The sequence below is a fragment of the Tachysurus vachellii genome, chromosome 26 (assembly GCF_030014155.1).
Source record: "Tachysurus vachellii isolate PV-2020 chromosome 26, HZAU_Pvac_v1, whole genome shotgun sequence".
NCBI lineage: Eukaryota > Metazoa > Chordata > Actinopteri > Siluriformes > Bagridae > Tachysurus > Tachysurus vachellii.
Window position 1 is genome coordinate 9,545,061 of NC_083485.1, and position 128,099 is coordinate 9,673,159.

At 37.5% G+C, this 128,099-nt stretch overlaps 8 protein-coding genes across 12 annotated transcripts in view; 5 read left to right on the forward strand and 3 right to left on the reverse strand.

The window, feature by feature from the left end:
• Positions 1-4,390: 4,390 nt before the first annotated feature.
• abcg4a (ATP-binding cassette, sub-family G (WHITE), member 4a) lies at positions 4,391-29,713 on the forward strand. Of its 2 annotated transcripts, XM_060863564.1 has the most exons (15): positions 4,391-4,689; positions 10,604-10,844; positions 19,322-19,439; positions 19,870-20,002; positions 20,119-20,169; positions 20,364-20,509; positions 20,779-20,902; positions 21,252-21,366; positions 22,630-22,775; positions 22,859-22,957; positions 23,050-23,218; positions 23,440-23,540; positions 25,093-25,251; positions 25,338-25,456; positions 26,556-29,713. In XM_060863564.1, the coding sequence occupies exons 2-15, from the start codon at positions 10,613-10,615 to the stop codon at positions 26,779-26,781; spliced, it is 1,938 nt and encodes a 645-aa protein (XP_060719547.1). In that variant the 5' UTR covers positions 4,391-4,689; positions 10,604-10,612; the 3' UTR covers positions 26,782-29,713. The 2 variants fall into 2 exon arrangements, with proteins under 2 accessions (XP_060719547.1, XP_060719546.1); XM_060863563.1 differs by lacking the exon at positions 4,391-4,689 and having other exon boundaries at positions 10,579-10,844.
• Positions 29,714-32,530: 2,817 nt separating this feature from the next.
• nherf4b (NHERF family PDZ scaffold protein 4b) lies at positions 32,531-42,437 on the forward strand. 2 transcript variants are annotated; one of them, XM_060862955.1, is made up of 12 exons: positions 32,531-32,654; positions 33,121-33,166; positions 34,132-34,163; positions 34,504-34,565; positions 34,802-35,013; positions 36,347-36,551; positions 38,255-38,391; positions 38,745-38,949; positions 39,311-39,507; positions 40,142-40,381; positions 41,240-41,461; positions 41,541-42,437. In XM_060862955.1, the coding sequence occupies exons 3-12, from the start codon at positions 34,150-34,152 to the stop codon at positions 41,589-41,591; spliced, it is 1,545 nt and encodes a 514-aa protein (XP_060718938.1). In that variant the 5' UTR covers positions 32,531-32,654; positions 33,121-33,166; positions 34,132-34,149; the 3' UTR covers positions 41,592-42,437. The 2 variants fall into 2 exon arrangements, with proteins under 2 accessions (XP_060718938.1, XP_060718939.1); XM_060862956.1 differs by lacking the exons at positions 32,531-32,654; positions 33,121-33,166 and having other exon boundaries at positions 33,205-34,163.
• A 1,049-nt stretch (positions 42,438-43,486) lies between these two features.
• atp5l (ATP synthase, H+ transporting, mitochondrial F0 complex, subunit g) lies at positions 43,487-46,203 on the forward strand. The gene is made up of 3 exons (XM_060863339.1): positions 43,487-43,624; positions 43,994-44,154; positions 46,019-46,203. The coding sequence occupies exons 1-3, from the start codon at positions 43,573-43,575 to the stop codon at positions 46,115-46,117; spliced, it is 312 nt and encodes a 103-aa protein (XP_060719322.1). The 5' UTR covers positions 43,487-43,572; the 3' UTR covers positions 46,118-46,203.
• Positions 45,292-48,677, reverse strand: ift22 (intraflagellar transport 22 homolog (Chlamydomonas)). The gene is made up of 5 exons (XM_060863338.1): positions 48,385-48,677; positions 48,211-48,293; positions 48,035-48,124; positions 47,276-47,478; positions 45,292-47,143 (listed from the first exon to the last, which is right to left on the reverse strand). Exons 1-5 carry the CDS (start codon positions 48,430-48,432, stop codon positions 46,995-46,997), a joined length of 573 nt encoding a protein of 190 aa, XP_060719321.1. The 5' UTR covers positions 48,433-48,677; the 3' UTR covers positions 45,292-46,994.
• Positions 48,678-49,752: 1,075 nt separating this feature from the next.
• Positions 49,753-55,534, reverse strand: ftr82 (finTRIM family, member 82). Its single transcript, XM_060862516.1, has 7 exons — positions 54,665-55,534; positions 52,851-52,946; positions 52,236-52,469; positions 51,620-51,779; positions 51,108-51,167; positions 50,927-50,995; positions 49,753-50,747 (listed from the first exon to the last, which is right to left on the reverse strand). The coding sequence occupies exons 1-7, from the start codon at positions 55,253-55,255 to the stop codon at positions 50,227-50,229; spliced, it is 1,731 nt and encodes a 576-aa protein (XP_060718499.1). The 5' UTR covers positions 55,256-55,534; the 3' UTR covers positions 49,753-50,226.
• A 7,653-nt stretch (positions 55,535-63,187) lies between these two features.
• Positions 63,188-69,136, forward strand: ftr83 (finTRIM family, member 83). Of its 2 annotated transcripts, XM_060862515.1 has the most exons (8): positions 63,188-63,869; positions 64,518-64,613; positions 65,054-65,287; positions 65,512-65,671; positions 66,221-66,277; positions 66,694-66,783; positions 67,797-67,869; positions 68,258-68,395. In XM_060862515.1, exons 1-7 carry the CDS (start codon positions 63,294-63,296, stop codon positions 67,856-67,858), a joined length of 1,275 nt encoding a protein of 424 aa, XP_060718498.1. In that variant the 5' UTR covers positions 63,188-63,293; the 3' UTR covers positions 67,859-67,869; positions 68,258-68,395. The 2 variants fall into 2 exon arrangements, with proteins under 2 accessions (XP_060718498.1, XP_060718497.1); XM_060862514.1 differs by lacking the exon at positions 67,797-67,869 and having other exon boundaries at positions 63,190-63,869; positions 68,258-69,136.
• A 1,582-nt stretch (positions 69,137-70,718) lies between these two features.
• On the forward strand, positions 70,719-79,273 carry ruvbl2 (RuvB-like AAA ATPase 2). Its single transcript, XM_060862739.1, has 15 exons — positions 70,719-70,810; positions 71,487-71,541; positions 71,627-71,682; positions 72,692-72,833; positions 73,377-73,506; positions 73,609-73,675; positions 73,903-74,009; positions 74,168-74,261; positions 75,868-75,991; positions 77,128-77,222; positions 77,350-77,468; positions 77,538-77,657; positions 78,049-78,178; positions 78,409-78,523; positions 78,963-79,273. Exons 1-15 carry the CDS (start codon positions 70,799-70,801, stop codon positions 78,986-78,988), a joined length of 1,392 nt encoding a protein of 463 aa, XP_060718722.1. The 5' UTR covers positions 70,719-70,798; the 3' UTR covers positions 78,989-79,273.
• A 13,918-nt stretch (positions 79,274-93,191) lies between these two features.
• spns2 (SPNS lysolipid transporter 2, sphingosine-1-phosphate) overlaps positions 93,192-128,099 on the reverse strand; it is a 66,566-nt gene continuing 31,658 nt past the window's right edge. For both annotated transcript variants that reach the window (XM_060863677.1, XM_060863678.1), the window contains 11 exons: positions 121,109-121,245; positions 116,545-116,696; positions 112,055-112,121; positions 109,566-109,708; positions 109,304-109,432; positions 108,892-109,081; positions 105,487-105,552; positions 104,833-104,931; positions 101,871-102,034; positions 99,120-99,156; positions 93,192-96,183 (listed from right to left, as the gene is read on the reverse strand). In XM_060863677.1, coding sequence (XP_060719660.1) covers positions 96,172-96,183; positions 99,120-99,156; positions 101,871-102,034; positions 104,833-104,931; positions 105,487-105,552; positions 108,892-109,081; positions 109,304-109,432; positions 109,566-109,708; positions 112,055-112,121; positions 116,545-116,696; positions 121,109-121,245 — 1,196 coding nt within the window. In that variant the 3' untranslated portion in view covers positions 93,192-96,171. The remainder of the gene's footprint in view (positions 96,184-99,119; positions 99,157-101,870; positions 102,035-104,832; positions 104,932-105,486; positions 105,553-108,891; positions 109,082-109,303; positions 109,433-109,565; positions 109,709-112,054; positions 112,122-116,544; positions 116,697-121,108; positions 121,246-128,099) is intronic.

A 128,099-nucleotide genomic window follows, 5' to 3' on the forward strand; every position in this document is an offset into this window, starting at 1 on the left:
ACTCTACCCTTGTGGATTTTGGTTCTGTGATGTAAGAAATTACAGAAATTGCACCCAAATTCCACTCCAAGGTACGCATCTAAAAGAGCTCATTCCTAAAAAGGTTTAAGTATCATAAGGTAATACGTTTAGGACTCTAAACATATAAACTTGATTCAATTAATAACATGGGAACGGCAGCAGGACATTAAGCATCACCACGAACAAAGGGTCTTTCATTTGGGAGACATTCATTTCTTACACTCAATACACATTCAAAGCAGAACTTCATTTAAATTACCAAAAAGGAAAACTATATAATGCTTGAGCAGGATTTGCTCTGGGTTCTTATTGACTCTGATGAACCCAAAGTACGTCATGTATTTTGTCACTGCTATGCTGGAATAAACTTCTTGTTCTTCATTAAGAGCTTCACCATCATCATCTTATTTTTACACTACGCATTTTTTATTTCTTTCAGTGACAAAGTGTGCTTGCCTTGCACAGATACAGTATACACCAAGGCTCTTAGAATCAGTGATTTTAACAGCATTACAATGGTGACACTATAACCAGTATAACCTTAAAGGATTGGTGAATGACTTTAACCTACAGATTTGGTAGATTTCTTATGGTCTTAATGAGACTCAATGGTTAAAGGCTGTGAGTTACTGATCAGAAGGTTGGGGGTTCAAGCCGCTACTGCTGAGCCCTTTAAGAAGTCTGTTCCAGGGGTGCTGTATTGTTTCTGGCCCTGTGCTCTGACTTCCTAGCAGGTTGAAATATGCAAAGGAACGCATTTGACGGTTCCAAATAAAGGCTCCTAGAGGTCCTTGGCTATAAAAGTTCTGAGAATCGATTGCTCATGAACATTTCATGGCTCTTAATCTATGTCTTTTATATTCACATGTTTGATGCATGCTAGTGAGCTGTGGGCCTCCAGATGTGGATTTTAGTGGGGTGGTGTATGGGAATAACTGGTGGGTGGGCTCAATGGTGCGGCACGAGTGCAGGCTGGGATTCATCCTTGTTGGAGAACCAACACGCATCTGTCAGTCTGTCATACTCAGTGAGTATATCTCTCAGTAGACATTCACGATTAATTTACAGAATTCTTGACAGTCCATGTTTAGACTTAATTCTTATGACAATTCCTCTCAAAATAAATCTCCTGCTGTGTGTGTGTGACAGGATTGTGTTGTCAGGGCCAGATAAAAATCAGTGAGAGAGACCTTGATAAAGCGTGTACCTAGACCTGCCCTTCAAAAAACACAGTGTCCATTAAGCATGGCTGTAGTGTCCTCAACCCCTACAGGATCAAATAGTCAGGCTGGAGACACTGGTTTACATGCTGCACCCACTGTGAGAGTGATTGCTTCATTCCCTGTGGTGAGACTCACACAGCCCATCAATTGTATTAGGTCTTATCAACACTTACCTTGTAGGCCACCAAAAATAATTTTCTTATCAAATTAAGCTGCGTTTTATTCAAAAGATTTTCTTTTTCAGCATCAGCATCTTCACTTTAATTTTCAACTCATCCTGTGGGTGATAAGAACATCCACAAACTCTCCTACAAAGGAAACAATAAGAACTTAATTTATTCACCAAATCTGGGTGCAGACTATATATAAATATTCAATACATGTAATCTCAGAACAATTCTGAGTCTCTGAGACCTTAAACAATTTTATAAATCAACTGAATAATAAGTTAACAAACAGAATTCCTCTAATGAATCTTCTAATGAATAGATCTGACTTCAGTCTTTGGGCCGTACTGTCTATCCGAATAACACTAAAATAAATGTTGAGACGGAAAATGATTTTGCCTAAAGACAGCTGTTACTACTTTTTTTTAAAGGTACGTAACAATGCTATGTACTATGTATCAAAGACTACTCAACAATTCAATGCAGTTTTGTGGTAAATAGGTAATGCAGTTTATATACAATTTTAATAGCAAACTAATTCTTTAAATCCTGGTTCCTAGTTCTGGCAAGGATTAATCTTACTGACCAGGCCTTAACATGCTATAGATATAGACATGCTCTTAGTACTTACATAACAGAACTGCTCTATTTTCCCTATGCAATACTGTACGTTTATTGTTTCTTTTTATTTTTGATGTCACCCATGTTCAAGTTATCTCTTACAGACACATTATAGTGTAGTATATTTTGCAAATATGTCTAAAGGAATAGTTCTTCCCCAGTCACAGCTGCTAATAAACAATTCCCAGTTCAACAGTAAAACAAAAGAAGAGCCTAAATAAAGTCTTGCAAGCATTACACTGTGTTTTATTCTCCAGGGTTCCATTTCACATATTAGTCCTAACACTCTGGTCTTTTATGGTGCAGTGGTAGTTGAGGAGCCCTCATTACCCACCTACAGTTTCTAAGCACTTATAAACCTTTGGTTAACAGTTTCTTTTTACCATACATGCCTTCACTTCCTGTTTCTCATTAATAAATTTGTTAGGCTTGTGTTGTTTTTAAATACAAACAAATTTTCCCTATGTATAAATGGAGCCCAGACCGCTGACTGGAGACACTGGGTGGAGTGAGGACAACGACTGAGGAGTACTTGTGACATTAGGATGGCATCTGTGAGTTATAAGACATAAACGGTGAAGTAAATGTTTGACATGGGCTGGCGTGGGTGTTTTTTCTTTAATGTCTATCTTTCCATAAAGAATTCTTTTAATCTTACACTACCTGAAAGGGTCGGATCACTATTACCTTTTAAGTTAACCTGTTTTATCCAAGGATTTTAAGGAAAGCTCTAAAGAATTTAGACCCTATAAGCTAAATGTAGTCTTTATATATGAATATTTTTGTGTTGGTCACATGCTCAAAGCCAGAAAGAAGATATACATTATAGAATATAATTTTTGTTCTATTATTGTACAATTGATATGCCTCAATTATAGGAATTGCCAAAACTGTGACCAGAAGATTAACATGCATTATCTGCTGTTGATGATCCTTGTTGCATGAATTTGAATTACTTTTATTCCCAAAAGTAAAATTATACATTGTGAACATTCTGTTTCACCTTTATATGTATATATATATAAAAGGTACATATACAACCAAGAGGTTCCACCCCAGCAACAGGGAATAGTACAGCATTGCTCTGTAGTCAAAATATTACATCCAAGTAATGATGAGCGCTACATAGTTACTCAAAACCTTTACAATATAACCTAAATGTAAGCATGGGGAAAGTGTGCACCTTAATATACAATACAGATCAATTGCCTCAACATGATTTCAGGACAATGAGTCATTTTCTGACTTAATTTTTTGATTTTGCAGATCTGGAGAAAAAAATAAAGCACTGTTCCGTTCTGGTGTATTTCGGTTTCTGTGCACGGGTGATGTAGGGCGTCGTTTGAACGCGAGTAACCTCGGTCATTTCACCGAAAATAACCCGAGCACTGCAGCATCAGCACCAGCGCATGCGCAGATGCGCTCTTTAAAGACAGCGTCTGTTTGTTTACGGCGAGATGCACAACTTTAGATGAAGATACATTTCTATTGAAATAGCTATATAATACAATTCTAAAGACTCCAACCAGGTTTATAAAACTGGACATATTTTGATCAATTGTGTTACGAGACATAATAATAATAATAATAATAATAATAATAATAATAATAATAATAATATTTATTATTTATTATCGTTATATGTTCTTAAAATGAATCTTTTCCCGTATTTATTAGGGTTCTGCGATCCGAATGCTCTTATTAACCCCTGTCTGTAAACGTGGAGCTTTTACAGTTTTTCAAATCAGCCTTTATTTGTGCGCTGGGACGCGTATTTATCACTGATCACATGTCAGATGTCATTTCAAACATCCAGTTACCTGCCTAAATAGTACAATGAAGCGTGATGGCATGTCAGACGAGCAGAGCACATGATGGACCATCCTGGACAAGCGTGGGGAAACTCGAGATCCCCAGCTGTCCCGTGAGCGCATGTGGCACAGCGCCAACCCGCCCTCTGAGCTTTCTGCAGAGATGACTACTCCTCCAAACTCCCACCCCACCCACACGCGTGCTTTATCCCCTTCTACATCACCTCGCCGTCAGGCCTGAGCAGAAACTGTTTTCACCCGGCCTGCACATCTGGATTTTTTTTTTTTTTTTTTTTACATCTGCACTCATTCAACCCAGGGATCGTTTTGCATCCCACGACCTGCTTAGATCTGTAGAGCGTCAGGATTGAGGCTAGAGAAGCTGATCAGTCACTGATTTCCCGCCCTGCGGTACCGATCCGGTGTGGATGCTGATGCTGATGCGGGAAACGGAAGTGAACGCGCCTGTCCTCCGGCAGACTTATTTACAGAAGTAAAGACTGAAATGACGGATTGCTTAATCGTCAGCTGACCGGAATGTAACTTCTGCGCTGATGCTTAACTCTTAAGTCGATGCATCCTTTCCATTCTTCATGATTGTCATGCATGGTTTGTTTTTCTGGCGTTTTGTCGTATTCTTGTGATTTCATGGATGCCAGATGTAGCTGAATCCTACAGGAGGAACTGTGTTCCGGACGTGTTGCGGACTCTTTGTGCTTTGTGCGGAATCCGGTGTGATCTATTCGGGCATGTCAGGATCACACGGATATTTACGTAGATAAATAAGAGCACTAGCCAGCTGGAGACGTGTCAATTCATCTCAATTTGATTAAAAAAAAAAAAAAAGTAAGTTTAACCATCAGCACCACTCTGTACTAGTGCTGGCGTCCGTCCTTGTGCATGTTTCTGTGTCTGTATCCAGATGATGCGTATTCATGTGTCATATAATATTAAATCACAGCTGAAGCAGAGACAGTGATAGTGATTTACTCAGGTTACTGTCACCTGCTTGTCTGTCTGTTTCTAATTTCTAAACGGTTTAAGAGACACTAAACATACTCAGAATCACACGTTTTGAAATATGTCAGTTTACACACTGCAGAAGACTAAATTTCTGTGTATTTCTAGAGTAGTAATTTAATGATATCTCTTTATTCTGGTGTTTTAGTGGTTATATGATAAGCTGTTCTGGTGGCCATTCTGTGATCACAGCTTGTATGCTCCTCCCTATGTACCTGCAGTGAGCGAAACCAAGGCAGGGTGGTAATGGAAGGCCAGTAATGGCATGTCAATCAATAAAGACCTCTTCTCAGACACCCCACCCTGACCCCTTACCTCCTCTACAGAGAATATGAGATTTTCAGAAACACACACCTTGCCATTATTCTTTAAGTGGAATAATGCACAATTGCAGCACTTTTTGTTTGTGTATTCAGTCATTCGGTCTGGGTGGTTTTACTGTTTTGCAGTTTGTTCATCATGCATAGATTTTTCTGGACAATTGGTAGCCTGTCACTGGCTTATTATGGCTAGACTGTCTCACACTCTACAGCCACAGGTTTTATCTTTCTCTCCTCCACTTTGAATGAAGTGCCGTTTAACCTGTAAGGCATACGAAAAAATCTGTTCCAGCCACCCTTCCTACCCACTGCTCTATAATTAACATTGATGTCAGAGCTTTTTTTTTCCAGCAAGGCTGTTATGAGGAATTTAATGAGGAGAAAGGATTTAAATGCTACTTAAGAGGCTGTCTGAAGTTGATTGTTGATGTAGATCAAATACATTAAGCTTAAATTTTTTATTCTATGGAAGAAATTATGTTTTCTTGATAGAGTGAATGGGGTAGACTTGATAATCGCTGCTTTGTTGTTATGATGTGCTAACTGCCAATGTCTTGCAGAAAAGAGAGAGACTTGGAGAGAGAGAGAGAGAGAGAGAGAGAGAGAGATCAAGTGCTCTTTAGGGCAGCATCGGGATCTAGTAGCCAAGCTTAAGTGCATTGCTATTGATGCGTAACACTATAACACATTTTATGCTATGGCCTCTTTGGTACGGTCAATAGTGTTTTCCCTTCTACTGCCTATTGCTATTCCTTTCCTTTTACCATGAGATGGAATGTGTGGTCAGACCGTATAAGCTGGCATCATCATTATTATTATTAGTCTGGACATGAGGATAAAAGAGATAAGTGGAAGATTTTCAGCACATTTTCTGATCCTTTTGAATTGTTTTATTTTCACATCATGCTTGTGATGCTTTGTACTCTTTGTTCCTGTAGCACCCTGCTGCCTGTTCAGTGTTTTGGGTATGTGTTCAGTGTTACTCATAAGGTTCTTATGAATCACCACAATGTTGTTTGAGTGTAATCGGAGCCGTACTTTTGCAAAACACTTCCGGAGCTTTGACCACCTCATTCATACATGTAAACACAGGCCTGTCATCACAGGCTTGGTTGTTCACTTGTCCTATGAAATTGAAACAGATTCATTCTAAGCAGTGGTAGAAAGAGCAAGATAAGAAATATACAGGTAAATATGACTTAAAGTAAAAGCAATCATGTTGTGAAAATCTTGTGAAAGTCTTGACACAGCTAATCTAAAAGATTTCTACATCTAAGGAAGCATTTTGGACATTTATGTTGCACTAATCAAGTAAACACCACCTCAAATATAAACAGTATATCAAGATGGGTAAAGTTAGCTGACTAGCCCACTTAGCCAAAGGCTGCTGAGGTTTCAGTGGCTTGCCAGGTTTGTTTGCTAGCTTGTAGTTCAGACCATGAAAATATCTCTGAATAATACAGTACAGTGGTGTGAAAAAGTGTTTGCCCCTTCTTGATATATATTTTTTTTTTTTGTGTTACACCTTAATGTTTCAGATCATCAAGCAAATTTAAATATTAGTCAAAAGATAACACAAGTAAACACAACATGCAGTTTTTAAATGAAGGTTTTGATTATTAAGGGAAAACAAAATCCAAACCAACATGGCTCTGTGTGGTTTATCATACCTGAGTTCAATTTCTCTAGCCACACCCAAGCTACACATCATACCAAGAAATTCAGGAACAATTGAAGTCTATCAGTCTGGAAAATGTTATAAAGCCATTTCTAAAGCTTTGGGACTCCAGCAAACCACAGTGAGAGCCATTATCCACAAAAGTACAAAGACAAGGAACAGTGGTGAACCTTCCCAGGAGTGGAAGTCCAAGAGCACAGCGACTCATCCAAGATGCCACAACAGACCCCACAACAACATCCAAAGAACTGCAGGCCTCACTTGCCTCAGTCAAGGTCAGTGTTTATGACTCCACCATAAGAAAGAGACCGGGCAAAAATGGCCTGCATGGCAGAGTTCTAAGATGAAAAACGCTGCTGAGCAAAAAGAACATGAAAGCTCATCTCAGATTTGGCAGAAAATATCTTGATGATCCCCAAGACTTTTGGGAAAATACTTTTTGGAAGGTGTGTGTCCCATTACATCTGGTGTAAAAGTAACACTGCATTTCAGAAAAAGAACATTTTACCAACAGTAAAATATGGTGGTGGTAGTGTGATGGTCTGGGGCTGTTTTCCTGCTTCAAAACCTGGAAGACTTGCTGTGATAAATGGAACCATGAATCTGCTGTCTACCAAAAAGTCCTACAGGACAATGTGTGCCCAATGTGCGGTTCGTGACCTCAAGCTGAAGCGAACTTGGGTTCTGCAGCAGGACAATGATCCAAAACACACTAGAAAGTCCACCTCTGAATGGCTGAAGAAAAACAAAAGAACACTTTGGAGAGGCCTTAAAGTCCTGACCTGAATCCTATTGACATGCTGTGGCACGACCTTAAAAAGGCGGTTTATACTTGAAAACCCACCAATGTGGCTGAATTACAACAATTCTGCAAAGATGAGTGGACCAAAATTCCTCCACAGCGCTGTAACAGACTCATTGCAAGTTATCACAAACGCTTGTGTGCAGTTCTTGCTGCTAAGGGCAGCCCAATCAGTTATTAGGTTTAGGCGGCAAGCACTTTTTCACACAGGGCCAGGTGGGTTTGGATTTTGTTTTCCCTTAATATTAAAAACCTTAATTTAAAATCTGCATGTTGTGTTTACTTGTGTTATCTTTGACTAATATTTAAATTTGTCATTTATTGTATTATTTGTTATCATAGTGTCCTATAAAGAAGTCACAATTAGCAATTACTTACTGTGCATAAATATTATAATGGCGTATTTCTACTTTAGTTGAGAATAATTGTAGTTGAACCCCAACCATTATTTAATTACATTACATTTTCAAGGCAATGAAAATCTTATGTTTTGCTCCTTTTCTTAAAGACCTTAAAAGTACACATCCAGTTATTTCAAGTTGATATAAGTCATATTCTAGATAATGGTAAATATTAGTTATTTACATAATATGTTACTTATTAGTAATTAATTAGCAAAATAAGTATAAGCATATACTATATAATGTTTTAAAAATTAATCTTAGTATTGTAACATTTTTATACTAGTAAAGAAATTACACTCAATTAAATTAATGTAATCAGATAAAACATTCACTTTTAATACTTGATCACATTTTTTGACTACAATTGTGAGTGGATACTTTCACTTTTAATCGAAAAACAAATCCTGGTAAAACGTATCTTATTCATGCTCCTGAGTTTGTGTAAATTACACATAAACTGTCTATCTAATGTCAATATCAAATGATTGAATTAAATTCATGTATGAATTTATGGATTACTGTATTTATACTGTAAATGGTTTATACTGTCAAGTTTAAATTGCTTAGTTTTGGTATATTTAGAGAATTCAGCAGATATGTTAATCTAGAGCATCTTAAGCAGATGTGTTCATCTAAAGCATCTTAGTGAAGTGCTTTGTAGTCTCTTCAAAAATACATCCTCATACGTCGTTCATTAGGTCATGGACTAAGAATGCCTTTGAGTTTTGTTTTGTTTTGTTGAAAAAGTTTTGCTATTGTCGTTAATTAAAGTGGAAAATGAAAAATGATTGAAAATTTATGGAACATAATGAAGAAAAGCAAGCCAACACAATTCTTTAAATTAAGATAAACAAAACTAGTCATTTTCTCATGAAAAACTGAAACGGTGCTGTGTATGTGGAGAAAGAACCTTTATGGTTGAACAGTTATTTAGTTTTTTTGGGTGTCAGAAAATACAAATGATCTGTGTCAAGGAAAATATGTTCAGTTTGGCCTAGTCAAACATTTACACTTTACTAAAACTTTATAAATGAGGCCAATTAGTTGTACTTTCTACTCTACATAGATTATACTTAAGTTAAATAATTAATGTCATATTGTCATGGTTATGATGAATTGGTGCTTGATTACAATTCCCCTCTGCCCCTCATTCTCATATAGTACAATATATGACATGTTTGTAGCCCTGCTTGCCATATGTTTATTCATTGCTTGTATGATTTTGCTGTTTTGTTTCTACTCACTGTTTCAGTTCACTCACTTTTTTTTTGCATAAATAAACAAATATGTCATATATGCCATGATTTGTTTATTTATTACATATATGTTCACACTTACTTTATCAAAACTGAAATCATACCAAATCTAGACTACATAGACAACACCAAATGTCAAGGTTCAACAGAATCAGAACAGAGATAGTGATCTTTTGAGCTTGTTCAATTATGAGTAAAGCTCGGCCAGCTCTCTGCCTCTTGTACCACCCTCTACAATCAGATTTCTTGTGTCTCACCTCATACTGGTTTTTGTCCCAGACCTCACCAATCTGAATGGCAACAGCCATTATAATTACTGTTTTTTGCAAGTTTATTGAACCACTTAAATTCCGAGACGAATAATGACAGACTTTGTTCAGAAGAATTGCGCTGGTAATTGAGTTGTGTTTAGGTGTTGCATTCAAACACATCAGAGTCGTGGTTCATCGCAGATAATGAAAGATTTCAGCTCTCATTAGACTCTCACAGCTGTAGTGTACAAAAGAACTCATTATTCATCAAAGCACCTCTCTTTATCTTTTCGTTTTTAATTCTGTGTGATATATTCTTGTTCAGATTTAATCCTTTATACAGTCTATAATCTCTATATATAATCAAAACATTTGACCCAGAGGGGGTTGGGTAAAATCATATGATCTCTTTTCCATTAATCATAGTTGAAACTAGGAACTAGATCAACAAAGAGATAGGAATTAGAAAACAATAAACTTGGAAAAAAGGAACTATGAATATATAAAATAGGGGAATCTGCGACCAGAGGTAACCTTAATTAATTGCTGATTATAATAGGAGAAACAAATATTTAAAGTGGCTCGCATAAATATTCACTACTCTTATTTGGTACATGTTTCCAAATTGTAAAAAAAAGTTAAAGTTCTATTTGACCCTTGAAAACCCAGTTAAATTAGTTCAGTTTTAGTCTGGTACAACCATCTTTGATTGGAAGACAATAATAAGCTGTTCTTGTTTTGCTAACTATAACTATAGTAACTATTGATTTTCCTTTATTTTGTTTTAGTAGTTTGGGCTATTTTGTGTCAATCAGTGAGATTTAATCCCAGTTAAATTCAGTTCAAGTTCTGGTTGTATAATAGATATTTATACACAGGTACTTGGGCACTAATGAGACCAGACCATACAAACGAAAACATTTCAGGGGAAAAAAATCAGGAAGTTGGATTCTGTATAAATATAGGAGTCCCATCATTGTTGACAATGTGATCTTGTCAACACCTTCTGACAGTGTCCCTATTTTACAGATTGCTGGTATGGCTGAAAAGCCTTTAGAGCCAGGGTCGGTCTCCATCCCTATGGACCAAGTGACCAATCGGACAGGAGGAGCCCCTCCAGATGCACCCATTTTGACCCACCTGAAGAAAGTGGAGAACCATATCACAGAGGCACAGAGGTTCTCACACCTGCCCCGGCGCTCGGCCGTAAACCTGGAGTTTACTGAGCTTTCCTACACTATTCATGAGGGCCCCTGCTGGAGGAGAAGAGGTAACGAGCTTATAGTTCAAGAAACAGTTAGGAATTTCATCATTTTTAAAATTGCTAACACAGCCGCTTCAAGGTTTTTTCTTCTTCTAATGAACGGAGTTGTCTTGTTATGTTTTTTGTTATTAGATATATTCTTTGGATTCACTTAAATTCTCTTAAATTATACTTGAGATCTAGTGAAATTGTGTGAGAAATTGATGCAACTTTTTAGCCAGAATTCATTAGGATTAGCAACAATCCAAGCTAATGTTTTAAAGAACCATCATACTTGTTAGAAATCTAAAATCTGCCAGTCTACATTTATGGTATTTGTCCATTTAAAACAGGTAAATACTTAAAATAATTCCTTTTGTAAAATACTGTAGTAGTTTCCTGGGATATTGGGTAGTTTGGTTAGCATGCGGCAAACATCCAGTGGTTAAACTGTGAAAAATATCATCAGGGAAGTGGATTCAGATGATAGTTAGCTAGCTTCCTAAAGGAATATGCAGTGTAGTATAAATTAAATAATGTCACAACCCTGTTAAATTTATGATTTGACAGGCTTTATTTCTCCTGATCACTGTGATTTTACATTCAACCAAATAATCTGTTGAAGCTCAATCTGAAGGGATTTCCGATCAGATTGAAAGGTGTGGTGTAGATCAGGCATAACCTGAGAAATAGAGAAAGCCTTTTAAACGCCTGAATATGAGTATTTTTTCAATCTGAGTCAAAAATGCCTTTAGTACATTGGTTGAAATATATAATGCAACTGTAGATGTGATGAAATTTTAATTAAACAGTTCTGTCAGAATCTGCAATCAGACAGATGTATTTGGACTGATGAAAATGGGTGCATGTAAACACCAAATGTAATATCTCAGTGCACAATAGTTTTTTTCTTTCTGTCTTTTTTTTTAATGTTATTCCTCCGTTTCATCTGCCTGTAAGTGACTTGTAAGCTTATGCTGCCAAGCTTACATGCAGTGTGTGATTCTGTGCCAGAAAAGAAGTAGGTTACCAAACTGTATTTTCCTCCAAGTGACACATAGCAGAGGTAACGTTTTCATTTTCTCCCTTACTACTGTGATCGATACCGATTTATCATGCATCTTCCTGCTCATTATTCTTTCACTTCCAGATTTTCGACTATGACTCTTAACTCATACACTATAAAAGACTTACACTCACACTACAGTATTTTATGTTTTTTAACACACTCTCCACCCTGTGCTCTTGCTTCCTAATGGTTTGTGAAGTGCTATACTCAGCAAAGTTTAGACAATAATTCACTTTTGTACACCAACACACTGCTGAGCTATCTGCTGTGCTTAACAAACCCTCTGGATTAAAACCGGTTCATTAGCCATTTAACTATTTACACACATACAGTGTGTTGTAACATTAAAGTGCTGTGTGCTTCTGCAGTGACATGAATGTGCTCTCACTCATGACCTTGTAATTCCTCTAATTCCATCATAAAGTAAAGAGAGAAACTAATACCAGTAACACACTCATGTAACATGTTTGTCTTTGTCCTGTCAGCAGACGCTGGCGACACACACAATGCTGACACACATATCAGCATCCCTGGGGGTGGGGGGGCGGAGTGTGGATGGTGAAATCATATCGATGTATCTATGCATTACACATAACGGGACAGAACAGTATGACTAACAATCTGATACACACTCTTAGGGCTAAGGGTCTTTAGAAATTGATTTTTATTCAGGATGGTGCAATATAAATTTAAATCAGTTCCTTATGCATGATGCTTGATGCATCTTAATTTGTAACTTTGATGCAGTACATTACAGAAATTAGGTTTTAAGCTCTAATGAATTTCCTTTAAAGCTTGCAGAACTAATTTCACTGTTTACATCATCATAACAATTCTGAATTCCAAGAATATAACTATTCATTAGTTTAAATGTTTATGTTCATAGTAATGTTCTGCTCCTGCTCTGGACTTGGGGCACATTGAGATGAGGGAGGGACATTGAGGGACATTGAGGGACATACACCTATTCATACACTATGGACAGTTTAAAGATGTCAATTGGATGCAGTGCATGTCTTTGTATTGGGGAAAGAAAACTGGAGAACTCACAGGAAATCCTCAGAGCAACATGGAGAACATGCACCCACAGGGCAAAGGCAGGAATTCTACCCCAAAAACCAAATTTACTGTAACATCAAGTTTTCAGCAGGCGTTATGCCTAAATGTCAAATCATATATGTAGTGACCATGTACAGCTAATAGAAATCAGTTTTTCACTGCATAAGTATGAGTTCAGCTAAATGCTAAATGTAAACGATGAGAAAGCATTAATGTGGGTAAATAAATAAGAAAAAAAAATCTGAAACATTAACATTAACATGATACTTCCGCAAGGTTTTATTTGTTCAGCACAAATATGTAGTGTGGCACTGTCAGTGATCTCTGCTTGTGGTGGCAGAAAATGATAGGAACACTAATATCCACTTCATTTTCTATCACAGCGGCTCAGATAATAGTGTCAGCCGTACTTCGGATCGCAGGTTTATATTCAGATGCTCGTTTTAACGGTATTGTTTTTTTTTATTAATAAAAACACACACCGATGACTGATACTCTAATAATAATAAGACCAATAATACATGAATATAAATGTGTTGTTATTTATAAAAGAAAAACGCGTACAGAGACATTTATGGAGAGATTCCAGTATCAATGATTTGTAACAGTTGGAAAACGTTTTAGGACAGAGGAGTTTGTGCTTACTATTTTTTCTGGAAAAAGAAAAAGAAAAAAAAGGACATTTGCGGATCTTGTGGATCATAAGGAAATAATATTCCAATCTATCATATTCAAATATAAAAAAAAAAAACAAATCGTGAATATCGGTACCTGACAACTACTGTTTACTACAACAGTTCTCCCTTTTAAGCCACATATTATAATATTTTGTTCCTTTTATTTTATTCGCTATTTGTTTGTTTGCTCTGTGTTCCTGTTTATGAACAGCCTCAGATAGATCTACTTGGCTGAGTCATGGAGGCTTTGACTCAAAATGCTGATAAAAGACGTGGCCTTGATTTATTGTGATATTAGACACCTGATAGACAGCATCCTCACAGCATCCTGTTTTCCTGTCAGGCAAACATATTTCCTCTTAAAATTAAACCTCAGAACACACGCACACATGCACGCACACACACACACACACACCTCATTTCTGACAGAAAGACACATTTATTTTCTTGACCTGTCTTCCCAAAAAAAAAAAAGTTCAAGGGCCTTACAATCTCTTTCAATTTCTTAAAATCATGTTGTATATTCGAGAATAACTGACAGTTTGTGTAGATTGTGTTCATTTTGAAGGACTTGTATTTGACCTGATTTCATGAGCTATTCAAGTGTAGTATCATAAAAGAAAACAATGTAAGCTACACAGTACACGAGACAGAACGAGTAGACAAATGTAGGTGTATGGCTGCTCTCGCTCCTTCCTTTAACATCCCACCGTAAATGTCATGCTGTGTCACTGTCGTCATTGTTGTTGTTTTTAAACTTTCTGATTGATTGATCTCCCTCTTCCCCATGTCTTATGTGATTTATTTGCTTTCTGCTTCCTCCAGTCTCTTTGTTTGATGATTGACGTCGCCTGTCCTTCTCTTTCTTGATAAATTCTACCACATAAGATTTTTCTCAATATTGATCTATTTCTTAAATGTTTGAATCATCATAATTATTCTGGCAATTTAGGAATTAACACATTTCATTATCATTTTATTATTATACACTCACACAATCAAGAAAAATGGGCTTTCCTTTCACCTTGTACATCATGACAAATTACATAATAATAACGACCAATATGTAACTGAAACGATAAAGTTTCAGAATATAACTGCTTTAAATGGAAATGTTTGTGATTTATCACACTATAGCGACTCAACTGTTATTACAGTCAATTGGAAATTAGTTTTTGAAACCAAAAAAAAAAGGCAGTCATTTTGAAATTGTCATTAATTAAGCAACTTCAATTTGTAATGGAATACTGCTGAATCATGATCATTAAAATTTTATACTGAATCTCTCTCTCTCTCTCTCTCTCTCTCTCTCTCTCTCTCTCTCTCTCTCTCTCTCTCTCTCTCTTTCTTTCTCTCTCCCTCACACACACACACACACACACACACACACACACACACACACACACACACATGCCACTGCTGTGTAACACATACACACATACAATCATGGCACTGTCAAATTATTCAGCAGCTGCTTGCACTCATCTCAATTCAATAACATCCGTTCCCCCATTTAAATTTTAATTCACATATACATAATAGCTGTATCTAATTATTGACATTAAATGATCACTTATAAAATGAGAAAATGAGCCAAAGATCCTAAGATTAAATCTCTGCTAAAGACAGAGACATCTTTTCTTTTATCGTGTGTGTTTTGTTCTTTAGCTTTTGCAGCTGGTTTTGAATCAAAGCTCGATTCATATGATCATCTTAATCATCAGAAAGGTTTATTTTCTTGATTTCCAGGTCACTTTTCCTGATACTATTTGAGCTGACAGCATGTCAGTGTGATATGAGCTATTGTTCTGGACAAGGGTGTCAGGTTTGCCTGTTCGATCCCTCTAGATGTGCAGAACTGAATGTACTTTAAATTGTCTAATGAAACACAGGGAGCAAAAAATGACATTACGTTGCATTTGAGAGCAAGAACGAGAAGGTAAGAGATAGAGATTCACCAAGGTAAACATCAGAGAAGAGGCTTTTATCAGTGATGTCAGACTGATGGTGCACAGTGACATCAGCATGAGCCAGAGTCTAAATTAGTCCATAAATCACATTTATCAGCTGCACCACATAACAGAAGACTGAATTCATTTGTTGGCTGATCAGTATGCGACACACATCATGTAGCTGATTCATTGGCATGCCACCCGCAGCACTGATAGTTTTAAGGCGATGCGACGCATATGTACCTTTGTTCCTACAGTATTTCATCTCATTCACTCTCTGCTCCTGTCTGGCTCTTTCAGAATGTATTACAACATGGAGACCGAGTGACTTTAGAGCTGAAAAGACTAATTAAAGGAGATGGTGCTTCTGGCAGTGCGATCTGTTCATATGGACTATTTATACTATACTTAAACTACTTCTTTGAGTCAAATCCAAAATTATTGCCACATTTTATTAGAGTGGACAAACAAAACTTTATACGAAGTACTTTAAGCGCTTCAAAATTAGACAAACTGTCTTTCCTCTAAAATATTTCAGTCATAAGATGTAACAGATCTCGACAAGACATTTACTGTCGACTTCAATATGGACACCTGAACCCCTGCTCAATCGTGCAGTTATCCAATCAGCCAATTACAGGTAAAGAGCTTCAGTTAACTTCCAGAACAAATACAGGTATCAGTATGAGAAAAAATGTCATAGGAACCATGGCATGACTTTTTTGTGCCAAATAGGCTAGTTTGAGTATTTCAGAATTGTTGAACTCCTGGGATTTTTACACACATTGCTTTATATCATGTCCAAACTTAATCGTAAAGGGGCCTGTGTGGGTGCAGGTTTTTATTCCAATTATGCAGGATCCACATCTGATTCCATCACATCTGATTAATCAGTTAATCCTAGTTAAAAAACATACTCGAGTGTGGATTCTGCTCGGCTGGAATGAAACATGCACCCACACAAGCCTTTTCCGGATAAGATTGGACACCCCTTGTTTATAGAGTTTAAATAGTTGGCAGCCATTTTGTTTGGACATGCTGACATGTTTGCTGAGACCAACCACTACCATCAACAACCATAATAAAAAAAAAATAACCAAAGGAAAAAATAATAGACGAAATGTTGCAAACTGGGAGCTGTATAGTGGAAAAGCAGCCACAATGACAATAAAATATGGTGGTGGATAGTTAAAGCTCTGTAGCTGTTTGACAGCTCTTTTCCAGGGGACCTTAAACTGATGGCATCAGGAATTCCTCTAAGCACAGTGATATTTTAACCCAAAGCTAAGTTGATTCTGCCAGGATGAATTATTCCTTAAGATACTGAGCTCAATCATGCGTTCAAATCAACCCGGACATGAAATGAGTTGAAGAGAACATCCATATGTGTAATATGTACAAGAACAAGCTTAGAAGTGTTCTGCATGAAGAAGAATTACAAAATCTTTCTAGATTCCTTTCATACGTTTCAGGAGGAGACAGGGTTGTCATTCCGTTTACAAATGACTTCTCTCAATTTTGAGAAATATTGTATATTGTGAAAAATATATCTAAATAAAAATATCACTTTTGCTCATTTATCATTTTTCTTATTTTGCGGGGTGCCAATAATTTTGGAGATGCTTCCCTCTGTTTTTCTGTTAGAAATGTACATATACAGAATCAATATGTGTAGTTCATAGTTGTAGTCTGTATGTACAGTCTATGTGTTCCTTTCCAGTATAAGCGGTGTGTTGTTGTCATGCATCATCAGAACATTTACATGATAAAAACCTTTCTCTTACTGTATGTTTAGTTTAGTTCTGGTTGGATGTGGTTCTGATGTGATTTATACTGTATTCACGGTGAAAGCGGGAGGGTTTCAGAGAAGATATATTCGTTCCACTAATTAGAGTGTTTTACTCCATCATGCTGTGCTGCACACTATGCATTAGTATGAACACCTAGATGTCTGCATGTCAAAGCTCATCGTTCCTTGTGTGTGACACTGTACTTAAAAGACTGACACACAATCGGTGTGCTGAGATGATTAAAGAAACGCAGAATGACTAATGAGGCATACAGCATAAGTTAGCAGAAAGCATTCTAGACATGAAAATGGAGTTGAATGGAAAAAGACATGAAGTGCATGAAATTACATTCTGGTTAAAAGTTAGAATATATTACATTATATTTCATAAATCAACACCATATGATGGTGTTTATGCATACAGGTGTTTCCTGTGTTAATCTCTTTAAAGCAGACAACAAAAATCATCCTAGTTGTAAAAGTACATTCCTCTTTTCTTATTACTTATATTGTTGGTTCATTTAACTTCAGTTGTTTTAATATTTAATTTCACGTTTGGCTGAGATTTACACATCAGTTCGGCTTGAATATTTGGGAAGATCCTACTGTCAAAGTGCTGTTATATGGTAACTGTTATCAGTTAAATGCAAATAGTTATCCATTATCTGTCAATTTCTGTTAGCCCCTCAGAAAACAGCTACAGTATATGTGGAAACATTCTTCATGTTGCACATTTTACACTATTTAGGAAAAATAATTCCTAAAAGCATATGGTAAACAAAATTAAGAGGATGACTGAGGACAAATGCAAATACCTCCTTAATGCCATACTGTCGAACTAGCAGAGCAGCTTCTCCAGATGACTATAGCAGCTTCGCTGTAACAGAAAAAAGTACAAGAATGAATTTTTTGCCCGCTGCTGTCCAACTCTACAATGAGTCAGCAACGAGTTTGGGGAACTAAGTGGTCGCTGGAGACGATGGACACACCTACCAATTTTGTATCCGTGCTACTACATTCTTACATAAGCACTGCATCTTTATTTATTTGTCACTTGTTATCACTTTTAACACAAGTACCTGACAACCTGTTATATATATGCATGGATTTATTATGCATGGAGTGATTAGTCCTACCTGTTTATTGTGTGTTTTCTACTCCAATCCACTCCACTCTACTCTACTCCACTCCACTCTACTCTACTCTACTCCACTCCACTCCACTCCACTCTTATATACTCTACTCTACTCTACTCTACTCTTATATACTCTACTCTACTCTACTCCACTCCACTCTACTCTACTCTACTCTACTCTACTCTACTCTTATCTACTTACCTCCACTCCACTCTACTCTACTCTACTTTGCTCTTCTCTTCTCTTCTCTTCTCTTCTCTTCTCTTCTCTTCTCTTCTCTTCTCTTCTCTACTCTACTCTCACTCTAATTGTGAAATTTAATCCAGAGATCATGCCATTTATATCATAACGCTGTTGAACTCTCACATCTGAGTGGTCAGAAGATGTTGGACAGTCATTCAAGCAATAAGATTTTAGTTAATGTACATTATAATTTCTGTACCAAAAAAAAATGTTATGGAGACTATTATGGCAGGTGCACCACATAAACAGAGCAAAAAAAAAGTGTGTAATTGTTTTGGTTGAGGTTTACTTTAAGACATTTGTAAAACATTTTTCTAGAGCTTTCAGGGTCATCACTTTTAGCATTTAAGCTTTGAGATCTTGGAGAGTATACAGAACAAAGAGCTTTATGGTTTCTTGGTAACACTGCATCCTTATGTCTTATTAACTTCAAGACAAATGGATAGAGAAAGAGTATATATACATAGCATAATATTTCACACTTATTAGATTATTACTATATATTTCACAGAATATTATAAATGTTATTCTGTACAACAGTAAGGACCACAATGACTTGTATGTATCTGATATGTGCAGGTTGTAAGGCGCTCCTGAAGTGCTTGTCTGGCAAGTTTTGCAGCCGAGAGCTCACTGGAATTATGGGGCCGTCTGGGGCTGGAAAGTCCACCCTGATGAATATTCTTGCTGGGTACAGGTAAGTCCGAGCAGGAGACAGTGTTGAAGAGATTAGAATATTCATGGAGATTCATTCTTCTCCTAGAACCAATTTTCTGTCTTTTGATTTGCTTTAATAGTACGCCATCCATTTTCATTTAAAAATGTAATTCATTTTTATAATATGTTTATTCAGTGATATATTTCCCAGTGGCTCTTGCACCTGTCCACTTTATTCCTCTTGCCCTCGTAGCTGTTTAATAATCATTATCAGTATAACACAGCTTGTTTTGAATGTCCTGTTTATCTTTTAATTTTTTTCTTTGTGTATACCTTTTACTTTTTCTTCTAATTCTTTACTGAGATCCATTTACACATTAAAATACAAGTTCACGGTGTAAATTGTTGGTTGTATTAGCTTTCATTACTCTCTCTCTCTCTCTCTCTCTCTCTCCCTCTCTCTCTTGTAGAGAGACTGGTATGGAGGGTCAGATAATGGTAAACGGGCGACCGCGTGACCTCCGCACCTTCAGGAAGATGTCCTGTTACATTATGCAGGATGACATGCTGCTGCCCCACCTCACCACACGTGAGGCCATGATGGTAAGATTTTCTGTGCTGAAAAAACATTTACTTATTGTATGTTTTCACACACCATGCTTAATCTCCTCTGTTCCACTAATCACATTCCTCTCAGTGATGTAAACATTCTATTGCAGGTTTCAGCTAATCTTAAGCTAAATGAGAACATGGAAGTAAAGAAGGAACTGGTGAGTGAAACAAACATGTTTTTTTTCCACCTGATTTCATGGCTGTGATGTTGCCAAAAAATGACTTGGCAATACAAATGAACTACAGCTGTTATATTAACTTACAATAACTAATACAAACAAATAAGTTGTAAAATGTTCTTATTAATACATTTAATGTACTAAAACATTAATCATGTGCACTTTTGTGACAGGTGAATGAGATCCTCACTGCTCTAGGCCTGCAAGAGTGCGCGCACACTCGTACACACACTCTGTCCGGAGGTCAACGTAAACGATTGGCTATTGCACTGGAGCTAGTCAACAACCCCCCTGTCATGTTCTTTGATGAGCCAACCAGGTACTTTACTACTTATATGCGTATATGTTCAATTACCCTCACTTTATTAGGAACAATCCTGTACTGCTGCCTATTCATCCAATCGGTTATCCAATCAGCCTGTCACGTGGCAGTGTGATTCATATAATCCTGCAGACAAAGATCAAGAGTCTATGTTCATATTAAACATTCCTGATAAAGTGGCCAGCAAGTAGTAATTTGTATTTAGAGTACTGTACCTGCAATTGTGTGTGTGTGTGTGTGTGTGTGTGTGTGTGTGTGTGTGCCAGTGGTCTAGACAGTTCATCCTGTTACCAGGTGGTTTCTCTAATGAAGTCTCTTGCTCTGGGTGGACGAACCATCATCTGCACTATCCACCAGCCCAGTGCTAAACTCTTTGAGATGTTTGACAAGGTACCAGACAGTATTTAACATTGAAAACAAAACAAATAGCCAAACTTAATAATCTTAATAACTTAATCAAGTTATTCATGAGATAAACAAAACTGATAATAGTGCATACTCTAAAAAGCTCATTCAAATGGAGTTTGTGTCTGCTAGTACACCTGAGTTCACACTTCAGCTGTGGTATTTTTTTCATAGTGATTGAGCTAGTAGTGTTTAATCGTAGTAGTATAAAAGTAGTATAGCATTGCTTAATTGGCAATTAAAAATGCCACAGGTTATTATAGAAATGTGATAATAAGCTGTTATGCACTAATTTTATGTCATTTTCCCCTACTCTCTGTGCTCTGTGTTACAGCTGTATATTTTGAGTCAGGGGCAGTGCATATATAAAGGCACAGTCCCATACCTCATCCCCTATCTGAAGAACCTCGGACTCCACTGCCCTACTTACCACAATCCTGCAGACTTCAGTATGTGCACTGTGTTTGTGTGTGTGTGTGTGTGTGTGTGTGTGTGTGTGCGCTTGCGTGTGTGCGTGCGTGCGTGTGTGTGTATTTTAGTTAAAGAATGTGTGAACGATTTTATTGGGTCAGACTATTGGTTATTCATATATTATTTCTTACTAGTGAAATAAGTCTATTTGTCAATTTTGTAATATACAGTACCAATAGTCCCTGTTATAGAAAAAGTCCTTATTTTCATGTTCTGTGGTATACACTTGAAAGATGACTTCATCTGGCCCATCTGATCCCACTAAGACTCTCTTACCTGGAAAGGTTCAAGAAGTTTGCTGGGACCATAGCATTCTCCCCAACTTCCCACTGTACCATAGAGAACATCCTGACTGGTTGCATCTTTCTGTGGTACAGCTGATGCTTTGTCAATATCTGTAGGCCTTTCCATAAAGTTATTAGAACAGCAAAAAGAATATAAAACAACACAATTCCAGCCATACAGGATATATTCTAGACACAGTGCCTAAGGAATGCTCACAATCAATCAGATTTTAGTTCTCCAGAACACTCTCTAGTTTTCCAGATCTGGCAAATATGATCATGGATGATCCATTCACAGACAAGCAGACTATAGGACAGTTTTTACCTGCAAACTAACATGTTAACCTTTAGTCAAAGGATTGTGGACACCTGATTATCACATCCATATTTTTAATCAAAGTTGAAAGCACACAACCATATAGAATATGCTTTTATTCTGTAGCATTACAATTTTTCTTCACTTGAACTAAGAGCACTAGACCTTCTCTGGCTTGACAGCACCCCTGTGCATGAAGTGAGGGTGGCTTGCCATGGTTAGTGTGGAGGTACTTGAGTGACCTTGACAAATCCCTGACATAAACCTCAATGAAAACCTTTGGGATGAATTGAAAAGCTGACTGCCTCTGAGACTTGCTCGCCCAATATCAGTATCTGACCTCATTAATGTTCTTCTGCAAATCCCAACAGCCATGTTAAAAAAAATTAGTGGATAACATTCCCAGATGAGTGCAGGTTGTTATAACAGCAAAGAACAAATTCAATCTGGAATAAGATGTTGAAATGGCACATATGTTTGCGATGGTGAGGTCCACAAACATTTGGATGTCATTAATCATCAATCATTCTAATGTTCTGTTTTTTTCTACAGTCTAAATGGTTTGTGGACACAGTAGGAATCCTCTGAATCTCTAAATCTTCTGTATAATCTCTGTGTGCTATCCATCTGTTTTGCTACAGTAATTGAGGTGGCATCAGGAGAGTATGGTGATTTGAATCCTGTGCTTTTCGAGGCAGTGCAGGGTGGCATGTGTTCAGACGGTGTCAAGAAGAACTCCAGTGACAAGAATGATCCTACATCGTCCTGCCCAACTCAGTGTAACAGCGTGAGTGGCACGTACAATTGTTTGTGAACAAACAGTGTTAACCATTGCACTGATCTGCTTCACACCTCATTTTTTTTGTACAGGATTCAGGACACATCGAAAAACATACTTTTGCCACCAGCACGCTCACACAGTTCTGCATTCTTTTCAAAAGAACTTTTATCACTATATGTAGAGACATGGTAAGATTTCTTAGAATTATGAATATTTTACTACATGTTATATATTTAGCAAATCTTCATTCATATTTGAGGATTTATAATTGTGTGTCCAGGTGCTGACCCACCTGAGGGTGATGTCACATTTGTCTATTGGAGTACTGATCGGCCTGCTGTACCTAAACATTGGCAATGATGCCAGCAAAGTGTTCAACAACACTGGATTCCTCTTCTTCTCCATGCTCTTCCTTATGTTTGCTGCATTAATGCCAACTGTCCTCACATGTAAGGACTTTTGCTGTGCTTCAGTTTTACATTATCCATGCAATTGATAAAACTACCATGACACTATATATGCATGTGTTTATGTTTACCATTGATGTATGGCAATAATGTAAAAATTGTGATTAAGATTACTTATTTTTTTTGGATATCCAGAAAAATCATATAAATGGTTATATTGAGAACATTCTCATCAATTGGGTAATTCTGTGCTACTTTCCCAGTTCCTCTGGAGATGTCAGTGTTTATAAGGGAGCATCTGAACTACTGGTACAGTTTAAAGGCCTACTACCTAGCCAAGACCGTGGCTGATATCCCATTTCAGGTATGGTGTTAATATTATTTATTCAAGAAATGCTATATACTATATCTACATATGGAAGACTGTGTATAATATTTAAAATGTGTTTCTAGACCTCTAATAATCACATCAGTTCCAAGACATCTTAGAAAGTTAGTTATATATTGATTATAATTGTTGTAACCTGGATTTAAACACATATACTGTATAACGTATTGTGCATGAATACACACACAGGCTAAGGCCTGACCAGAGAAAGTAAGTATGGCTGTTTAGTTCCACTACGAATAACTACACCCAATAGTACACTGATTTTACAGATCTATTGCACTTCCTCTGAGTACTAGTGCCACTCTCTTGGATGGATGTGTTCTTTGACAACATGACTAACTGACAGTGAGCCCATTTTCATAGCTTCTGAGAAAAATATTGAACCTGATTGTCTTTATATTGATGGAATAAATCAATACAAATAGGAAGAATTTGAAGGCCAACCAGGTCACCTTCAGTTCTAACCGGTTACCGTTTGACACACTTCTCAATATATTTTAATTATTTAATTATTTATTTATTTCTGGTTGTTTTCCTCCCTTTTTTTTTATTTTTTTTTTGTTGGGGGTAGTTAGAGCTCTTGCTCCTCTCTCTGGGGACATTACTGGTTCTTTCCCTGTTTATTGTGTGACTGAGTGCTTTTTTAATGCTCAAGGAAGGTGGATGCATCCCAGCTGTTCTGCTTCCTAGTTGATAGCATGCTGGAACTGCTATCCAAATATGGCCATAGCCATATCCTTCTAACTATAATCTATATATATAGAAGGATATATATCCTTCTAGCCATATCCTTCTAACTATCCTTCTACTCTAAACTATAAGGAGTTTATTGTGTATGTTTGGCACTGCTGGCTATGGTGACCATGCCTGGCACAACAAGGCTGCACCCCAAAGCTTAATATTGTGCATTAAACAGTTTAAAGTCCTCCTACCATGTGCTTCAGTCTTACATTGAAATTCCTACAGTGAAATTTCCTCTGGCTGCATAGTCACTTCTGTGAGCTGTTTATTTGTTGTTTAGTCCAATCTGGGCCAATGCTCACCTGCCAATGGTGGCGGTAAGATAGAACCATGATTCTATTCATTGTAAAATGTAAATGTATGTGCATGTAAAAAGTCTAAAAGTAAAAAGGTCTATCCTGTCTATTCTGCACATCAACTTAAAGGCAACTCACAATATATTTGTAGTAGTTATAGACATGGGTGTTGCATTGCTATGACACAGTAATCCTTTCCTGATAAATCATTGTCTATTGAGGTAGATTACAGTAGATTCATCTGAATATTTTATTTCATTTTATTACTCATTGAATATTATCATTGATTTTAACATATGCATTATTTCAAAACATGAAGGTTTAGTAAAAAAATAATAAAAAAAGTATTCCCCGGGGACATTTACAGTACTCAACATCAAAATAGCCACTAGTGAAAGCTTTCTCTCTCTCTCTCTCTCTCTCTCTCTCTCTCTCTCTCTCTCTCTCTCTCTCTCTCTCTTTACACCTCCACCCTCCACCAAACACAGGTCCTATGTCCCATAATGTACTGTAGTATAGTGTACTGGATGACAGAGCAGCCTCCAGAAGTTAGCCGATATGTGCTTTTCATGGCCTTATGCACCTCCACTGCCCTGGTGGCTCAGTCTCTGGGCCTACTCATTGGAGCTGCTTCCACCTCGCTGCAGGTATGTAAATACATCAAATATACAAAAGCCATTCTGATTCTTCAAAAGTATGTTTTAAGTTCACTGTTTTTTTTTTTTTTTTGTAGGTGGCTACATTCGTAGGGCCAGTGACAGCCATTCCAGTCTTGCTTTTCTCTGGCTTCTTTGTCAACTTTGACACCATCCCAAAATACCTACAGTGGAGCTCCTATGTTTCTTATGTCAGGTCAGTAGCAGCCTTCAGAATTATAATGTAATATCTCATGCTGTAGCAGAACCAATCCACAAAGCTCCATTTAGTATTTTTAGACATGGTGGCCTGCTGACTTACACTAAATCCACATGTTTGGATTCAATACAAGAATCAATTATTTAATGTAGGCCTTAGAATAACTTTACAGTCCTGCAGCTGCAGCCACAGATCCTCTGCTTCAATTATTAAAGTTTTTTCATTAACTAATGCAATTTTTTTAAATAACTAATGCCTCACTTGGGGCTACAGGATGCCAAATGTCTAAGTTTAATTCTCTTTTCTTTCTGACTTTATTTGACCATTTGAGGCCATTTAGATACATTTAGATGGCAACTGATTTCAAATAAAAGTTTCAGTGAAAATATTACATGTAAATATAAATAGATATAAAGATTAAATATAAATGTGAGTATAAAAATATTGTGTGGTTGCCAGGTTTACACCATACTCTGCTAAGTTTTTGATATATATATATATATATATATATATATATATATATATATATATATATATATATATATATATATATATATATATATATATTTTTTTTTTTTTTTTTTTCTTATAAAAATAACAAAAGGTATCTTATTTTTTTATGATGATGAAAAGCATTTTTACTTTAATCAGCAATTGATCTATTATCTATTATTTTCCTGAAACTGCAAGGTGTTTTATCCCTCTTATGCCACAGACACTTGCCAACAGTAACTTGTATGTATTAAATGTATTAAATATATTTTATCTATTTATAGATTTATCTAAGTATTATTATGTAATGCCTAACAAACAAGAGAGTCCTGTTTGCAGTTACATTATAAAAAACAGCAGGTCAATCCTGACATCCTTCCAGTGTTAGAAAGCATAAAGGAGCAGTCTAAACCCTGACTACTACCAATTGCTAACACTGGGGACTCCTTACAAAATTGATTAAAAAAAATAATAAATTTAAATCTCCTCACAGAACACTGAGCTGTGTTATTACAGTAACTTAATGAAGATCTTCTGACCAATCAGAATTGAAAGTTCCAAATGAGATCTATGGTATAATACAGTTTAACTCATGCTTCCACAGGTATGGCTTTGAGGGTGTGATCCTATCCATTTATGGTATGAATCGAACAGATTTGGAATGCCCTGGCCTTGTCTGTAAGTTCCAGAAGCCTGAGGAAGTGTTGCAGCTGTTGGATGTAGAAGACGCAAAACTCTATGTGGACTTCATAGTGTTAGGAATTTTCTTCCTCGTTCTTCGGTTAGCCACTTATCTAGTGCTGCGTTACAAAGTCAAGTCCGAACGTTAGGGCTTGACATCAGATACTTCACTTATTTTCATTTATAAAATAGTTTATGTTGTGGAAGTAAACCTGTGCAATGTCTTCATTCACTCAAACTAAAAATATTTTCTTTATGATTTTTTTCTTGGTTCGTTTTTTTTTTTATTAGATAATCAGGAGTGACAGCACAGGATCAATAGTGACAACAGAATTTTTTTATGCTTATTTAAGTTAATAATTTTTCTAGTCATGAATTAGATGCAGTCCTTGTATTAGATTCAGTATAAAATGATGACCAAACTCATTATAAATAAAAAGCATGAAGGCTGGTGAATGAAGTTGAAGCTAAAAAGCAGCATTTCTCCCAACTGACAATCTCACACTTGTCCTTATATTGTGGACTCTCATAATATGAACAGGATATGAATACAGTATATGAGCAAGTGCTTGTCACACAGCCAAAAAAATAAAACCCTCAACCACTATTCTACTCAATATTCTTCTTTTGGCTCAGTTTTTAGATTGTACTTTTGGAGCAATTGAGAACTTTCTGAAACTGATTTCTTATTACAAACACAAACAGAGTTGTTCTGTGCTGAGACCTAATCAGCATACTGATGATCCCATCTTTGTTCTTCCTTGGACACATAAAGAATTATCTCACCTTTATCTACTGAAGTACATCAAATAAAACAAGGGACTCTACAAGATTTATGTTAGGTACATCTGTCAACCATAGATCTAAGGATCAAAGAATGAGAAGTAGGTTAAACTCCAATCAAAAGCAAGTTGTGTTTGTCATGTGAACCTGTCACATTTTTTGATTTCTGATCTTTTACTTCATTATGGACTTTATTTTAAGATTTTCTTTTTTCCCTTTATGTTCATTTGGATGGATTACTGGACACTGTGTATGATTTTGTTATAGTATAAATACGGAAACATATGATTCGCTGCCTACACTGAACATGATGCTAAAGAAATGAATGTTGTGAATGGGAAATTTGGAATACAGTGTAAAGAAATTTACTTTAATTTAGGAAAAAGGAAACAAGAATTTCAGCAGAATCATCTTGACCTCTTAGGAGTGTCTAATGGTAGCCTTCTTCTCTGTGGATAGACGAAATGGAGGCATAAGCAGTGCATTCATAACCTATCCTTTATTGTAAATGTGTGTCCTGCTGGAGTTGGGACTCGTGAATCATCTCTTGGGGTCATATATACTACTGAGTATCATTTCTGCCATCAGCTCTACTGTCAGCTGACCAGACTCTGTGTGATCATAATGCTGGTTGGACAGTCTGCGCTGCCTTATGGCTTATTGTATACTGCTTGATGGACTTTACTGCCTATTTATGAGCACCTCCCTGTACACTTAAGTGTATCTGCTTACTTAATTCAGCCTTTTCAATACTGCAATGCAATGCAAACGTCTGGACGATGGACACGATGTGGCTCTGATTTATGCTATGTGTTATGTCTGCTAATATATGGAATTATAATAATCTGAATATATATACACGACAAATGTAGATGTGCAATGCTGATCTTTTTATTTGAGATTAATTTGTATTTAGTTTTATTTTTATATGACTATGATGTGCAGTGCTAGAGACCGGATGTGTAAATGTAACGCGCATGGTGACTTCGGAATCAAATACATATAGGAATTCATGTTACTTATGAATTATTTCCACACTTATACACCTTATACTTTTTTTTTACTATGTAGTTTTTTTTGTTATTTTAGCCATATTCAAATCAGAGTATCCTTTCAATTTCATAAGTAAATTGGATATACTAAAGCAAGTTGTATAAAAAAAATCAATAGGAGAGAAACAGTAATGAGACCGCATCACTATTACTGCACTGAGTTCTGTTGAACTGACATATATTACTTACTGTAAAGTGGTAATTGCTCTTGTCCTAGTACAATCTCTACAATGCTGCTGCCTCAAACACAGCTTTAAGGATAGAGGGCCATTGTGCAATAAGGGGGACACTTCCATTAATGTATCCTGATGGATTTAAAGTTGTAGTGCAAATGCACAATTAGGTTTTTTGTCATATAGTGTTGATTGAATGCGGACAGGTCTGAATTAAAACGATGCTTTAGAAATGGGATCGCTCCCTAAACAGATATAATAGCAACCTTGTATCTGTAAAATCAGTACTTATTATTGTACAGGGTCCAGTCAACTAACTGCTTACTCTGTTCCCTGTTCTTTAGTGTTAATGTGCAGGGCTGAAGAGACAGAAGTGGCCCCTGATTGGAAACGTAGTAAGAGATTAAAGAATATGATGTTAAATGTCTCTGTAGAATAGAGAATAGCAATAGTATTGTTCTGTGCCTAGTGCGTGTAATATCTTCTACTACAATATATCATGATATTTCTGGGTGATTGTCTGCCATTTCTATATTAACATTGTATTTCAAGTTCCGAAATCTCATTCACATATGTCTTAAAACAGGTTCATATCAAGAGATGCCTTCATGGCAAATCATCTCATACGTCTAGACACATACATTGTTAATATTCAATCATTATACAACATATATCCCTGTTCTTCACTACCACATCAGATCAGTCGCCTTTAATTTTTATTTTATTTTATTTTATTTTTTTGCAGAAGCAGTGTGCATGCCATGAAAACAGTATACAGTGTCTTTAAAAAATCTCTTCAGTCAGAAAAAGATATGCTGCTGACAACTGCAATATTAAAAAAAAAAAAAAAAAAAGAACTGTATTTTGATTTTGTAGGTGAGAGCCATTCTGGTTTGGGATGGCTTGCACAGCTGATTGTGAAAACAGCATGCACAGAAAAGAAAAGAGGATTTCTCACATTTGTTTCTCAGTCTTCTATCTTTGTTTTTTCTGTTATTGTTTGTCTCATCAGAAATGCAAGTTATACAGTATATACTGGACTCTCTTCAAATTATTATAATAAATTCATTTATATATTATCTACACCTGTTTGCTGTGGATCATTGTACGATCACATGTCATCTCCAAACGTGAGCCAGTGAGTGAATAAAAAATGTACTTTTAATAAACCTTATAACTAACAATCCATCAACTCTGTCAAGGTCAAAGATGTTAAGATTAGAAGTGAGGTTTGCTTTGTAGTCGTTGCTTTCCTAACTTAACATTTGGTCTTATTCAAAATTTGAAATGGATTTATAAAAAAAAAAAAAAAAAAAAAAAAAAAATTGAAAGATTTGTTTGGCCTTAGAGCAAATCTAAAATATCTTATAAATAATCATCACAATGTGAAACATTAACTATCACTTACAGTCTTAGGAAATGTTGCAAGGTTCATTTAGACCACATTTTCTGTTATGTATTCATATTCGGTTGCATCTGTAATGAACATCTAAAGTATATGCTGGCTTTTTATAAAATAAATAAATAAATAATAACAGAAGTCAGCATTTATTTATTCTTTTCATTTAAAGATGACACATCATATAAAAATCTGAAGCAAAAAGAGATTTTATTCTATAATAGGACAAAACCTCAGGAAAACCCTTAATGCCTTCTGATGTAAACATCCGTCTCTGAACTGGAAAGATTCTGCAAGCGACAGTGGCCTAAAAGAAGACAAGATAGACTCTTGGCTGGCTAAAAAGGCATTTACACTTTGCTTATTTCCGGGGTTTTGTATCACCACCATATAATGATGGTGATTCACTGATGGCTGAGAGAAAAGACAGTAAGAGAATGCTGATCATTTTGTTTGTTCATTTTGTTTCCTAGCCTGATAGTTAACAGTAGCAGGGATTATCATGATGTCTACGGAATGCTAAAGTTAGCATTGTGGCACAATCTTGTGCAGTGAGTTTCAGGTACACACTCTGACCACTGGCAATAAACACGATATAAGTGACAATAAAAGCAATTTAATATGTATGTGTGTCTGGAGCATGAATGGCTCCCTGCCAGACCACCAGAGGGCGGTCTGGCAGGTGTTTCCTCAGCCATGCCGGTACAGTCCTTGAACCAGCACAAAGCTATCTGACTGGGTCTGTGAAGAACAATCAGTCATATATTTACATTTACAGCATTTAGAGACACCAATTGAGGGTTAAGGGCTTGCTCAGGGGCCCAGCAGTGACAGCCTGTTGGACATGGGAATCGAGCTCACAGCCTTCCGATTGGTAGTAGAGCACTTGGTAGTACCACATCCCCAGTCATTCTGTAATGTTTGCGGACGATCACCTCTGTTGCTGCGATCAACCCGAATCTGCGCGGTTTCGTTGATCTCCTGCATTTAACAAGTCAGACCCATGTGCAGGATTTGATGCATGCACTTCTTTTATTTAACAAACAAAACTAACAAACTTACATGTAACATAACGAAAGCAAATCATAACTGACATGGAAACAGAACCTGGTTAGCACAGGGTCTGGCCTTACAGCTTACACGCAACATTACATCAAATATTGACTGACAATTATCATGAAAACAAGACAGATATATATATATATATATATATATATATATATATATATATATATATATATATATATATATATATATATATATAAATCAGCACATTAAGGGAAACAAGCAACAGGTGAGAACACATTAGGAAAGAAATGGCATGGCACCGCCCACCTAATAGTCTAGCAAGGAACTACATTGGCTATGTGAAGCACTGCAGAAGTTTTATTTTTGCTTTATCTATACCAGCTATTTACCTGGGTGACAAGTATGTCTACTGCAAGTGGCATTTGTTCAGTTTCATAGCTCTGGAACAAAATTCTCTCTCCTCAGTGCTTCCTGCTTTCAAGATGCTACTCGTATTTTAAAGCAGTTCTGTTTTTAAAGCACATTTAATGACACCATCCATATTTCAATATTATATCTTAATCAAACAACTGAAACAGTTGCATAGCGATCTATTCTCACATTATACACAAAAGGGCATTTATGTAGCGGGAAGTTTTATAGTTTATAAAAAAAAAAAATCAATGTTAAGATTTTATTCTAGTAGTTTTTCTCTGAAAGAAATTACAATTTTTATTAACACAGAATTTCATTAAGGTTGAACGTTGGATAAAGTATGCAAAACATTCAAATTTCTGTTGCTATCAATACATTTTTTGCTAATATTCTTTGTATCAGTGTTCTGAATGATTGAATAGAGCCTTCGGTCATGAAAATATACTGAACAATGATAAATTGTCTAAGTGTTAAAATCTGAGGGGGGATTGTACATTCTGTGCTTTGTGTGCTAACACACTGTAATAACAGCATCAAGGCCACTTTGAAGTAGTAGCAACATGAGGAATGCTTAAAAAACAAAGGCACGATCAGACTTTAGTCTCTATCATGTTTTATCATTTAATTTTACAAAACATGATATATAAAAAACGTTAAAATTATTATCAATATCAGATGTCTCAATTTCTTTAGATGATTAATCAATAATTCTTTTACAACAAATGTAAGCACTGTAAAACGTCACTGTATTCAACAATAAGCTATCAAATAAAGAAAAAGAAGAGGAAGAAGAAGGCTTGTACAGCATGCCAGTCAGTGTTGAAAACCGTTCAAGGCTGCTGGTCTGGTTTGTTGTGATTTAAGATTACACCCTGTTCCAGTAAGAGCAATAAACAATAAATTACACCAGCTTTGGCCTTTATTGTTACGGTTTCGTGTGTGTGTGTGTGTGTGTGTGTGAGAGAGAGAGAGAAGGCTACAGCATGTCCAATATAATATTATACACACAACAACACAGAGAGAGAGAGAGAGAGAGAGAAAGAGAGAGAGCAGAAGTGAGATTAACCATTAAATGAAGCCTGGTTCCGTGTGTAGCCCTGAAAGAGGAGGTACTTTGTTTAAAGTCAGATAGTTCCACACTCACTCACATTCCAGCCATTATGAGACCACAGGTAACTTATTACCTATTTTTTTTTAGTTTTCTTCCTTCCCTTCTTCATGCTCCTGTACTGTATGGCTCAGTATTAGTAGTATTGACTCGATAGCTTCATTTCTTACGGATCCTAATGAAATATTCATTTGAAGAGTAAATTTGTTCCTTCTGTTTTTTTCTTCAGCAGGATGTTGTGTTTATGTACAGTATGATGTGATTTATTTTATCCATTGATCTTAGAGTTATGTTATCCTGACAATGCGCAAAGTTTTATTATACATGACGGAAGATGACAGATAAAAATTGATCTCTGGGAACCTCGGATGCTAAGATTACTTTACATCCGATGTCTATTACAATCTCTTTATATAAGTTAAAATTGCTTTGTTAGGGAAGTTCAGCTGCTGCAGCTAAGCTTCATGTATTAATATTATAAATATTGTTTGATATGGTTTGATGTTTACACAAATCTTTTTTCTTCACAGAGACAATGCACATTTCAGTGATTTGAGAGTACGGCACACAAAACCGGTTAGATTGTTCTCTATATTAAATGTATAGTATTTGCTTTTAATGAATACTGCATTTGGTTTTTAACACATACAAGCATGTGTATTTTTTATCATCTGTGAATTATTTAACAGTTTTTTATCTTTAAATAAAGTTTTCTTTAATATCTGCCTTGACCTCTACATTTAAGATACGTTTGCCGAGCCCTGTATAATTTTGTACTTTTCTCTCATCTTATATAGCTTCTATAAAAAAGAACTGAAAAATGTGCCGGTTACTGTGTACTGTTGGTACAGTCAGATTTGTGTTGTTTCATTTCAAAGATTTCATTTGTGGTCCTAAAAATTGGCTTAATGTCTCCAATACACCTAGAATTCATGGATTTGAACGTGAACATGCTGATTTTAATCAGAAGGTGTTATCACATTGTTAGAGACATGTCATAACACACAGTAAAAGTCCTTCACCTATGAATCTTGGACTTTGCTGTCATTTACTACAGATATTTAAAGACATGCTGTTACATTCATATTAAATATTTTAAGATTTTAGGTGCTTGGTCAATGAACAGGAAAATTAATTTTGATATAGGATCATAGTATTTCCAATTTCTTTGGCTTGAGTCAGTCAGAATTTTACACTTTGATGCTTATGAAACTGATCGGACATGTTCGATACCACAGACAGCTAGAATATTTTCACAAAGCCTATTGAAATGTGGCATGGGCCAAAATAATCACTGTTTATTTATGACATTCAGGACAGTTTGGGCAGTTACATACATGAGAGAGGCATAAATGTTTGTTCAGACTGACTGATTTGAAATGAGCATACATAATGAAACGATATTATGTATTACTATTTAAACAACCAGTCTGGTACATAACCTGTGTCTTTTGTATGCAGATTTTAAAATAATTTTGTGGTTAGCGTATTTTAATTCTTGTAATTTCCCTATTCGTAATCAGTAGTCTTTCTGTTTACAGTAGCGCTATAGGATTGCTATGGAATTGACTCCGTAAGTTACAACCAACCTTTTTTCATTTGAACTCTTATTAGTTATGTGCACTGGCTAACACATATTTATGCCTCTATCTGATGATTCAACCTTGAACCCTCTTTCACAGTAATGGGGATAAACATACTGACACATCATACTGTATAATGTTCAGCCTGATTGTGTGTGTGTGTGTGTGTGTGTGTGTGTGTGTGTGTGTGTGTGTGTGTGTGTGTAACTATGATGATAGCTGAATGCTTTATAGTTTTATGGGGCCACTTTATATTTCATTGGCTCTTAGTATAAGAATTATGAGAGCTTATCATTGGTACAAACACTTCTATTGACGTGTGCTGAGTAGATTCGTCTTCAATCCGAAGGAAGGAGTCGACAATCCAGCCATGGTCATTTCTGAAGATGTGGGTATGTAAAATTTAGTTAATATCGTTTTTGTTTTCTTGTTTCCACTTTAGACTTTAGCTTTAAAACTTTAGCTTTTTATTAGTATCGAATGGCTACACAAATACATGGTTTGAGCTTTAGATATCTCATTTAAATTCTAATCTAACTGATCATTAGACTAACTGAAATAGTAAAGCTTGTTATAGTCTATTACTACATTCAAGAATCATCTAATCTTGACTAATCTTGACCTGTAGAGAAGATTAGTGGCCCCGTGCCCCATTTGTGTGTGCTGAAAAGAGAAGAAGGAGAGAATTTCGGCTTCCATCTACGCTTGGAGAAAGGACTACCAGGTCATGTGATCAGGCAGGTAGAATTATTAGGAGTGGCTGAGAAGAGTGGACTCAGGGATGGGGATCGACTTCTAGAGGTCAATGAAAAGTTTGTGGACGACGTTGATCATACGGAGGTAAGAGGTCAGAAATCATATACGGCAGCAGCCGAAGTTGAGCAAGATATCTGGAATATAGTTATGTTAAGTTAAGTTATGTTGCCACAACCTAGCACTAAATGTAATGCTTTATTATTAGTCTTGTCACAATGACCTTTTTTTTTCTAAATGAAAGAAAAATTATGTCCAAAGGCTGAAAGGTGTCATTTGGTCATGCCTTGTCCTTGACCCATACTCTTATGGTATCTTCTAAGTAGTTCTTAGCTTCCTAAAGAAGCTAGTAGGGAAACATGCCACTGTATAACTAATGTCCATTTATTCTCATGATTAGCTTCTTTGTGTAGCTTCTATCTATAACGTCTGTGGTGAATTTACCACTAACTGCAACTGCAACACTTAAGAGATTTCTAAATTTCTTTTTCCTGCATTCTTCTTCTGCACAGTTAAAACTGTTAAGGCCAAGTTGGACTGGTTTATTTTTAATAGGGGTGATATCAGTCCTTCCAAAGTATCAAGAAAAATTTTACTTATATGTATAATATATTTAGCTTTTTATCACCTCCTTTTTTACCCCAACCATAGAAAATTAAACATTTTATATACACTATACACTATATTTTATTACACAACATACCCTGTTTTATTGCAGTAATCTATATGATAATATTGTAAAATTATACCTCACAAGTCTGTTAAGAATGAAGGGAATAAGAATTAGTGTAATTGGCTGAAATACAACTGACATAATCATGACACCTGGTGCTGTAAAATGGTACATAAGTATAATAAGTATAAGTATAATAACTATAATACTTTTTTATTTCAGTTGATCACGAGAGTCAAGTTTCTGACATTTTCCACGTTTGAATAATACAATTTCATAATGTTATAATAAAAAAACATCTGTCATGGCCTTATACTTCTGATCAAGCACTTAGCAATAATTAAATTGTAGTACATGATGTCTTCATGTCGTTTTGAGTTTAACATTGGTAAAGATATTAAGAAATTTGGATATTTAGATATTATCATACTCAAGGTTTTTTTATGTTTAAAACTATATGGTCAGGGGCTTTAGGTTTTAAAGCTTAAAGTGGTTTTAAGGTTTTTCACACGTGAAATTAAAATTTCATTTTTCAGATATTCATTTGTGAATTTATAATGTTATTTGTATTGTGAATGTAAATTTTATAATGGGAATTTGCTTAATTATTAGAGAAATTAAGCTACATGGTATGTAAAAAAAAATTCTACTTTATTCCACTTTACTCATTTGTGATTTTGGCCCAAATAAAACAAAAGAATTAACAAATCTGTTTATCTGTTTTATCTTTTTTTTTTTTTTTTACAGGTTGCCCGCATGATCCGGGTGACTGGGCCTCAGCTGTGCCTTCTGTTGCTGAGCAGTGATGAATACGAGCAGGCCGTGGCTCAGGGCTGGAACCTGAAGGAATTGTGCAAAGCTCAGCGTGGTGAGGAGTGGAATCCACCTCGGCTCTGCCACGTCATCAGAAACCCTGCGAGCGGTCTAGGCTTTAGCATCCATCCTGTGGAGGGTGAGTATATTTAAAGGGTGAGCCATATCTAAAGAATATGTAAGCTACACAGGACATCAGTCCTGGGTGCAGATTTAGGCTTTAGTGGTACAGTTAATGTACAGTAAAGTTAAAGGTTTACATAAACCTAGGCTAAAGACATTCATACTTCATATATTCCATGTTACTATGTTGCTGTGTATTTCATGAGTTTATTTCCATTTGGTGTTGATTCCAAAGAGACAGATTTATTTCTTCTTTTATTGACTGAATCAGATTTTCAGTGGATAACACGTTAACATAAACTTTGGTAGTATTTTATTATTTTTATTTACATCATTTAGCAGACACCCTTATCCAGAGCAACTTACATTTATCTCATTTTTTTATACAACTGAGCAATTAAGGGCCTTGCTCAGGGGCCCAGCAGTGGCAACTTTGGTGGATGTAGGAATCAAACTCACAGCCTTCTGAGTGGTAACCCAATACCTTTACCACTAGGCTACCACTAGGCTACCACATACCACTAGTATGTGATGGTATTGCTGCTGTAGCCTTCCACAAGCTTCTCACAATTATTTTTGCCCATTTATCCTGACAGAACTGGTGTAAGGATTTGGGCCTCCTTACTTAGACATTTATTGTCTTGTCAATCAATGATTTCTCTCTAGGATTCAGGTCAATGTTTACCTTCAGTGTTTATTTTTATTTTGTTGTCTTTAAGCCATTTTGTTAAAACCTAGGTTTACTGCGGATCTATACCCTGCTGGAAAACCCTGTTATGACCAGGTTTTAACTTCCTGACTGATGTCTTGAGATTTTGTTTCGTTGTTTCAGTAATCCTCCTTCCTCATGATGTGTAGTATTTATTTTCTATAGTGCACCAGCAAACCTGAAATCACTGATTTTGTTCAAACAAGTACATTTTTGTTTCTTTCTATTGACCAGTGAATACACTTCCAAAAGTCTGATGATCACCAGCAGCTTGGATTGGTTGATTGATTGATTTTTTTGTTGATTGATTGATTGATTGATTGATTGGTTGGTTGATTGATTGGTTGATTCTTTTTTTATGCTGGTTTAATAAAATGGGCTTCTACGTCTGTACCCAATGCCTTGGAGTTTAGTTCAAACTGTGTTCATCGAAGATTTTTTATATTTGCATAGATTGTATTGATAATGCAGCTCTGACTTCTTCTTCAGTTGAACTTAAAAATTCTAACACAAGGTACATTTATTTGTTTGGAAATTGCTTTGATGGAGAAACTGGACTTCATGTATCATGAATCCATAAAAGATGTCAGATGACTGTAGTACTCAAGCAGGCAATAGCAGAGATTAAAACACTGTAATAAAACAATACAATTTACGAATCAAATGCCAGTTGGCTAATCAGATGGAACCTTCCAAACTGTTTAAAGAGACAGTCAGATAGATGGGTGTAAATTTTTTACCAACTGGAAACCTGATGTGGTGAATTAAAGCTGAAATAAGCCTGTTTTTAATCAAGTTTTTTGAAATGACCTCTGATGTAAACAAATCAGATGCCAAAAGAATTGATATGATAATATGAAATGTTTTTGGTTGTGAAAAACCAAGATTGGATTTAAATACCTTGAACCTAGAGATAAACAATTTGCTCTATACAGTGTATTAAACATGACGGTTGTCATTCTAAAGGTTTAATCCAGTTCATTTTATGTGTGAATGTGTGCCCTCTGTAGGTGAGAAAGGAAAGCTCTCTATAAATCCAATAACAGGAGGCCCTGCTGAGAAAGCAGGACTGAGAAAAGGAGACCGTCTCCTTTGGATTAATGGTGCCATGGCTTGTGAACTTACCCATTCTGCTATTAACAAGATGGTGGGCATGAACAAGTGCTTATTTGATAACATAATTAGGATTTGCTGTAAGTGAGAGTCTTGGGTGCCCAAAAAAATTGACTTATTAATATTGCAACAAAGTCCAATGCATACATTTACATTGACATTTTATTTTCTTAAGCTTTAAAGACTCAGCATTTTACACCTGGCCTTTATCAGGATTAAATCTCACAATTTTATAATCAGATTAAAGCTATTTAGCGTACTAGTGATAATTTAGAAATTCTAAAATGGAGATCTAACATCTATTGTTATATGGTTCCTGTTAACTGAATAGAGCTGTAACATTAGCACAGCCTAACAATGGCTAACTCTTAATATTGTTTTGTTTAGGTGAAGAAATGCAGTGATCACATGACTGTGCTGGTGATCGACAGCAGGAGTGAGAAGAGCTACATCCGTAGAAACATGACCATTCTGCCGGCTATGGCTGAAGCTCAGAGCATGCCATACAAACCCAAAAGAGTATATCTGAAACAGGGGCCAGATGGCTATGGCTTCCTGCTTAGGCTTGAAAAGATGTCAACAGGACGCACAGGTGCGAGACATGCATTCATGTGCTATTGTTATTGTGATAATTGTTTTACCGCATGCTTCTAAACGACAATGTGTTCATGTAAAAAAGCTTTTAAAACTCTATAATAATAAGTAGAGCTGGGTAAAAATATGATGATGAAATATATGAATATGAAAAATAATGAGAATATTTTGAAACACAGTGACAAAATACTGTGCATCATTTAATATGAAGCTCGGAGTAATCGGTGGAATTGTGGAAAGTGTCAGGATCGGTCAGTAAGATGTGACCTCATATAGCCAGGTTAAAGGCAGACTATCATTAGTGTCCAGTTATAGTTGGTCATAAGATTGGATTCTATTTACTGCTTGTATGGATCTAGTTCATATGGTGCGGGAGGTGGATGCTGGCAGTCCTGCAGAAGAGGCAGATATTAAGGATGGAGAGATCCTGATGGAGGTGAACGGAGAGTCTGTTGATCATTTGTCTCATGACGAAGTTGTCAGCAAAGTCAGAGACAGTGGAAATCGAGTCAGTTTCACCACCATGACCCTAGAAAGCCTAGATTTCTACACTAAGGTGGGTGAGTTTAACAAATCAGGAATATCACAATATTGTAATATTAGTTATTTACTCCCTTGAATAAAATCTACCTTGAGTTTGACAAATTCCTGGAGGTAATGATTATTTAAGGGCTACATTAAAGTAACACAACTGTAGGTTAAACTTGTGCATATTTTCACATGATGATTTTGCTCATCACTTACACTCCTTCACTCATGCCATAGTTTCTTTAGTTACATTTGAATTCAGTCAAAGAAAGAAAGATAGATTTTCCAGTTTCTCTGTAAAACGATACATTGCGGGGGGTTTTCTGATTAAGTACCAAGAAAGTGAGAGATTGAATGAACGATTTTTTTATATTTGTTGGATCAGATTTTTTTCCACAATTAAAGATTAAACGTTAAACTGGTAAAAACAGAATATGTTTCTATTGAATTCAAATTAAAATGAAATTTAAATCGAATGAACTCTAATTCAATTAGATTTGAATGAAGTCCAATTTCTCTATGCCATGCACTTTCAATAAATTAAAAGGTATTGATTTTATCCCATGCATTTGTTTGTCTTACTTTGTCATATTTTATGATTTACAGCTCACGCCAAAGCATTTTATCTTTATCCAACTTTATCATCTGTAATATTTTCTCAGCTGGGTCTTTCTCCCCTGCTGTTCTGTGAAGATCATTCCTCTGGGAAGGAGCAGCAGGAAAAGTCGACTCCACAGGAACAGAGTCCAGCGGCTCTGAAGCTGTTAGAATCCTCAGCTGAAGCCCAGGAAGAGCTGGAAATAGAGTCCAAACCAAGACTGTGTGTGCTACAGAGAAGTCCCGTGGGATTCGGCTTCCATTTGGGTTGGGTCCAACAGAAACCTGGCACATTTATCAACCGGGTATAGAGCAAATCTCTGTCTTTATAACAGACATTTTTTTTTTTTTAGAATCAGAATCAGAATCAGAAACACAGTGACTGTTTTAAATCAGACCTTGGACATATTTAATCAGCAGGTCATAGGGCACTGATAACAATTTCAACACAGACACGGTCCAATAATTATAAGTATAATAGAAAACTGTAAACAACATATGCATAGATAAAGTAACAAAGTAGGAGATTCAATACTCTAACTTATTATTACAATATAGCAAGTACAAAATAGTGATTATACTCAAACACTGTATACTGTCCAAAAGTACACTATATGGCCAAAAGTATCTGGACACCTGATCATTAAACCCAATATGCATTTTGAACATCGCATTCCAGATTCAGTTCTCCTTTGTTGCTACAATATCCTCCACACTTCTGAGAAAGTTTTATTAGATTTAGATTTCCATTAGATTTCCACAAGAGCATTAGTGAGGTCAGGCACTGATGTTGTACATTACGGCCAGGAAGGGGTGCTGTTGCTCTTCAACAAGTTTGGTCCTTTTAGATACAGGGAAGTGAAATTGGAATCCTACAGCATACAAAGCCATTTTATAGAATTGTGAGCTTCCAAATCAGTGGCAACAGATTAGGGAAGGCCTACATATGAGTATGATGGTCAGGTGTCCATAAACTGGCCATATAGTGTATCATAGCACACATTTTGCACACATTACGAGGACAGAAGCAACTTTGGGGTAGTAAAATATCCCAATTTTCTTACTTACTTCTGAGAACGGCATGCCCTGTTGTGTTTTATGTCTTACTTTTATACTATACTATTATTTTATATTCTCTTATTTTCAAATGATATTAAATGCAGGTGGCACCCAGAGGTCCAGGAGAAAGTTCTGGCCTCAAGGAGGGTGACGTCCTGGTGGAGGTGAATGGACAGAACGTAGAGGAGGAGTGTTTAGAAGATGTGATTTTCCTCATGAAGAAAGGAGGCAGCTCTCTGTCCTTGCTAGTGATGGACAGAACAGGTTACGAATGGACAAAAAAGAATGGAAAGCCCATCACTGCTGAAAATGTAGCTGCAAAGGAGGTAGGATTTACTTAAATATACTCAAATTTGCAATACCCATAGCCAGCTATTATACAAAAATCAGCTTCATTTATTGCAGGTACAGGATTGCGAGAGCTCATCTCCCATACAGTCAAATCACAGTGAGTAGCACAAGTTCCTTCCTGAGGATTCGAAGGAATGAATTCAGATTCATGGAACAACAATGCTGGGAAACGTGTAACATCGCTGGGGTGGAAGTTTAGATGACTGTTGGTTCCTTTCAATAAAACTTGGCACTTTTTGTCAGCTTGCTTATACTTATTACTACTGTTCTTTCTGCCCTGATTTAAATGCATGCACACAAGTTTTTATTCTCAATTTCAGTGAATATACTCAACACTCTGGCATAACATACAAAACTTTAAAAATAACACTCACAAAATCAATGCAATGCATAGGCACTATATCACTATAGTGTCCTCATGCTTTATTATGTCATAGCTTTCTGTTTACACAGAATTTGTGAAAAATGATTTCATTTAAATTGCTACTGTTTCTGTGTAAACCAATAAAGTTTATATTTTATATACTCAGTGCTTTGGAGCACCAATAATTCCTGCAGTTACAAATTCAAACACATCATTTACGTACACAAAATCCACAAAATTCATGTTATAGTGTTATATCCAAATATAGTGTAAACGTTATATACAAAAGAGGAACAATGAAAAGAACTCATTCATGTCACCATGATTTAGTGTGTGTGTGTGTGTGTGTTTGCATGGTGCCCTGGAATGGACTAGCTTCCCATCAAAAGTTTATTATTGTCTCATCCCCAATATTCCTGGGAAAGACTTCAGATGCCAAGACCTTTGTTTCACTTCTGTGTGGATTTGTATTTTAACATTTCTTGTAATTTACCTCCAAAAAAACATTTTAATAAACATTTAATACATTTATAAATGTAGCTTTCTTTTTATTTTGGACCTCATTAAAAATCTACCATTTTTTTTCACTTCGTATGTCTTTTTTCCATTTAATAATGTCTAACCAGAGAATTGCAAAAATACGTAAAAGTCTAGAGTTTATATTTGTACGGTATTAAATATAATGCGACAATGTGCGGTATGTTATCACCTGTACACACTTTCCTACTTTATCCATGTATATTATCACACAATATCACACTGCATAGTAACAAGATTCATAAGATCGATGAAGGAGAAAAGGTTTAAGACTAAAGTTGGTTCATCTAAATGAAACTATTTTAAAGAGAATATGTTTAAAAGAAAAGAGAAAAAGTTTGTTTTCAAAATGATGTGCTTGTGTTCAAGCATTACACAAGATGAGCAGGGGTTTTAAAAAAAAAAGGGAACATTTAAAACCCTTTAAAATATAAATAATTATGTTTAGTATTGTTTGTATGATGTTCAGCTTGAAAAAAGTTATTATAATTCATGAAATTATGAAAATTATGATTCCTGCCTCCGCCTTGTGTGTGTGGAGTTTGCATGTTCTCCCCGTGCCTCGGGGGTTTCCTCCGGGTACTCCGGTTTCCTCCCCCGGTCCAAAGACATGCATGGTAGGTTGATTGGCATCTCTGGAAAATTGTCCGTAGTGTGTGATTGCGTGAGTGAATGAGAGTGTGTGTGTGTGTGCCCTGCGATGGGTTGGCACTCCGTCCAGGGTGTATCCTGCCTTGATGCCCGATGACGCCTGAGATAGGCACAGGCTCCCCGTGACCCGGGGTAGTTCGGATAAGCGGTAGAAAGAGAGAGTGAGTTTATGCTTTGTAAGTACTCCTGAAGGCGCCCCCTTGTGGAGATTATTGCTACTACTCTTCTCGACTCTTCGTCCCTTTGTTAGTACGCTAATGAAATGCCGTTATTTATCTCCAATTTAATAATTCCTATAACATAACGTGTTATTTAAATTAGTTCAGATAAATATGTTTATTTATAATCTCTGAACACAACTAAGAGGATTTTCAGAGTTTATTTTTTATTGTTTTTACCGCGCGTTATAAATTTTGCTCAGGCACTTGTTTAGTCTTCTCTCCGCTGAGGTCCTTCCGTCTAGGTGACATTCATCTGAAGCGCCAGTAGCCGTAGTAGCAAGAGACGAGCTGCTAATTGCTACACAGTGAAACCATGGCACAGGCGGTACAGAAACTGGTCTCTAAAGTGCCATCTTTGGTTGGCGGTAAGCGTTTTTCTTGAGCTAAGCAAACGTATTGGGAAGAAGAAACAACAACGGAAGGGAGTTTGTTTATTGTAGATAAACAAGTGCTTCGTCCGTGACGTCATTTAGCTAACATGCTAACAGCAAACTCACATTAACGGTTACATTAACGGCTTTATAAAGTTCTCACTTTACTGACGGTGTTGTTTAACTCGCTTAAATTTGTTATAAAGGCAGGTAGTGAGTGAATTGTCATTGTACACTAGAGGTTATCATTAGGACACTGAATCGCTTCATGTGAGTGATGTGAACCGACACTTATGATGTGAACCGACACAATCTTATGATCCTACTCTGGGTGTGTTGTACTGTTTTCTGTCGGTTTTGTAGCCGCAGTGAGCTATTCGAAGCCCCGGCTATCGACCTTCTGGTACTATGCCCGTGTGGAGCTGGTGCCACCTTCCCCAGCTGAGGTGTCCAAGGCAGTGGCTGGAGTGTCCGACCTCGTCAAGGCCTTCCAGGCTGGTCGTCTGGGTCAAACCACAGTCAGGGTGAGCAAACTTTACCCTAATATCCATGTGGAAGCTGTTTTTTCTCTCTCTTTCTTTAGTTCTGTCGTTTGCTTACTTCAGTTTCACTAAACAGGAATATAGATACGAACAGGAGGTTCCTATTAGTACATTTTTAGTATTTATATTAATGCTGGCATGACTTAAATACTGCCTTATTTAGTGCCTAAATAATGTTTCTATACTTTCTGTAACTGACTCAAAAAAATCACTAAAGATAAGTCTTTAACATGAACATTTTCTGCTTAAATCAATTTAATTCAAATTATATGTATGGCGCTTTTAACAATTGGCGTTGTCTCAAAGCAGCTTTACAGAACATAAACATAGAACAAAAGGTTATTATAAATGTAAAGATTAATATAATACAAATTATAAAATAATATAAAGATTAATATATACAAAATTTAAGATTAATGTTAGATATATTTAAATGTGTTTGTATTTATCCCCAATGAGCAAGTCTGTGGTGACTGTTGCGAGGAAAAACTCCCTTAGATGGTAAAGAAAGAAACCTTGAGAGTAACCAGACTCAAAGGGGAACCTCATCCTCATATGGGTGACACCGGAGAGTGTGATGATAAATATACAGTCTGACAAATGTTATATTGATGAGATTGTTGTCCTCAAAGACCCCATGAAGCTGGCATCTCCTCTTTAGTATAACTGGAGCTGGTAAATCTCTAGATGCCTCAGGATCCTCACAGGGTTGGCATCGTCTCAGGGAAGGTCCAAAATCTCACATTCAGTAGCATATTCCATAAAGCTAAGACATTAGAAAAATTATTGGCTCTTTTTGGCTCTTTTTGTTTTGCATCATTATTAAATGCAATAACAAATCTCTGAGTCTCATGGGGGCATTATAAAGAACTGCTGCTTAAAAGACTGTATTGTGATTGGCAGCAGCACTGCATCTGAACTGCTCAGAAGTGCAGTTAAATAAAGCCATGTGCTACAAATTTTGAATTTAATACCCTGAAAATATACACTTATTGAATTACAGATTTTGTTTAAAAATATTTAAGGGCAGCCAAGACAATAGAGCATTGAATTAGTGGATGTATCCTGGTGGAATGCTTAAAGTGACCTGAAGAATGATCATTTCAAGAAAACAGATGCTAGTGTTATCGAAAGGTTTTATTTAGTTTATAGTTTAAACATGGACATATTGTTTTGCTGGGGAAATGCATGTGTGCTCTTATGGAGGAGGACTGTAAAGAGTAAATTAAGGTGTAGTTTGTTAAAAAAAATCAAATTTACACAATTTCCCAATTGACAATTTTATAGACTGTAAGCTGGAACATGCTTGATATCCAGCAATTATTTCTGTAGTAGTGTTTCTAATGTCTTTTCACTGGACCTCTGGGGCTAAGAAATGGAAACCAGTTGTTTCAGTGACCCCGTGTCTGAAATGAAAACCTTCCTGCCTGTTCTCAACAAAGTGCATTATGAGTATACTTTACCCCATGTAGTACCTTGTTGGATTTATTAGCTAACTTAAAATGCATCACAATGCTTTTAGAAAGAATCATGCAGTGTCTGTCCAGTGCATCCCAGCATCATGATCACTTAATGTGAGAATGAGCTGAAAACACCTTTTTCCTTTTACTGATATTTGACATGCTTAAATTATTTGAGGTGCCAAATTAAAACAGCATAAACACGAAGTGCTGTACTTTGGGTAAATCATTTCATTGTTCTTCCTTTGATTCCATTGATAATCACTTTACCCAGTGGGTGGTAAGTGTTCTGCTTGGAATTGTAATTGTGTATGAAATCAATCCATGTCTATCTTACTGTGGAATAGGAGCTTAACAATCATTAACAAGCTCACTTGTTCCCACAGGACGCTCTGAGGAACGGTTTGGTCGTTACAGAAGTTCTGATGTGGTTCTACATTGGCGAGATCATTGGAAAAGGAGGCATTGTAGGATATGATGTGTAAATGTGGACAGTCCTTGTTGCTTGTTTCCTCTTTGTCTAAGCCTTTTATTTCCAGGAACTAATAAATATGTATTGTTGGAAAAAATACATTTACTCAGTATTTTTCCGTCCGTATATATTTACATTCAGTATGTTGATGGATGGTGGGTTTCATAATAAACTTTTATTTGGTCCATTAAAACATAACTTCACATACTTAAGTATGTTGAGGCTGAGATCTTGAACACAATTTACCTTATTTACAGCTGAAACATCTATATATTTACCACGAGACCAGTTATATAGAATAACTAGTTAATGGACAGACAAATTATTTTAAAGGATATTTAGCATATTTTAACTTACTGCACCAACAGTCTGCTGAATTTGTTGTGTGCATCACTGGCACTCTAAAGAATTTTAGAAATTCGTTAATTTTATTGCGAAAAAGAGACATTTAATCCTTAACACATCAGAAATTGATTTTTGAGAAACATATTGTAAAAACTCTATGTAATAGAACAGTGACAAAATCTCTAGCCTGTTAATCTGTATTAGAAGTGTTAAAAATGTTGAGTCTCTGACTGTCTAAGGATACATGTGTAAAAATTGAGTAAATGGGTTTGATTTTAATGTATTGCTCCAGGGTTGGAAAGTCAGATAAAATTCCACAAACATATCCTTCGATCTATAACGGCTGTTATGTATATTTGCATATTTTATTTCAATATGAACTTGAGTTTCCCTTCAGCCTGTTCTTTTCTCACTAGATGGAAAAAGCAGAAATTCTTACCTTTTGATAAAAAACAAAAACGCTACAGATGCAGAAGACAGACATGTCATCAGTGTATAATACAGTCTCAAAAAATAATAATTATATATGAATATAAAAGTGGTGGTTATGCTATAATGGACATCTCCTCACGCTCGCGACTTTCCAGCAAGCTCTGCACAACGTTTCCCAGATACGTGCCAAACTCCTGACGCACCCCTTCAGGGTCTTCCTCTAGGTTGGAATGAATGAGAGGCAGCTTGTTCAACTGAGGGGCTACACAAAGGGAGGAAAAAACAGATTACGTACAGATTCATGTGGATGTCAATGCATTGGTACACAAAGCTAAATTGTAATTTGTCACAAATAGCAAATTTTGTGTAATAATTTGTTACTTTTCAGTCTTACCGAGCTGAGGGCGTGATGTATATGCTCCAGTACCAGGCTTGCGGTGTGCTACGAGCAGACACTGTCCTGCCTGTAGGCTTTGAGACGAGATGAACGTCGAGTGCCATGTCTCTAATTCCTTTAGGTGACTTGGGATATCTGGGTTAAATACAATGACCACTCCGTTGGAGTCTTTCATTAAAGCTGGCCAGCATGTTTCAAACCTATAATGTCAAACAGAAACAAAACAACCCACACATACACACAATTATACCACAACTAAATACTAATTTAATCCTAATTATATGAATGATTGATAAATACAATTGACAGGCAGGCTGTGCTGCAGTATTCTCCTTCCCCTGACTAATAATACTATAAATCAATGAATGTATGATTATTAAAGATTAATGACTCATTATATAATGGTGGGGCCGGTATTGGTAATGCTCTCCTAGCAGGCAGAAACAGGAGAAAACCAGCAGAAATGTACCACAAAAATGAAGGTTATGCCTGTAATCATACTGTATATTCAGATTTTAAGCAACCAGTCAAGTTTCTATAACCTTTCACAGTTGTTACAGTGCATGTCAAAGGTTTTACATTACAATAACTTTCAGCTCACAATATGGCCATTAATACCTGGACACCTGATCATCAAATCCAAAAACTCTGAAAATGCATCACTAAATTTCTACAAATCAAGTCACAAGATCTTCAGCATTGTTACGCTTACTGCAAGCCTGGAAATCAAACTCAGTAGAAGGAAGGGTCACTCACTTGAAATCTCCAGCACAATCCCACAGCTCCACTTCACAAGCACTGTCTTTGGTAAGACTTCCCAGGTTTTGCGACTCAAACTCCAATATCCTTCCAAACACCAGATGAAAACTTTAGTCAGACAAACAGAAAAGATTTCCTCGTGTACCACTGATCCTGGATTACAGTTTACTGACCTGACTCCCTGTGTAGGACTGTAATCGGTTACGATTGTCTCCACTGTATCAGAGAGAAAATTGGCCAACACGGTCTTCCCACACTGTCAATAAGAGTAATATTAACGCTATTAATTGTTCCATTCTAACACCAAGATCACTACAAATCATAAGAACAACTAAATCCACACTTACCTCACTAGGGCCAATTAAAAGAATTTTCACTTTTAGAACTTTTAACATTTTCTAAGTTTAAATAAACTGGAAAACAAGCAAACTAGCTTTACTATGCTAAGCTATGAAGCTAACACGCTGATTTCAAGCCAGACAGCTAAACTGCTGTCTAACTTTAACTGGCGGAAGAGTTGATTAAATAACAGCAAACGGACACACTATTCTAATTACATTTTAATATTGTGTTATATTTAAAGATTTAAGACGACACACTGGTATCAGAGCGCATAAAGATCTGATGTAAACATCTCGTTGTCATGGCGCTGCAGTCGGAGTCTAAAGGATGAATGTTAAGTCTTTTATTTCGCATTTGCAGATTCGAGATTATAAACCGCCTGCTCGCGTATAAACAAGTGCGTGTAGCTTTAAGTGCAGGATTAACTCAGAAAACCTGAATTTAAATCTGAGCTACTCATCTGTCAGAACTTTATATTTTTGTGGTTAATTAATTCTATTTAAGTTCCATCTGAAGCTTATCTTAATCTCTCTCTCTCTCTCTCTCTCTCTCTCTCTTTTATAAAGTGCTCATTTCCACTTTTTATTGTTATCATTAAATTTCTATCTATCTATCTATCTATCTATCTATCTATCTATCTATCTATCTATCTATCTATCTATCTAGTGTATATTTCTACTGTAAACTGTTACTGTTCACCAAAAGAGGGCGCCAAAGCAAACTTTTTATCATGTCCATTGCTGCTGTGAAGTATATTTTCAGCTGATGTCTGAACTCCCACTGCTTCTATGTTCCCACCCAAATCCAAGAGTTTTTCCAGTCTTACAGTTTTATGGTTGTTGTTTCTCATATTTAGTTCCAACAATCCCGCTGCTCAAAATCTTCTGAAGAGACAGAATATTAAATCCAGGTGAGAACCCAAACTGTTTTGGACGGTTCTCCAGAGACAGGGTTATAAATGTTGTGCAATATCTGAACTATTCTTATACCTATCCACAGTCCTTTTACTGTTTTCATTGCTTGTTCTGATTGCTTGTTAAACAGAAGTTAAGATTTAAACTGGCATCTGCTGTAAAACATGCACACTGATTCACCGAGAAATATTGCAGCTGCAGGAACTTTCAACCAAACATCATTTAACATGAGAGGTTTGTCATCCTGGTACTGATTTTCTGCAATACTAAAGGAAGGGGTTGGGAGCGTGTTTCCTTCCTAAAGTTCACCAGTGCAGCTGTGAATGCAAGAACAGTCAGTGGCAATGAGCCAGGTCTAGAGGATTTGTTCTTATTAATTTAGTTTCCAAAGCTTTCAATGTATAAAACGTGATAAAATCAGACATTTTTTACCAAATTGTACAAACAAATGAGTATGAATTTGGCATCCAAATGATTTATTTACTTCTTAATACTGGAATTAACGCTCCATTTAGATTGCAGTTCTGTTGGCATTTATATATAACAAAACACACACATTTGCATGTTAATAAAAACTTTAATTGGAATATCAAGAGGTCATTTTTGAGGAATAATGAAGCTTTTTATCACTAAATGGACAATGGCACATGGTACTTGGATATATATATATATATAAGGTTTAGTATTTTAAATGTTATTAATTGAAAAATACAAAAAGAACATGATGGTATGATGGAATAACATTTTGTTATCTTTGGGTCTAGGTCTAAATGAAATGCTGAAATTTGCAAGTCAATTTCAGGGTGTTTTTTTTTCTTTTTGTAAAATACAATGCAATGGTGTTAGTGATAACTGAAAATAACATAAAACACATTATATAAAAAAATGTACTCTCTGTAAAAATATATAAAAAAAAATATATTCACAAAGTCTTCATTTTAGCTGACAGATTTTAACTGAGGTTCCAACCCCAAACCCAGGATAAAGGGGTTCACTGAAGGTGGTCTCGAAGCGATGAAGGCATGTCATGGTCTCGCCGATGCTGTAGAAAGCCAGCACCCCTGCGCTGTGGTCAAGGTAGACCCCTATCCGTGGAGAATGTGGGGCACTGATGGCTTTGTCCACCCGGTTATGCCAGGCAGAATAGCCTGTGTCGGAGCAGAGGAGACTCCAAGATTTATCGTTGTACCCCAGCAAGCACAGGGGACCCTTGCCTTTGCGGCTGATGCCTCGGTAGGCCACCCCAACAGAAAATTCTCCATTCCACTCTATCTCCCAATAGAAGCGGCCACCAGACAGAGCCTCACGACACAACACCTGGGCAAAGGTGTCAAACCGCTCTGCATTATCAGAGTAGGGCTGCAGGTTGCGGGTTCGAGTCACCTTCTTGTTTCCATCTGATAGGTAAAGCTCTTTATAGGCTGTGCTGGGGTCCAGGCGGAGCTGACAGAAGTCTACAGGCAAGAAGGAGGGAATGTAATTACTCCCAGTAGTACAAAGAATATCAATAGCTATCAATAGCAGCACAAAGGCTTTACTCACAATTTCTCATGAAGTGTTTAAGACTTTGTTACATAAGACTTACATAATACAAGAACAAGTGGACTGGCTGAATGATTGATATACTACTTACATTTTAAGAACTCAGACCTGCTCCTGGGCTGTGATGGAGGGGCACTGTCCACAGTTTGGATTTCTTTGACTAGATACAGAAAGTAAAAAGAGAATTATTTTGTTTCATTTGATGCATTTCGATGTAACTCATTAACATAACGATGTCTTGTTTGACGCTGACGTGTTTTCTGATGTTTTACCTCGGCTGCTTTTCTCTCGAACGCTACGGTTCTCTAGTGTATAAACAGGTACTTCATTCACTGCAAAACACCAGGAAAGTATACATCAAGAGCAAGCCATTTGGGTGTTAAACATTAACTCCATTAACAAGTTGTGCCCACACAGCCGCCTAATCAGCAGCCTTGTGTTATTACATAACACATCCTGAAAACACAAAATATGTTAATCACCCAATCAGAGTGTTTCCTTTAGTGTACCACACTTTAATCACAATTCAAAGTACTGTTTACTTTTGTGACTCAGTCAGATGACTCCACTTTATGGAGTTTGTGGCAGTTCATGGTCATGTGCTACCTTGTCTGACTGGATTCAAATCCTCCTCACATTAGGTGTTTGTTTTAGTGGAAAAATAAACAATTCAGTGCTAGAATGTCATAGTAATTTGCTCTAATGAGCCAACTGGGAAAATTTCGATAGAGATTAATAAGTGTACTTAGTAGTTTTTGATTGAATGGTGGAGGAGGGTTCAGACCTGATTTTGAGACCTTCAGTAGTTCCTCTCTGCCCAGTTCTTCAAGCTTTTCCTTGATCTCTGCGACAGCTTTCCTTGCGGCACTGAATGAAAAATCTGGGTTCAGAGACACTTTAGGAATGAAGCCATCATCAGTTGGTGTACAGAGATAGTTGAAATTCTGTAAGAAAAAGAGAAAGCGGTATTGTCAGACACTACATACACTTGGTACATATCCGGTGTTAATATGTATGTTTAGTTTATTCATAAAATATTATGTGTTATTGTAGAATGCTTAGTATGGAAACTCTATGGACTCTACAATCTTAATAGAAAATCTCTTTGAAGAATATTGTATTTGTTCACTGGCAAAAAGTTTAAAGCTGCATAATAAAAAATTGTGCTTGCTGATAGATTTGGCATAAGAGATAGCATTGTTGAGGTAAGGTTATTTCAAGGGTGGCCATTCTCCTATTAAAGTCAGTTAGCTCCCCTTTTGGACTAGCTTTCCAGGCATGGTTTTGGAGGAAATACAGAGTGGTGGAAATGTATTTGTTTGAATGTAAAGTTTCAGTGAACTTCAAAAAATTAGTGACTACACTTTTAATAGAATGCAACCACTGATATCTGTGTTTACCTGTAAGAAGTGGATGTGGTCCTCAGTACTGTAGAGCTGCTTTAATCCAGTCTCCTTCTTCTTCAGTTCCTCAATCTCCTGCTCCAAGCGCTCCATCAGTCCCTCAGCCTGGCTGAACGCAGCTTTCTCATTAATGTTGATTAGCTTGATGACCTCCGACCTCATCCTCTCGATGGAAGTGAGCATCTCCTCAAACATCTTCTTGCTCTCCGTCATGGCTCTTTGAGCTGAACTCTGGGGTAGATTTACAACAACTGTTTAGTCATCTTATTCAGCTAATTGGCTAATCACTTTTTTCCAGACTACACAATGACTTTGTTTTAGCTTTTTTTGTTTCAACTTTCATGGCCTAACACATCAGAACAAAAGATACACTGTGTCAGCAACTGGTTTCCCCTTTATCAGACTAAAGGACAAATATGCCAAGGCCTCATGGTTTATTTGTGTTCCCTTGCGAGAGGTTACTAAAGAGATAAGGGTTCTACGCCTGTTCCCTGTAAATCGTAGCCATCTACTATGACTTTTTTTTTTTAGGCTGCACTGATTATGTTACATGTTGCTTTTGATTGTGGAAACGGGGGGAATTTGGAGGGATGCATTGAATCAGTGACCTACCTTCAGTGAGTCAACAGCCGTCTTTAGTTCCTCCAGCTCTTTGGTCCTCTGCTGACATTTTTGTTTGATATCAGCTTGGGACACTCCAAGAAGTTTCTGTCAGAGATAACACAAAAGAAAAGACCAACCCAATGTTTAGGTTTAGGTGACCAGCTCAACACAGCTAAAAATACTTACAACTAATAAAAAGCACCAAATCATTGTTTAAGGAATAACTTTTCTTAGAATAATTTAAAGGATTCTGCCTGGGATATGTATCTGTACAGCCTTTTTAAATCAGTCTACCAATAAATATGTAATAAAAAGGGAATTCTGAAGATCTTATATATGTCGAGGTGGGTGGAAATCTTCATACGGTGAATCACTGTAGCTCATTATTAATTGGTCTTATTTGGAGACAACTGGATAATATATGCATCTCTATCTCAGGAGATAGAGGACATAAAAAGAAGCACGGGAATGCCAACCATGGCAGGAATGTGAAACTAGCTGCTCCCGCCTTGTGTAGAAGCATTTCAAGGTGCACATGCCCTGGCCCCTTGGAGAATGAAGAGGGGGCTTTGGTGCAGCATTTCACTGAGCCCACAAGACCATTCTTCAAGATAAGCTTGATGGAATGTGGGGAATCTAGGAAGGGGGTGAATAAACGGGGTGTGTGGTGTGTGTCTCTGTTTGTGTGAGAGACTGAGAGGCTAATGAAAAATAAAGGGGGGTCTTAAATCTGTGATAAAATCCTTCTGGTTTCAACAGAGTAAACAAACCATTCTCAGTTAGTACCTGCTGGTTCCCGCTCTGGCTGCGGATCACACGGTTTATGAGAACAGAACCAGACTTATTGCCAGGCTTTGATAATGTTATTATGGAGATAAACAGAAACATAATAAATACTGTTAGCTTTTATCTGAACGAACCCTGCTGTCAGTTTTCCTGTACTTGATCCAGAGTAGGGGAAAACATTTGAAGGACAGCTATTTATAGTTTTTAATCTTGTCTTTCCGCTTACCCACAGGTACTCCCTATGTGCAAGTCTTCATATAAGCAAACCAGAAACAATGCTGTAAGGCTGTTTCTAGATTTTTAGCCATTTCGTAGAAATTAAATTCCAAAAGGGGGTCAGAGGGAGGTAGATGTCTGCACATTCTTTCAGTCATATGTGTCTACTTACTGAGTGGGTGATGTCTTTAGAGGATTAGCAGGTGGTCTATCTCAACTTATTTTTACTGATAATGTAGGAGGTTGGAGGGAGTCGGTGGGTTTGGTTGGGTCATAAACTTTGACCTGATCTCCTCAAACTTACATACCTTTAGCTGTAGGATATTGCCTGTCCTGACCAACCCTTTCCCACCCCTTTTTTTTTCAGCTCCAAGGACATAAAATTATTTTTCTTTGGAGGAAAAGTCAAGCTGTTTCCAGAGTAAATCCCACTCAGAACATGCTTTGAGTTACCTTTGGCTAATTTGCTACAGAGACACTCCCTGTGTGGTTTCGGGTTGACTGCCAGGGTGTGATAACTTTCTTTGGCTACGATTCTACTAGTTACGTCTCGCTCTCTTACATCTGGATTAATATTAACCCTCTCTACCCATAATACATTTACATGAAGTGTTACTATTGGGTCAGGATTAGCTTGTTTTACATAACACATACCTAAAATATATGTGATAATACAAAATGTTAGATAAACCCTGGTAAATATAATTTATAGTCAGTGAGGAAAGGATACTTTAACAGTTCTGCACACCTCTCTGAGAGGTCATATTCTCCTGAACATCTCTATTAGAATAAAAATAAAAATAAAAAAAATGACTCCTCACCTGCTTCTCACTTCTCTCTGCCTCTGCTGAGACAATATCATGACCTTTGTGCTCGCTGACAGTGCAGATAGCACAGATACACATCTGGTCGGTACGGCAAAAGAGCTCCAAGCTCTTCTGGTGGTGCGGGCAGATCTTTCTGTCTAGGTTTCCTAGCTCATCCACCAGTTTGTGTCTCTTGAAAGTAGCCGACTCGTAGTGGGGCTTCAGATGTTTCTCACAGTATGAGGCCAAGCAGTTGAGGCAGGACTTAACAGCTTTGAGCTTCTTTCCAGAGCAGAAGTCACAAGGCACGTCAGTCGGTCCAGCAATACTCCCGTTGCTTGGAGGCACCATGTTGAGGTTCAGGCCTGTCTTCTTGATCTTCTCAGCCACTTTGGAGAGGGTTGCATTGGGTCTGAGCACAGGTCTCTGGGTGAAAGTGATTCTGCACTGAGGACAGATGTAAATCCCGGTGTAGTCAGCGTCATTCCAGTAGCCACTAATGCAGTCCATACAGAAGCTGTGGCCACAGGGGATAGCCACAGGATCCCTCAGGAGACTCGCGCACAGGTGGCAGCTGAAGTAATCTGGAGACACGGGCTCAGCCATGTTCACCTCACACACGTACACAAAAAAGATGCGTCCAAGCACCTATTTAAGTAAACAGGGAGTGCCCTTGAATGAGAGACAGAGAGAGAGTAAGAGAGGGAGACGAAGTCAGAAGTCTAAAAGCTTGTAGTCGGTGCAGATGTGAAATCAGCAGCTGTTGAATTCCACAAGTTATTGAATGAATGCAGGTAAAGACCTCCCCTTCTTACAGTGAGATAAACAGCAGGAAATAGAGCGAGAGAGAGAGCGAGAGAGAGAGGGAGAGAGAGAGAGAGAGAGAGAGAGAGAGAGAGAGAGAGAGAGCGAGAGAGAGAGAGAGCGCACAGCCTACCTTAGACAAGCAAGTCAAGTTAGGAGTGCCAGAGCCTCATAGAGAGACAGAGCATGAGTGTGTGGAGGGTGGAGTAAAAGAAAAATAGGGCAGGGCTATTAAGAATGAGTGAATTGTAGTCCAAAGGGTCCCAAGATGAAACTGAGAGTTGTTTAGGAAAGACACAGACTAGACTAGATCATCCCCCTTCTTATGGAGCTAAAAAATATTTTGATAGTGTACACACACTATAATCACACTTGCTTAACTGTGTACATTTGCGTTTATCCCCTTTAATCTTCTTAAATTTCTCACTCTCATAATGACGTGCCTTTCCCTTTAGTTTCACTGTAGTTAATAATTCACTAGATACTGAATAATGTCCTTTTGAATAAATTTCTCATTGACTTTAAGGCATAAATAAGCTTTGTAAGCAACCATTCACAGTGCAACGCTAACGCTGTCAGAAAAGAATATTTCTAAAGTAAAAGGAAAAATATAGTTAGTTACAATTAATGGAGGTGTGACTGTACGTTAATCCATGTAAACAAAGGACAAAAGTAGACAATAAAGTAAAGATTTATATTTGAGTCATGTGTTGAAGTTAGTCTGGTTGAACTGGTCTCATTGTGTACTTTTTCTACAGGTGTGTGTATATCATTAAATAGTATCTGTCTGTTACTTGATCTTTTTTTGTCTTAAGACTGGAAGTCTCTGCTTGAAAGTGGGACCTTCAGGAACTAAACACCACTCTACACCCTGATTATATAGTATTACATTTATGTAATATAATTTAGTCTGAACAATTAGGAATCTGTTATATAGATGTACTTTGTACAGATGTAATTAATCATTTTCTCTCTTTAAATAATTCTCTATTTTTTTCCCAAATATTTCAATTTTTAACTTTGGTACATGTTGCTATCAGTAATATTATATAATCCGGAGTAAAATGTGTAACTATATAATGTATTGTATAATGTATAAATTTTCACTCTTAATATGTAACACATCTGAAGCTGCCCGTGTTTGGCGAAAAAAATAGATTAAGAGTTTAATAGTGTTTGGTGTTAAAACATTTCAGGTTTCCACTCTTACTCACTCACTCATTTTCTACCGCTTATCTGAACTACCTCGGGTCACGGGGAGCCTGTGATCTCAGGTGTCATCGGGCATCAAGGCAGGATACACCCTGGTCGAAGTGCCAACCCATCGCAGGGCACACACACACTCTCATTCAATCACGCACTCACACACTACGGACAATTTTCCAGAGATGCCAATCAACCTACCATGCATGTCTTCGGACCGGGGGAGGAAACCGGAGTACCCGGAGGAAACCCCCGAGGCACGGGGAGAACATGCAAACTCCACACACACAAGGCGGAGGCGGGAATCAAACCCCCAACCCTGGAGGTGTGAGGCGAACGTGCTAACCACAAGCCATCGTGCCCCCTAGTAACGTTTTCTCTTTCTATTTAAATAAGTTACATTTGATTTACAGATATATCCTAATAGTTCACACATTGTTATATTACATATATATAAAAAATGTCTTTTTTTTGACTTTATGTTTTATATTATTTGAAAAAATGTCATGTTGGAGAGGGAAAATATGTTGTTCAGAAACACATTATGAATCAAGTCACATTGCAGCATCTTACATTCCCTGCATTTCATGTGTACACATTCCAGTCATGTTTGCCAGTCCTTATTTGCATTGCATGCTCACATAGTGCACATGAGCACCGTGAAGATCGGGCTGTAGATCATGCAATAATTTGTCTGCGTCAATATTTCTGCAGTTTTGAACGAGTTCTTTTGTCTTTTAGTTTCGGCCTTGAAAGTCGCCAACTTATAGATGTCGCACTCGCCCTGCAGTACATGCCTACGTACTCCACCTGACACTTCCTTTTTAGAGGACAATTGATACCAGTCACTGTGTTTGCCTTTACAGGGGTTGTGTAATACTTCTCGGCAGCGTAACCCTTCTGAGCCCATTAGTTTCAATGTTTCACCTCTCATTTGCATAGCCACAGCAAGGGTGTTGTTTTTGAAGAGAGGCAGGGCTTGTATGGACTTTTCAGTGTGTTTAAAACTGCAAAAAATATTCCTTTAAACATTATCACCAAAACGAACCTAAATTCAGGTTTCTCATGCATGTTAATGTTGAAGTTTAGGACCTGGACAGTGCAAGTAGTCAGCTGCATTTTTTAAACTGGTTTAGTCCAAATTCCAGGTGTGTACATAGTGACACAGATAGTGACACTTGTTAAACTTTGACTGGCTGCACAAGACCGGTTTCATTAGCCCCGCCTCCCATGCCTATCTGACATCACACTGTAGATGGTTTCGCCTCACTCCTTATTTGGTATGCTTTCTGATAAGCCAGTTTCTCTTTCCTTCCTCCTTTTTCCAGAGTTGATCAGATTCCAGGAAAGGCTTCTGTACAGAGCTTTTCCTGTGATTGTCTCTGTGCGACCACTAAATACCTAGAGCTAGCTGAAGTCTTCTCAGGGTGGAGAACCTTTTCTTCTGCTCTGAAACATACATACTATTATCTTTAATGAATAATGGAAGCAACAGTTTTGCCACTTGGTTTATTATATGGATACAATCGATATAATAAATAAATATTATAGCAATTAAGCGTGCATTAGATTGCATGTTTATAACTCCTATATGACCTCAGACACATTGCAGTATTCTAAGATACCTCTATGGCACAATTCAGTCAGGAAGCTTTGTGTTTCCTTGTGTACTGTACATTTACAGCTCAGTGATCATGTTTCAGTCAGTTATTGTGTATAAGTGTATAGGAGTTGGTGTGTAGGGGTTCATACTGAGGTTGCAAGAAAGTGTGTGTGTCTGTGTGTGTGCATATACGTGTGTGTCTCTAACACAGACTGACCAAGTGTAAAGGAGTATGAACTTGCATAACATGCATGTTGATAATGTAGAAGTCAAGGGCTTGCCTCTGTCCGTTTGTTTCGTCAGCGCATGGAGACGAGGTATTTACAAGTGCTTCCCTTGAACAATGGTTACCTTTGTCGGTCTTAGCCAAGATGCAGGGTGTGTGTTGCTAGATGTTTGGAGAAAGGCCAAGCTGGAGTGAACAGGTTGCATAGACTGAAACTGTAATGGAAAAAAAAACAAAATAGAGAGAAAGAGTCTAAAGATGCAGAAGTCTCTGCTTATGTTATAGAACACCTCTATATTGCTACGAGATAAAAACATCACCAGATGGTTTCATTCTGAAATCAATAATGACATAAATACACCTAATAAACTGCCATCGTAGTATACCTAAAAGATAAAAGCATTGAGCACTTTGTAACTTTAGACTGATGTAATTCTGTACTTTGTAAACTATACAAACTCATGCTACCTCCAATACCCAAATATATCCTGGAACTGTGTTACTACAGTGGCTCAACATCACTCATGTGAGTAACTGTGCAACTTTTTAAACCCGCCACTTAAACCCAAAAATGTAGATAATGGTTTTTGGCTCACAGGAGTGGAACCTGACGTGTCCTTCTGATGTTGTATCTCATCCATCTCATCGATGTGCGATGTTGAGTGCAGGCTGAGATGCTTTTCTGCTCACCACGGTTTTAAAGACTGATTATTTTCATTTCTATAGACTTCCTGATTATGGAACTAACAACCATGCCACGGTTACACTTTTCCCTGTTCTGATGTTTGATATTAAAATTAACTGAAGCTCTTGAACTGTATCTGCGTGTTTTTCTGCCTGCTTTTGCGCTGCTGCCACGTGATTACCTGATTAGATAAGGGCATGAATGTGCAGGTGTTCTAATTAAAGTAAAAATGGCGAGTGTACATCATCTTTATCAAGGTTACCTCCTTCAAACTGGGTTCAGATTTCATTTCATTTTCATTTTCATTCAGTTTGTTTTATATTTTAAATCACTGTCTTATTGTATGATGCACCTGCACCACTGAATTTTTTAGCACTTTGGATGTTTTTTTTTTGGTAAAAATCTGAATGCATTTTCTTTTTCTCTTACAAAAAATGCATTATAACTTTTGCACTTAATTGTAAACAGGAACAAGTTAAAAGTTGTACTATGAAACAGAAAAACATAGGTTTTCGTTGGTTTCGGTGTGTGGAATTTTCAAATTAATTTTTTGATAAAATCTCTGAATAAAATAAATTAAAGGAAACAACTTTGCCAGTATAATTCATTTGAAATAATTATTCATTCATTTCCTCTGTTTTAAAAACCCTTTTAGTAGCCATAAAAATAAAATTATGTCACTGCTACGTGACTTACAGCACAGTGACCTTTACAGCCTCAGTAAAGGGATGCAAGATAACAGATAAATGATAGTGTCCATTCGTCTCTTCTCTTGGTGCAGTCACCTCTGCTGTTGTTTGAAGGTGTCACAGTTGAACGAGAAGCAGCTCCAGTTACACTACAATCAGTAAGAGAGGGCATTTTTCTAAACTCACACACTTCATGTGATTGTGTCTTATCAGAGTAGGTCTGCTTTTTATCAGTTACTGCTTCACATGAAGGTGTAGACTGCAATAAATCAGACAGCCTTTGGGAGCAAGGATAAATATTTGACCAGGGCTATTAAAATCTCAGCTTCTCCATGAATTCTAAGTAGGACGTAAAAATGTATTGTGGTATATTTGATCTATATATTTTTTACATTCTCACTGAGATCTGCAGTGCAGAAATGACAACTTAAATCTCTGCCTCTAAGCCTCACTAGTATAATTTCTACTGTAGGAGCGGAAATGGAATCAAAGAGATGATATGCAGATGTCCTGCAGGTTTGGGCGTTTGTTCCTACTTGCCTAAGCTACAGATAGTTTTAAAGAAATCAATTTCACTTACTCACTTTCACAGTGGAACCGTTTACCTCTTCAGACCTCTCTTGTAGGACTCTTTGCTACCCAACTTATCAGGCTGGGACACATTCTTGCACTTTTTGTGGCCTGCATTGAAACTTAAGAGCAGTTGGCCATCTTGGCTTCTGGGTGAGAGATAACTTTGAGGTACATTCTGAGAAGAGATACATAACAGCCCTAAAGCTTTGCTGTCAACGATGAATAGTTTGAGTAAGGAAAAAAGGATGCAATTTCCACTAGTCAAACTTGGAAAGGTTAACTACATTATTAAACTTCACTCAGGATAGTTAATGTTTGATAATAAATGTCAATAGTTCAAGGTATTATTACTATGTTATTCACATTATTTATGTTTTACTAGTACATAATATGTTTGATCCTCTTTTCATTGCTAAAATTTGGTTTATAGCTTAATTTAGAACATGTGTATTCTTGTACTTGTTTCTGTTCTTCTTCTTCTTCTTCTTCTTCTTCTTTCTCTCAGGTTTTCAATGCCAGTGTTAAAAGATCAGATCCAGTTTCTAGATGCTAAGTGCTCATCCATCATAGAAGCCTCTGAAGTAAACTGTAATGCCATGGATTAAAACATCAGGCTCGTACCAGGGCCCCTTGAGAATGTAGGTCCCAAGAATAGCATGGAGATGAGATCATACCTTTCCCAAAATCTCAACACACTGTGCTCTTAGCAAAAGGTTGTAATTAGCTAACCATGTCAATTACTGTAGTCATACTGTTGAAGGTAACACTTTACATCAATCCTGTGTATTAAGACTGACATAACCATGATATTAAAGTCTCAAAGCAGATATGAGTCTGGATGTATTGCATAGAGTCATGCTGCACTTATTATTTTTAGCATTACTGCAAAAATATGGAGCAAATATGGATATTTCTCCTTATGACATTAGAAAATCAATTAGGTGGTAATGGTTAGCAGATTTATCTCACATCTACAGGGTAATTCAGTTCCTGCATCTGTCCTGTGTGTGCAGAGTTTGGAGGTTTTCCACATGTTTTAGCAGTACTCCATTTTCCTCCCCAGTCCAAAAACATTTGTTGTCTTTAAATTGGTCGTAGAATGTGAATGTGTGTGTGATTGTGTCCAGCAATGCATTGGTGCCCTGTCCCTGTCCATTACAGTATACTTCATACATTCACCTACAGGATTTGGCTATATATAGGTTCTATCATCATGATAATGGCTCCAAACATATTCCATAAGCACCAGGCATGGTTTCCAGGTCAGAAACCTTTTAGAAACCTGTATTCTGAATTGAAGAAGAATCCAGGTGATGTCTTGAACCTTGTTTCACATTACTGAAAAAGGCTCAGTGTGGGTTTGTGGGCGTTAACTGTGGTTTTGCTGATTATTTCATCAGAGTTCATCTGTGCTGTGTAGGAAAAAAAATAAAAGTAATAAAGGAAAAATATGCAGCTCCACATTAGAGGTTGTGCTACACATTTTAAATTTATTTGTTTTTGCTTATTCTCTTGCATGAACACTAAATGAAAGGCTGAGTCACTAATTTTATTTAGATTCTTGCCCCTAACCCTACATACGAAGACACTGTTGTTAATCACTCTTATGACTGCATTTAAAAAGAAGTTATTTCACTTTTCTTGTCATTCTTGAAACGTCTCCATTAACAGTGGCCTATAGAAACAATCCATAAACATTTTGTAATTTGGAGCTTATCCCTGTACCACTGGACAAAAGGCAGGTTTGCACCCTGGATGGGACACCAGCCCATTTCAGAGAATCATTCACACACATTTACACACTCATTCACACCGAGAGACAATTACAATTTGCTAAACCACCTGCTGGGGTGTTTTAGGAGGTGAGCAGAAACTCATGAACCTCAAAAAATAAAAAATAAAACAGAAACAAGAGAAACATGCAAAACACCACAAATAGTAAACATTTAGCCAAAGATAAACAAGTATTTTATGACAGTTGTGAAATCACTGCTATCGTGACATTCTGTACAGTACTGGTTACATGACATGTTTATATTACAGGGTGTACACTCATGAAGGAACATGACATCTTCCACTATATATCAGTCATAAATATAAACATGTTTATAGACTGATTATGACACAGGGTTCAAAGGAATATTGGAAACTGGAAAGCACCCGGTTAGTTTTTGAAAAAGAAAAAGTGTGTTAAAGCTAGATAGTGCTACATAACATAACCCCTCAAGCTCCTAGAACCATTGACAGATCCAGACTTACATTCCTCACTCTCATAACTATGCCTTTCCTGTTAGTTTGCCAGTAGTTGCTGAGTAACTCATAGTAGTTACTGAGTAACTTGTTTTAACTGAAAACTAACCTGGGACTAAAAGGGGTTAAATAAATGATAGTGGATTTCATGTTCCTCTGTATTACCTTCAGCTGAACAAAAATTAAATAGTGTACTGTTAGGTGGCATATATCCAGTTACACCAGACCAGAGCCACATGTCGGTGTTTGTGAGCTACTGTCCACTGCTGTTAGCATTGCAGGTTAAAAAAACTGAACTTAGAAGCACATAAACCTCATGTCAAAGTGAAATGACCAAAACTGTGTTTTGAGATCATACATTTCATTCATTCTTCTTACCTTCCCTCGTGGTAGTTTTCTGATTGATTACTGGTCTCTCTCTTGTTCCTCACCTGTGTTTCAGCCACTCCCCTACACATTTAACTAGTTTCTGCTCAACCAGTTTGTCCTCCTCACTGCCTGGATGTTGACTGTATATAGCACTGTTGTGGTGCCACATTCTCACTTTGGCTTTGCCTTCACGCAGAGACACTTCTACACTGAGATCACGAACTGCTCCTGTTTCTGAGTCCATGTCGCATGAACAGGACATTTGCTACCTCTGCAAGGAGGACCTGAGGGACCCCGTGTCCATTCCTTGTGGTCATCTCTTCTGTTCCATCTGTCTCAAGACCTACTGGGACCATGCTGCCCAGACAGGCCAGTACTTGTGCCCACAGTGTCGAGTCAGCTACAACAAGAGGCCTGCTCCACGCCGCCTGATGTCCACTCGCAGCTCTTCGGGCCAAAAGCTTTCAGAGTCCTCCCCTCCTGCTCCTCCATCTCCAGACTACAACTATGCTGGCCCCAGGGATGTGGCATGCGACATCTGCATTGGGAAGAAGCTCAAAGCTGTTAAGTCGTGCCTGATGTGCCTGGCATCATACTGCGAGAAGCACCTGAAACCTCACTATGAGTCGGCAACCTTCAAGAGGCACAAGTTAGTAGATGAGATCGGGCACCTGGACAGGCAGATCTGCCCACAGCACCAGAAAGGCCTGGAACTCTACTGCCGCACAGACCAGATGTGTATCTGTGTTCTGTGCACTGTGAAGGAACACAAGGGCCATGACATGGTATCAGCCGAACAGGAGAGAAGCGAGATGCAGGTGAGAGCAACTATTCTAAGTAACTACCAACTATTCACCTATTCAACAGGTAGAGAGAGTTTGTCTTTCAGTTTCACCACTTATGTTATTTAGAATAGCACAACTCATAATAAAAAATGTTGTTGGTCCAATAAAACACATCCTAGATTCTAACTAGATACCATCATTTTTGTTTCTTTTGAAAATTGCCATTTCTTTCCCACTAAAGTACATTCAGCTTGATTTAAGGGAGTAACTTTGTTGAATTTAAGACAAATTAACCTGGCCTACAGTCAACCTGTTATCAAATAGGATATGAATGGACAGTGTCTATTGCTCCTTGGCAAACTCCTAAAACAAACATATCATAGTAGGAATGATCTCCACCCGGATTAGAGTAAAGAAGTCGTCTGTGCAGTATTACTCTTGTGGAAAAACGATTGTACTGCTGTTTGTAATGGCAAAAGTCCTTCATTGTCCCTTAATCAAAATAGGGAACTACTTGCTTTAGTTACCAACATAACATAACAACACGTCCTCGCTTTTAGGCGTTAAAACGTGAAACCTTTCTGCCAATCTTTTTTATGTAATGTTACCTGAAAGCAAGAATGACATAATGTAATAGAACATAATGTCATATTCATAAGGTTTGTGCATGTGTTACTACAGCAACGTCTGGGTGCCACACAAGCTGAGGTTCAGGAGAAGATCCATGACCGAATGAAGCAAATGGAGGAGTTGAAACAAGCAGTGGAAGCACTAAAGGTAACTAAATAATGCTTTATATATATATGACTGAGACACTGATGAACATTTGTCAATCCTAAACCACTGCACATAGAAAAAACCCTATAACTAATGATACAAAAGAGTGTTTTTCCTGCTAAAATGGGTTTTAAATCAAAGCCTTTTAGGAACCAAGAGTGCTTTTCTTTTTGTCCAGATGTGCAAATAACACCATCTGTCCCAACCTGAGTCATTTAGGTTACTAGTATTTCATGAAACTAAACCACAATGCATATCATTGGGGATTTTTGTCTTTGTTCTATAGAGCTATCATCTACAAAAAGTAGATTTACCTTTCATTCAACACTCAATACTGAAATTCTTAAAGATACAAGACTCTGGATCCTTATAAAGTACTGTAGTTTAGATATTTATGTTCAATTAAAAGGGACTAAATTAAAACAAAATGTTCTCTCCAGAGCTCTGCTCATCGGGCATTGCAGGAGAGCGAGAAGCTATTCGGAGACATGCTCCGCACCATTGAAAGGATGCAACAAGAAATGTCCAAGTTGATTTCTTCTAATAAGAAGGCGGCATTAAACACAGCAGATGGCCACATGGACCGTTTGGGGCAGGAGATCGCTGATCTGAAGAGGAGAGACAATGAGCTGACGCAGCTGACGCGCACAGAGGACCACATCCACTTCATTCAGGTGCATGAAAATTCCTGATGTTAATGTGATTAGATATTTCAGTTTTATGTGAACAAATATCAGTGAGGTTGGTACAGGAACTAAGAGTCCTAAACTCAGGAAATCGTCCTCTGCTACTTTAGCATTTAAATTGACATACATATCTAAATCACACAGATATTTTATACTTATTTTAAATAAAATGTATTTCTATATATTTATGTGTGTGGTCTTTTGTTTTGAAGAGTTACCACATGCTGATAGCCCAGACAGATGCTGAAGAACTGCCCACAGTTAGCGTCAACCCTTACTTCACCTTTGGCTCCGTTACCAAGACTGTCTCGGAGTTGAAACAGCACCTGAATGAGTATGGCAACGAGGAGCTGGTCAAGGTGGCCACCACGGGTCAGTGAAGGCCTACATTATGTTGTAAAACAAAAAATCTATGATTTTGTATAGGTGGCAAATTAAAGGGGAAAAAACCCCACAAGGGCTCTGTTAGGCTGAGGGGACATTTACTTTTGCTGGTATGGACTTGGATCTTCTATCTGATAACCTTTATCTTTCTATTCTGATGTGAATAGTCCCTTCACATAAGCCGTGCCCCTATCTAGGGTTTCAGGAATGATTTTCTGAGTGTGAAAAGCTATAGTAATTTAGATAGCATGCTTCAAAGAAAAAAAACAATGTCAAAACACCAATTAAAGGAAATATCTTTAGAAGAATGGTGTTCATTCATGCTCCTAGTACGCTTCTAGAAACTTCTGGAATCTATGCCAAGGTGCAGTGAAGCTGTTCTTGTAGCTTGTAGCCATCCAAAAATCCACTTTACTTCAATGTTTATTTTTTTACTTCAATTTGTCACCCATTCTGCATCCAGTCTTGTTCAGTTATATTTTTATTTTATTTATGGTGTATTCCAAATTTTAATTATGACCCTAAATTCTCTTCCAGTGAACAAAATGCCTTTCTGTCAACTAGACGACAAAAAGGGGAGGAAGTCTGTAAAGGGTGAGTTATGTCAAATGAGACATGTTAGATTTCTGCTGTTCCGTTTATTAACATGGGCTGCAATGTTGAAATGTTCATTTTGGATATTTAAAGATTTGTTTGGCAGCCCAGAAAAAAAACAGGTTGACATTTGAACTAATAACATATGACAGTGGAGTATGTAAATGAAGAGTAGATGTGCACTGTTAGCTGATTGTAACATTTCCGGGTGTCTTTTGCATAATCCTAGAGATCCTTCTAAGTAAATTAAAATTTGAAATACATGTGTGTATAACAATAATAAAAATTTTTTAGAATTGTTTAGAAATTTTCTCTTCTATGCCATTAATTCTCCCTTTATATATTTTCTTTCTGCAAACACCTTTCATGATGCCCTATACTGTAACATTGAGGTGTATTTTCTACTGTGTTTCTAGCTGATGAAGTTGATGTATATAAGACTCAGAGGACTCTAAGCCAAGCACCTCGCAGCCAGGCTCCACGCACAAGGGATGAATTTCTCCAGTGTAAGTTTGAATTTTTGTGTCTTTTTAATCTACAACGCAGCAACAAAGATATTACTTTTAGATGCCATCTTAGAAGGCTATCTGGTTTTGGTTAGGTGTTGGCTCATTGTGTTTTAAGAACTAGACCTGAGTATATGCAACAATATAGGAAGAAGATAGCTGTATCATATGTATACAATGCCATGTTTCCATCATGGTATACCACATAATTTGAGTAATTATGCCTCAAACAAAGCTCAGAGGAACAAGGTTGGTCTTTGGCTCAGTGCTTGACGGGTTGTTGAGGGAGTTGTCTCACAGCATTCCTTAGATATGGGATTTGTGCATGAACAGACTGAAAGAACTTGCTCAGCCTGTTAGGCAAGTGGGCGTATGGTTTATTAAGGGAGAGAAGACATTCCAAGAACTAGAGCACAAAAATTTATAAGCAAGCCTCATGCGCAAAACCTGGTCTGGATGCATCTTTCCTCTCTGGCTTATGCGTACTGGTTTCGTGCACTTGTTCTAACCTCATCTGGGTGTTTATTGTTACAGTACTTGAAGCAGGAGGGAAGCATCAAATATTTCATTTGAACGTCAACTGCGTAGACGTTGAGGTGAACTGTTTGTTGGTTTTCTCCAGCTGGAACTGCTTAGCAGAAATGCTTGCTGTTCCTGTCTAATATAAAAACACAAAAAAGGTTAGGGCTACAAAAGGCAGGTCTTTCATCTATTGTGTACAAACTGGGTGACGCCCCGATTAGTGATCTTAGCAAAGACAGAGAAACCATAAGCTCACCTCTTTACTCTCTTCATAGTTTAAATACTCAAAGTAGTGTCAGTTATGGCAACAAAAAATCCCAGAGATCTGTGAGCAATGGGATCTTTACTAGGATGTTTTTTTAGGATCTTTTTAAATGACATACAAAACAATGTATTTCAGGTAAGCGTAGTAAACAACTCAATGAATTCCAATGTAACTGCACGGGTGTGTAGTTAGTCTGAAGTGTGTGCTGCCATTTTTGGCCCTCTAGATCAGAGACGTTCACGTGGTTCCTCAGGCAGCCGCAATCACCTAGTGTACAACCAGCTCTGAGAGCTGATGAGGTGGGCAGACTCTAGACTTTATTTGCATGCTGGGCCTATGCTCATTAACAGCCAAAATATATAGCAGTGCTGACCCAAGATCAGCTTTCTCTCCATTTCATACTTCACTGATCTGAAGTCACTTCACAGACCTTTGATTATTTAAACTGATACAAGGTCAGCACTCCTACTTTAAAGACAAATGTACCTGGGATTCACCTTTAGGGTCTGTCACTTTTGTCTCTCATATTGGGCCTTGAAAACTTTTGTTTAATCAGTATTAAACTTTACAGTTTAATATGTTGTCCTTGGTGTTTGATTTCATCTTTCTCTAGAGTATAGACATCTCTAAACTAAAACCTCTAACAAAAATTAAGACTATTTTCCATCTCTCTGCTCTGTTGAACAGATGCCTGCCAGTTAACTCTAGACCCGAACACAGCATATAGACAGCTCTACCTTTCCCGGGGAAACAGGAAAGCAGCACTTAAGAGAGACCCCCAGTCCTACAACGAAAGCACCCAGAGGTTCGACTGCCTGCCCCAAGTTCTGTGCAAAGAGCCCCTCTCCGGTGGCACCTACTACTGGGAGGTGGAGTGGAGTGGTGAGGGGGCCTCCATCGGCATCACTTACAAGGGTATAAAGCGTACAGGATATGGTGATTCGGCCCGCATTGGATACAACCGCAAATCCTGGGGCCTTTTCTGCTCTGATTCCAGCTTCTCAGCACGCCACATGAAAGATCAAGTCGAAATCAATGCACCCTACTCTTCTCGCATAGGGGTTTTCCTAGACTATGATGCAGGCACGTTGTCTTTCTACAGTATAGCTGAGAATATGACACTTATCCATCAGTTTAAAGCCTCCTTCACTGAGCCTGTTTATCCTGGATTCTGGGTGTGGTATGAGTCGGCCATCTCTATTTGTCAGCTGTAATTCTGTGTTTTTTTGGGGGGGAGTTTAGGGAGAAAACAGGTAGATGTCTTTTGATAATTTATATAGATATATGTGTGAATATCTTTTTTTATCAAAATTATATATATATATATATAATTTTATTAATGAATTTAGATCAGCTGCAGTGTGAAAATAATGTGAATTAGCAATAGTAGAATTTATAGTAGATAAGTAATATTGTTAGTGCACATGGTGTCATCTGTGTGTGTGTGTGTGTGTGTGTGTGTGTGTGTGTGTGTGTGCAGCGTGTGTTATCAAGTTCCAATGCTGGTTTGAATGCACCAATGAAAAGACAATAAAAAGCAACCCAAATAAAAAAATCTAAAATATCTGTCCATTGTTGGCTATTAATGGTAATAGATGATGTACACATACTTGCAATAAACTCATTGAACTACCCAATAAAACAAAGAAAACAATTTGAAATTTCACAGCTCTAAAGGTTAATAAATGAACGATGGGCGCCGACTGCTGGCTGGAAACATGAAGCTGGTAGTTGGAGTTCAAAGTATGTCCAGATTAGACATGTGCCTGTCTGATCATTCTGCACAGAACAGAAAAGTGGGGAAGGAACATACATCATATTGGCAACAACAAATTTTTGCATAGGAAAAGATTTTCCACTGCCAAGCTGCCATTGCTGGGCCCCTGACCCCAACTCCCAAAGTTGAATGTGAAGAAAGATTTTGTGCTGTAAGGTAAATGTGAGGTAAATTCTTCTTCCACAGTAGTTGATTCATAGTTCCTCTAACGTTTTGCCAAAATGACAAGAAGACAATTTTGCAGATTTTGCTGTAATATAGATTCAATCTATATTCAGTTATATTTCACTATATCACCTAAAAATGAGTATTAGACCATTGGGCTTAGCATGCTGAAAGGTGTAATCTCAGGAATAGTTTTTTCATTAATTTTGATTGTCTGAGCTGCTATTTCTGTGAAAATTAAATTCCACAAGATAGAATTTAAAAGCTAGCAACATAATTCTATACATTAGTTAGCTGTTTGTTTTTTATTATTTCAATTACACCAACAAGTGGAAATAAAATCCATAAAAACTGTATTAACTTCATCTGCATTTTCCCTTTTGCATGCCAGACAATGCAGTGCGTCTTGGTGATCTGTTAGTTCTTCTGTTTAGTTCTTTACTGTTATCACAGTACTTTACTGTTTTCATTCAACCTCAGTAACCCCTCTATCTCGGTCAGGGTCATAGTGAATCCAGAACCTATTGGGAGAACAGTGGACATGAGATAGGAATACACTGTAGAAGGGACTTCGGGACACCATGCACACACATTCGCACAAGCATGCACACTTAGGGGCAATTTACTGTAGCCAATTTACAATCTTTGGAAGTGGAGGAAACCAGAGAACCCAGAAGAAACCCACGCAGACATCATATGAAACTCTGAAATATTTCAATCTCTTCTTGTTCCCAGATAAGTATCCATGCACAACTATAACCCTCTTTCATTTACTCTTCTCTGCTTATAAAGTTGATAATAAATATATAATATAAATAATAAAAAGTAATAAATATGAGGGGTTGAACTTGTATGATAGACTGTTGCATCTGCAAACAGGATCAACATTCTGATTCAAGTACACACACTGTCTCATCAATCAGACTGTACTGTCTGGAAATTTAAATGAACGCATCTGGATAATTGACGTGCTTCTGATCAACAAAATAAACTATGACTATAACATATCACAGCTCACCAATAAAAACAACCTATTAAAATCCTTTTTTTAAAAAAAGGGTTAATATAAGATTTAAAAAAAAAAAAGGATTTATATAATACTCAGTAAAAAGCCTTAAATAATTTATAGTTGTAGTTTAATGTGTTAAAAGGGATCACTTAAACTTAAACTCAGCCTCATTTCTAGTGCTGCTACCGGGAACCAATGTGCGGGGTTGTTTTTGCTACCCGGACGCATTTCTGTTTTGTTCCTATTCAGAATTAACCGTTGCCGCGCTACAGAAAACATGGCAGCTCAGGTGAGAGCTTCATGCCGCTTTCTCAACACGTTCCTTTCGTTTGCAATGCTGTAGTTGTAAGATCGCGTTATTACTACTAGATTTGAATTGTGTTTATTATTTGCTTTATGCCCAGTTTTGGTTGAAAAAAAATAAAAGTAGTGTTGGATGAAGTTCCTGAGCTAGTCGGCTAGCTCTTCCTGTCTGCACATGTAATTCATGCTAATTTGCTAAACACTTCTTCGTGTAAACAGTCAGTGGTCATCAGATCTATCATCGTAGGAGATGTAAAGACATTCACAAACTAACCAAGTTACTTAGATCCCTTAACATAAGCCACGAATATTTGCTGCTGCTCTGTTTATAACGTGCTATATTAGCGATATTAGCCAGCTAGCTAAAGGTTACTGGAAAACTGTCATTATGCTCATTTCTTGTACATCTCCCGAAAGCAAAACAACATACGATGCTTTAGCTCCGACTACTTAATAATAATAATAAAAACGTGATGTTTAATAGTCGTTTGTTGTGATTAATTCGATGGGGTAACTAGCTTAAGTTTTGTCTGTTGTGGCTGAAGTGTCACTATGGCAACGTGCCTCTGAGCGTTGTAGCGCCTGCTTGGATTCTACTTTGTTTATACGTGGTTTGTAATGCTAATGTACTTCTGTAATGTCTTTTTAAATGATTCTAAAAGATGGCAACCACGAAAGTGCCTGAAGTGCGTGATCTCACCAAGATAGAGAGAATCGGTGAGTAAAAACGTGTATGCTTTTTTGATCAAATAATTAATGAATGAAGTTATCTTTAAAAAGATGTTTACTGTGTTTGTCTCAGGTGCACATTCACACATTCGTGGCCTTGGCTTGGACGATGGTTTGGAACCACGACAGGTAAGACTCCTGACACTGCCTTGTCACTTGGTGTAGTTACCCTAATGCTGCCTTCACGAGCTACCGTAAATAATAAAAAAGTTGCACACACATGACCCCACAAGTTGTAATTAAGACTGGGGAAATGTTAATGGGACTTACAACATATCAGAGAAGAGTTCAGTTTCTCTACTAATACAAGTTTTTGTTAATTTGTCTAAATGCTGCTAATTTGTTAGGGGTTGCTCTTTTGGTCATATTTATTTAAATATTTTAGTAATCATTCTATGCATGTTGTACATGTGAAAAAGCTGTGATTTGTCAGCTGATTTGTGTTATGGTGTCATCAAATATGGTTCTTTTTTTTTTTTTTTTTTTTTTTTTTTGACAAAGAACGTGAGAAAGACATACTCCACTTAGAACAATACCAAAGACAAGTACCACTTAATTTGGGTAATTCTGATGGCACCTGAAGGCAGCATTGAGCCACAGCAACTACCTGGCTGGTATAGCTATTACATGTAACACAAGTTGCATAGAGTTGGTCTTAGAACACATAATGAGACATGCTTACTGATGGCTCTACCAAAAACAGTAGACGATCATGTTCTGGCAGAACTTGGAGAAGTGTCTTTTGGCTTAATGGACTCCTTATATGAAGAGTCAAGTTGTATTTGGGCCTGAAAAATCTAATTGAAATAAAAACCTCTTTGCAAAAGCAGATCTGGAGCCACAGGTTGCAAATCATCATCATGGATGGCCCTCAGACACTCAAATAAATGCTATAAAGACATGATATTGTGATGGTACTGACTGGTAAGTGACCGTGTCAGTTGAATGAGCGGACAGGCTGTAAACAAAAATGATGTTTTCTGTAAAACAGTCTGAGTAACAGTATATACAGCTTTCTGAAATATTCCAGAAGCGGAATGTCAAAAAGGGATTTCTTTTGGGGATTTTGTAAGGTATGTGAATGTAAATAAAACCATGTTTGTATTATACACATTTAATGTTTTTGATTGTGTCAAAGGTGTCCCAGGGCATGGTGGGGCAGCTGGCGGCTCGAAGGGCTGCTGGACTGATATTGGAGATGATTAAAGACGGGCACATCGCTGGGCGTGCAGTGCTTATCGCTGGCCAGCCTGGGACGGGCAAGACTGCCATCGCTATGGGTATGGGCTGGGATTATTTATTTATTTATTTATTGTTATTTTTAAACGAATGTACATTTTAATTCCTATTGTAATCTATTCATCAGTTGTTTAGTAACTAGAGCTGGAAATATGGCAAGATATTTATATTGTTATTGAATAAATTCTAGCACCTTATCTCAGCTTTTTTTTTTCCAGATAATTACAAACTACAGCTGATGTGCTATAAAATTGTCTAAATAATTTTCTATATTGTACCATTTTACTTTTCACTCTTAAACGTTTTTCTAATATATATTTTTAATCATAAAAACTTGCATTTTCACAGACAATAAACCGAATATAATCTAACGTGTTTAAAAAAATGCACCTATGCTGTATTGTTTTGTAAAATATTATATAGTGATGGATATCTCATATTCTAGAAATCTGTTCAAAACCCATAATACACCAGTCTCTATTTTGAAATGTACTTGATATTGTTGTGTGTGAAATGGTAGGACATTTATAATGACGGTTCTCCAGTGACCCTGTCAATAAAAGTGTCTGGGTGTGTTTGTACAGGTATCGCTCAGTCACTTGGTCAGGACACACCTTTCACTGCTCTGGCAGGAAGTGAGATCTTCTCTCTGGAGATGAGCAAGACAGAGGCCCTGAGCCAGGCTTTCCGCAAAGCCATCGGCGTCCGAATCAAGTCAGTAGGCTTCCAATTTTTATTTATATTTTTGGGAAACGTGAGAAATACGTCATGTTTCAGGGTTAAATGTTGTTTGAGCATGTGTGTATGTTTGTACAGAGAGGAGACAGAGATCATTGAAGGGGAAGTGGTGGAGATTCAGATCGACAGGCCTGCAACGGGAACGGTACGTCTGAGCGTAATTTGATATAAACTACTTTATTTCTCATTAAACACCACAGAATATGTTACATGAGAACCCACATTTTATTTTGTTGTTGTGTATTTGCTTACTGAGGACAATTCGGTTATTGGACGTTATACTGAGACAATAGGTGTGTCACATACTTATGCACTATTCTATGCACTATTCTGTTTGTGATTGTCCTTTCCTTTTCACTTGTCTTTGTTCAGGGTGCGAAAGTGGGTAAGCTGACTCTGAAGAGTACAGAGATGGAGACCATCTATGACCTGGGCAATAAAATGATTGAAAACCTCACTAAAGAGAAGGTCCAAGCTGGGTGAGTAAGTGCACAACACAACACAACACAGCACAACACAACTCGGGTTCCTTGTGCTTTATAATGTGCTTTATTCCTGTCGTGTAGTTAAACATGCAAGACTGCATGTGATATCTAGTTATACAGGAACTCTGACTGAGCTTTCTACTCCTCTTTAGGGATGTGATAACTATCGATAAAGCCACAGGGAAGATCTGCAAACTGGGCCGGTCTTTCACCAGAGCCAGAGATTACGATGCCATGGGACCACAGGTAAACACTTAAACCACACAGAGGGTGCATCACATATATTCATGGATGTGATTTATTTTTATTTTTATTTTTTTTCCCGTATAAATCTGAATTTCCATATTTTCATGTAAATTGCTTTAATCCAGTTCAGGGAGAACCATGATGATGGGTTTAACATTGTCTAGAAACCACAGGTTTCTTTAAGACAACATTATGGACTGTATAAAGACTGAAACCATAAAATAACCTTAGACAAACACACACTGCAAAATGGCATTTATTTCCCTAATACATTTTTATTCCATACACAGATTGCACCTTCTTTTTTGTATTTAGCTGATTATATACTGCTATATAACAAAGTATACCTTTTATATAGTGCAAATCTACTGCATTCGGCTTACTTATAAACCGCTGGCCTCGGTACGAGTTCCAATCCGCTTGACTTGGATTTAGTTATGTGTTCAGGTTTCAGTTGCAAGAAGATGCAACTGAAGCCAAATTGCTCCTTTAATACTTTTCTTATTAAAAGTATTAAAATCCCCATGCTGGATGTTGCTGCAGAAACAAGAACCCATTGTTTGTGCTGGTTGGAATGATTAAACAGCTACAGCTACTGTAGGGGAAATTATAAGATCAGCTCTGAATAGCTTTATTTCTTGTCAAAGACCATGAATAAAAAAGAAAAAGGAAACAAGAAAATCTGTCGTTTTTTGTGGCTAAGCATTGTTATTGTTCAGAAAAACCTCCATGTAGTAACCCAACATTATATGATCAATTAATATGTGGTCATTGCTTTAATTTCTGAACATGATTTCATTCCAAAAAGTGAATTTGATGAAACACACTATCTTACTCTTGAGAGTTTGTTTATCAGCGTTAGAAACCTTCAAGGTGAAAGACTTACATCTTACGTTTCCTGCATTTGGAAGACGCCCTTGTGCATCCAAAGTGATGTACAACCGTGCTTTTAAGTCTCTGTCGATGAATACATTAACACAGGCTCACTAGGTTACACTTAGGATACCATCAACCTAAAACTCTGTTCAGGTTTATTTGAAATAAATAAATATACACTTAAAACAAACAGGGAAAAAATGCAGGTATTGAGAAAGAGGTAGGCCTTCACACGTCGTTTGAAGATGTCTGAACATCTAGGAGAAGTTCCTTTCACCACCTCGGTGCCAGAACAGAGAAGAGTCTTGATGTATACCTACCTCTTACCCTGAGAGATGGCGGGATCAGTCGAGCAGTGCTGGGAGATCTGAGGGAGCGAGGTGCAGCGCGAGGAGCGATAAGAGCGAAATGGTCCGTTTTTGGATTTGTAGGCAAGCATCAGTGTTTTGAATCTGATGTGTGCAGCTACTGGAAGCCAGTGGAGGAGCGCAGAAGTACGGTGGTGTGGGAGAACTTAGGCAGGATGAAAACAACATTCAGCTGCATTTTGGATCATTTGCAGAGGAAGAATTGCATTCATAAATAGATCTGTTCATAAATATAATCTGCAGATTAAGACTAAATCCAAATCAGAGTTCCATTGACAGATTTAAAAAGATTTGTCCCACTTTTTGTTTGAAAGCAGAGAGAATTTCTTCAAAGTGGTAATGTTTGTCTTTTTTGATTTCAGACAAGGTTTGTGCAGTGTCCGGCGGGTGAACTGCAGAAACGTAAAGAGGTCGTTCATACGGTCTCGCTGCATGAGATTGATGTGATCAACAGCCGCACACAGGGATTCCTGGCACTGTTCTCAGGTCTGCCTTCATTTCTACCAACAACAGAGCCTTAGCCTTCATTAACCACAAGCATTAAAGAAGAAGCCTTTATTTGTCACATGCACATTACAGCACAGTGAAATGTTGATCTTTGTGTCTGAGTTTAAAGGAGCAATTCTATCTTTTGAATTGATTGCATGTTTGTGTACTTTATGACCATGAAAAAGTTGATAATGCAATTAGTTTGCAGTAGTCCACTGATTCATGCTCAAATTAATTTCTTTCAGTAACAGGAAGTTTAAACATACTTTATTGATGATAATAATAATAATAATAATCGGCAAAAATAAAATTCGACTAACTTAAGTTTATGTTAACAACTTTACGTCGTTTGGGAAATAATTCAAAGCACAAAAAAAAATCACAAATGATAAATTAAAAAAACAAGTGAAGAATCAGATTAAAAAATGTTAAAATATATAAAGTAATGCATGTATAAACATTATTTAAAGTATTCATTTTGTCTTATTTACATGACATTCAGTACAAGGTGTATATAGAGATTATGCTTTCCACTGCAATGCAAGGAACACTCATTGAAATACATTTTAAAATATAGCTGCAGGGTTTGTGCTACCAAATATCTTTCAGTAACTTTTGGATTTTAATTAACAGCCTTTTTCAAAAAAAATTTTTGTTTCGATCACCAATCAGGGAGAGACTTTGCAATGTTGTAGCCTGGAGTACTACCTTCTCTCTAGACCTTACAGTTTGGTCTGCAGGATCAGATTTAGAGCAGAAAAAAATATATAATAGTAATTATTAGTAATTAATCAGTAAGTTCCTAGAGTAGTAATAGGGTTTCAGCACTTCCCGTAACAAACACAGAGCAACGTATAATGTTTTTGTCAGCCGGAAAACACATTGAGATTGTATTGAGTAATTTAGGAGACAACTAGGTAAAGACCAACAACTTTGTTCGGTGTTAAATTAGACCTTTTGGAAAACAAAAGCTTAGATCAAACCTCTGCAGTGCATCTAATTCCATTTAGGCTTTGATTGTACTCCACTGTACACCCTAATTTACATTTCCTAATGAAATAAAAGCAAACATTTATGGGGATTAGGATCCCTGGTGTATGTAATGCTGAATCTGGTGTCTGCGTGTTATACAGGAGACACAGGAGAGATTAAATCTGAGGTACGCGAGCAGATCAACGCCAAAGTGTCTGAGTGGAGAGAGGAGGGGAAGGCTGAGATCATTCCTGGGGTGAGTATAGCTTCTTTGGTACACCCTAATCTCAGGCCTCTGAGGTTTCACTTGGGCTCTGTTCACTACGTTTATCTCTTCTGACCAAATCCTACATTCCGTGGCTACATTCTTTTCTCCCTCATAGGTCCTCTTTATAGATGAAGTCCATATGTTAGACATCGAGTGTTTCTCCTTCCTAAACCGAGCCTTAGAGAGCGATCTCTCCCCTGTCCTCATCATGGCCACTAACCGAGGCATCACCAGGTGTGTACATGCACACAACTAGACTTATTTTTCCCTAGACTGCTTATATCATCTGTTCCTCTTCTACAGAATCCGAGGCACCAACTACCAGAGTCCTCACGGCATTCCTATCGACATGCTGGACCGCCTGCTGATCATTGCTACGTCTCCATACACTGAGAAGGAGACCAGACAGATCCTTAAGATTCGGTGAGATTTGTGTTAGATCCTGCACTAGGGTTCTCACTATGGTGGATATTTTAAAGCCAGGTTGTGCACCATTTAGCAGGCTTGTCGTGGTATGTATGACACATCTGCTTAAATTAAACAGTGCTGATGTTTAAGACTCAGGCCATATCCTGGTCATCTTGTAAAAAAATGCTAATTGTGTAGCTACAGTTACATACCGCACCATGACAAGCTGCACTGTTACGATTAAACTCAATGCAAATATTTCACTCCTTCAATTATTATTCCTTTATTTGACACTCAAGTGCCAATATGTCCCGTGTGTGTATGTGAGTAAGGGCGTAAAAGTGTATTTTCTAAACATGCACATTATTCCTGATTGGTTTTCCCCTGTTAAATCTTGTTAAATCAGGTGTGAGGAAGAGGATGTGGAACTGAGCGAGGAAGCTCACACAGTGCTGACGCGTATCGGACAGGAGACGTCACTCCGCTACGCCATACAGCTCATCAGCACCGCAGGACTGGTGTGCCGCAAACGCAGGGTATCGGACATGCACTATATCTTTTCTTTAGTGTGTTTAGTTTTGACACGTTTGACATGTTTTTAGGAGACATATTCCGTAACCTTAAACATTTTCAACAAATTAAAGTATATGCACCTCTCACCTCAGGGTTTGTGCTATTTGTGCTGCCTGTGGTTCCATCATGAATGGCATGAAAACATTGTAATGCTTGGAAGTTGCTGGAAGTAATCCACTTTTGTCCTCCTCAGGGTACCGAGGTCCAGGTAGAGGACATTAAACGTGTCTACTCTCTCTTCCTGGATGAAGCTCGCTCTTCACAGTACATGAAGGAGTACCAGGACTCCTTCCTCTTCAATGAAGCACGTGAGTCTCTTTTCTGATTTTTTTTTTTTCTTTTTCCATTTAATAAATCTGACTTTAAGAACAAAATTGGATTCTTCTCCATTTATGGTTCTCATAGTGGGATCCTGGTTCTGTGAAACGTACCAAGGGGGTTGATTGGTTTTATTTTCATACAGTAGTTGTAATCATATTATATTTACTATTGTGTTCTAATAATAAAATAATTAAATCCAATAAAAAACAATGCATTTATTATTATTATTATTATTATTATTATTATTATTATTATTATTATTATTATTTGAAAAAGAAATAAATGTGCAATGATTCAGCCTAATTCAGTAGTAATTGTCCTTGAGCTTTAATTTGAAAATTAAATATAATACTATTAATCATGTTAAACATCAAATATCGCAAAAAAAAAAAAAAAAAAAAATCATGCTTTTGATTCTTTCTACAGAATCAAGTCAGATGGACACAGCTTAAGGAAGGCTGAGAGGAAAGGATTTTTTTCTGATACGTTCCTGTGATGTTTTATTAACTCTTGAGGCCACAATGCACTGATGCCTGTGAAGTGCTTTTCTTCTTTCCGGAAGAGATTCATATGCACATTATAGCTGTTTGTTTATTTCAAAAAACAAATCCCTACTGTTTGCCTTGTTAGTACTTTCTTTGCTTAGAATTTACATTTGAAATTTGCGTTGATTTCTAACACCTACGGTATTACTTTTCCATAAAATAAATAAATAAAGACAGTCTAAAAACCTCTAAGGAGCCTGGATTTTTCTTGCAAAAGCCACATTAATCACTTTAAATTTAATTTAAAAGAACGATCAGGTTTTCACACTCATTATTCGGCTTATTATAAGAACGCACTTGATCCAGTACGTCTTATTAGTTTCTGAGGTCATGACCTAAAGTCATCAAGGTCACGTCATCAGATTGTGTGTGGGACGTCGGCTACTTTATCACGACTTTAATTCACTCATTATACGTTGCTGAATTAATTAAACGATGCTGACGTTTTGGTTAATTTCATGTTATACTGCAAAGTATTGATATGCTAATGACGCTTAGTTACGTCTGTGGTCAATTTTGGAATCAAATTTTCACTAAACATGTTGAACATTTATGTCTTCCCCACGTTATGTGGAACTTTAAGGAGTTATTCCTTAAAGTTCCACATAACGTGGGGAAGACATAAATGTTTGATGTGTTTGTCACTGCACATGTTTAGTGCCTTACTAATTTTACCATTGACTAAGGAATCAGTTGATTTACTGCTGATTACTTATTAAAAAATGATGAAATGTAATGTTAATTTGCTAATTAGAATTTAAAGTATAAAATATTGCATACTTTGTCCATTTAGAGTAATGAGTGGAAATGAATCGATTGAAGGCCAACTGATTCAGCTCATTGTAAACAGACTGAATCTCTGGTGAATCACTTCACCGTTGACGCTTGAATAATGGACAGCAGAATTCAGATTCGCTGCCTTATCTATTATACATTCATAAAATAGTAGATAAAATCCAACATTTTTAAAACACACACCGTATTTAGGAAAATTATTCGTAGGCTGCAATATTGTTGCAGTACTGCTGATTGTGGCCAGGTGGCAATGCATCACCATTCTTAGGTTCATAGCTTGCTTCAAAGGAGCTGAATCCATTCTAAAATGTAATATCTTGCTTATAAGAAGGCTTTATGCGTTATGTTACAGAACATGTGCCGTTTTTATGGCCTTCACCGATTAAATTATTTTTAATGAACCGTCCCCAATGTCTTATTTTTTCATTTGCCAAATCTTCATTTTTGGCTCTGAGCTATTATTAAGAACAGTAGTCCTCTTTATACCACAGAGTACCACAAAGTCTGATGTTTCAGGCCTGTTGGTCAGTAATGACAGAAATATTTCCCTTAAGATCGTGGATTATTACCAAAATAGAAAATATTTGTTAGCATATGGGTTGTTAAACTCCTTCAGATTGCGTGTGGTGTTAAAAACACAAACCAGAGCTGTATATATAAAACCTTTCCTTCCAGAAAAATGAAATCAGCACAAGGGATGCAATTCATTTTCCAGCTCAGAAAAGGTATTCGGACAGGCGACAAATTAAAGGAAAAACCCGACATAAATTGAGTTGGTAACATGTTAAGAACAGCTTCGATGTGTTTTGGCGTATATTCTCTAAGAGCCTCTTGTTGTGTACTAGAGGGATGAATGCTTTTGGTATTTCGTTCACTTGGTGTTTTGCTGATGGTGGAGAACGCTGGATAAAATATTGGTCTAAAATGTTCTCCAGGTGTTCAGTTAGGTTGAGATCAGTTACTTGAGGCCAAAGCATATCATTTACATTATTTTCATACTCTTTAAACTGTTCAATGACCCCGAGGATAGAGGATTAGGAGAGAAATGTTTCAGTATAGGTTAAAGGTGAGCAAATACAAACACTTTTATGCCCTTACTCACACATACACACACAGGACATATTGGCACTCAAGTGGCAAAGTCAGAAGAACTGTGTCATTCATCATACATGTAGCATAAAAGAAATATTTTAATTGTCATAAGAAATATTTTATAGGTAAATTAAATCCAGGTTTTGACACTATACATCAGAAATTCTTTATGACTTTGTCTAGCTTAATGAAAATGGTTTATTTCAAATAGAGTTGAAATTATTTACTTCATATATTGAAGTAAATAATGTCTGATAGTCCTAGTCCATGTTAACAGCTATCTGACTTCCTGCTGCAGACAGTTACACAGGAAAAATATACAATGGGCTCATATGGACAAACACGATAGTGAGACTCGATCTTTGTCTGAAATCACAAAAGTCTGAATAACAAACATACAGCACTAACAAAAAGCCAGACAGCTGTCAAATTAAACATTAATGCTAATAACCTTTTGTTTGGTCCATTATCCATCACCAGAACAGCATTAAATGAAACATTAAATGATTGAATGCTTGCAATAGTTTGTTACGTGCAGTGCTGATGTCACATTGAGACCTACAACGGTTTTAATAGGAGAACGAAAAATTCTGTAACATAATGGTCATTGTTACATTGTTAGCTGTTGTCACAAGTTTTCCAGCTCTGCCAGAAGTCATATTAATAAGAATCCCAACATACACTGGTGTGAAAAAGTGTTTGCTCCCTTCCTTAATATATCGCTTATCCAACACAGGGTTTGCTAGCGTATCCTAGTGAACCTGGGTCACAAGGTTGGGGACGACCTTGATGGACCTCCTAGATGGAACACCAACCCATCACATGGCACAATCTCAAACACTATAGACACTTTAGAGATGCCAGTCAGCCGACATGCAAGGTAGGCTGACTGGCATCTCTAAAGTGTCTATAGTTTTTGTGAGTCTGTGAGATTATGCCATGTGATGGGTTGGTGCTCCATCTAGGAGGTCCATCAAGGTCGTCCCCAACCTTGTGACCCAGGTTCACTTCCACCTTGTGTGTCTGTGCACGTTCTCTATGTGCTTGTGCACAGACACACAAGGTGGAAGTGGAAATTGATCCCCCAACCATGCTAATCACTGAGCTTAAACCACAACCCCTATAGACCAACATGTTTAAAATAAAAATAGAAATCAGAAAAAATAGAAATTCAAAATTTCATTTGAAATTTAAAATGTTGGACATCACTGAAGACCACAATTTTATTATAAAGATTAATACACAGGTCATTCAGATGGATGTTTTCTTTAAGAAAGTTAATTTCAAATCTAGACCCCTGAAGTAAATGAACAGGTAAATCATTCAGGTCTTTCGCCCTGGCTGTACAGTCTCCCTGGTCGTAATACGGATCATGTAAAGGCCATTGTGAGTTTATAGAAATCAGAGAATCGTCTCTGTTAGCACTCCGGCAACCCAAAGATAAGGACTGTAACTCAAACCTGGCCATTAGCATGCCTTGGCGAATGGGAGAGAGCTTTACTGAATGATGTGTCAATTACTCTCTCGGATGCTGGAACACTGATATCGCCTCCTTAGACCACAGTAAACTATTTGATACAACACCTGAGGATAGGATTTCTGTCTGTGTATAATTTTTAGGTCATAGTCAGGCTTTGAAGAGGAAATCTTTCCACTGTCTGGGTAAACTAATCTTAAATGCAGTTTTATGCTCTTTAAATAAAAAAATTACTTGCTTTTGAAAAACCATGAATGCGGTGCTATTGGAGTGCAAATCATCATCATACAAACTGACAAAAAAGAGAAGGAATATGAGCTGGAAATAAAAGCCTGAAATCCCCTATTCATTCCTACTCAGGATGTTCATTTACTTATTTACTGATGTTAGCTAAAGCTCCAGCCTCTTTACTTCCACCGATTACTCTTTCTCCACTTCTGCCCCTTTTGTGATACCCTGCCATCCGGATCCTACAAATCTATCTATCTCCTGCTGCCACGTTCCCAGCATGCTCTGTTCCTCTAAAACCATCAGGCCCACTGCAGCTGTGACAAACAAATCTGGGTAGAAGGAAAGGTACTGCTGGAGCCTAAAGACAGAATAAACCAGCAAGAAGGTAAGAGTGATGGATGTCGCACCAGTGCAACTGTCAGGTGGAAAATGAAGATTGAACTGGAAAGATTCTGCTCATGAAGTGCCAATTTTTCTGTCTCCAGTTTTTTCTCCTTCCAATTTGTCTCATGGCTATGTTTAGCTACTCATAGCCAGATGCATCCCGATGAAAAGAATTATACCACTCTGTTCGCAATGATAGTTAAAACATTCACATGCGCACACACAGGCAGGGCAGGTGTGTTACTGCGATAGCCCCCTTGGCACCATGATCGATGTTTATATTTCTCTCACACTCAGTCCCTCTCTTGTTCAGCTTTTATATTTAGTAAGGTAAAATAAATAGTGTTGCGCAGCATGCGTGTGCCATATCTGAGCTCCACATAAGGCTTGCTTTAAAACTGTTGGGTTTTATCTTCCCTTTTAGGAATATATGATAGAAATGACAGTGACAGCCCTGAAGTTTTGCAGAGGTTTTTTTTTTTTTTTTTTTTTTTTTACACCTGTCCATTATTCCAGAGTCAACAGTATAATGATTCACCAGAGATTCTGGCTGTCTACAATGAGTTGAATCATTTGATTCTGCTCAAGCATAGGAGCTGGACTTCAAATGATTCATTGCAATTCATTCATTAAATGGACAAAGCATGCAGTATTTTTTTCATACTTTAACTCTAGTTAGCAAATCAATCAATCAATAGTAAAATCAGCAAGGCACTAAAATGTGCCGTGACAAATACATTAAACGCCCCTGCATTAATGCTATTGTGCTTTCATTGTCTAAGCTCATGTGGCATTTATCCTGTTAATGAATACATTTGACTACATGTAGCGCATCTTCCCCGAACAACAGTGGATCCTTCTTGTCATGCTGTATCATGCACACAACTGAGAGTTACACATGCCTCACCGGTCGTGCTAATGAACAGCTCAGGAGTTCAAGCATTTTAATTCAATTACACAATTACAGCATGAAAGAATTGCCTGCATATACAAAAGCATACATGCCCATACATGCCCTCTACATTCACTTAAATGAGTCGACTCAAGGAACAGTCTCGTTCATGAATGACACAACACTACATCATGGTCACATCCAGTGGCTTAGTACTTACCAGTATGAGGCGCTTTGAATAAGACAGTGATATTTATTTCAGTCATTCGTTCATTCATTTTCTACCGCTTATCCGAACTATTCTTGGGTCATGGGGAGCCTGTGCCTATCTCAGGCATCATTGGGCATCAAGGCAGGATACACCCTGGACGGAGTGCCAACCCATCGCAAAAAAATTAAGAAACTCTTTCGAGGATGGACAGAACATGTATTGCATGTAGTGGAGTTACCAAATTTTTTATGAATTTGACCAATTTCTTTAACCCAATTTTTTATCTAATGTTTTAGATGTAAATTAAATATACATTTAAATGTAAATGTCTGTCAAAAAGCTGAGACTGAGTGATGCAATACTGCAGTAGCTACAATTCTACTACATAACATAAGTTGTGATTTAACAAAGTCTATAGCTGTAGTCATACGTTTATATGTTTATATGACTACCTATTTCTGCTTTGCAGAATCTTCAAAATGTTGATAATTAAAGAAAAACATCATAAAAATGTATTTTGTGTTGTATTAGTTCTACCCTGAATAAGCTGATTTACATAACGGAGGTTTACGTATAGTCCACAAAATACATTCATTCATTCATCTTCTACTGCTTATCCGAACTACCTCGGGTCACGGGGAGCCTGTGCCTATCTCAGGAGTCATTGGGCATCAAGGCGGGATACACCCTGGACGGAGTGCCAACCCATCGCAGGGCACACACACACTCATTCAATCACACACTAGGGACAATTTTCCAGAGATGCCAATCAACCTACCATGCATGTCTTTGGACCGGGGGAGGAAACCGGAGTACCTGGAGGAAACCCCCGAGGCACGGGGAGAACATGCAAACTCCACACACACAAGGTGGAGGCGGGAATCGAACCCCGACCCTGGAGGTGTGAGGCGAACGTGCGGGTTGGATAAGCGGTAGAAAATGAGTGAGAGTGAGTGAGTAGTTGAACCAGTTTCATAAATTTAACATGAAATTGGAAACTAAATGATAACAATTTGCACATCCTGTACATCCTGTTCAAAATTTTACACCCCTCTGGCTCTTAATGTGTTAGGTGGCCATCTCGAGAAACAGTGAATATTTGCATGTTTTTTAATAGTTGTATACTATTAAAAAATTAAAAAAATGAATATTTATTATTAATTATAATAATATATTGTATGCTATTAAACTGAGACGAGTCCCTCAGTTGTCGTCAATGTGAAAAGATGGATCTCAAAATCGTGTAGCTGCTGTAGGAACGAGGTTAAATATTCAGACGATTTTGGATATGTAAAGAATTTGCAGGACCCAAAGGATTTATTTGGACCAACAGTGGGAGGTTTAAGGGACTTAACCATCCAGGTAACAATAAGCAGTATTAAGTGTGTAAACCTTTGAACTGGTTTATTTGTGTGAATTCAGTTATGATTGTGTCTTGTGGACTATGTAAAAATATGTTATGTGAAATAGCTTATTCAGGGCAGGATAAGTAAACGAATGCAATGGTGTAATGTAAACTTATAACCTCTACTGTACGTTCTTGAATCAGCAGCAGACAGATAGCATTAATCAACAGAACCCCATGTGCTGCTTTCTGGGGCTTTTAACAGTTTGTTATACAACAGTGTGTGAAACAGCGTCCTGCGGTATCGATTTGCCGAAAGTAAAAAGTCTGCTGAAAGGTCAGGGTTCACAGGCCAGCCGCATGACCCCAGTGCATGTTGAAGAATGCGTGTTGTATGCAAGATGTCAAAGTGGACAGATTTAAACAGGGGCTGTTCCACTAGAGTAAACTGCTTCGATTAATTGAACCATTGGAAATCCTTTTTAAGTGCTCCAGTGGGTTGAAAAGTCACGCTGATTTATGGTTTTAGTGACAATAAAGAGCATTAGGTAATGTGCCTGTTAATGTCTTGCTATGTATTGCTAGGTAACATTTTATGCTAATTTGCTTCACTGATAATCTTAATAACTGAAAATTGAATAGTTCTTAACAGTTACCTTCAGTCTGACCTTATTTTACATATAGAAGGTGAAGGTAAGCTGTAGGGTTTTGCATCTGAAACTTTTGTTAGTATTATTTAATTTGTTCATTCATACAAATTCAATAAGTGCTGGTCCTGTTCTGGGTCTGTCTGTCTGTCTGTCTGTTTATTATTCTTGTCCCATGTTCTCTGTTTTAGATAAAGTTTCATATCTGGTACAGTATGACATGGAATTCATGAAAATATTGTGATTAAGACCCCTTTTTGTGCAGCACACACACTCTTTCAGTTTCCTTGATTTGTAATCTCTGAGGCTTTTAAGCAAACACTAAAGTGCACACTGCACACCTGCTTCCACTACTCAGTTGCATGCAGTCAAACTGTGGCATATTTTTTTAGGACAGAAATTAGAAAAGAAACAGTAGAAATAGATAGATAATATGAAAAAGAGCAAAAAAAAAAAAAAAAAAAAAGAAGAAGATAAAGGTCTTGTGTATATAAACACCATATAAAACACTTGGTAATCACAGTGCAATCCTAACTCACAAACAGCAGCACACACAGCAGCTATGTCGTGTTCCTCAAAGAGGAAAGCCGTTTATCATGGAGAGAGTCTTTGGCGTGACCCTAAAATGAGGCATTTCTCCTCCGGCTGTTATTGTAACAGTACACCATTTCCAAAAAGAGTTCAAGAAGAAAGATTACTATGGAAAGTAGAAGTGGCTGTAGAAGTCTGGCATCAGCTCTGATCTGGATAAACATGAGCAGGGTGTATAATCACAGGTGCTGAGTCAAGTGTAGTGACTGGTATGAATTCTGGAATATGAGAAGTAGTATTACGTTTCTGTAGAATCGGCAGAATATTGGAGTACACAGGAGTGTATTTACATATTAAAATTTTTCAAAATCATATTAGAAATCTTACTAGCATATGGACATGCAAATTGATCTGAATGTACCAAAACCAAGATTAGTTCAGTGACCTCCAGTGAGTCTGATGTTAAGAGAGCAAAAGATCTTGTGTTAATCATTTACTTGAGTGTAAGAGACTTGATTGTATATATGGAATATAGATATAAAAAGTCTACACCCTCCTTGAAAAGTACAGGATTTCACACCTTAAATATGACACAGCAACCAACAAACCTCAAGTGGGAAACAAATAGAAATGTCTAAATGACAATTGCCTGGTAGCACAAGTGTGCAAAACCATTGACTAATATTTTGTTAAAGAACCTTGCAAAAAGTTCTTTAACAACCTTCGACAAGTCATCCCACAGGTTTTTGACAGGATTTAGATCTTCATCTTCAGCTGTCTAACAGAAGCCTGCATGCTTTGTGCCAAAATAGATTGCCATTTGGCACTATCACCATTCCCTCTATACTTACTTGACAAGTAGTCCCATAACATGATACTACCACCACCATGCTTCACCATGGGCATAGCACCAAATTAATCTTTTCGGATTACGCCCATAAAATTCTACCTTGGTCTCATAAAATTTTTAGCCTCATGGTTTGAGGTGATTGGGAAGAATAAGAACAGGGAGTGACCAGTACTTGACAGATTTTCCTGCAGCTTTTATAATGTTGCTGTAGGTCTATGGCAACGTCACTGATAAGTTTTCATCTTGTTATCTTTTGTTAATTTAAGTTAGACATCCTAATCTTAGTGATGTCACTGTGGAGCTCTACTTGTGTACGATGGTCTTCACTGTGTACCATGGTCCCTTGTTCCAGCTAATGTTTTGGACATTCTTTAATATGCCTCCATCCTACAGAAACAGCTGATCTTTATTTGGGGCACAACATCATTGATGACAGTTGTATGATCATTACTGAATATCGATGATTAATTCTGAGCACAGTCACATACCCCAATATAAACCTTTTTTCTTGACTGATGTATATTACATTAAAATATTAAATCTGACATGATTTATCTTGGTTTTCTTTATTTTCACCAATTTAACAATGGTGCATAGAATCTTTTCCTGCACTCTACATAAGTTGTTTATTTAGGGACAAAAATCAAAAATGAAATTAAGAAAACCAATGGAATCTTTTTAATAGGTCTCAGTTAGGTCCCCACATAACATAAAACCATGTTGTCTTAAAACATTTGGTAACAGATATATTTCAATGTTCTCTGCCAAAATGAATTGGAGACACACGGTCGGACGCTCAATTATGTCATGCTGAACAGATCTTTATGAATGGGTCTAATTTCAGGTTGAGGCTTTTTAGAAATTGAGGCTTCTGCTGGCCTCAGTGTTTAATTTTCAAACACGAAAGCTAAACAGGCCAAGCATGTTTTGAGAGGCCAATCTGAATTGAGAGCCCTGAAAAGTGGCCAAAAATAGCAGCAAGTGCATCAGAGGAAAAAAGGTAGGCTGTTTTCAGGTTGTTGAGTGACTGTATTCATTACACTTTTTACCTCATCCATAACTACATACGGAAACTGGAGAGGTTCTACTGAGCATTTTTTTTTTTACTAACAAAAGCAAGGGTATCAAAGTTACTGAGTTTATGTTGTTTCTTGGTTGTTAAATTTGTATTCTACCTAACAAGCTATTTATTGAAGCAGCATGTGCACAGAAAGTGTATTTATGTATTTTTTTGTTATAACATTTACATATTTAGCAGACACCCTTATACAGAGCAACTTATATTTTTCTCATTTTATATAACTGAACTATTGGGGGTTAAGGGCCTTTCTCAGGGGCCCAGTGGCGGCAAATTGGTGGACCTGGGATTTAAATTCACAAGCTACTTATCTGTAGTCCAACACCTTAACCAACAGGCTACCACATCATAGTGTACCTAGTCTATCTGTCTATATCTATCTGTCTCTATCTATCTATCTATCTATCTATCTATCTATCTATCTATCTATCTATCTATCTATCTATCTATCTATCTATCTATCTATCTATCTGGACATTTACATTTTGTCGTTAGGAATATACTTTTAACCACAATATACAAGTGAGCCAAAATCCAACCCAAGTATAAAGCTGTGATATGTAACGAAGGTTTTTCAGTAGAATTAAATGAACATTAATACATTCATACACATAGTATGTAAATACTCATATAATCACTCTAGGCTTATTCTAGAAATGTTGGTGTTGCTGCAGTATATGTGTAGGATTGTCATGTAAGGAATAAAACGGATGCTGTAGTGGCTGTTATACATTACACATACACTATTACAATCCATGAATTTCATCCATTTATAGTGTAATGTTGTGAAACAAGTTCCTGCTATTATGTGATTGTGCAGTGTTCACCTTATAAAGACCTGTGTATAATGCTATAGAAATGGTCATGTATGATTATGAATGAGCACATTAACCTAAGCCTGTGGTTTGCCTTGAAGGCAGAACTACAGTCTGAGCGGTTGTTACAGAAAGCGAAATCAACGCCTTCTATAATTGCTATAAATTGTGTGTTGTTAAAGCCTTGTGAGGGAGTTGAATGATACATAGCTATTTAAGGTGCTGTGAAAAGGGCTGTCAGTCAATCGGGCAGATCTAGACTTCGCAAGTGTAAATGTTTTTGTACATTGTGTAATTGTTAATCAACAGAGAGATGTCCGCGTTTAGAAGCCGGTGGGAGATGTTCTGTTCCTGGCGGTTGGGAAAAGGCTTGATCATGTGTGTGTACTCTTTTGTGTGTTTATCTCGCACAAGGAGGTAGTTATGGAGCCACATTGTTTATTTCAGCTAATTTCACATGAAAGGATTAGTACATTCACTGTGTTTCTGACAAATGTGCATTTGAGGCACTGGCTGTGCAAAGTTCTATTTAAAGCAACTTGAGTAACTTTAGACACAAGACTATCGCTTGGGTTTTGACCGGTTAGGAGAGACAATGTGTTATATACAGAAAAAGAAGATACAAAAATGAGAATATGAACATTTTTTCAAGGCATGCATTGGTCCTTGGATCAAACAGGACAGTAGGAGGTTTTTAATTTCATGTGAGGACAGATATGAAGCACAAAGGGCAAAGAATGTCAAATAAAATGATTCTGATTATTATTGTTTGGGTTTAAATCTGAATACCGATACACAACTGTCACTGGGTTCTACCCCTTAAATATGAAGCTCATTAATAATGATGACTGTAATTATGAAGATTTAATTAATTTAATTTGTTGTGTTTATACTGTTCACCTTTGTTCATTAGACCTTAGGACAGAAACAGATCCATTAAAATCTCAACTGAATCACATTTGCATGATATGAATGCTGAGAAGTCTAAAATAATATGAATTAAATTTAACGCTAACTGCATTTTGCCGTAATTTTGACACCAACAAAGAATATTTCTGTGATATTCCTCTCTTTAGTTTAGGGTTGAGTTCCTTCTACATTTCTTTCATTCATCTTCTACCGCTTATCCTAACTACCTCGGGTCACGGGGAGCCTGTGCCTATCTCAGGCGTCATCAGGCATCAAGGCAGGATACACCCTGGACGGAGTGACAACCCATCGCAGGGCACACACTCTCATTCACTCACGCAATCACACACTACCGGCAATTAGTCCGTAGTTTTTTCCAGAGATGCCAATCAACCTACCATACATGTCTTCGGACCGGGGGAGGAAACCGGAGTATCCGGAGGAAACCCCCGAGGCACGGGGAGAACATGCAAACTCCACATACACAAGGCGGAGGCAGGAATCGAACCCCCAACCCTGGAGGTGTGAGTCGAACGTGCTAACCACTAAGCCACCGTGCCCCCTTCTACATTTCTTGTAAAAGCCAAACATATTGATGTAAAGCAGGTCTCAGCCTCATTCCTGCAGTCGTGTGTAGTCCACAGGTGAGTATCCTGTCCCAGGTTATGTGTTATTGATGTCACACTTAGATCCTGGGTGGAAAAAAATGCAGGGTGGTGGGCCTTGTGATTTTGTGGGTGGAACATGACAGCTGTCAACATCTGTAGACTCTTTAAGAATTCTGTTGTTCCAAGTGCGCAGTTAACAGACCAGACCTGTATTCTTCCAAATTATAAGTGTTTCCTGGCTTTTCATTACTGCCCGAGCATTTGTTTTGGCTTCATTGCCCACAACAATTATACAATTTGTCAAAGTCAATGCTTTGACCCTGCTTTACCTCGTTACTTCTACTTCCTGGCATATAATTCTATAGGTTTAAAAGCAGCTAAAATTAGGCACTTCAGATGGCAAGGAGACATAAAGTCCGGACTTGTATAACCAGACTGAACAGACAGCGTGACAGATAACCGTGCGCTAGTAATACGTGTCGATGAAAAATAATAGCACCTCAAAAAAAAAAAAAAAAGACAGCAGTATTTTCCCTAAATGTTATTGTTTGTTTAAGGTTGGAAGTGCACCTAAAATTACCTGCTATGTCGTTTTTCATTCACTGGAATGTTTTAACAGTTATAAGGAAGGCACATGTGGATTTTCTAGCTGACTTTAGGGGAACCATGTCTTCCTGACTACACCCTGGTATTTCCTTTCGATCCGTGCTTGGAACTGTTGACTTTGAAATTGTTCCCCTTTCACCTTGTTGTGCCCTCGTATGGCTAATTTATTTTTCAAGTTAACTCTGGGATGTTGTCTGAAGAGAGTAAGGTTTTTTATAGAGTTTTCAATTTTACTGGATTCAAGTTAACATCTAGCACTAAGAGCCATGTATTTGCTGCTTTTTAAAGTGTCAGTATTCCATCATGTGATGGGATTTTTGTCAGTGTCTGTTTGCTGGTCATGACTTTTTGGGTCCTTTTATGCTTTTTTTGTGGAGCAAAACCAAAATCTGCATGTTTTGACAGTAAGCTGCAGCAGTGCCTCTCACTGGAAGGGTTAAAACTTCAGGATCTTGTTGTTACTGTTCTAACAGCATAAAGTGTGAAGCGTATAGCACAACATATCATGTCACACTCACTAACTCACTCACTCACTCACTCACTTACTCACATATACACTCACACACTCATTCACTCTTATTTTCACTGACTCCCTCACTCAGTCTTACTTTCACTCATACACTCACTCTCACTCATTCACTCGCTCTTATCTTTACTCACACTGTCTCACTCACTCTTACTTTCACTCATACACTCATACTCTCATTCACTCACTCAAACAATTACTCACTCACTCTTACTTTCACTCACACACTCACTTTTAGTTTCACTCATACACTCACTCTCACTTATTCAATCACTCTTACTTTCACACATACTCTCACTCACTCACTCATACACTCACACACTCACTCACTCACTCACTCATTCTCAACTGAGATCCTACAGTGTGACATGGGGATCATGTTCGTACAGTCTGGCGAGCAACAATCGTGAAGGATGATGCAAAATCGCACAGTGTGAACCCAGCTTTATGAAGTAATTCTGTACCAAGCTGTGACCAGTTCATTTTCTTTTCCATGCAAATATTGTTTGTCATGTGTGATAGGTGAATATGTGAAAAGAGCTAGTGTGTGCAATTTGCTGCTTGGCTGACACATACTCCCTATTTCTTCATACACAGCCACTTTTTGTCTGTTTGTGTAAGAATTTGGTGTGTATGTGTCTGTGTGTGTGCGTGTGTGTGTTGTCAACACACTAGCGACCTTCTTTACAGGTTGGCAGCTAAATGTTTCCCTTCTAATAACAGAAACCTACTGGGCAACTGAGGTGCAGAACAAATTTCTCCACAATGCAAGACTTCATTCAGGTCCCTTAACATCCGGCTTGACTCTTTCATTGCCTGATGAAAATTCAGCCTTTTTCCACCTCTCTGTCTGGAGGAAGGAAGAAGAGAAACACTTCTGTTCTGAGCTTGTGAAAGTCTCCATTCTTCCTTCTCAGGTATTTGCAGGATGCACTTTTCACACTAGGGGCCATTCATGCATGCACCCTTTAAGTCAAGTCCCCTAGATCGGGTGTCCTGCTCAAGACTATTGACCTAGTTTGTGTCATTTAGTCTTTCCATTATTCATTATTCACATGCAGTACTTCAACAAGATGAAAAAAAAACCCCACAAAAACAGACAATGCCTGATGGTTTGATTAAATAATTTTATTTTCATCACTTACATATATGTTTACATCTCATATCACTCCAGCTGGAGCATCACAGTAACTATGTAGTAATAATTGTGTTTTATTGGCCTTTTTTTTTGTTCCACCACGCTTGCTCTTAAAAAATAAAATTCCCTTTAAGTTTCTGCTCGACATCAGAAACACATTTTTTTACACGGCTCTTGTATGACAAGAAAGAACACATTCTCATTATACACCATCAACTCCATGACTCTTTGTTTAAAGCAATCTTTAAAGAAAAAAAACAACAACAGCTTTTGTATGTCGATGATGGTGATTTGATTTTGGTACTGTGAATCTAAAGCCAGTAAATCTAATAAACTAAGGAAGAAAGAAAATTAAATATACATGTAGTTTGTATGTGGCTAAATAGGTACAGTCCCTATGTATAGCACATAACGCCAGTGTATAACTATTGAACTGGGGGGGGGACCCTGAACACACCCAAATGTGCAAAATGCGTAAATAAAAAGTGACATTTGATTGGTCTAGGAGAACTTCTGTGTATTATAAAGTAATGCTGTGCTGTCGTTTGGTATGTGTGCATAAGCTGGTTTGTATGTGTGTGTGTGTGTGTGTGTGTGTGTGTGCATGAATATGAATAAACACAGTTCCTTGAGATGATAAACTAACCAGGCTTTTTCTTTTTCACAAACAAGGACAAATACAGAGTAAAAATCATAATAGCCCGAAGCTTTTCTATTACACTTGTAGAGATTTCTTAAAAATGCTAATACATAAATGAAAAATAAATACATTGCATCAAAGCTAGTTTACAATATATTAAAATCACTGCATAATTGTCCATTTTTATAGCTTTACCATATATAAAACTAATATTTGTAAAAAGAACTGGGAAGAAAAAAAGGAGACGTCATTAAAAGAAGAATACAAAAAAGCTTAATAAGAATGAATTTGCATGTGTAAACAGATCGGATTGGACAGAATCACATTCAGATAGCTTTTCACCTGGCATGATGAAAGCTCTGAGAAATAATAAAACATGGTGTCCTGCAGTCCCAGTGATGAGTCAGACCTTCTCAATACAACGTTTTGTTTTTTTTTAAACCTACAATCTATATGCAAGGTGCTTTTTTTCAATGTGAAAAAAGGCAGAACCTTTGCTCACTTCCCTTTTTTTTCCTTTCTTTTTTTTGTACGTCTACACCATACAACAGCTTCAAAGCCCGATCATCTCCATTTGGTGAAAGGTTTTTTTTTGTCATTGATGCGCTAAAATTAAAAAAATTATCATTAAAACTGCAACTCAACCCAGTGTGAAAATATAGAAATCATTGCTCTTATCAAAGCTTTTCCATTTCAGGAAAGATTAAGAGGATTTTAGGAAATTGCATATTTTACAACAAACTGTATTTACAAATCAATTGAGAAACAGCGATAATATATATTTTCACAATAAAAAAAACTCTTTGGGGAGTTTAGTTATTTATCCAGTACGTCTTTTAAAAGCAAAAGTGCTTCTCCTAATTTATACAAATACTTAATTACTCATGTCTACTTGGTAGCATTTTAAAACATTTTTGAAAAATCTTTTTATCTATGAAACGTTTATATTGTATATTTCAGCTACAAGAGTCACCCTGTTAAAAAAAATTGTCCTAAACTTCGACCTGTTCATAATAATTGTTACCGAACTTACAATTTCTTTCATAACGGCATGAAGTGGTTGACACCTTTTTTCCCTAAGTGTAAATAATGCAAATTCTCTTGAAAGAAAGAAACTTTTTTCCCCCTCGGATGGATCTCAGTAGCTGTTTGACTTGTGATGAAGTTAGACAGATCACTAGTCAAGCTCTTTCTCTCTCACATTTCTCATAGAAAGGGATATCTACTGAACGAATATTGGAACAAAGACGACTATTGTCACACATCGGAGCTTGTAAATTTTATCCTCTGCCTCTTTTTTCATGGAGTGAGGTGACACCTTGAAAGAATCCCTTAAAGAAAATCCTCATCACAATGCACTAAAGACGTTTCCCTAGTTAATGTTCCCTTTTTGTTGTTTTTGTTCACATCCTTGGCATTTTATATGAGGTGTGGATGGTAGAAAATCTGTCAAAAGTTAACTGATTTCTAAAAGCTCTAATAGACAGATCTTATTTTCCCTCCAGTGTTTCTCTACATTTTACATCTTTTTTTTTTTTTTTTTTTTTTTTTTTTTAAACCCGAACTCTATGAAACGTCTCGGGTTTACTATTCATAAACGTATGAAAATTATAGCGCAAATATATTCTAGGTGATTATGTAGTCTGCCAAAAATTGCATTGTTTGACTGGCACGGCATTAAAGTGAGTAAATAAGTAAGTGCTAAGACAGAAAATATGTAAGAAAAAGAAGAAACAGACATAAAGAAGATGACCAGGGATCTGTCCATGCCGACGTTATTAAGGCAAGCTAAGCCATACAGCCATTTCCAGTAGATGACTGTGAGATCACCGTTTCCTTCATTTCTATATTTACATGACCAATCGGTGAGCTCTGTTTAGGCTGTGGGGGCGTGGTCAGTTCTGGGAATGTGATGCTATGGCACTTGGTGCAGATTGACAGGCAGCGTGACAAGACAGAGTGCTTGTCCGGGTTCAGTAGTATGGCACTCAGGGGATTATTAAGCCCCTCGTTCAACCCTTCTGTAATCCCTACTGGCCTTTACGTGTTGAGTTGAGAGCTGCCCACCAGCTGCAGGACGGAGGACTTGCCAGCATTGCTTCAGTCCGTTGGAGGGACATGACGGTGCTTCTACAGCAAATCAAGGTTCAACAGACAAGGGTGAAGATGATGACTGACGATGGTGATGATAGTGATGTGCAGCATATTTCTCGAGTGGGTTAGCTACTTGTTCTTTTCTCTTTCTCTCCACCTCCCTTCTGTTCATCTCACCCACTCCTCGGCTCACTCTCAATCCTCCCACTCCAGACCTTCTCTCACTTGGTGACCTATGAAAAAGAGAAAGAGAAAGAGAGTGAAGTGAAGGAGTGGCTTCCCAACAGGATGTTCCCATGCAATTATCACTTCGAAGCCACTGTGCCATCTGTCCTCTTTTGCTTATGGGTCACGCTGACAAAACAGCTCCCAAAACTCTTTTTTAAGCCACTTGTCTTCTGATATTATCCTTTCACTAGTATTTAGTGTTACACAAAAACCTTCTTGTTGCTTTTTTCCTATCCACAACGATTAATAAGTCAAGCTTTTATGTTTTGGAGCTTTTTTTCTCATTATACTTGCAACAATGTACATTTTCAGCTTCACTAAACTGCCTGCAACTAGACACGAGTTAGAGATTTGGGCCAAGAGCTCTATTGTTTCAGTGTAATATCCCCCAAGTGCATTCACACCAACAGACAGTATTGTAATGAAATAACTCGCTCAGCCAAATTTGCTTTAACCTCGGATTATGGGATTCAAAGCAATAATGTATTTTCGTGTCAAATTACCCTTAATTGCATTCAATTACAGAAACTATTGCATCTTGAATTATTTTCTTTCCTTTTTAACAACAGCTTTGCTCTCTTAGGTGATATAAGCTATGTCATAGTCAGCAAATGATGACAATCGCATGTAGACTCTTCTAACTTTAGCAAAATACAGTGCATTCTTAAAATGTTATAGACAAACAATAGATCACACAACGTGGGCTGAAATAAAAGGCATTTTTAAAATGTCTTGCCCACCAGCATGTCATCGGCCATCTTGAAAATGTTTTCTCATCCAGCGTCAGCACCTGGTTACCCCGTCCCTATTTGCTATGTAAGCAAAGCTGCAATTGTGCCAGTGTTCAACATCACATTTTCAGTTTCAGTGTTCAATTGGGTATACGCACCTATAGTGTTTCATTTTTTAATTATGCATGGCCATGAATAAATATATCAAGGCCACAATATAAGTATCTCATGAGAATAAGTTATTATATTGTAGCCACATGATAAATAGAAGTATTAAGCTTGAGCTTTTACAATTCAGCTATAGTGTTGCAATGTAATTAAGAAACTTGTATAAATTAAGCATATTATTTTTAGGTAAACAATACATAATTTGTTATTCCGACTGTATATATTCCATTTTTTTAATGGTTATAATTATGGTGTAAGGAAATGTTGTAAAGTTACCATATAAAATGCTTTTGTCAGTCAGGTCCCTAGTCTGTGCTATCTAAAATATTTGCGTATTCAGTTTTACTGAACAGAAATCAAAAGCTTTGCCCTTTACACCACAGCATGTTGCTTCTTACGAGATAACCCGGAGAAGGGTTAAGGGCTCTCTTGAGAGACTAAGTACTGTCAAGTGCGTGTCCTGAGACTTGCTGTCTTTCCTGGGCCAGGGCACAAGAGAGGGATTTAATTGGATCTGTGTTTATCTGATCTCTGTCTAGGTTTGCACCTGCTAATGGATCATAATTTCAGCGCTACAATTTCAGCAAATAGCTTTCAGCAAATGGCACAGCTTTCCACTTGCTTTCGACATTCCATTTAAAATGCCTTATGCTCTAGTTTCTTGCATGTTGTGTCTGCAGTAGTTAGTTTAAAGGTTGCTATCGGATATTTGTTGATTTTTATACAAAGCGTTTACCCTTAATATCGGCAAGACGTTAACGAGAATTTTGAACAGTTTAACCCCTTTTACTAGTCACCTTTAAATCACCTTTAAATTTTAGAACTTTTCTAGAAAAATATTACCAGGCTAGGTAAAAATAAAAAAAATGAGACATTTACAAGAGCCATTATGCACCACTGTCGAGTGTGACATGACAGAATAATGCAATGCTGAACATGGACACAACAAAACATTTTTTGGCTTCTGGGAAAAGAGATATCCCTCAGGTTAACCCCCACCAAGGCAGGGGAATACTGTAATTCAAATGTTTATGGAAAGAAATGGCCTATTGTTAGTTAAACATTACTTGGAAGTGCTTGATTGATTTACTGTATTGATTTTATTACTGTGCTTATCATTAGTAAATGAGATGAAACATCAAAATACTACTTTAAAGTGATTGAACGTGTGATATGCTGTAACCTGTAACTGTGGTTGAGAGAGCGAGATCATGGTGTCAATTCCTGCTGCTGGTTTCAGCAAAGCAAAGAATATCTCCTATTGCTAATCTTAACTGAAAATGAAGTAACATTTATTCATTAAGAAATTGTAGGCCAGTCTGGCCAGCAGCAATCTCCTAAGGTTTTCCTTAAATATGATAACCTCCAAAGTAGAGCTACAACAACATTCTAAACAAAACACCAACCCTCTAACTCTCTCCTGGCAATGATTTTGTTATTTTTAGCCGGTTGCACCCAAACACCCATTGTAAATGTCTGCATCTTTGGAAAGCTCAATGTAGCCAGTTCCCTCCCTGCAATATGTTTTTGTTTTCCTTTTTTTTCTTCGATCTTTTCTTTTTAGGCAAGAGGGGTTCTGGCTATTACACGCACTGGCACGGGCAAAGTGTGAGTGTATATAGCTGATAAGAGAAGAAGGAAGGGCAGGAATGTGCTCATGAAAGGGTGCTAGATATCGGCTTAGCAATATCAGGATGTATTATACATAAAGCACGTGAGATATGAGCTCAAACTACAGAAAACATACCAAGTGAGTCTTTAGGGATTTTATTCTCTATAAAGATGTTTTTTTCCCAATAAAGATTAAAAAGCTAGAGTTTGATTGATATTAAAATGGGAATTGTTTTGTCTCTTGTTCTACTAATGTCGAAATCAGTTCCTTCGTCAGTTTTGTCTGTGCTCTTAGAGACACAACAATAGAGTCATCAAATTCTTCATAAGTAAATGCCACTGAAATTACACACTGCCTTAAAAAATTACTTTGAAAGGTTTCTGAAACAAATTAAGTGACTCAGTGAAGTGAAGTGCAGTCTGACTCTCACCTTTACTGCAGACGGCGATCGGGAGAGCTGCTTCGTCCTTGAGAAACAAAAGACAGAAGACAAACATGATGACATATGACACATAACCATTACACACCATTTTTTTTCATCCATTTTCTCCCTAATTTGCTTTCGTCCAATTCTCACCCATTAGCTAGCTCTGCCCTATCATGTGACAGCTACCATCTAAGTGGGTTTCACAAGCTTGCTCTGAGACATGTGAACACGTCCTTCACGCCCTTTTGAACTGCTGCTCATGCTGCGTTACAGGGCAGCGGAACACACTCTCATAGGAATGCGCTCTCTGCCCTCTTCCACCTATCTGATCTCACAGACACCCACGATTAGCTAGTGCCACTCTGATTGACAGGTAGAAAACGGATGACATCCCTCACAGTCAGAGTGCAACTTCTTGCTCTCTAAACACCTCAGGATAGATGTTGCATCATCCATCCAACAAACTTCTGATCTTTTGATGATCTATCAAACACCAGCATGTTCACCAGTGTACAATCCAATTATTCACTTTACAATCTGTTTCATATATGTGTATATACTGTATACTACACACACACACATTGTGTTTAATATTAATGTGTAATAGGTAAGTTATCAGGCTGTGGCCCGATGGGATGGATGAGAGTCACAGATTATTTGTGTGAGTGTGTGAATGTGTGTATGTCTGTCTATGTGACTGTGAGTGCATCTGTGAGCAATCTGTGTCTTATTCTGTTCTATAAATGGCTCCCTTTAAGCCAAAAAAAGACTTAAAACCAAGAAATAATAAGTCACAGGCTAGGAGGCACAGAAGTAGCAGCCATCATTCTCCTACTTAGCCTTTTTTATATATGTAGTGTGTGTGTGTGTGTGTGTGTGTGTGTGTGTGTGTGTGTGTGTGTGTTAGTGGTTGGGGGTCAGCAAGGACAGCCAAATTAACTGTTTGAAATCCTGTAAGAGATATTTGTGAGTTGTAGACTCAATTCTTCAATAAGCAGGAATTTTAAAAGGTTCCTATTTATAGACTTTGAGATTTTGATCTGCGTTTTATTTTTTATTATTATTATTATTATTATTATTATTATTATTATTATTATTATTATTATTATTCAAATCTGCCCTTAATTATACAATTATGCCTTAAGAGTTTTCAAGGAACACTTTATTCTTAAATTTGCTCTCATTAAAGGTTTTTTATATTTGATTAGATTCTCTTTAACATAAAAGAATACCCATTTAAAGCTGCTTAGGAATGGGGTGATTATTTTTAAATGCCCCTGTCGGAGAATGAACAGATGAAGAGAGCTTATCTATGAATGCCAATGCTATTGAAGGAGAGTTCTTCAGAATATGCCGACTTCTCAGGAATTGTGCTCTGCACTATACAACGAGTACTCTCTGCTCCTGAACCTCACAAAATGAATGCGGTTAATACACGTGATGCGATGCATTCGAGCCGCTAACCCACACCACACAATGATGTGGTAATACACCGACCACAGACTGCTATGGTGGGGGACTTGTTAACTTCTAATAGTCATATTTTGCATCTTTACAAGGTTTATATTCCATATAAAGGGCTTATCAACATCAAAGTCTTTATATGCGCATCTATGTCTAAGTAATAAGTAAAGGCAGGAATAATGAATGAGCGAATTTAATATTTAAATAGCTAATGTAACCACAAAGGAGACAAAACAATATGGAGAATCTGCCATTATAGATTAACTGACTTACTGATTTAGTCTGATTAGATAGACTGGTTTAAGCCCAAGTACCATGAAGGTTATCGTGGGAAAGAAACCAGTCCTCTTAACCTTCTGGGAGTCCATAGACAGGCCACCTAAAAATGTCTCCAACCAGACTGGAAGGAAGTCATTTTAAAACGGAAGCAAACACAGGAAGCTTGCTCGATAATAGAAAGGAGAGTTGTATCTCGGGCTCAGGGTTTTCCAATTCTGTTTGTCTTTGCCTGTTAAGCCACTGGGATGCTTCCAAGTCCAGGGGGGTATGTGTTTTTGCAATGCACCTTTTTATTTGAGTGTAAACATGACAAGCTGAAACTTTCATCCTTATGATCTAAGTGAACAAGCATTGAATTATGTTTTTGTGTACAGTAAGAACAGCTTTAGTCAGCACTGCAGTTTCGCTGACTTACAGCTCTTTCTCCATGATTCTTATTTTACTAGATAAAATGTCACCCTGAAATTCCCAAAACATGAGCCGGAGATCAGACGTGTGATTTTCTGACAAGTAGAAGCTAGGCGAGCTCTAATGCAGCCATTATCTATCTTTGCCTTTACTTGAAATATGCTCTACACTGAATTTTGTCCTTGTTAATATACTGACTGCTAAAATGATAAAGCATCATAGGTTATTATTCATGGTTTCTGCAGTCTGTGCAGTAGAAATGTCTTTGTTTAGATAAAGGCAGATTTTAATCTCTCCCTCATCCCGTTTTCCACTCGTTCATCCCCTTGGATTAGCTCCTCCACCTGAGGCCATTCACCCATACACAAGCACTGCCAAGATCGCCATAATCGCCATAGCAACAGCCATTTTTCTAGACTCCCGTTATGTGATGATAATGAAAAATTCCCTCTCCGCTTTTTCAGTGCTTGGGTAAAATGGAGAGATCAATGGGATGGAAAACAAAGGTGTGTGTATCGAGTGTCGGTTTTCATAAAGAAATAGCGTTTGTTTTAACACATTTATAATTCAAAAGCCATTATGAGTCAGAGCAAAGGCACTCACAGTTTCTCTGCTTTTTCCCGGTCGTCAAGGAAGAAGAGGGCAGTGGCTAGGAAGAACATCCCCCCAAGAACAATAACGAAGGGGCAGAGCATGAGGGCGTAGCCTAAGCTCAGGAAGTGCCAGAGCACCGACGTTGTGTAGCTCTCCTGCAGAGCATCTGATATCTGAGGAACACACATACACACACACACGCACACAAAGCATATATTTTAAAAACAGTGGGCAGCCAGTCATCACTTCAAATCCAAATTTTTATCCATTAACTCATTTTTTTACCCCTTCACATGAAAAATGCGATCTAAAGACAATGTGTGAAGCAAATGCTTACATAAGCATGTTTTGGTGTCTCTAATCATAGTTTCTGCTTTGTTACACTTCACAAAACGATGCTAAGGAGTGGTACTTTGAATCCTCTTATGCACTTCTATGCACGTCGCACAACCTGTTCAGCTAATCCGCTAGCATCAAATTTGAAATACTTCTTCCACAGGGAAGGGAACTGAATGAAAGTTGAGGCTGTGCTGACAACTGAAGTTCAGTATGCACTTAGAAATAAGTGTGTTCTTTGGAAGTTAAGCACGCTGCCAAATCACATTAGCTGTCAGCCATTTATACAGGCCAAAAAGAACAGGGAGAGATTGTGAGATTATGTATGGCATGTGTAACTCTATTTTAGAATAATGTTTTTCTGTTGTAGATTATTTTTTATGGCTGACATCATTACACCACCACCCACTAAGCCCAAAGCTATTTGTTGTGGACACGCAGGTATGACAAATGAGGCACGATGCATATTTTTCCCAAGTAAAATAAGGCATTGTTTACATTTAGTGGTTTCGATAACACTGTAAATGTTATGTACAAACCACCAGGTTTATAAAGCTTATATAAAGACTGAAAATTAGGGCTAAAATAAGCGTTCTCTTCTCTACTCTTTAGCTCGATGAATTACCATGCGGTTGTTAAGATCTGATCACACCAGTGTGGTTTTTTCCTACATTTCTGCAAGTTGTTGTCTGTATCCGGGAGCATTTCATGAGTTCTGTGCGTCACTGTTCCCTTCACACCACCATGTTAGACTCTGGCGTGAAATAGCTGAATCATATTTGACGCGGGATGCTTTCTGACCACTAGCACGACCGTTATGTGCAAAGATTTCCTTTCCTAGCCTTGAGTTCCTTATCGGAGGGTAAAAAGAATTTTCCAGAAGCAGCTGGTTATGATAGATCCATCTTCCAAGAAATGCGATTTTTTTTTTATGTCAGATGGAATGTATCAGGTTTGTTAAACTGGATTAAGCCTGAACTTTGACCCTCTGAAGGAGATGTCTGTATTCCAAGCATATCAAATTATACTTGACTAGATTTGCCCTAATTTCAAAATTAGTACAAAATTGCTAAGTGCTCATTGCTTTTGCTATTTTTAGACCTTTTAAAATCTCTTTCCCACAGGGAAGCTGTACATCCTTTCAGACTTTGATTAAAAAAAAAAAACTTTCATCTTTGGGTTGCTAATTGTTCATTTGTGTTGGAACAAGACTGTTTAAAGTGTATAATGAGTCTCATTGGCGGATTAATGCGCTCACTTTCTAAATAAATGTAGTCTTGGGACCTGTTCTGGCACCAGACATTATGAAGTCTCAACATGCTAACGCTGTAATAGAACGTTCTGTCAGAGCAGAAGGGCCTAAAAGGGCGCTAGCTCGCCATTTAAGGATTAGCAAGGCAAGAGCCTGGTTAAATATAAACGCTGAATGTCCCCTAAGGCTCCCACAATAAAGTAATTCACATGTATTATACTAGGATTGATAGATTGTGCTGTACAAACCACTTATTATAGGCAGGTCAGACTCACCTGAGGGTTTGTGTTTCTGAGGGTTTGTGTGTGTGTATGTGTGTATGTATGTGTGTGTGGGTGTGTGTGTTGGGGGGTGGAAGTGGTGGGGATCTGTGTTGTAGTGGGTTAGATAATGAGACTATAAAATAAGACAGTTCATATTAATGGATGTGTTTTTTTTTTTTATTATTAATTAATAATAGTCCAGTATGCAGATGTATATCATTGCTTGGATAAGAAAGAATTTCAAAAGAACAATAGCCCTGACCTTAAGGATAGCTCTCTGGTCAATAGAATGCAAAGTTGTCAAGAGTACGTACAGGATTTGCTGTTTAACTTGGAAAAGCTTTCTGCATTCCTTTGTAGAATGCCAGGAACGCCGAACAGGAGTCGAAGGGAAGTCTGGCTCAATGCTGTAGTGTGTTTTTTCCCTGTTCTAGTGGAAGTACCGGTTTGCCAGTTCCATTTGTTTTGGGTTAGCTGCCTTAATGCTACTTTCTTCCCAGAACACATTTTTCCTTTGATAGCAGGCTAAACATAATGGCACTTGGCATAAAAAGCATGGCAAGTCTGAGGACCTATTGTCTTACATCAATGCTCAAAGAGTCAAAAGGGGAACCATTTTGTGTGTTTATGTCCTTGACCATGCCAGTAAATTGCATTTACAATAGCTGAATCTGCATGCAAACCCCTGAGTGGAGGAATTACTGGAACCTGCACTCAGGTGCATAAGATATCAACTTGTATTTCTGTTGTTCAACCTTAACTTCAAAACACTTATTAGAAACATTCCACACAGGTGCACTTTAAGGTGCTCATGTGCATTAGGACTATAGTGCACAATGTGTCGTCGGAACAAACTCCTGGAAAGCCGAGCACAGGTTACTGACTGCATGTAATGTCTTTATAAGCCAATTCGTTTATGAGGTAAAGTGCAGCAATGTATAGAGCATGTGCTTGGATTGCAAACCGCTGCACTACCGCATTGCTGCATTAGACCTAATGTAATTTACATGCGATCGATGATGGGTTTTTCAGAGCAGGTTTGTGTGGGAATCTTTAATCAAGATTCATGGGGTGTGTGTGTGTGTGTAGTAAGTAAGTAGTGTGGGACATTCCTACTCACCAAGCCAATGAGATATGGACTCCCTGCATCTCCTAGTAAATGGGAAGTAAAGCCCTGAAAGGCAACTGCAGTGGCTCTTCTGGTTGGTATGACAACATACTGCAGAGAGATGTAAAGGGAAGAGAGACAAAATAGTAGAGGTCAGGAGGTCAGTGTGTAATATCATAAATCCATCCAGAAGTGATATATATAAAAATTCCACAAGATGAGTGCAGCCTAAGTCTGTAGTAAAGTGTTTTCAAACTACACACACACACACACACACACACACACACACACTCACACATACACACATACACACAAATGCTCAGCAGACTGGAGTCAGCTGGTCTCTGCATATGCAGGAAGTTCTAATTCATTTATACCAGCTACTTTACTGATCTTTCTCCCTCTCTTCCACCTTCTGGCTCCTTAGTCCACTCCTCACTTCCATTCACCCCCGACGTAAAAACACAACCTTTCTTCTTAATTGTTATTCCATTTTATTTTTCACACGCACGGTTCAGATTAAGAATCAGTCAGATACAGCAATTATGTCTTGGGACCCCACCCAGCCCTCGTTACTGTCATGCATGCAGTCGGAATGAGCCACATTGCATAAAAGATGTGCTTATGTATCAGTCACAGATGATAAAAGCAGGATTGTGTACATACCATTAAAATGTCTGCTGTTATGGCCCAGTTCAAGAAGAGTAGAGTCTCTCCTATGAAGATGCAGACCTACAAGGGAGAGAATATGCATTAATCATCATTTATTTTTTATCTATAGTAGAAAAAATGCTTCAATTGAAAAAGTTCACATGTCAGGTCCTTGTAGGTCAAAGATGAATTTAGCTACTCTCATCCACTGAATTGAAAAAAAAAAAGCTCCTTTGGAATATGAAAACATGTAATTACGCTGTGGCTGCATTATTTGGAAACGTAATACACAATTTTGGAGCAATCGAGCAGCATATTGGTTTTTTTTCCCCCAGACCATAAAACAGAGAGAGACTCCCCACACCGTCTGCTGGTCACCAACAAGCTGAACTTTGCAATTTGAAAAGAAAAAAAAAAGTTCAGTTATTTCAACAGAAGTCTCCTTTTTAACAGTCTCAGGAGAAAAAGCAAAGAAGCTCTCCCAGCACTGAGAGTAACAAGCTTTCAGTTCCGTCTGTTTCGCCGAGCTGGGTGAATTGCTTAACATCAAATTAAAATGCAGGCATTGAGTTTCGTAAGTGATCGGCGTGTTGCATCCCTGAGCTCCAGACACGGCTGGCGGCAGCCCGAATGCCTGACGTTTGTGTAATCAAACCAAATGAGGATCGGCATTGAGTTAGTAGGAACTGTATTGGAATGTGGCAGATGCTTGTATCCTGAGCATAGTATTTTGAGACTGAATACGATCAGGATAAGAGGAAGGAGTATGTGAGTGTGTGTTTGTCTGTGTGCATGATAGTTAAGATTCAGACACCATGATAGACACAGACAGATAGTCTGATACTGTAATCCCTGCTGGACACCAGTTAAAGGATGAAGGCTGATCAGCGTGTCTGCAGACAAGATGGCAGCTGTCTCTGCTGGAAGTCTTTCCTCTTCTCTTTCACTCTCTCGTCCCTCATTTACTAGGTTTATCTCTCCCTCTCTCTTTCTCTCTGTCTTGTCCTTCCTGCATTCTTCGACTTCACATCTGTCACCATAACATTTCCCTTGCTGTTAGAAAGTCTGGATTCACCGTCTAGGGTTTTTATTATAGCTGTAAACCTTGAGAGCTTTTACAACATTGTAGAATAGGGTCTTTCCTGCGTTCTTGGAACGTTAAAGGTTCTAGCTTTTTAAAGGGTTCCACTTTTCTAAAAGGGAATCTCTTGGTTTTAGGGATCTGCAAAATCTCTGGAGTTCTCTGGAGATGAACAAACCAAAGAATCCATGACTATCAAAGTTACAGTTATAACAACAATTAACAATAAATGATTGTTAGTGTAAGTAGTGAGTTGATACAGGATGTAAATTGCATTTATTAGAAATAATCCAACAATCATTGTAAATATTCTGTAGAATGTTTAGAAATTATGGCAGAAGTTTGGTTAAAGTGATCAGGAATGTGGACCATAAAGACCATGTGAATTAAACCTAGGCTCTTAAACTATGCGCAACTAGAATATTCCTCAGTACATGTTTGGAATGAGTCTAATCCATATTTTAAGAAGCAAATAGTTACAAGTTTAAATAAAAACCCTGTCAAGTAAATAGGAAATGGCTATTCATGCATGTCAAAAAAAAAACTGCGTAGCTAATAAATATTTAAAACCTCTGATGTGGAGATATCACATTAGAATGAAAACCTAGCATTTAGATTAAATTCCAGTGAACCACAGATATTACTAGAAGATTGCTCAGAGATGTCAGATCATTAAGTTATTATACAATTAGATTTAAGTGATAAAATTAAAAGACGCATTTATCCTTCGGCTGCACCCGTTTCCGCCCTTGTTCAAATATTTACTAATCTACTACGGGAGATTAACATAAAACAGGGCATGTCCACAATTACAACGAGAAAACTCGAGCGAGGATTATAGCCAGGAATACAAGGATTGGACCTAATGAGACTGAAAGGTGTGATAAGACTTTGCAACTAGATAAAGGCACAACAGGGTTTAAATGGAGAGATACTTATCACAGGGCAGGTGAGGACACAAGACAAAACAAAAGCAGCATTAGACACAAACATATTACATGATCTCCAAAACAATGAAAACGGTATTTAAAATATAGTGCTATGGACTAATAGGGGGAGTTTGTGACCATTTCTATTCATTATTGAGGTTTTGTAATGAGTGTTAAATGGAATGAGCAGAATCCAAACTTAATTAATCCCCAAAACAAATCGTCTATTAATCGGGTCAAATTAAATGTAATGATAATTTGCGTATGTACTATGTAAGTGGAAATTTCTGGAATAAAATCTTTGTGTCACCAATAATGAACTATTAATACTGTTTTTGTAAACATTTAAATACTAAGCGTAATATTTGTACCGTTTATTTTTTTTTTCCAAATGAAAGGTGACCAAAAAATTTCCGTGTTAGTTGGAACATTTTAAGGATATACAGTATGATTTTTAGTAAAAAGTGAATTTCTAATATTACATAAGGTTAATTTGCATGTAAAGTATTTTATGGAGAAGAGAATATTAATTCTATAGCACGATTTTCCTCTTACATGAAGATTTACATGAAACTCTATTAAAGACAGGTGCAGGCTTAACTTCGTTGAACACTGGTTAGGTTTCACGTAAGCCATTTTCCCTTTCATTTTGGCTTAGTTGCCATTTTAGTGCTAAGAAATTAATGCACCTGTGCTGATGAGGGTGTGTTGGCATTCAAAAACTGCCTCAGCTACACTTCCAGTTATTTCCACCACATGACCAATCTACATTAAGCCTATAAACAGAACACTTCAACTAAAAATGAAGTCTTCACCATTGACGGTTAGCAGAAATGAATTAAAAATTAAGCGTCAGTCATGGAATGTTTTCCTCTATTGTGTTTTAGTGTTTTTACTTTATCTTGTCAGTTCTGGTGCAACATTTTTCTGCCTACTGACTGACAACATGTATGATGTTCATTTCCACTGTAGTGCTGCTGGTACTTTCACATTCTTTCCTGGTTAAGATGCTTAACAAGCTACCAAATATCCCTCGACATCAACTAGCGTGTTACAGCATTTTACACCAGATAATGGGAGTCAGTGATGCTAAAACTTAGTAGTTTCCTTCAATAAAACTTTCACGCTAAGGAGAATTGGTCTCAGGCCTGACTCTACCTAGACATGATCCTCTTAGTCGATCAATAATGGAAGACTTACTTCCTTAGCCCAGGAATGACCTTATTTCCGTTCATGAGAGGGACAGGATAATGGGTTGGGAGTGGGTGTTAAGTGCCAGAGAAAATCACTGCTAAATTAGAAAAGCCTTAACACAGCTCGCAGTTACATCTCAGCATTTCTTAACTGCTAAAGTGAATATGTTTAACTATTTAGCTCCTCATGACTATGAGCACTCCAGTGTACACTTACGTATGCTCCTATGATGCTCTTCTTAGCCACAACAAAGATGAGGCAGATGAAGATCGCCGAGCCGAGCATGCTGACGGCACACACCAGGGGGTCGGCGCGCTCTGTCTTTTGTCGGCAGAAGCGTGTTGTTGCAGCACCAATCAAGACACCGAGTAAACCAGTGACACACGTGATGACCCCGAAGATCAGACTATACACAAAGAGAAAGTACATTCCTTTTGAGTCAAGCCCATATTTAAAAAAAAAAAAACCCCGAAACATTTAAACATATTTCTGAACAAATTAAAAGAAGCATTGTGTAATTTTTGAAATGATCCACTGCATGACAACACTGTGATGAAGAGTTTTTATTAAACTTTAAATGCAACTATTACAGCTTACTAGAAATACTATTAGACATAGCGTGTGTTACCTGTCTTTGCTCACTTTAGTCTCCTGAACCATCTGAGCTCTGACCAGATACTGAGGGATCCAAATCCCAAAGGCCCCCGTTGCAAACGATACGGCAGCCGAGCCAAGAGATGAGAACATGTAACTTCGGCTAAAGGGAACAAAAATGCAGGAAATGATTATGCTAACATTTTCTTTTTTTTGTTTTGTTTCTCTCATGTTTTTATTAATTAATGCCTAAATTAATTGAGAAAGCGAGGTAGTGAATCAGAAGTGAGTGTTACTTTTTAAGCAGAGCCTTCATGTCGCAGACCCATGAGGTGCGTGTCCTCACGGCGCTGGTTGAAGGTTCTACGATTCCCCTTTTGGGTTCAGGAATGAACAGAAGGATGAGAACTCCAGCAGTCATTCCTAACACTGGAGACACCTAGAGAAAATTGAGAGTGATTCTTTAGCTCCAGCACCTGTGCGGTTAGAAGGTTTATTAAATGCAGAAGGTTTCGTGAAGTTTACAATGAGTTTCCAGGCTACTTGGGTGCATTTTTATGCAGTTTAAATTGTCAGCTGCTGGATGTGCATGATGCTCAGTGATGCATGGTGCTGAGCAGAGTCCATTAAGAGCTGTTTCTTATTCCTCATCTCTCTCTCTCTCTCTCTCTCTCTCTCTCTCACACTCGCTCCATCTGTGTGTATGTATGTGTGAATGTTTGTGTATGTGTGGGAGCAGCTGTAGTCGACCAGGCTATTGGGCTGTTATCGCCTTTATCATCTTTTAACGTCTCTCCCAGCAGTGTGTGCACATTTTTCCGCAGGGAAGCAATGCAGATAGGTTCATCCTTTGTAAAAGCAAAAGCAATTCTATCTGTCAGATTGAATCCTTTGACAATGCTTTATTCTACAATAATCCTGAGCTCTAGTCCCAGGTGTGTGTGTGTGTGTGTGTTTGGGTTTACTCTCTCAATTACTGCATTATGAATCTGCATAGCAGACAATGAGAAAGAGCAAGTGAGTGTCATGCTCTTGACTGCTGCTGTTTGGTACATTATGCCATGATCCCGATGAAGAGCTTCAGGCTTAGCTGGGTCTATTCCTCCTTTATTCAGAACACATAGTACGTTTAGAGAAACACTCTGATCCACACTCTTACTCATTTTTCTTCTGTCTGTCTTTGGGTCAAAAACTTTTTTATATTTAGGCCAGATTAACTGATGCTCTATTAGTGCTTTTACACCAGGCAGTAACCAGGCAAGAAAGTAACCAGATTCAATAAAAGGGGATCAAGGTTTATTACGTCACCAATTATAACGTGAAATCAACTGCTATAGCAATGAAAACAAAGCATTAAGTCAATGTCAAGGTGCAGTTCTATGTGATGAGTTTAAAAACACATTCAAAACCTCTCAGAATGTAAAAACAATGAAAAACTAATAAACTGTAAGAAAGGAAGGACAAGGTGCACATGTCACTTTCCGCTTCTGGCCAGTGGGGAAGGAACATCAAGCTGTCTAACCTTTTTTTTTCATTAACTCCTTTGTGGTTCTCTGCAGGTAACACTGTGCACTAGCCAAAATCCATTCATTCTAAGTTCCTAAAAATTTTCCTTGCCAGGAAAGGAAGACTGCAAAAGAGGTCTGCACAACTTGTGTAAACCAGCACAGAATGTTATCCCCTTCCAAGGTAGGATAGGGCTCTTTGGGGGCCCCTGCTCTTCTGATTGTTATTTCTCTTCTTGTTTAAAGTGCTGGTAATGATTATCTGCCCACCCTTTAAACCTCTTCCATCCTCGTTTTTTCTTCCAGTAGTCTTTTTGGCATAGGGTCGCCCTTGAACAATATAGCTGTGTGCTCCTGTTTGGACTATCACCAGAACAAGCAGTGGAAAACATTAGTGTGAGTCCAGTATAGCTGTCATAACTACAGAGAGGCTATCCTGTAGGTTTATAGGGCTTTTTAATTCTGTGTGTAGTTCTGACATGTCTTTATGGGCACGGCCACACACTGCAGTTGCTTCTATAACTGTTATAGCCCGTTGCTGCTCTTTAGGAGTGCACAATAAGCTGCTTCAATGGAGTTCACCTGTTAACTTAAAGCACTTACCTGTTAAAATTTATGGGAGGTTAAAGAAGAAAAAAACAGGGGCCCACTCAGTTTGGTGAAACGGACTAATGAAATAGCAAAGAGGGAAGAATCTGAGGCATTTCCATGGAGGCCTCTTTCCTTCAAAAAACTCTGTTCTGAGTTTATCTTTCTCTTGTTTCATGCCTTGTCTGAAGGCTCCCTATAGTCCTCATAAAGGGGACAGTCAATGCCCACTTAAGCACCTGAAAAGGTCCAGCTCTTAGCATGGCACAGAAGGTATTCAGGGGTGTTGTTTTCAAAGAGTGAGGCGATATATCAAGGGTAGGGAAAAAATACCCTGAGACAAACCTGTCTTTGTATGTCCCCGTGTTTAATCAGAGAATAGTGAAAGCCTATATTTGGTGGAAGTTAATGCTGAGACCTGAGCATGGCATTAAGAGGGGGATTTGATATGTTCGGCGTGTGTAGGACCCACGGGACATGGCAGTAATATTAAACTAAAGCACCTTGATTTGTTTCGTTGTCAGCACTCGGTTTAAAGGGGTTGCAAATTCTGAAAGATATTTTGGGATTCATCTACCTGCTTTGATATGTTCTTTTCTGCAAGCAGCCTATTTAAATATATACTTTCACCACCTATTTACTTATACACATAGATCATTTCATGTCAGAGAAGGATAGTGGATAGTTCTTACCCTCAGAGCCCAGTGCCAGTCCTGCGCCAGGTCTTTGGCACTGGATCCCAGGATGTAGCCAAGACCACTAGAGCAAACAAAAGGAAAATGTGTTTATGTAAGCAAAGAGTGTATAAATCAGAGGCTAAAGAAAACTTTAGCACAATTGTGCTATAACTTTTTATTTGTGCTGAACTCTTTTCATGTGTCTTGCATCTTTCTTTTTTCAATAACCAGAGATGGCTTAACCTTGGTTGGCATGTCTAGAATTTCACTGTAGTTATTGAATAATATGATATACAATGAAGACCTCAGCATTAACCAACGGTTCTAAGGTTAAACTGTCCCATATTTAGACATTTTCAATTTGGTCTGTCTGGATATGACCCATGTTTTTTTTTGGTCCATACTTAATTTGATGTCAATTCATACAAGAACAAGAGCTTTGTTTTTTATTTTCTTAAAAGATGACTTAACGTTTAATGACTAAACACAGAAAATCTCTATGCTTTGTTAAATTCAACAAACACGGCATGCGTAAAAACTGTAAAACTTCGGCAAGAATGTCAGAGAAAATGAATACAATTCCAGTCTTCTCTATAGTGAAGAGAAATTGTAAGACAAAAATCAGCACAGAGTAAAGTAATAAAATCTGTCCAGACTGCAAAACATAAATATGTGAATAAAAGATTGTTGGGGACTGTTTCATTTTTACTACTATGCTTTACTCCTTGTCATTGTTGTCATCCACTTCTCCCCTCGGTTCTCCTGCTATCCTCTGATAAGTCACATTAGGTGAAATATTCATACGCTGGGAGAACAGACTATTCTCAGGTCAGACGTTAAGCATACTAATGCCGTTGGTAATGGCTCTGCATTGGTGATTACCTCCAGCAATGTGAGAGCCTCAACCTCTGTTCATTAGAGACATGATAGAGTGTGTGTGTGTGTGTGAGAGAGAGAGAGAGAGAGAGAGAGAGAGAGAGAGAGAGAGAGAGAGAGAGCGAGAGAGAGAGAGAGAGAGAGCATTCTCATTTCAAATATTTTAGACTGTTTGAATGATTAATGTTTCAGTTTGGCACTTTTATCTCCGAGCACATTCCGCACATTCTGCACATCCACTTAAAACCTGCCGACTAAATTTATTTATTCACTGGTGATTTCTGTATTCTCTTACTTCTATGTGCACAACCATTGAATTCAATGACATTTAATGTAGCACAAAAATTATTCTGGTCATCTATGCGCTGCTTTATCACTAAAGCGCTGCCGCATCACCCTCTTTTTGTAGAGATCATGCTTGGTATTATTGGTAACATGTTCGTCTTCTTTAACCATATCATTTAATATTCTATCAGCTCCATCCCATCCATGTTTGTGAGCCAGTTATAATTAGAGTCATGACCTCTAAATTCTTCATGAGCCAGGTCTGCTTGAGTGTAATTTGCTCACTCAAGGTGGAACTGTGTCTCCTGATATCTGAAGAATGTGAGTCATGGCACTATAGACAGACCAAACACTCTTAACTTTGTGTCCTGTTTACTCTCTGAAAGTTCATAATTGCTCTGTTATGCCGTGACTGCTGAGGAAGCTCAAACATGCTCTGATTATGATGACTCTTCTGTCAAAAATGATTAAATGGCTGTGTTTGATGCTTTCAGAAGTTAAAGCTTTTCCTTTTACCTTGTCTGTTATTTTGTTTTGTAAGTTTTCCGCAGTGGGACCATCTGCACTTCTGATCTTACCCTCATTTTTACGTCAGACATCTAGTACTCAACTCTGCCTCTCTATCCACCCAAGGTGACTCACCCTCTAATTCTTTATTCCCTCTGACTCTCATCTACTAAGGAATTAACTCTATTAGCTTCTGAAAGGGCTTTACTCTTTACCAGGGAAGCTCCTTAGTTGTTATCATAACCATTAAGATTTATGATTAACCTAGAGGTGCACTTTAAGTTATAATGTCAAGTGTGTTTTAATAGTATGGTGATACCTTTGCTAAGATCAAAACAAACATCCCAATGATGATATATGAAAAGAGTGAAATTTATTAAGACGAACGATTGTACGCAGGGGCCAAATCTATGTAAAGGAGTGGCTTTGAAATAATATTTTGTTAAAAAAAGAAAGAAAGAAAGAAATAATTAGTCACTGCATTCCATAAAACGAATTTGTCTGCTGTCTGAAAGGTCATGTGAGATCAGCTGAAGTCGCTCCAGTACATTTCTCACTTTGCTGATTCACCAGACACCAGATAACCAGATATCATTGCTCTCGGGGGATAAAAAAGATTTAGATATCATATGCAGACAAACCGTGTTGAAATTCGAAGAGGAGAATAGAACTAATGTAGTTTACAAAGATGCAGACATGGGATTAATTCAATGGCTTTCAGGGCTACATTTGCTACGTTTAAAATAAGATTATGATCCTGAACTACAGATAAAGAGCAGCAATCATGTCATACATAACACATGTGATGCATCAGTAAAAGTGAATTTTTGTAGATACTGTATGCAGATTTCCTTGTAGTTTTATTGTAGTTATTCAATAAGTTGTTGTAGTGAATAACTTGCCAACTAGCTGAATAAAAAGCTGCGAGTTTAAGGGGTCAAAGTAGTTAGACTGTGCAACAACCTGATAATTATTTCTTTTGTAAAAATGGTCCTTCCAATTTCACATTCAGACCAGATCATATGTTTTTTTCCTCTAACCCGGTATGGGTCAGAACATTCCATCTCCTGTATGCTTCCTGTTTTCCCAGGCACATGGCGACAATGCAAGTAAATTTCATTGTGTAAAATTAATCAGACTAATCGGGCCAACGGATTGAGATTTAATGGTGAGACAGAAGTTTTCCTTTCCAAGAAGTGAATCCATTTCCTTGTATGGGCTCACGCTCAAGACTGAGTTAACTTCCTGGAGACGGTCATAATAACCAGGCTGCAGATGATCAACAATGCGCTGTACAGGAAGTGAAGCAGCCGTGTTCAAAGTTGCAGTTTTTGCCTTTTATTGTTTCTAACGATAAATACTTTGTTAGGTCTGAACCTCCAAGACCTCTGTAGACCTTCAGGGCAGCCATTTGACATTTTCAGACCTTTCCTCTTACTGCAATCGATGGTTTATGGATTGTATTAGTAACCACGCTGTCATGCTGTAAACACTGCTGTGATCCGATACTTGAATAGAGGAATGTTAATTGTGTTGAAACTTTTCTGTAAATGTAAATTCAGAAATGGTCCAGATGGTACAAACCCCAGGAGTAATAGTCATGGTTGAGAAGTGTAACTATGTTTTGAATTTTTCCATATGGCATGTGTACTATAAATGTTGTATTAGTTGATGTGCTACAAATACGTTTAGGTTATTTTGGAGGAAACCTGAGATCCTAAAAGAATCCCACAGGGATAAAGATGGGAAACAGAGTAAACCAAGCTCAGGACTGAAGCAGGGACTTCGGAAATGTTGACATGTAACACATCTGTACATAAATGCATATTATAAATTGAATTGACACAATTTAGTCTCAGTTGGTCCTATGGATTTAGGCATGGAACAATCCAACCCCACGAATTGCAATAAATGATGCTAAACACTATAAAGAGTTTTCATGCCAAAATTACTGATTATAGACTCTTCCCAGTTTGTGCCTAGAAATAAAAGCTTTAGGCTTATTTACCTGAGTGAGTCATCCATGCAAATCAATTTTGCCATGTCTGTCTCTGTTTGCAGGAATCTTTGTGCCTTGCCGTCCATGGCGGTGACCGTACAAAAAAAGGTGCTGTGCGCCACTGGGCTCAATTATGTGAATTTGACCTTTACTGAGTTGAGATAGCTGCGCCGATAAATGTTGCTGTCTAAGCCTGAATGTGGCCAGCATGCCTGCTTTTCAAAACGGCCTGGCCCAAAACAAAACCCTCTTAAGAACGAAAGAAGAATGTCAAAAGTATCGTAAAGGCCATGCTGAGTCACAGTAATCTAACAGCTAAAATTAGCAAACCATTTTTTATGGTTTTCCAAAAATGTTCAGAGACTCACATAAGAAGGAAAGCAGAGGCCCTGAAGTATCTTTAAAAAAAGAAAGGCCATGCTGAGTCACAAGAATCATCCATCTAAAAATAGTTTGTGGTGTGTATTATCTTCTCAAACATGTTGCCAATTCAGTCACAGCTTTGCGAAGTACAGTGTTTTTCATTGCTATCATTTTCATTGATAGCAATCTATTACCCAGCATGCATCTTGCCTTGCTTGTATTTCCCTCTAGCTAGGATAAGCTGGTTTTCGCTTTACAAATTAGCATGTAACAGTCAGTGATTCATGGCACAGTCTCTGCCTTATCTTCAGTTCTTGAATAAACGCTGTTGTAAACTGCCACTGGTGACACAGATGGGCTGTTGTGCTTTGTATCAATACAAAAGCCTGTCAGACCTCACAGACCCATTGCTTTCTCACTCAACACATCAAGAACTAAACAAACTCTGCTCTACAGTACAGTAGGTGAAGATTACCTTCCTAATGGGATGGCCAGGTAGAAGACAGAGAGCATAATGGTCCTCTTGTTGTTGGTGAACAAATCTCCGATGATGGTGGGAGAGATGGAGGAGTAGCTGGACTCTCCGATGCCTACCAGGCCTCTGGACAGGACAAACGCCCAATAGTACTACAAGAACAGGAAAAAAAAATGCTGTTATAAGCAAGAGGATTTAGACAGATGTTACGAGTCAACATTAACTACATCTTTATGTATCTCGTGTTTTTTTTAATATATTTCTATATATGTATTCATTTCCATCCTTTATTTATGAATATTTATTCCTAGTTTGTGCAAATTAAAGACTTTCCCACTTTCAAATACTACATCATTAATACCTGCTCTCTCCTGTCTAAATGATCTATTTATTCAGCAGTATCCCTTCATAAATCTGCTCAACTAGGTGTGGATTTCCCAAGAAGACACCGATTCCCAACCAAACCCTCGGTGCAGGACTGAAGGACGATGACCTTTCACATCATCTTATTTAAAATTGGCTAAAAGGGAAGTGTTTTTATAACAACAGTCGCTGCTCGCAATGAAGAAGGACATCTGGGCAGTGCACTCTGACCCAGGCGTACTGGTTTAATGATCAGAGAAAAGGAAAGGAAGAGAGAAACAATTCCCTCCTTGCTTGGAAAGACTAGGTGGGGCGCAGTTCTGGATATTCATGTGGAAATTCTGTGTGATTGGTTTGAATATGGGACTATATACATATATGGATGCTCAGTGCTAAATATAGTGTATCACTACTGAGCCATAATCTCATTTATATTTAATTATATATATATATATATATATATATATATATATATATATATATATATATATATATATATATATATATATACTTTACACCCTCTTATTTTTCTTTCTATCTTTAGTTCACACTCTGTAGTTGCACATATTCACTCATTCTAACACCTCTTCTCTTTGTTCCTGTTCTTCGTCTTTGTCCTCTCTCTACACACACACACACACACACAAATTCAGTGCATATTATGCCAAATGTAGGACGCCCAGCCAAATTTAACAGCGCTACAGGGAACAAATGTTGAACATGTAGGAATTCTCTTTACGATTTCTGCACTCTCGGATGTGCGACGTCTCTCGAGTTGGTTCACAAATCTACCTGAAGACGGATGCTACTTGCTGATACAGAACTCTAACCTATAATTGATGCAAACGTTTAATTTCTCCAGAGACCGATAAAAAATCTGGACTGTTTGCTAGTAACCCTCCAATCAGACTTAGTTTGGTGATTGCTAATCCTAGCCTGCAGCACTGCTGGACCTTGAGACAGTCGATTCTTAGATTCTTAGATTTGTTCTGTCCATCTGATCATCCCAGAGATTTTCTTTTTCCTCAAAAGAAGAATGTCCAGCACTGCGCCCTCACTTATTGTATCCTATTATCAGATATCCCTCTTTTTTCTTTCTCAGTTCATTTTATCCCTCGGTTCATCTGACAGCCTTCAATATACCAGTGCGGGGGGGAAAAAGGGCGGGTCTACTACTCTATTTTATTGTTGTGCGTTATGTAATTCCCAGCAGGTATAGGGAATCATTATGGAGTATGTGACAGGAAAGAGAGCTGATAGTAAAGCTGGGCAAACCTCCTTCAATGCGCACATTAATATCCTCCTATACTGATCTGGGTTCTTATAGCAGCTGTTGTGCTGGAACAGGATCAGTGTGAGTATGTGTGTGTGTGTGTGTGTGTGTGTGTGTGTGTGTGTAGGAGCAGAAAGCTGGAGAGCTGCATTGCAGAGTCAGAGAGTGAGGGATGAAGGAGTGAAAGAAAGGAGAGAAGGAGGAGGGGAGAACTGGTGGTGTGGGGGTGATACAAATATTAAACCAGTAATACACACTAGCGAAGGCTGGATAGAGCATGATCATGTAAATACATACATAATGGTTATATTGGTTCATTCCTTATGAATTATTTTAATAGTAATGAGTTTAATACTGATATGGAGCAGTAGCACTACACAATACTGCGTGTGATTTTCTGTGAGTTCTTTAAGCAAGATTACATCAGGAAGGTTAAATAGCATATACAGTAGGGTTTGGAATAATGTGCTGTAGTAGAACATGTTTAGTGCATTAGATAAGCCATTAAAGTGCTATTTAAGAAGCATCCACAGGAAAAGAGGGATAATAAACAAATAATATAAGAACACTGCAGTTAAGGTGTGAAACTATAATACACCATCATTTACAAATGAAACGTCCAACCTAGGATCTCAAGATGATTTTTGCCTTTGAATACACACATGAATAATGTGAAAATCCTTGAAATTCATTCAGCTGAGAAAGCAGATAAATAATAACTTGAGATTATCAAGCCCCTGTGCCCTTGTATCCACTCTCATCCACCAGGATTGGCAGTAAATGAACACTCACACACACAGACACAAACGCATACACACTCACACACACACACACACAGACACAAACGCATACACACTCACACACACACACACACACAGACACCAACACACTCATACAGACCCACACATTCACACAGACTGAGAGACACGCATACACAGACACAGAGACACGCTCACACACATACACACACCACATACACACTCACACAGGCACAGAGACACATTCACACATACATACCCACACACATACTTTGGTGTACTTTTTATGACATAATCTAAATCTGACTTCTTTTATTTATTCATTTAAGGTCATGAGGTAAAGAATAGTCAAAATAAACTTGAGGAACAAGAAACAGTTCTGGTTCTGTTTTATCCAGCATGTGTAGAAGACTGAGTTGCATTTTTATTCCTGAGTTTCGCAACATGTTCCGCACGAAGCCGTGCAAATCAGCAACCTAGCAGCAGCTTTAGACTTTTCGGCAAAAAGCAAAATAATGATGATGAAGTTAGAAAATAAAGACTGTCTAATTTCAGTGTAATCACCCAAAAACACTGTCTAATGAATCCAAAACAATTGCATGTAGATATATGAGCTTGGCTTGTAGAGTTCTATTGATTGGGCTGAGCTGATCTACATGGGATCTACTCACTGCAAGTTGGTGGGAGTTTTGGAGCTGAGCTCATCAGCTATAGGGCAGGAGGTTAGTGTAGGGTAATAAATAGCTGTGATAGAGATATTCACACTAAAAGCAGAGAAACCCAAGAGGGTGGAATATCAGGTTTATATAGACTTAGGGGGAAAGAGATCAAGACAGGTGTTTTTTTTATATATGTAATCATTTTAGTACACATTTTTAAGTAACATTAAGTTTCATTAAAGGCCTGACATTTAAATAATATTCTCAGTTAATGGGAATTGGTTGCATATGTGCTGCATAAGGAATAAACAATGAGGTGGTGTGATGTGTTAACACATAGAAGTGGATTGTTTTCCAATAACGGATCTGTGGTATGTCCCAATGGTCCAAATTTTAACACACCAATTACACTCTCTAAATTTATAAATGAGCAACAACTTGTACTTTTATCCGTTTACGATTACTCTAACATCTGTGACATAATTTATTTCTTCTTTTCCTATACTGAATAGCAGCGATATACAGTCAATCCCCTAGACTTCAGTCATTTTCTTATCTCTGTTTACATTGATAGCAAATTCACACACACACACACACACATACACACACACACAAGCACACACACACACACACAGAGAGCTTCATCATGTTACAGCGAAAATTCCTGAAAAAAACCCCTAAAAACCTGCTCACTGTTACACAGAACTAACACTGGAGACTCCTTCCCTAAACACCTGTAAACACATACAAGATCAATAGGTTTGTGTTTTTCTTGGCTAAATAACATTATGGTGCATTGTCCACCCTACGCGTCCCTTTCTTAAATACATATTTATTATTAAAAAAGAATAACACGTACTAAAATGTGCATTAATATGAAACTTTCATTTAAAACAGCTGTTCTGATTTAGAAAATAAATCAATACCTTCTGACCGATCCAATCCAACAGTCATAATATTATCAAGTCTTGAGGTTTGGTTTAAGAAGACTGTTCCCCAACGCTAATGAAAAGTGTGTGTAAGTTAACAGTCGCTCTGAATGACACTGAATGTCTCGTGCCCTCTCTGGAGACTAGGAACAAGGGTCAATCACCAAGACTCAGTTCTGTCTGAGTTTGACTGAAGAGGTTATTAAAAGAAATCTCACCCAAACTGTGATACTGAAACCAAACCTATCCTTTTTTTATATACCAGGTTGGGTTGCATAAAACTAACATGAACTAAAAGCTCTACTTTATCCTAGTGTGATCTCCCCAGGAGGCAGGTCTGATCACATTAAGTGGCTGTCAGCTGAGATATAGATTAAACATGTGGCCTAGGGGGGAATAATACACTGCCATTAAAAAAAAAAAAAAAAAAAAAAAAAACATAGCAGGAGGTGTTAACTGAGAGATCAGAGGATGGATGAAACCCAGCAAAGTATTTCAGTGAATTGGAAAGTAAATAAATACTAGTGTGTTTTGGTTTACAACCACTGGGTTAGACTTAAATGTATAAAAAAGACCTCTTACATCTTTGGTGATAAAGGAGCTCAGTAGTGTTACAGCCGACCAGAAGAAGATGCCGCAGCTCAGAATGACCTTCCTGTTAAATCGGTCACCAAGGTAACCGAAGATGGGTGCCGCCACCATGAAACTGCAGATGAAAACTGAGAGGGAAAATGAGAAATGTCAGATTAGTTATAACACAGACTTTTTTACAAATCATTTTTCAAATCAGTAATCAGGAGAAATGAATATGCTTCACACGTCATCAGTCACATAAAATTATTAGAGAAATGATATGGGAATTTTGAAGGTAAGTAGATCCTCCGCTATCCATCACACGTGCTACACTAATCCATTGTGGGAGGACGATTCAAGGCTTGACTCAGCTTTCCAACCCACTCCCCTCCCACAAACCACTGCTGCTCTGTATCCTGTGTCCAAGCAACAGCTTTTTCAAGGTAGATACTTATGATCAAGGTTGTCAGAAGGTCTTGAATTTGTTTCTGTACGTGATATGTTTAGGGAAAGTAGAGTTCTCATTTTACCTTGTAGCTATGAAATGAATCTTTGCCTACAATTCTCAGATTGCAATTGTTTTCTACTTCCAAACAGTAGTTGCTACAAGAGTCATGAGTGTGTAGTGAAACTCCACTGCTGACATTTCATTTGTTTCTTTTATTTGTTTTGGCGAAAGAAGGATCTCACACATGGAAATGAAACTCGGTTTACCTAAAGACAAAGCCAGGCTAATAGCAACTACGCTAGATGCTGACTTGCAGGGTAAATAAAAGTGACACAGAAGAAATGAACTCACAATGCTGTCATAATTGGACTCTGAAGAGGGTGGAGCTACATTTATTTAGAGGCTTTAAAGTCTTAACAACCGGAGTTAAATTTAAACGCTATTGTTTCAACATGATCTCTGTGAAGCTATACTGAGAGATGGGTGTGTTGCACTGAGATTCAGTTCGACAGCACTTTTAACACTAGACAGTTTCACAAAGCAGCTTTACAATGAAATGGCAAACCAAAGGTAAAACCTCCCTGAAACCAGACAAAAAAGAAAACCTATCCTCTACTGGGTAATACCGGATAGCAGGATTATAACTCATTACTTTTCAACTAACAGTAGCAGAGATGATGATGTTGAGGTTCTCTTTAGGAGTGATGATAATGGACAGGATTAGGAACGAGGACATCAGAGGGACAGGTCAAGGTCAAGGTCAAGAAGAAGGCCAAAGAGGAGATATACGAATGTTTTAAAAGAGAACATGAAGTTAATTGTTGAGAGAGTAGACTATGCTGAGGATAGAGTTAGGTGGAAACAGATGATTCGCTGTGGCGACTTTTCTACTAGAACTCAGACGATATTGTGTCGAAAGAATGTTCAGTATGAGACTTTATGATTACAGCATCAGACCTTAGGTACATGTCTACAGTGTCCAGGTGAGATTTGCTTTACTCACTAAAGAAAGCAAACTGTAAGACATTTGGAGATGGTTTAACTTAGAAATAAAAGTTCACCTGCAGCCTGAAAATCATGAGTAAACTCACAAGTAGTCGAGACAATAGATAAATTTAAGTTTGAATTTTTTGAAAATTTTACATAACTCAAAGGCGCTATTATGTTTTACAGTGAAAGAGACTAAAGAATTTTGTGGAAGTTCAGTATAATATGTTTTCTTAAGCTATTCCAAAAATGTTTAATGGCCAAAGTGCCTTGTTTCTTACCATAAAATATCCTTGCCTTTGGTGCATTTTGAAAGTGTTCAAAGTTAATATTACAGATGATTTCGATCAAAGTAAATATAAAAATATTAAAGCAATAACATCCCAATCCTCTGGGGATACTTGCAATCCATCAGATGCCACTGGTGGAGCTCCTTTGTTTCTGTCAGCCCTTTCTTTATTTAATCACTGTGTCATCGATGTTTACAACACATCACCTTGACATCTCTATCCCATCACCATGCAACATGAATACTGGTTGTTGTTACTGTGTATGTCATTAAGTAAGACGGGGATCTCCAGTGAACTTCCTCCTGACTCTCGCCGTGACTAATCTGTGATTAATGCGCAAAATGATAGGCAAGGTACAGTATGTGTAGGTAATTTATGACACAATGAACTGAAACTAAATGAATAATTGTTATTGTACTGTGGAAGGAATTGTTTACATACATTCCTGACCTTGATCATAGTTCTCTTGCTCTCTCTCTCTCTCTCTCTCTCTCTCTCTCTCACACACACACACACACACACACTTCATACTGTCAGTCTATTGAAAGAGGTCAACAAGCTGTTCTCTTACGAGCACACAGTGTCATAGATGTGAAGTGTCACTTTTACACAGTAGAACATGACCTCCAAAAAAGGACAAAGATTTGAATTTAAAATTGCTGGCAGTCAATTTGTATATTTCTACAAGAGTCTATAAAATCTGGGTCAAAAACTTTACATTCCCTTCCCTGAAATAAACAGTACATAATATAGCTAGCTAAGATAAGATAAGAGCTTAACCTTGTTAAGTATGTTTTCCAAATCAAAGTTCAACTCTTATAACCATATTAAAGTCATTTGTTCAACCAGGTCAGCTAGTTCATATTAAGGTAACTAGCATTGGCTGTAGCAGAAGGAATCTGATGATCCAAATGGCTTTGAGGTATAAAATAAAGTTAGATAATATATGTTAATTTAAACCCTTTTTGCTTTAAATTACATACAATTTAGCAGCCACATCTTTCAACAACAGGGGTGCTAAGGCAAGCTAATTAGCTACAGTATGCAAGTAGCAAAGCTAATGTTAGCGATAAACAAACACTTGATAGATTTCAGTAGATTTTAGTCTATTTTTGTTTGGATGAGATGCAAAAAAAGGTCTAGCTTGTGTAAATTCTACTATGAGGCTTACTCTTAATAATGATGCTTTATAAGTATTATGATGATCGATTATCAACTGATACATTTAAAATTTTCTAGTATTTTTAAAATAATTGCCTCAGGAGCAAATCAAACTCAATGTTAAATTTCACCGTTATTCAAAATGAACCTGCTCTATGTAACTGCACACTCTATGTTCTATCCACTTAATCACCTCTCGACCTCTACACGAACTTGCACATGAGAGACTCTAAGTAAGTACGTGTGTTAAACTTGGATAGAGTATAGACCAACAGAAGACGTGTTAAAAGCATGTTATCTGCCTAATCTCCTATTAACCTAAGGTCTGATGCTTGGTTCTCTAGTAATGTCCCTGATAATAAATGCAATAGAGGATGAACGTGAGACGAGGATGATACTAAATTGCACGACACGTGACAGGAAATGTCTCCTAAACTATTCATGCCTCATCTTCTTGGACTTTTTAACAATTCCAATGCATCAGTATTCATTCAAGAAGCTTGGCTTCTTTGTTTAAAGTTTAAAGATTTGCATCACGCTCAGACTCACCCTAGATTCCCAGCTGATGAGGAGCACCAGGGTGTTTCTCCCTACCTAAGCTTCCTAACTCTGCAACAGGTAGTTACGCCCATTTCTGCTAAATGTCACAGACATTGTTTCACTCTGAAAGTATGTTTAGTGTAAAATAGAACTGGAGCTAAGCCACCCTAATTAGAAAAAATCCAGAAATACGACAATTTTAGAATGTAATCATGACTTCAAATAAGATGGCACAACCCAAGAATGCTCCTGTCTTTCCACATTAGCGAAAAAGAAAGAAAGAGATTCAGGTTGAGCACACACACCTTTTCTCCTCTCACTCCGATCGAACTCTGCCTCACCAGAGCAGGGCATGCATGCATAAAATATTTCTCGCCCTGTTTGACAGTTATGAGGAGACTGTTTAATTCCGGTCATAGTGTCTCCACTGTATCCTCTCTCTCAGAGATGAACCTTAAATAAAAAAAAATGGTTGCTGATCCTTCCTTCTAGGTAGTTCTGACCTGAAGCTATCCGGCTATCCGGCACTAATTTTAACATTATTTCGGTAATAGCTCGGTTATTTGGCTGGCTTGACCTGTCCATCTAGTAGATTTATGACAGGGAACTTGAGGTCAACTCTCACCCGCCTTATAAGAATGAGTACTCATGATTTCCATTCAACATCTTATGACTTCTCTTGACATTTTTTGTGCATTAACTCAAATTCCAAATAAAAAAAAAAAAAAAAAACAGTGCCTGTTTTTGTTAACACTTAATTTGACTTTAACTTAACTTAACTTTACAAGACTGGAATAAAAACATCATGACAGCTAACCTATGATTGGTTATGACCAGTTTTATCATTATAGATTTGTTCATTCATACTCTCTGCATATATGGCATGAGAATTATAAGAGGCTGTCATTAAACACGTCACATGAGTACATTAAATGAGACTTTAACTGTCATCCGTGACATAAGCATGGGATGTAGTAGCCTAGTGGTTAAGGTGTTGGCCTTCTGTTTGGAAGATCATGGGTTCAAGTCCCAGGTCCACCAAGGTGCCACTGCTGGGCCCCGGCAGACACTTATTTCCAGGGATTTCAGAACAGCGTAACAGATATTGCGTCATCGGGTAGGCGTGACCTATTTGATAATCTAACCATAACTGTAGTTTTTGGTTGTTTATTTGTTTTCTAAAATAAATCTACCTGTATGACTGTTTTGTCCTTCGTAGTATGCTGTTTTTTTTAAAGAATTTTTTTTTTCCAAGACCTCCGGAAACACGCCCACTTTACGTCGTGGTAACGGAACCCCTGGAATTTAGTGAATGCCGCTGGGACCCTGAGAAAGGCCGTTAACCCTTAATTGCTCAGTTGTATAAATTGAAATTAAAAAAGTAAGTCACTCTGGATAAGGGTGTATGCTGGAAATATAAATGTTATGTCAGACTTATGATGCAGAATTCAAGAATGTGTTTCATCTTAAAGCAATCTTTTGTTGTTAAAAGATTACTGAGATCTTTTTAGAAAAAGATAACAATGCAGTTATTTCAGTCACTCCTTCAGATTTGAGGTTTCCGTAGAATCAGGTTAAGCCCGATTCTGTCATGTTCTGCTTTGTCTACATCTTTATGTGAATGCAAGCAAGTTTCAGTCTGTTTCTTAAAGAACAATTAGATTGGATGGAAGTGAGGTAAAAAGGGTTATTAATAGTGCAAATGTCTTTTGTATTGAACTACCACACTCCTTACCGTCTTCCTGTTTTATGTGGAAAGCAGGCCATTGTCTATATGGTTTATTTATATAATTGCAACAAGGACCTACTGCTGTGTCATTAGGTTTGGATTAAAAAAACACACATCTTTGGGTTGGTGGGCTTTTCCCAATTCTCATCTGCATCCATGCTTTCTTCATGTTTTCCGTGTACTTGCTTATATGAATCTGTAATGTGAAGACTCTGAAAGCACTAGAAAATAGGAGGAAGGAGGAAATGGCTTTGATAACTGCAGAACAATGGATTGTAATAAACTGGTTTGAAAAAAGAACACTCATTGGTAATCTTGACCAGTTTGAGTCAGTTGTGCGAGCATCGTAATCCTGTAGACTCATTTTACACCAGACACATTAAACAAGTCAAATAAAACATATATCTACTGACAGGACAAAGGAGATGTTGCAAAATGGACAAATCCAGAAGTCATTTGCAAAAATTGTGTTGTCCCAATCAGATGAATCTGCTGCGGATACATATAATAAAGCAGACTTCTTTCTTGTAAACTTCCTATCATTTATTTACAGTATAGTCTTGAGGAAACCTTCACTTGCTTTTCAAATTTTCTAAGGGATTTCTTTCGATTTATGTAGTTACAACTCTGTGACTTCAGAGAGTCGTTATCTGACGTGGATCTTCTTCATACTGAGACACCTGGACATCCTGTGACGAACTTAATTACTAATTAATAAATATTTAGCACTCATCCTGATAGTGGTGTGCAAATCACCGCTGCGCATTATAATCGCACCACACATTAATTACATAATCATTATTATTTCACACCCATCTGTAACTAATAAATTATGTATGGGTTCAGCATTAAAATTATTTATTTATTTATTTATTTATTTTTATTTTATTAATTTTTTTTACACAACTACTCACAGAGAGAGTTTGTCCGTGAGGTAACAAACAACACACTATATAATATGTAATGTATTGCTTCAGCTTCAGGTCTGTGATCTTTCCCAGCATGCATTTCACTGTTACCTATATGTATATGTATGAATAGACTTCTTTCTCGAGTCAACCATGAGGACTCTAACACATTCTAACCTGTCACCTCCGGGGCGAGAATCTTTGTAATGCACAACAAGTGCTGCCACATGCATACCTTTATGCTTAATCAACCTCTTTAAACTAACATGATACAACTTGGAGCATCTTAAGCTTTTTTCCCACAACGCCCGTGCCAGCTTTAAGCCGAAACTGGCATTGTTTCAGTCATCACCGCTGTAACACGTGCAGTATTCAAAAAGTGTTGAAGCACATTGCACACATGCCACGGCTCCAGAGGAAGGCCGGCTCGAATTAAAGCCATTACAGTAATTACACGATTTAAAGCGCATACCTGAGGAAGAGCGGGAGCTGATAAGATGATTCAGGGTGTTTAAGCAGGGTGACATACAGTTCAGTCAAGTCCATGTGTATTTGTGTTGTGTGGTTGTAGCATTTTTGGGTTAAGGTTAGTTTTATTCCTGGTGTATATTTTTGAAGCAGCTCCTTTTATCAGCGTTCTCTCAACCTCAAAACCTTCAATACATTTTGTTGTCAGGGTTTGTTAATGCTGTAAATATATGATGTATATAATTGTAACATATGGCACATTTGTTACTGACGCTCCTTCCTTTACACCGGTATGTAGGTTTAGATTAAATTTGTAGAAGGTCTGAATTCATTACAATAAAATCAAGCAAAATCCAGATTCTGGAAAAGAATAATGCTAACAGCAAAAATAGTATGTAGACAGATTATATACAGTATACTACAGAGGTTATACGTGCATGTTGTGGGGTGTTTTCTCTTTCTTTCCTTC

Excerpts from the sequence above, each read along its gene's own strand:
- abcg4a (XM_060863564.1), top strand. The coding sequence starts at position 10,613 with ATGGCTGAAAAGCCTTTAGAGCCAGGGTCGGTCTCCATCCCTATGGAC. Across the intron at positions 19,440-19,869 it reads AATATTCTTGCTGGGTACAG|AGAGACTGGTATGGAGGGTC; the intron begins GTAAGTCCGAGC and ends TCTCTCTTGTAG. Across the intron at positions 22,776-22,858 it reads GCCCAACTCAGTGTAACAGC|GATTCAGGACACATCGAAAA; the intron begins GTGAGTGGCACG and ends TTTTTTGTACAG.
- nherf4b (XM_060862955.1), top strand. Across the intron at positions 38,950-39,310 it reads GATGTCAACAGGACGCACAG|TTCATATGGTGCGGGAGGTG; the intron begins GTGCGAGACATG and ends GTATGGATCTAG. Across the intron at positions 39,508-40,141 it reads GCCTAGATTTCTACACTAAG|CTGGGTCTTTCTCCCCTGCT; the intron begins GTGGGTGAGTTT and ends ATATTTTCTCAG.
- atp5l (XM_060863339.1), top strand. The coding sequence starts at position 43,573 with ATGGCACAGGCGGTACAGAAACTGGTCTCTAAAGTGCCATCTTTGGTT. Across the intron at positions 43,625-43,993 it reads AGTGCCATCTTTGGTTGGCG|CCGCAGTGAGCTATTCGAAG; the intron begins GTAAGCGTTTTT and ends TCGGTTTTGTAG. Across the intron at positions 44,155-46,018 it reads TGGGTCAAACCACAGTCAGG|GACGCTCTGAGGAACGGTTT; the intron begins GTGAGCAAACTT and ends TTGTTCCCACAG.
- ift22 (XM_060863338.1), bottom strand. The coding sequence starts at position 48,432 with ATGTTAAAAGTTCTAAAAGTGAAAATTCTTTTAATTGGCCCTAGTGAG. Across the intron at positions 48,125-48,210 it reads AGTCCTACACAGGGAGTCAG|GATATTGGAGTTTGAGTCGC; the intron begins GTCAGTAAACTG and ends GGTGTTTGGAAG. Across the intron at positions 47,144-47,275 it reads TACATCACGCCCTCAGCTCG|CCCCTCAGTTGAACAAGCTG; the intron begins GTAAGACTGAAA and ends CCCTTTGTGTAG.
- ftr82 (XM_060862516.1), bottom strand. The coding sequence starts at position 55,255 with ATGGCTGAGCCCGTGTCTCCAGATTACTTCAGCTGCCACCTGTGCGCG. Across the intron at positions 52,470-52,850 it reads CGGCTGTTGACTCACTGAAG|AGTTCAGCTCAAAGAGCCAT; the intron begins GTAGGTCACTGA and ends AATCTACCCCAG. Across the intron at positions 51,780-52,235 it reads ACCACATCCACTTCTTACAG|AATTTCAACTATCTCTGTAC; the intron begins GTAAACACAGAT and ends TTTTTCTTACAG.
- ftr83 (XM_060862514.1), top strand. The coding sequence starts at position 63,294 with ATGTCGCATGAACAGGACATTTGCTACCTCTGCAAGGAGGACCTGAGG. Across the intron at positions 64,614-65,053 it reads AAGCAGTGGAAGCACTAAAG|AGCTCTGCTCATCGGGCATT; the intron begins GTAACTAAATAA and ends TGTTCTCTCCAG. Across the intron at positions 65,288-65,511 it reads ACCACATCCACTTCATTCAG|AGTTACCACATGCTGATAGC; the intron begins GTGCATGAAAAT and ends TTTGTTTTGAAG.
- ruvbl2 (XM_060862739.1), top strand. Across the intron at positions 72,834-73,376 it reads CAAGACTGCCATCGCTATGG|GTATCGCTCAGTCACTTGGT; the intron begins GTATGGGCTGGG and ends GTGTTTGTACAG. Across the intron at positions 74,262-75,867 it reads ACGATGCCATGGGACCACAG|ACAAGGTTTGTGCAGTGTCC; the intron begins GTAAACACTTAA and ends TTTTGATTTCAG.